Below are 131,808 nucleotides of genomic sequence, written 5' to 3'. Positions count from 1 at the left end.
GCATAATAATATTGAACGTTTGGAGCCCCTACTTCCTATTCTATAAAATGAGGATAATAAAAATCACTTCATGTTTAGAATTAAAAACAGGATGCATAAAATCTATTTGCCCAAATTATAGAGATGGATGCCCCTTAGGCTAAAATAAAATTGCAGCCTGACTGACATCTTGATTTTAGCTACATGAGACCTGAGGAGAGGACCCAGTTATGCTGTGCTGACTGCTGACCATATTTCTAAGAATTCTGAGGCTGTAGACTTTCTCACAAAAATTCAACCTGGTGTACAGTACCTGAAGTAGTAAAGACTCGAAGGACAATGAAAGTGAAGTACAGGACAAGGGCCAAGTTACCATGTAAGACCCCGGATGTTATAGTTTCTCATTCTCCTCCTTATACCCCTCTATTGTTAAGACATTCCAAAATAAAGCTTTGTCTCTAAGCTATTTTCAGTTCACAATCTTTTACCATCCCAGGAAGGGATCACAGACTGATTTTATCTATTTCTAAGTTATTCCTCCCTATCTCTTAAAAAGATTCTTTTTTAATGTATGCCCTATCTATCTTCATTCTTAGGCTAGGCAGATTTTCTGTGGGTATCTCCCAGTCCAGTGATTAGGAAGGAGATTTCTCATTATCACTCAGTTCATATTCTTTAAGTGTGTTATTTTGAGAGAGAGCGCTCACACAGAACGTTAGGAGGGGCAGAGAGAGGGAAAGTGAGAATCCCAAGTAGGCTCCGCACTGTCAGTACTGAGCCTGATGTGGGGCTTGATCTCGTGAAGCCTGAGATCATGACCTGAGCCAAAATCAAGGGCAGACACTTAACCAACTGAGCCACTCAGGTACCCCTCATATTCAATTCTTATCATCCCCAAGAGATAGAACTGGCACCATAGGGATGATCCCAAATTATAGTTTTCTCTTGGTGACTCCTGGGACTTTCAAATGCCAAATCGCTTAAGAGGAAACCTAGAAAATTCTCATCCAAGCAGGATAGAACCATAGCACTGTGGGAAGATGAGGTTCACAAAAGACAAAATCTTTTATTGCTTCCCTCATGGATATAAAGGAGACATCGCAAAACTTTTTTTAGGGAAGCTTAGGGAAAAAACTTGGGAAGAAGCCTTTTCAGGTACCAAGCCCTAAGAGCTAAGACTAAAACCCTTAGTCTCTCAGGAAGTAAAGATGCTCATCCCTCTACTGGATGATGTTGGGGAAATTGTTATTATTGGAAAACCCATTCAAAAAACAACTGCCTGAAAAACCACCAATAACCTTCACTTTGCTTCCCTATTTTTATTATATTTATGCCACCATACTCTTCATGTTGTTATTTTTTAAAAAACTCTAATTCTCACGTAAGCTTGTGTCAACATTGTATTTAATTCATTAAGGAGAGATTTGGTAAAATGACAAAGCTGGCTTAAAAGATACAAGAAATTGAAATTTAGATAGTCATTGGGGGAAAAATGCTAAAATATTATTCCTAAATTAGACACAAAACTGATAAATACTCTACCAGCTGATAAACTATAACCTTTAAGATGATCTAGTCTAGGGGTACCTGGGTGGGTCAGTCGGTTAAGCGGCCGACTTCAGCTCAGGTCATGATCTCACGGTCTGTGGGTTCGAACCCACATCAGGGTCTGTACTGACCGCTCGGAGCCTAGAGCCTGTTTTGCATTTTGTGTCTCCCTCTCTCTCTATTCCTCCCCTGCTTGCACTCTGTCTCTGTCTCTTTCTCTCAAAAATGAATAAACATTAAGATTTTTTTTTAAAGATGATCTATTCTATTAGTCAAAAGAGATTCATCACGTATCAGTTTTCTTCCAGTTTTCACAGAATAGTCAACTGTTTGGGCCCTAATCAATTGTGAATACCAAGTTGTTAGTAACATTAAAAGGTCCTGCAAACTTGTAGCTACAAGTTTGGGGGCATTTTTCTGAATAAGGACTCTAAGAATAAAAATAAGAGATTAGTTTTCTTGGGTACCTTAAATATTCCCAACAAGTTGAAGACCAAACTCTTACACCTTAGAAGAGGTACAGTCACTGTCCCTCCATAGAATCAATCATGCTGGGGAAATTGGACCTGTTATGAAAAACCTGATCAGTGGAAAAATAACTTCCTGACTAAGCCTTGGTACACCTCCGTAAGCTGTTTCTACACTTGCACCAAATCCCCACGGCCTCCATATTCCGTATAAATTGAATTACAAAATATGTGGCCTTTTGTGTCTGGCTTCTTTCATTTAGCATAATGTTTTCGAGGTTCATCCATGTCATAGCCTGTAGCATATAGTAATGGTGCAGGCTACATTCTCTTTTATGGTTGAATAATATTCCATCGTACAGGCAGATCACATCCTGTTTGTCCATTCATCAGTTGGTGGACATGTGGGTTGTTTCCACTTTCTGGCTATTAGGAACAAAGTTGCTATGAGCATTCATGTTCAAGTTTTTGTGTGGATGTGTTTCCAGTTCTTCTGAGTATATTCCTAGGTGCTGAAGGGATGAGTCATATGGTAACCTTCTTTCACTTTTTTTTTAAAATATGATATTTATTGTCAAATTGGTTTCCATACAACACCCAGTGCTGATCCCAACAGGTGCCCTCCTCAATACCCATCACCCACCCTCCCCTCCCTCCCATCCCCCATCAACCCTCAGATTGTTCTCAGTTTTTAAGAGTCTCTTATGGTTTGGCTCCCTCCCTCTCTAGCTTTTTTCCCTCTTTGGCTTTTTGAGAGAGTGCCAAAGTGATATCCAAAGGGGCTGAACCATTTTATCTTCACATCAGCAGTGTGAAAGTTCCAGTTCTCCTTGGCAAAGCTTGCTATTGTTGTCTTTCTTATTTTAGCCACCTAGTAGGTATGAAGTGGTATCTCATTGTGGTTTTGATTTTCATTTCCCCAATGACTAATGATATTGAGCATCTTTTCATGTCTTTCATGTTAATTTTTTTAAGCTTATTTATTTTGAGAAAGAGAGATAACAAACTGGGGAGGAGTAGAGAGAGAGAAAGAGAGAATTCCAAGCAGGCCCTGCGCTTGCCCAATGCGGGGCTCTATCTGATGAACTAAGAGATCATGACCTGAGCTGAAATCCAGAGTCAGACACTTAACTGACTGTGTCACCCAGGCCCCCCCTTTCATTTTAATTTATATATTTTATTTGGAGAAAACACTTTGTCCATTCTTAGACTTGTCTTATTGTTGCATTGTAACAGTTGTTTATATATTCTGGACACTCGACCTTTAGATCGAATATATGATTTGCAAATATTTTCTATTTCTTTGGGTTGTCTTTTTACTTTCTTGATAATCTTCTTTGAAGTACACAAGTTCTATATTTTAAGGTCATCTGATTTATCTATTTTTTTATTTGGCTGCTCGTAGTTTCGGGGTCATATCTAACGAATCATTGCCTAACTTTTAGAAGTTACGCAAATTTGAGAAGTGGAATCTATGAAAGGAGTCACGTGACTACTTCACACTGCTTGGAAAACACTTCCATCAGAAATCTCCAAAACTCACCCCTCATCTCATGTAGGCCTTTGCTCAATTGTCAACTTTCCAGGAAGTTCTCCTTTGACCACCTTACCTAAAACAACACTACCCCTTGGTCACTTACCATACTTTATACTGCTTTATTTTTCTTAGAGTACTTCCTGACATTCTTTCTCTCTCTCTCTGTCCCTCCTCTTGTTTATTTTCATTTATTGTATGCCCCTGCTCTCACATTGGAATGTATGCTCCTGGAAAAAAGGAATTTTTGTTTGTCAACTGCTGGTCACTCAGTGTCCAGCATAGACTTGTTATAGGTGCTCAATAATAATTTGTTAAGTTAATGACTCCCCAAATCTCCGATAGAATATTCACAAATTTTTTATCTTTGCCAATTTGAAATATGAAAAATGATATTCCAACATTTTTAAAGTTGCATTTTTATACCTGTGAGTGAGGTTTAGCACTTTCTCATACATTAAAAAAATCACTGGGGTGCCTGGCTGGCTCAGAGGGTAGAGCATGTAACTCTTAATCTTTTTTTTAAGGAAAAAACCTCAATAAAAGAATTAAACAAAGATAAACGATATGCCAGATAAAGAATTTAAAGTAATGATTATAAAGATATTCACTGGGCTGGAGAAAAGAGTGGAAGAATTCAGTGAGACCTTCAATAAAGAGATAGAAAATATTTAAAAGAACCAATATTAAAAGAACCAGTTTGTTGAAAAATACAATAACTGAAATAAAAAATACACTAAAGGGAATAAATAGTAGATCAGAGAATGCAGAAGAACGTATCAGCAATCTGGAACACAGATTAATGGAAAATACATAAGTTGAACAGCAAAAAGAGAACAGGATTTTTAATTTTTTTTAATTGTTTGTTTATTTCTGAGACAGAGAGAGAGGCAGAGCATGAACAGGGGAGGGGCAGAGAGAGAGGGAGACACAGATTCCGAAGCAGGCTCCAGGCTCTGAGCTGTCAGCACAGAGCCTGACGCAGGGCTCGAACTCACGGACTGCAAGATCATGACCTGAGCTGAAGTCGGACGCTTAACTGACTGAGCCACCCAGGTGCCCCAAGAACAGGATTTTTAAAAATGAGGATAGATTAGGCTTAATCTGTTACGCCTTTGACTCTTGGTTTCAGCTCAGGTCATGGTCTCAAGGTTTTGTGGGTTCAAGCCTTCTGTATCAAGCTCTGCGGTGACAGTGTGGAATCTGCTTGGGATTCTGCGGTGACAGTGTGGAATCTGCTTGGGATTCTGGCTCTCCCTCTCTCTCTGCCCCTCTCCAAGTCACCCTGTCTCTGCCTTTCTCAAAATAAATAAACTTTAAAGTAATTTTTTAAAAAGAAAGAAAAAACATACTTTTCCTACCATGCAAGCAGCAGCAATAACAAAACAAATGATGACAAATGAAAGTGGTTCTGAAGAAATTAAAACCAAAAGAATTTGTACTAGTTTTACTTGGGAGTATGATTCCTCATGTGTTGAGCTCAGTTTTGTTTTGTTTTTTTTAACTTTTAAATGTTCGTTTATTTTTGAGAGAGAGAGCATACGTGCGATTGGGAGAGGGGCAGAGAGAGAAGGAGACAGAATCTGAATCAGGCTCTAGGCTCAGAGCTGTCAGCACAGAGTCTGATGCGGGGCTAGAACCCAAGAAGCCGTGAGATCATGACCTGAGCCAAAGTGGACACTTAACCGACTGAGCCACCCAGGCTCCCCTTGAGCTCAGTTTTGTAGCCATCATTGATACTGAAGTACTAAAACCATAGTGTGTTATTTGCAGAGATGTGCTAGCTGATCAAGCTCATAAATAAAGCCATCAAACTTAGGTAGCACTTACATAGAAAACAAAAGAAGTAAGTTCAAAATCTCTTTATTTTAACAGAAATACCATTGAATTAAAAAAAATTATAGAAACAGAGGTTCACTATTTCACAGGTAAACATTGGAAATTTGTGTCTTACAAAGTAGCGTTTTCAGATGTGAAAATTAAAAAAATAACAGACGTTAGTGAAGACCATATAAAAGATCTTGGAAATTATGGCTGAATCTGTGGCAAAGAAGGTAATGCAAATATCATTTTTTCATAGCTAGACAAATTCATCAATTAGCTAATGACATGGAAGATTAACTTACAAAAGAAATACAGCCGTCAAAACCACAATGAGATACCACCTTACACCTGTCAGAGTGGCTAACATTCACAACTCAGGCAACAACAGATGTTGGCGAGGATGCCCAGAAAGAGGATCTCTTTTGCATTGTTGGTGGGAATGCAAACTGGTACAGCCACTCTGGAGAACAGTATGGAGGTTCCTCAAAAAACTAAAACTAGAACTACCCTACGACCCAGCAATTGCACTACTAGGCATTTATCCAAGGGATACAGGTGTGCTGTTTCGAAGGGACACATGCACCCCCATGTTTATAGCAGCACTATCAATGATAGCCAAAGTATGGAAAGAGCCCGAATGTCCATCGATGGATGAATGGATAAAGAAGATGTGGTATATATATACAATGGAGTATTACTCGGCAATCAAAAAGAATGAAATCTTGCCATTTGCAACTACATGGATGAAACTGGAGGGTATTATGGTAAGTGAAATTAGTCACAGAAAGACAAATATGCTATGACTTCACTCATATGAGGACTTTAAGAGACAAAACAGATGAATATAAGGGAAGGGAAACAAAAATAATATAAAAACAGGGAGGGGGACAAAACAAAAGAGACTCATAAATATGGAGAACAAACTGAGGGTTGCTGGAGGGTTTGTGGGAGGGGGGATGGGCTAAATGGGTAAGGGGCCTTAAGGAATCTACTGAAATCATTGCTTCACTATATACTAACTAATTTGGATGTAAATTTTAAAAAATAAAAAATAAAGTTAAATTAAAAACAAAAAAGAAATACAGCCAGTAAAGTGTTTTTCATTGCAAGCTTTGAATGCACACATATTACTAACATGACAATTAATTTGGTATATATGCAATTTGAACATGGTGGAGAGATGAGGAAGATTTTTTTTTTTTTCAGTTTCACTGATGACAAACACAACGAGCTCTGAACTGTAGGCAACTATGAAGAATTACGTTGTTAGTGAATGTGGTTTCAGTTTAAGTTCGATGTAGGAATACGCTCTAATGGTGCAGCTGCATTGACAGAAAAACATCCTGAAATTATTACCCAAATTAAAGAGCTTGCACGAGAATGTAAATCAACACGCCACTTCGTTCATCAAGAAAGGTTTGCAATGAAAACATTTCAGCCGAATTACAGTGTCTAGCTCATAGTAAAAAATTATGAATTATGCAAAAGCTAATGTACTAAATTTGAGATTATTCTCTTTATTACGTGATAACATGGAAGCTGATGCTCAACCACTGTGGTTGCATACTGAGATGAAAGTTCTGTTAGGAAAGTTTGAATATAAAACAAACTTTTAGTGTTTCTGGAAAGTAAAAAAATCCACCTTCATAAGGGCCCGACATTTTGAAAATGTGGTTTGAACAACAGACTCGTTTATCTGTGTGATTTTGGGGGTGTTTTTGATGATGTTACCGCTTCTAATTACGGAAAGAATACAATATGATTTCCAATGGCAGATATGATCGAAGAGTAAAAATGAAAGTTAGCAGCTTGGAAGAACGGAGCTTCTGTAGACCATTATAGCGCGCTCCATCATTTAACAGTCATGACCAAACAGTAGGTGATGATCTTGATATTGCACATCTGGAAAGTGGTATAGCCAAACGCCTTACAGATTTGACAAAACTGTTTACATTTTATGTCCGTCAAAAAAAGATCCGTGCGTGGGAAATTCAAAAATCCTGAAACCACTGTTTTCATTGAAAGGTAATTTGATTTAACTGTACAATTGGCCCTTGAGCAATATGGGTTTCAACGGTGCAGGCCCACTGATATGCAGATTTTTTTTTCAATAAATAGAATGCTGTAAATGTATTTTCTCTTCCTTATGATTTTCTTACTGGCATTTTCTCTTCTCTAGCTTATTTCATTGTAATAATACGGTACACACTTCCTTTCCCATCACCAAACCTCTGTGAGTCTGGTTTTTCCACTAAAGCTCTTACTGAAACAAAATATAAAAGCAGTTTTGACAGTCACTGTATCTGGTGAGTAGTATATTCCATTCTGCTTGGATTAGATGGGCTAACAAGTCATAAGCATGTGCATTTGCCCATTAAAGAATCCATAATATTGATATACTTTCTATTTGAAGTAGGGAAACACCGTATTTTACTTATAATTTTCTGTTTAGTTATGACCGCAGAACAAAAATTTATTAGCGTACTAGCAGTTCTCTATATTAATCATATAAAATATGCCCATTGAATGAATAACACGTATGGATTTTGCATTTATTTTACTCTTTCTATGTTTTGATTATATTTATTGAAATGTAATTTTGTCTGTTGTATCTGATAATAAAAATTAGTTTTTAAATTTTGTATGTTACTATAATTTATCTGGTAATTCATTTTTTTAATGTTTTTTTATTTACTTTTGAGAGACAGAGAGAGCACAAGCAGAGGAGCGGCAGAGAAAGAGGGTGACACAGAATCCCAAACAGGCTCCAGGCTCTGAGGTGGGGTGACTCGGGGCTCAAACCCATCAACTGTGAGATCATGACCTGAGCCAAAGTTGATGCTCAACGACTGAGCCACCCAGGTGCCCCTGGATATGTTTCTTTTAAATACTGGTTCTTCACCATAGTTAGTTTGAGAAGCTCTATGTGTTAACTTTGTCTGTAAGGTGAGGATAAATTGCCAATTTGGATCGATCACAATTTTGGATGGTGTAAAGTCCAGTCAGTTAGGAAAAAAAGGATCATACCACTTCATTCCCGGCAGGAAAGGGAAGCAATTTGGAGTTTCACCTTTTCATCTTTCCCACTAGAGGGCAGTCAAGAAACACAACTGTTGGCGCATCATAAAGCCACAATTGCTCTTAAACCAAAAGATTGAAGCATGTAGGATATAATAAAGCAGAGCAAGATCAATTACTCAGTGATCATTTCTTGAGTATAGTTAACACTACTGAACTGTATGTTTTAAAATGGTTAGGATGGTAAAATCTCTATTATGTGTATTTCACTGCAATTGAGAGACAGAGAGAGAGAGAGAGAGGCGGAGAGAGAGAGAGAGAGAGAGAGAGAGAGAGACTCTTCAGGCCAGAAGACTGGAGTAGGCAGAAACCATCCACATTGACAGCTCCAGCTCACAAAATGTGGAGAGAAGTGGAGGGATGCAGGCTGGTGCATCACAGGGGTTGTTGAGCCTCGGCTCTGGGGCATGTGAGTGCTCAATTCGGTATTGCTTTACTCCACTTTTCCAGCTGACTACTTCATTCAAGATTTCCTGACCACCTCCTTGTTCCAGGCACCTTGGAAGGTGCTGGAACACAGCTGTGAATGTGCTTCTCGTCTCAAGGCGTTTAGGTAAGAGCTCTTTCTGTTTGGGGCCTTGAGGTTCCTGCACGTCCTTCAATCATTGACAAGTGGGCCACTTGGAGCTGTTCCTCAAGCATTCTCTTGAAAAGGTGGGGAGACAAGGAAGCAAGAGGGAGAAGAGCTACAGAACCACAGAGTGATCTAGGGTGGCCTTGACAAGAAGATCAAAGAAAATGGCCAACCCCTTGAGGTGCCAGGGCTGGACTCGGCCTTGGCCAACTGTCCGTGGAAGGATGTCACCTTCGGACTCTAACAGAATTTCACTGAAGTGAGTCTTTGAAATCCAAAGGAAGAGGGGCCCACGCTTCGAGGAACTCATCCCACGTCTATTCCAGCCTTGTGCTGATTCTGTATTAACACAGGATGTCCTCCCTCCAAAGGCTGGCTGAGGACTCTGGAGGCAGTATAGGATATGGGTAAGAGTTTGGCTTAAGAATCAAACAAGCCTGAGTTAAAACTTAGGCTGTGCCTCCTGGTAGCTCTGTAACCTTGCACAGTATCTGTATGTCTGAGCCCCAGTATCTTCATTTTTAAAGCGGAAATAGAAAAATAAATAAATAAATAAAGCGGAAATAGGGGCACCTGGGTGGTCAGTTAAATGTCCGTCTTCAGCTCAGGTCATGATCTCACGGCTTGGGGGCTCAAGTCCCCAACCAGGCTCTCTGCTGTCAGCACAGAGCCTGCTTCGGATCCTCTGTCCCCCCTCTCTCTCTGCCCGTCCCCTGCTTGTGCACACCCACACTCTCTCTTTCTCTCAAAAATTAATACACATTTAAAAAAATAACATGGAAATAATCATAGTAGTAGCATCTCAAAGGGTGTTGTAAGGATAAAATTATAAAATGTGAAGATCTTAACACAGTGCTTGGCATGCAAATAAGCACGCGATTAACGCTGGCTTAAAAAAATAAGCTGAACCGGAGCTCAGAGTGCATCTTATCCAACTCCATTCTACAGATGGGAGAACTGAGGCACAGCAGCTTAGTAATGGTGGAAAGATGATAGATTTTCTAGTTAGACAGATCTGGTTTGAATCCTGGCTCTACCACTGGACTTTAAGAAGTTCACTTAGGGGTGCCTGGGTGGCTCAGTCAGTTAAGCGGCCGACTTCGGCTCAGGTCATGATCTCGCGGCCGGTGAGTTCGAGCCCCACGTCGGGCTCTGTGCTGACAGCTCAGAGCCTGGAGCCTGTTTCAGATTCTGTGTCTCCCTCTCCCTCTGACCCTCCCCCATTCATGCTCTGTCTCTCCCTGTCTCAAAAATAAATAAACGTTAAAAAAAAAAAATTTAAAAAAAAAGTTCACTTAATCTCCCTAAACCTCAGTTTCCTCATCTGTAAAATGGGACAATCAGATTGTTCTGAGGACTAAATGGGATATATTCTGTAAAGCTCCTGGTACCAGGGCCTGGCATATAGGCCAGTTGCCCAATAAAATGTTCCTTTGTGCTTTTTCTTCTCTTGGCCTCAGGGAACTCATGCTGACATTCATGACACGAACAAGGAAGTCAAGCATATCTCACCTCAAATCCAATTCTTGACTGTGGGCAAGTTACTGATTCTCTTTCTGCTACATTTAAGTTGTCTGTAAAATGAGGATAATAATAGTACCCAGCTTCTAGTGCTAGTGTAGGATCAAGCTTTTTTGAAATGCCCCATAAATGTTTCTTATTATGTCCTGCAACCATGGCTCTGATCTATAAGAGACTCTCAGGTAGATATAGCTAGATAAGTAGTAATGCCTATATTCATTCATTCATTCGTTCTTTTTTTTTTTTTTTTTTTGGTTATTCATTTATGTGTGCCAGGCTATTATCAGAACTGGGATTCACAGAATTAGACAAGGCTCCTGCTCTTGAGTTGCTCACAATCTACGACACTTAAGCAACGGCTGCCTGACTGTGTGTCACAGACTTTGAGGAGAGGCCGGAGCACAAGCTGTTGAAAGTACAGCCTCCGCAGTCAGACCACTGAGATTTGACTTCAGGCCTGCCACTCTGTGATCTTACCCAAACTACTTAACCTCTCTGTGCCTCTATAAAATAACATAAAATAGGGATTATCAGTCCATTCCGTTCCTGGTGTTTTTATCAAGGTTGGATGGTTTCGTAGCCGCAAAGAACTTAGAACAGCCTTGCAACATAGCAAGATACTATGTGGGCTCGTTCCAACAACGCAAGCATAAGCAAAAATGACATCAGTAGCATTCAGGGGAGAGGGTGGAATCCGAGAGGAAGAAACAGGGAAACCCAAAAGAAATTCGGTGCAGTTCCTATACTTCAGCCCCCCTACATCTCACATTTCAAAATATTCCCACCAGCCAAACCTGGCGGAGACCTTGGAGAGCGTTTTGTCAAAGACTCACAGTTTGCAGATGAGAAAACGCAGGTCAGGTGAGGTGAACAGAATAATGGCCCCCAAATATGTCCAAGTCCTAATCCCCAGAACCTATGATTATGTGACCTTACATGGGAAAAGGGACTTTGCTTGTGTGATTAAATTTAAGATTTTGAGTTGGGGAGATTATCCTGGATTATTTGGGTAGGCCCAACGTAATCACAAGGGTCCTTGTAAGGGAAAGAAGGAAGCAGGAGAGTCAAAGTCGGTGTGATGACAGAAGCAGAGGATGGATTGATGTGGGCCAATGAGTCAAGGAACCCGTGCATGTGCGAACAGGGACGTGTGCTTTCCCCACTCCCCTTTCCCCCATGGGTGCCCTTCCATTGATCTGAGCCCTCATTTCCTGCTGATTGTCCCAGAAACCAAATTTGCTACTTTCAGCTTTGATAAAGTGCCCTCCTCCCCACCCCTGCCTTTAGAGACAAAGCCAGAGCTCTACTCTTGGAAGTGGAAACTAGGAGTGTCAACAGGAAATGAGTGATATTAGCTATCTGGAAATCTTTTCAAGAAAGAACTCACCCTAGATGAGCTTTGTGAACAAGACTGATGAGATTTGAGAAGTGTAGCCAATAGCAGATAGGCAGTCATCTAATGATCATGGGTCCTCTGTGAGAAAGATGTGGTGGTGGGGATGGAAAATTGGTAGGAGACGATAGTCAGAGCTTGGTGCCTCCAGAACTGGACAGGGCAGAGGAGGCCTTTTGAGGCTGGGAAACCAGATTTATATATTTGGGCAAGAACATCCCTGGAGCAGAGAAGAGAAAGTAGTTAAGCTACCACTGCTGGAGAGAAGAAAAGCGTTTATCAGTGATCAAGATAATTTATGGGCACTACTGGACTTGGTAGGTGGGAACATAAACCGACATGAAGTGTTTGGAAGGCTGTTTGTTAGTACGCACCAACAATTCTCCTGCAGGAAATTGATCATAGGGGGTTGATAAAAGACGTTCAGCTGCTAAGATGTTCATTTTAGCATTGTTTAGAATGGTGAAAATGCTGAACAATATGGGATTGGTTAAATAAACAATGGTATGGCCATGTAGTAGGACACTATGCCAGATATTAAAAAAACACAAACAAACAAACATTAAAAGACATGAGATGGGGATGCCTGGATGGCTCAGCCATTAAGCATCAGACTTCAGCTCAGGTTGTGGTCTCATGGTTGGTTTATGAGTTCGAGTCCCGCATCGGGTTCTCTGCTCTCAGCACAGAGCCTCCTTCAGGTCCTCTGTCTCCCTCTCTCTGCTCCTCTCTCTCTCAAAAATAAATAAACATTTAAAAATTCTTCTTTTAAATAATAAAGACATGAGATGTTAGGGGTGCCTGAGTGGCTCCGTAGGTTAAGGGTCCGACTTCGGCTCAGGTCATGATCTCACAGTTTGTGAGTTCAAGCCCTACGTTGGGCTTGCTGCTGTCACCACAGAGCCAGCTTCAGATCCTCTGTCCCTTCTCTCTCTCTGCCCCTCCCCCACTTGCACTCTCTCTCTCTCTCTCTCTCTCTCTTAAAAATTAATAAACATTAAAAAAAGACATGTGAGTACACACCTATAATTGAAAACAGTGGATTGTAAGATGGCATGGGAGTAGGATCCCATATTTGTTAAAAAATTTTTTTTTCATTTTATTTATTATAGAGAGAGAAAGAGAGAGAATATCTTAAGCAGGCTCCACGCTCAGCATGGAACCCCACTTGGGGCTTGATCCCACAACTCTGGGATCATGACCTGAGCTGAAACCAAGAGTCGGATGTTTAACTGACTGAGCCACCCAGGCGCCCCCCCACCCCATCTTTGTTTTTTTAAAACAAAGGCTGGAAGGACAAATACTAAAATACTTCTGATAGTTCTCTCTGGATGAAGGAATTATGGGAAGTTTTAGTACTTTAACTTTTAGTTTAGAGTATTTTCGATATTCAGTAATGATCATGTATTATCTTTGCAAATTAAAGTTATCTATAAAAAATTTAAAGTGACCACTTGGTTATATCTAGTTTGTGCCTAGATCTCCCCATATGTTATCTTACTTATACATTAAAACACCATGACTTAGGTGTTATTGTGCCCATTTTACTTACAGGAAAACTGACACAAGTACTTTAAGCAACTTGTTCAATGGCACAGAGTTAATATGTGCTGGACCCATGATTTCAAATCAACTCCTTTGGACTCTAAGGCCGCCCTCTTTCTATGACACTACTTGCTTTCCTGTAAAGAATTGCCAGGTCCCTCTGTGCTCTTTCTATGCTCTGAGCAAACTTCTGCTTATGTAGTAGCCTTGGTTTGCCTTATTCTCAGGAGAGGGAACAATAGTGCCACTGTTGGACTCAAGGAATTTCCTTATAAATGAATACATTCATTTCCTGTTTCATTATTCCTACTCTTGTTATGGCTTAGAGTAAATTGGTCCCTCCAGACCTGATTAAGGCTGGGGAAACCGGTGGGTCAAGGCCCAGGGTCCACGCTGGCAGGCTCTGCTACCCTGGCTGCTCTCCTGCTCAGCCTCTTTCATTCTAGCTCCCAGTGGGCCATTTGAAATAAGCTGTGACTTCTATAAATACCAGAAGTTGGGCCGTTCCCCCCACCCCACCCCCCCACATACCCAGGACATTGAAATAAATGCTCAGTTTCCTTTGTGCAAGTCAACCTGGGGAGGGATGTGTCTGAATGGACTCAGTATCCCAACCACTTAGCACAGTGCTTGGCATGGAGAAGACACTCTGTCACTACAGAATGTGTCCATGGCTGTAGGAAACCAGCCAGGTCTCTCTCCCTGCCAGCAGCTGCCTTTTTTCCTCCCCTTAGGTCAGACATTGTCCAAGTGTCAGAGAACTGAGCAAGCCACTAGTATTTTCGGAAGACCTCCACTATGTCCTACTATATAAAATGACTAAAGAGAGGGTGACAGAATCGAACAACTCTTGAGTGTCTGCCTGAGATCAGCACTCTGCTCTTTCCAATATTCATTCATTCGACAAATATACCACCTGTGAATGTCTATGAGCTAAGCCTTGTATTGGATTCCACAGAGAATAGATGGGTAAACGAGGATATGTAAGGAGCTTCTTACATGAAGCACAGGATTTAAAAAAAATATTTAAAAATTATCATACAGTAAAATTGACTTCTTTTCTTCTGTTGTATGTTCTATGCATTTTAGCACAGCTTCACGTATCTAGCATCACATTCAGGATGCAGAACAAAGTGTCAGAATTTTATTTCCATTTTTTATTTCCTGCTGAGGAAATTGAGGTCCAGGGAGTCTAAGTGACACCCCAAGGTCAAGCAGCCTGGTCTTAACAAAGATGGCAGAGGGAAATATGGATTTTTCTGTGGAGTCAGAGAGAGAGGCTAAGGAAGGGCTCTGATTCCAGTATTGGTCCTTAAAGTGGAAATTCCTTCTCTTTCATGGATGGTCACAAACTTCTTGGTATCTGTGAAGTCTACTCTGAAGACTGAGGAAACCTTCTAGGAATTTAGAATTTAGTTGGGTCCAGTGGTTTACTCTCTCTGATACCTGTCCAGTCTCCAGGGATATATCTTGTCTGGAATAGCTGACTTTAATTATGAAACATTCTGACTCATTTTCTTAAAAACATATGAATACGTGGTAATCTTTTGCCAAAAACTCCTGGTCATATTCATGACTGTCAATTGACGTACCCAAAATGAAACAATCATTTTTTCTGACTCCTCTCTTGGGGAAAGTGTGTTTGCCTGCCCTTATCACAAGCCCACTTTTAACCTGATGTGTTTAATGAGTGCATACTGGAAAATAAACATTTCAGTGTTGTGAAAATTGTAAATTGAAAGCCAATACAGTTGAGTAAAAGGTTTGAGAGTTTCTTCTAAAGAGCGTCATGCACTTATAACATCTAATACTTCTATTCCACCACTTAAATCACACACTGTGGCTGCTGAAAGCACTTTGGAAGGTTTTTAGTGCAGCGTTTTAATTTTAGTTTATGTAATTAATAAATACAAATGGTTAAAAATGATATTGGGGTGCCTGGGTGGCTCAGTTGGTTAAGCATCAAACTCTTAATTTCTGCTCAAGTTATGATCTCACGTTTGTGAGATCAAGCCCCGCGTTGGGCTCTGTGCTGGAGCCCCTCTCTCTTTACCCTTCCTCCCCTCCCCCCAAAAGATATTAAGTGACAAATAATCTCCCTCCCACCCTCAGGCCCTAGTCCCTTGCTCTCCCTTTCCAGACCAGTTAACTGTGTATCCTTTTGGAAAGTCACTAAGCAATCAAAGGCATTTTATGCATTATCTATAGAATATGTATTTATGTACTGCCTACAAGAAATATGCCATCCCATTTTTCCTGATTCTCTTAATTCAAGTAATTCAACTGAAGGTGGGCATTAGGGGGTCAAGGACTAATAAAGCAGTTGTGACTTTCAAAGAGCTCATAGTAGAGCAGAGGGGAGCTTATGTGTAAACAGGACTGAACACAGAACTCTTGGATTTGTGGCCCAGATGCCCCCTTAGTCCCACACATTTGGTCTGGAACCATCTATCACTGGTGCCATCTTGTGGCAGTGGCTGGTTTCCCAGATGTAGTTACAGGGCTAGTCTAAGGCTTTCAGGGTAGTACTCAGCTTGCCTTCCCAGTGGAAAGGAAAATTCTTCTCTTCAAAATCCTCAACAGGACCCCAGACACCCACTCCCACAGCTGGTGACCCCACGCCTCATGAACACTTTCCTTCCAAAGTGCTTGGAATTCCCACCCTAGCACCATTGAATTGGAAGGGACTTTAGAGAGTGACCCACTGCCATTCCAGACTCTCTCTCCCATACATCCTACCCCCATCATAGGGTCTTCTGGCCTTGGTGAAGGTGGAAACAAACCAGTGAACAAATACTCCCTCCCTGGGGCAGCTCACTCAGTGGTCACCCCACACAAATGCCTGGAACGATCTTCCCTATATTAGCTGACACATGTGGCCCATTGACATCCATCCGCTGTTCCCATTGCAGGGTTTTCCAACAGGTAGACCAAACACTGCTTATGGAATCAGCAAAGTGGAAGCCCCTGAAAAAGAATAATTTTTTTCAAAGAATATTTACTATTGATAGGATCAAAAAAAAAAAAAAAAAAAAAAGGAAAGAAAAAGAAAAAAGGGGGGCGGAAAGCATAGAACTTTACTGGACTTCCTTATACTTGTTTTTAGGATTTACATTGTTTTATTTTGTATTACCTATGGGGATAAGGGTGGGCAAGAAATACCAGTCTTTAGAGGTTTAAGACATCTAAAGATCTTAAAAGGGCTCCATGGTCCTAGATACTTTGCATTTACCCAAAGGAAGTCTCCTCCTCTGATAGCCTTTCAAATATCTGATGACTCCCTCAACTCTCACATTCAACTTCATTGTAGTTTGTCAGCCTCCAGGAAGCCCTTTCTGAGCAACTGGGAGAGAACTGGGGTTTCCCCCAAGGCACACAACCCCATCTGTATTTGTCTTACTCGGTGTCCTGACCCCTGTACAGGGAGACAACAATACCCCCTGAGTGGGTGCCCATGTAGCACCCACAGAGTCAGTGACTACTCCTTCACTTCATGACTGAAGCTTAAACATCCACCCACCTGTCCCCAACAGGCTTACATCACCAGTCTGGAGGGATGGGGATCATCCCTTCGCCTCCTTACACAGCCCCAGGACAGCCAGGCTCTCCCACGAGGCTCTCTGTAGCAGGGCTATGGAATGAAGCTGAAGTTGAGAGTTGGTGCCCCTCAGCCTGGTAGGAGGAGGGTATAGGAAGGGGTGACTAAGCCTCTCTAGCAACCTTGGGGGGGGGGTAGGTTGTAAGTATCATGGCTCTTATTACTAAGCAGGACATGGCAGAAAGATGGCTCTGGAGAACAGGGGACCCTGAATGGAACAGGAAGTGGTCACCATGATTCAACCACAGAGTTTTTCCCTGAATGCCATCTGTTAAGAGTGACACAGCTTTTGGGGAAAGTCACTGTGCTGAGGTGGGGGTGTGGATGGGCGGGGGGATGTTCAAGTTATGGGCTGGTGCTGCCACAGAAACTGGGCAGTGAAACCAGAAAGGAGGGCAGCCTCCTGCAGCATTGGTATCTCCTGGCCAGGCCAGGTCCCAGCCATGTGGGAAAATGCTTCTCTGTAGAGAGGGACAGTCCCCAGGAGGCAGCATCTCTCTGCCTTCCGGGAGTTAGAGTCTCAACTTACTAGAGCTGCCATTAGGACAGGTTACTTTACTTCTCTTTCTTGATCAATATAATGGAAATAATAATGGAGTCCACTAACAGGGTTGTTGCGAAAATCAAGTAAGATGCTGCATGATTATCACTTAGAAGAGGTTGGCATAAGGTAGGTGGTAAGAAACAGTAGCTTTTATTACTTTGTGTTTATTACAATCAGGGACTCTCAGAGGTGGAAATCTTAGCCTGAATAATCCATTTTAAAGAAAAGAAACCTGAAGTGTCAAGAGGGGCAGTGATGGCTCCGAGGTCTCACATAGCTAAGCTGGGGCATATCTGCGCCTAGAGCCAAGGTCTCCTGCTTCTCAGCCCCTTTGTCTCTTTCTCTTCCCCCTTCCCCCCAGTTATCACACCAGTCACTGTATCAACCATTTTATGTATGTGATATCAGTTAATTCCCATAAAAGGTAGGCAAAATTGATCCATCTTTCAGATACCGTGTCATTCAGAATGCTTCTATCCATCTTTTCATCAACTTCTTTAGAACTCTGCCCTCACCCCTCCCGTTTCCAGGAAGTCCTCCTGGATTAAACCGCCCCCAGAACTCTAGTCCATCTTAGACACCATGTCCTCTCAGTGATTAGTGGGCAGCATGATGTAGCAAGTATTTCTGCAACCACCAATAATCAACACAAACATACGGGGGAAGAGGACAGTGTTGGTCAAAGCGGGGTCTTGCAAATCATAACTAAAAAAAGTATTAAAAATAGTTTTATATTAGGGGTGTCTGGGTGGCACAGCTGGTTGAACATCTGATTCTGGATTTTGGCTCAGGTCGTGATCCCAGGGTCATTGGGATCCCGTGTTGGGCTCTGTGCTGTGGGTGGAGCCTACTTAAGATTCTCTCCCCTCTGCCCTTTCCCATATTGTGCTCACTCTCTCTATAAAAAAAAAAATAATAAAATAAAATAAAAATACTTTTATAATAAACATAAAGTAATAACAGCCACCTGTTTTTTTGAATATTTATTTTATGCCAGGCTGTTTTTCTGGGTGATTTGCAGGGAATATCTTTTTTTTTTTTTAAGTTTATTTCTTTTTATATTGAGAGAGACAGAGAGAGCGAGCCTGGGAGAGGGGCAGAGACAGAGGGAGAGAGAGAGAATCCTAAGCAGGCTCCGTACTGTCAACTCAGAGCTCGAACCCATGAACCGTGAGACTACGATTGGGGCCAAAATTGAGAGTCAGACGCTTAACGGACTGAGCTACCCAGGCGTACCTGACTTGCAGGGAATACATTTAAACATGCACTTATAGTATTCCAGCAAGCGAGGAGGAATACTCAGCAGCTTCCATTCTTCCAGGGCTTTCCCTGGCTTTTGGCAGCTCACCCAAGGCAGTAGCAGCTCGTGGGCAGCCTCCACTGTCAGGAGAGGTCTAGTCTCAGAGAAAGCCACAGAGCACCAGGATGGGGGACAAGGAGTAGATGGGGAACAAATACCCCAGTACATCTGGGGACAACCAAACACATTCACTGTGGTTTTAAACATGTTTCTGAGAGGAGACCCGCCTTGCCTGGTTTGGGTCTGATCCCCTCAGTTTCAGGGTTGGGCTGGAGGGAGCTCTCGAGGTCTAGGGTGTAAAGTCTAAGATTCTTTACATTCTCAGCCTGGTGGGAGAATCGCTGCCTCCTTTATCCCTAATCTTTCAGACCTGGTCAGTCTCTACTCCTTCCCCTGGCTCCTGACCCCGTCTCTCCTAGACCAGCACACTTTGTTGCAATTTCCCTCAATAAACCCGGTGGTGTTATACATCTGGACTGCTGCACATTTCCTTCCCGGCCTCCAACTCTCCTCCCTCATCCCCCGCTTGCTGTCTGAGGACATTCCTGGGGAATTAAATAAATATTCCACTTGGGCCTGTCTCCCTGGACGAAACTGTGGACTCCTCAAAACAGAGACTGGGATTCAGTCTTAATTATTTACAAAAATAGGCTTCAGGTCTATGGGCCACAGATTGCTGATTTGATTTTTTAAAATATTGTATTAAAATATTATTTATCTTGGGGTGCCTGGGTGGCTCACTCAGTTAAGCGTCCAACTCTTTACTTCGGCTCAGGTCGTGATCTCACGGTTTGTTAGTTTGAGCCCCTGAGTCAGGCTCTGGGCTGACAGGGCGGAACCTGCTTGGGATTCCCTCTCTCCCTCTCTCTCTGCCCCTTCCCCTGTGTGCAGAGGCTTGCATTCTCTCTCTCTGTCTCTCTCAAAATAAATAAATAAATACACATTAAAAAAAACATTATTTATCATGGTCACTGAATTTTTTGGCAGAATCCTCTTAGGTTTTTGGTTTTTTCTTTTCCTCTTAGGTTTTCGTACTCAAAACAAATGCCCCAGTCTCCTCACACTATTCCCTGGTTTGTTTGTTTGTTTCCCAGAGCCCCAGAATACTACCTAGAGGTTTGATGAATGAATGAATGAATGAATGAATGAAATGGAAAGGCTACTAGACTGGGAATTGAGAGCTTTGAGGTCCAGGCTCGGCCACAAATGATGTGATCTGGGCATATCCCTCAACTCTGTAGACCTCAGTTTTCTCAACTGTAAAACGTACACATCGTATTCGATGATCTTGCAGGATTTTTTTCTGCACTCAAGAAATATTCACAGATAAAATTACGGATCAGACATAAAGAGATGGACATGGCCTAGTTCCTTGCTCTGGAGGTACTCACACTTGAATGAATTTAGTAAATCTCTGAGCAGTAGGTTTTCCCCCTGGAAAATGGAGTGATATTTGCCTAGGAAGCTCAAAGAAGGGAAAACAAGCATTCTGCATTGTATTACTCCACACCCTCTCAAACCTCAAACCCACACTTTTCTATAAACCAGTCAACACAAATACTAACATTACACCCTTATATTGGGCTCTAGGGAGCAGCTGAGCCCCAAGATTGCAATCCCACCTGGCCACTTACTGACTGTGTGTCCTTGGGCAAGATACTAGACCTCACAGGGCCTCCATTTCCTCATCTGATGAGTGAGAATGACAGTCAAGCGTTTTCCCACCTCACAGCACTGTCAGGAAAGCGACTGGAGATTGCCACTGTGAGTGCATTGAAAACTGACAAGTACCATAGTTGGAAGCCATATGTGGACTCCTCCTGCCCCTGTGAAGTTTTAGGTTCTCCTTTCTCCCTGCGTTGCACCTGCTGTCAGAAAAAGGAACAGAAACTACGTTTTACTGACATGGGAAGTGATCCCTGCCAGGGGAAGCTTAACTTTTAATTGGCACAGAAGCCTTAAAGAAAAGGAAGTGAGGTGAAATCTCAGGTGCTGGGGAGGAGGAGGAGACTTTGGGGGTGGGAGAGCTTTTCTGAGTCATTGATAGCAGCACATCCAATAAACAATGTCGTGGATAGTGCTTCCAAAAGCTCTGGCCACTCTTCCTCGCTGGGTCATTTCTTAGAGAATCTTGGGGTAGAGCAATTCACTTCGCCTTGGGCCTCAGTTTCCTCCCACACGAAATGAGAGTTGGTCAAGCTACCCACCGAAGCCCCCTGCATCTTTGAGATTTGAATAGTGCTTTGGAAAGGCAAGAAGGGGAAAGATGAGTATTTCGTTCCCCTTTGCCCTTCTCAGATAACCTTTCTGCTCCCTTCCCTCACACACGCGGCCTCAGCCTTACCTGGCAGCCCAGGGTAGGGCCCTGGGCAGGCCCAGGATGGATTCAGGAGCACGTGGGTGTCCCGGCCTAGGAGACTGGCCGGTAAAGGTAAGCGCTCCGCCCCTGCCCCTCTGGGCGAAGGGGAGCCCAGCTCCTCTCAGGCGCATCCTCTGCTCGCCCCACCCCCGGAGCCGCCCTGGCTGGGTGCCCATTGCGCAACCGCAGCCCCGGGAATGCAGCCTGGGCAGTTCCCATGGGGCTCCTAGCTCAGGGTGGGACCCCCTCCTTGACAGGGCGATCAGAATCACACTGCAAAATATTAATTACTGCTGCTTCCAAAGCCTCACCACTGGCGGGTGCCAGGCCCTGCCCAGGAAGTCCAAATTATCAGCATCATTGGCATTTTAGTCACCCCCGGTGGGGAGATGGGCCACATGACCCCCAGCTGCTTCTTAGGTGAGAGCCACTTCCTGGAACCCAGCCTGAGACCCACAGTACAAGTGCCCTGGAAGTCGGCAGGAGGGGGGCGGTGAGTATGGGAGAGAGGGAGAATAGGAAACTCTGGAGGATGAAAGGAAGAAGAAAAACTTACTGTGCAAGCAAATTTATACATGATTCTCCTCATTTTTCAGAAGAGGTTGAGAGATGTAAGAAAATTGCCCCAAGTCCCAAGGTGGCAAGAGGCAGAGCTTGGGCACTTTCCACTACACTAATGGCAGGTAATTTCACAGGCACGATTAACTACCTGATCTAATCAGTGGTTGAACATATTGGGAACGTGAGAAAGCAGTGGGCAGGCCAGCAGTGTCAAGGTGACAGTGGGACTGTGGGACTCATACTCTTGGTAGCAGTGAAAATGTCTGGTCAAAACACAATGAGGTGCCATGAACCCCCTGACCTGCATCAGAATGGTGGGGATTTTGCGAGACAGACTCCTAAGTTTCTTGGAGCAAATTGCTTAATTGATGTCAGTCAAGCATCAGTTAGTATTCCAGAGAAGCATCCCAGAATCAGAAGCGGTTTTTGAAAACACACTCATAATTTATAAATGCATGCCACTCCCTTCTTCTCCCCCTTCCCCAAGCAGTGGGAGCCACATTTGGGGAATAATTCTATCCACTCCGCAGGCTATTTTGCCATTCTTACGAATGATGATTACAGAAAGTCTTTAACAACATAAGGAAATACATAAACTATGAGGGCGGAGGCACAACCGTGCACACGGGATGATCACAGCTGTTTGAAAGGGCAAAAGGGAAGAAAGAACGAAAGAACCCAAACCAATATATACAAAACAGATTGGGAGAAAACACCAAAATGTTGACAGCGGTTTTCTGTGGGTCGTAGGTGATTTCCTTTTCTTCCACTTTTCAGTAGTTTTCAACTTTTCTATCTACGGCCTATATTACTTTATAGTAGAAACTATCCCTACTCTAAAAGAGAGAAAGTGGATGCTGATGATGTTGAAGATGATAATAATTGCAACAACAACAATAATAGTAAACCAGCATTTCCTGGGTATCAGGCAGTGTCCTAAGCACTTAACTTGCTTTTTATTTTTTATTTTTATTTATTTATTTTTTTAATGTTTATTTATTTTTGAGACAGAGAGAGACAGAGCATGAACAGGGGAGGGGCAGAGAGAGAGGGAGACACAGAATCTGAAACAGGCTCCAGGCTCTGAGCTGTCAGCACAGAGCCCCACGCGGGGCTCGAACTCACGGACCGTGAGATCATGACCTGAGCCGAAGTCGGACGCCCAACCGACCAAGCCACCCAGGCGCCCCTGCTTTTTATTTTTTTTATTTTTAAAAAAAAATTTTTTTTTCAACGTTTTTTATTTATTTTGGGGACAGAGAGAGACAGAGCATGAACGGGGGAGGGGCAGAGAGAGAGGGAGACACAGAATCGGAAACAGGCTCCAGGCTCCGAGCCATCAGCCCAGAGCCCGACGTGGGGCTCGAACCCACGGACCGCGGGATTGTGACCTGGCTGAAGTCAGACGCTTAACCGACTGCGCCACCCAGGCGCCCCTTAACTTGCTTTTTAAAAAAGATCCCCATAGCAGGGGTGCCTGGGTGGCTCAGTTGGCTAAGTGTCTGACTTCGGCTCAGGTCATGATCTCATGGTTCATGAGTTCGAGCCCCTCTCAGGGTCTCTGCTGTCAGCACAGAGCCTGCTTGGGATCTTCTATGGCCCTCTCTCTCTGCCTGTCACCTGCTCATGCTCTCTGTCTCTCAAAAATAAATAAATGTTTAAAAAAGATCTTCATAGCAATCTTGTGAAGTGGACGTTATTAATGTATCTATTTTACAAAGGCTCTGAGCTATTAGGGGGTGCCCTGGACATTGAGTTTTTGGCTGTCCTACATCCAAAGGTCCCTGGCTAGCATACAAGACTTGCCCTTATGTGTTAGCTTGAAAGAAGGGAGCACCCCCCCAACCCCCGCTTTTACCCCTGAGGTCCAGGAACAAATCCTCCTACCTCAAGCTGGCAGTAGGTTTGGGTGCAGGACCAAGGGGGCAGCAAGTTGGATGCTCCTGCCTGAGGCCTGGGCCCTGGGCCTCTGAGTGCTGAAGGGTCAGTACTCCAATTGCTGTGATACCTGGTTGCAGTGGCCTCAACATGCTGATTAGACATTTCTTGGCCAACGGACCTTTTTGTGCTTCCTGCTCCTCTGTGCCTTGGGGGGGGGGAGGCTTCATTTCTTTTCCGTCTTTTCCTAAGACGAGCCCCTCTTGAACTCCAAATGCAATTCTGTTGCATTTGATTCATTTCTTTGTTTAAAGTAGTCAGGGTCTGCTTCTGTGGCTTGTTACCAAAAGCACTAGCTGATTTTCAGTGATTTTCCAGCAGTTCCAGAGCAAATGGTGGAAGCAGGGCTCCCATCCGCATCGGTCCACCCAGAACCCAAGCAGCTTAACCAATCCTTTTGTGCTACCCACTCTTCCCCGGAGTATGACAAACATTTCTTGAACTTCTGGAAAACAAACCAGAAACATCGTTTTGAAAATTTTCTCAGAAATTAGGGACCCACCACCCACTTTACTGCCATGGGAGCCTGGCAGGCCATCCTTGAAGGGCCGGAAGCTCAAGGCAAAAGCCAGGTCAGGGAGGAGTCAACCCAGGGCTCCAGTGACCGCAGTGCAATGGGATCTGGGGAGGAGAGGAAGCAGAGGCGTTTCAGGCCTCACCGGCACTTCCTGACTGATGCCAGAGAACTGACTCAGCATAGGGTCTCCTCCCCCAGAAACTTTTGAACTTTGGTATCTGGGAGAAGAACCCCAGGTTTGATCCCCAGGGGACCCATGGCAGGTCATGATTGTTTACACGTCCACTGTAAATTTCTAGAGGACAAGCACTGAACCTTTTCCCCCTGAGTCCCTCAAGTCTGGCACATCAGTATTATTGGAATGAATGAGAGAATGAATGAATGAATGAAGGACTCTTCCCATCCCCATGCCATGCAGTGGGAAACCTTAAACCCTGGAACTTTTTCCAAGGCATCTTGGCAAAATAGAACCACCACAGGCTTTGGAATTGACAAATCTTGTTTCAAACCGTGGCTCTCTTACTTACAAACAAATTCTTCCTTAACCTCTTTGAAACCTCCATTTCCTCATCTGCAGCATGGGGATAGTATCTAAACTCTCACTCCAAGTGATTGGGAAGACAGAAAAAGTGGTTGGCACACAGTAGAAACCTCAATCGATCCTAGCTTGCTTCCTCCTCCCGACACCCTATTCTGACTTACTTCCTTCTTCCTATCCCTCACCTGCATAAATATTCAACAGTAAGGGACAGGTTAAACAAACTGTGGCATCCCAATAAGAAAAAATGTTAGGCAGTCAATAAAAATGTTGTTTAACAAATAATTTTTAATGGAACAGAAGATGCCCAGGCATGCATGTGAAGTGAAGAAAAGGCTAAATTATTTCTACGGTGTGACCTCAGCCATGTGAAAATGAGCATGTCTATGCATGTTTGTACATGAAAGAGGCAATTTCTGGAAGGAAGGATATGCAAGAACTCTTGACAGTAGTTTCCTTTTGGGTGGGAATAGAAAGTTGGGTTGGATTTTCACTTTTCACTTTATAACCTTCTGTCCTGTCTTATACGTATAAAAAAAAGAGAGAGAGAATATATAATCTTATGATATATATTAAGAATTTACCATGAGTATGTATTAGTCTGTAAACCAAAACCCAAAACACAGAAAAAATAAAAAAGGGAATATAACAAGATTTCAACAGTGGCTATTTGGGAAGCTGTGGAATTATGGAATTAATAAGACAATTTTCTCCTTTATATTTTTCTGTATTTTCCAAGTGTTGTACGATGAGCTTATAGCTCTTCTATAATCAGAATTAAGGCAAATGTCACTTTGATAACTCCTCTGGGATAGGAAGGAGGGGGAGGAGGAGCAGGTGACTGTGACCAAAGGGCCAAGGGAGCCCAACGTGGAACTGGGCAGAAGCAGTTGTATTTTTGGAGCCCTGTGGTTCCTGCTGAGTCAACTAACTAGTTGTTTGGCCCCAGCCTGCCAGTGGAAGCAGGAAATGCTCCCACTCCTGCCCTCGTTCACTCTTAGTCACCCTCTGGGAAAGCAGGGTAGAGGTGGGGGCAGGAGGGTGGTTGGGAGTCTCCATCTGCCCCTCTGCAGCCTTCTAGGCAGAGAAGTCATGGGAGGGAGTCTAAGAGCTAGGCACCCTATCCACCTGGCATGGTCACCTTGGGGGTAGACAGCAGCTGGGAGTGAGCAGTAAGGGGTGGCAGAGCGGTGCTGGGAAAATGCCCCTCCGGCCCTTGGCAGACAGCCCTGCATCCCCCTGTGGAGCTGCTGTGAAAATTAATTACCATTTGTCCAGGGCTTTGAGATTGCCCAGATGAAAGACACACAGAGGAGCGTCATGATGAATACGTGTTTACAGCACTGACTTTCATCCCAAACATCCATCCTGACAGTCACGTGTCCCGCTCCTAACCTCCCCCTGCACCGACATCCTCAAAGCACCAGAAGTTGAACATCAATATCAAATGCTGCTGAAGGGGAAGAGGGAAGGGCGGGGGACCGCTGGCTCCCCATCATCCTGCTTTTTAGCCCCATCCCCGGTAGGTTAAAAGGAGGAAATTATGACAAAATTGAGGACAGTGAGGTGAGAAGACTTGGAGAGGGGTGGTGGATTACTTTATCCTAGAAACCAGGACTCTGCTGGTCTTATGGATGGAGGGATGGGAGGAATTCGAGAACTCTCTGGCTCAAGGCAGACAGTGCCAAGTAGGTTCATCCCTGGATGGCTTTCATTCCGACTTCTAATTCTTCTAGCAAACTGAATTGACTCCCTGTTGATTGACTCTGAACACTTGACTACGGTGAATCCTGTCATCTTCTGGCTCTGGGAACTTGGGTGGGAAATTGTTTGGTTTTCTGGATTCTTCTTATTCTGTCTTTCCCTCTGCATGTTTATGCAAGATAATTGATCCGTAGAGCTACTTAATGTGTTTCTGGGCAGTTTTACCAGAGCAAATCCAACGGAGAAAGGATCATGCAAGGGCGAGCCCCTCCCTCAGGGAGACTGCATTCTTTTTTTTTTTTTCAACGTTTTTTATTTATTTTTGGGACAGAGAGAGATAGAGCATGAACAGGGGAGGGGCAGAGAGAGAGGGAGACACAGAATTGGAAACAGGCTCCAGGCTCCGAGCCATCAGCCCAGAGCCTGACGCGGGGCTCGAACTCACGGACCGCGAGATCGTGACCTGGCTGAAGTCGGACGCTTAACCGACTGCGCCACCCAGACGCCCCGAGACTGCATTCTTATTGGAGAGTTGGACCCTCGCTTACTTATGAGACATTTAAACAATGTAGAAGATCAGACAGACAGAGAAAAGGGCTGAGCTCCAAGAAGAGTAGGACCATTATAGACTAGAGAATTTAGGAGAGGAGACTTTCTTAGGACTGAAGTAGGAAGATGTGAAGACACATAGTCTCAGTGGAGACAGTGAAGAGGTCGTTGAGGCCAGAATGGAAAGTTCACATGAGGACGGGGACAAGGGAGAGACAGGCAGATGGGCTGGCTGGGTGAGATTGTGAAGGCCCTTGAATGCCCAGCTAAAGAACGGGGATTCTGTCCAGAGGGCAATGAAAACCACTGAATGTTTCTGAGCCAGAGAATGATATGATGCAGAATTTGAGAAGAGGTTAAAATATTTTCATCGAGAGGCAAATTTTAACATCTCCGAGTCAGCAATGCTACCATGAAATTCACCATTTTCCTCCTCAGTCCAGCCCCTTCTATTTCAGCTAATGACACGTAAGCCCAAATGTCACCTCCCTTGGTTGCTCTCTGATACACACCCAGTGTTATTTTCTTCATAGCACTTATCACCTTTGGAAATGATCTTGTTTATGTACTTGTTTACTTCCTTTTTCTCTAGTTGTCCATAGAATGCAAGCAAAATGGGGTAGGTGGGGCATTGTCACCTATTTTGTTTGCTGCTCCATCTTTAACACCTAGGACCATACTGGGCTGGTGGCAGATGCTCAATGTGTATTTGTGGAATAAATGAACAATGTGTATTTGTGTGTTTGTGGGCTGATAAATGGACAAATGGTGCCACCATTTTCCCAGCCACGCTGGTCCCAAACCTCATGGTGATTCTTGACTCGTACTTCCTCCTCTGCAGAACCCAGCTGTTCGTTCTCATGTCTATGAATATTATCTCTGCATCTCTCCCTGTCCTCTTCTTCCCCCTTTGTATTTTAGACCTTGATCCTCTTAAACAATTTTAAGCTCCTTAAAGGCAGAGTCTCTTCATTATTATTTCCCCATGGTGCTCAGTACAGGACCTGGGCAATGACAGTTCCCACTGATCCAGACTTTATAGTTTTCCAAGGGCTTTTCACATGATCCTAGTATACCTAGGACTTGAACCTCAGTTCTTATCTCGACACTACACTCTTATTCCATTATTATACTAATTATGCACAATTGTTGATGAATGAATGAGTGAGTGAATGCTGGAAGTGCCCAAGATTGATCGTAGAAGGAGAAACTGGAAGTAGGAAGGCCTTTTGGGGAAAATGTTAGTCCATATGGACATGAGAGAAAAGGAGAGTGAATGAAGGGGGTGCGGTGCGGGGGACAGCCAAAAAGCTGGGTCTAGAGAAGGCTGATTCCTTGATTACTCTGTCTGTGTATCAAGTACCTCATTCCCCTTGTCTTGTTACTTAAGACAGAAAGATATGTAATCAACACAGGAGAAGACACCAGAGGCAAAGTTAAAGGGACGAGAAGATTCTGAATCCAAAGGAGACATTATTCATTGGTTTGTGAGCTACTGTGTTTATAAGCAATAAGTGTTAAAAGTATAAGCAATTCCACTGGACAGAAATTGCAAAGGACAAAAACATGTAATGAAAAAATACAATGGAAATCACTGGTTTTTCCGCCATCCAGAAGAAGTCATTCTAACCTTTTGATGTACATCCTTTTGAACTATAAAAATTTAAACCTTAATATAAACATACGTACATCTCTTTCTGCCCTTCCTCCCCTGAATAAATAAATATTAAAAAAAAAAAGATTTTGTTCCTCTTCCCGACTCTCTCTCTCTCTCTCTCTCTCAAATAAAATTAAGGGGTGCCTGGGTGGCTCAGTCGGTTGGGCGGCTGACTTTGGCTCAGGTCATGATCTCGCAGCTCGTGGGTTTGAGCCGGGCTCTGTGCTGACAGCTCAGAGCCTGGAGCCTGCTTCGGATTCTCTGTCTCCCTCTCTCTCTGCACCCCCTTGCTCACACTCTGTCTCTGTCTCTGTCTCTCTCTCAAAAATAAACATTAAAATTTTTTTAATAAAATTAAAAATAAAACTAATTAATTAACGTGCATATGGGACACCTGGGTGGCTCAGTCAGTTAAGAGTCCGACTTCTGCTCAGGTCATGAACTCACAGTTTGTGGGTTTGAGCCCTGCATCGGGCTCTGTGCTGACAGCTCAGAGCCTGGAGCCTGCTTCGGAATCTGTGTCTCCCTTTCTCTCTGCCCCTCCTCTGCTCACGTTCTGTCTCTCTCTCAAAATAATAAATAAACATTAAAATATATATATATATGTGCATACACTTATATTTATATATTTATTTAATATAAATCTAATGTATTATACATGTTTATGTATTTTATTGTATATATTGAATATACAGTACATGTATTCTATATATGTAAGTAGACACACACATTTGTTTTTGTTATAAAATGGGATACATACAGTTTTGTAACCTGCTTTTTGTTCACTTAATAATACGTAGTGAACACAAAGGAAATTTTATAAGCCCAAAGGGCAGTTTGAAAAGATAACCTCTGGGATAAACAGGAAGCCAGAGAAGAGATATGAGCATAAAGTGAGTGGCTAAGCTCTGTGGTTTTGATAAATATTACCAAAGCAAATAAATCTTAGATGTCTTGTCAAGTTAGGTAATTATTAGCTCTCTATCAGCAAGGTCACTAATTCAAAGACTCACAGGATGTTGGTCTTAAAGAAGCCTTTGAGATGATCTAATTCCATCCCCTTGACTTAGGTATTGAGAAACTACAAACCCAGAGACATTAACTAACATGTTATGACTGGTGAGCCATGGAGCTGGAATGAGAACAGAGTGTGCTGGCTCCCAGTCCGGTGCTCTCTCCACTAACCCACACCGATCAACATGGTATGTGGTCTTCAGTCACAGGCCCTGATGTACAGAAAGGAACAGGGAGACATGGGGCCCCAAACCCAGAGGTTTTCCAAGTGTACAATATCAGGGGAACTGTGTGTGTTAAGAGGGTGGCAAAATGTCCCTGGGCAGGTCACTGGGGAAGCAGGGAACTCAGCACTTAAGAGTGGTTGGCTCTGATGTCTGCCCACCAAGACACCAAATAAGTCTTGGTTCCCTTATAGATCTTGCTGTATGATTTTGGGCAATTTACTTAAACCTTCTTGCCTCCATTTTCTCATCTGTAAAAGGAGAGTCATAGGGGCGCCTGGGTGGCTCAGTTGGTTAAGCATCCAACTCTTTTCCTCGGCTCTGGTCATGATCTTACAGCTCGTGAGTTCAAGCCCTGTGTCGGGCTCTGTGCTGACAGCTCGGAGCCTGGAGCCTGCCTCTCACTCTGCCCCTCCCCTATTCATGCTCTGTCTCTCCTTCTCCTTCAAAAATAAGTAAACATTAACAAAAAATTTTTAAGGGAATAATAGCAGTATCTACCTCATCAAATTGCAGTGAGAATGAAGAGGTAATGCACACAAAGGATTTAGCAGAGTGTTTGTCATATAGAAAAAGCTCAATAAATGTGAGCCATCATGATTATGAATGCTCTGGCATTTAAGGTCAATGCCCCTGAAAACTTTAAATTTTTTTAAAAGTTTATTTATTCATTTATTTATTTATTTAGAGAGCATGAACAGGGGAGGGGCAGAGAGAGAGGGAGAGAGAGAATCCCAAGGAGGCTCTGTGCAGTCAGTGCAGAGCCTTGGGCGGGGCTTGATCCCAGGAACCATGGGATCACGACCTGAGCCAAAATCAACAAACACTCAAGTGACTGAGCCACCCAGGTCCCCCCCTGTAAACACAGCATATCACAGCTGTCCTTGACTATTGACATCTGTAGGGAAAAGGGACTTAGAAGCTCAACTATGGAGCTATGTGAGCCCTGTCCACTATGAGGACAGTAACCAGTAACCAAGAGAGACCATCCTCCAAAGGAGGCCATGTGGCCTGGAGTAGAGCTGTAGGCAGCTGGGGACTCTGGGCCTTTCTGGTATTCTCACTGGAAGTCACCCTCAAGATACAGCAGCGAGGCCACCCTCACACTTCCTGGGCTACCCAAGTATACAAATCAAGGATCTAAAATTTTTTTCCTCATTTCCTTATTTAAAAAAGAAGCAACTGTTTAAAGCAGAAACAATCACAAGTTATTATAAGACTTACAACTTATAGAACTAAAATCACTACGTGAGTAGAAAGACTAGGGAGGGGGACATGTAAATAAATTATTATAAGTTCTTTCACTACATGCAAAGCAATAGTACCTTTTGAAGGTAATGATACATTAAAGGTGTATATTTTAAGCCTTAGCACAACCATTAACAACAACCAAGTAAGCATAATCCATAAGCCAACAGTAGAGAAAATGTGAAGTTATAGAAAATACTCAATTTGTTGAAAAGAAGTCAGGAAAAGAGGAAAACAGGTACAAAGAACAGAGGGGACAAATAAAACGCTAATAGCAAAATGGTATATTCAAGCTCAACATATCAATAATTACCTTAAAGGTAATTTAAAAGAGATAGATTGGGTAAAGAAAGCAAGTCCCCACTCTATGCTGTGTACAAGAAAACAAATCTAAATATAAACACACAGATAGGTTAAAGGTAAAATAAAAAGATGCACCATGGTAACACTAATCAAAAGAAAGCTGGAGTAGCGATGTTAATATCAGGCAATATAGACTACAGAACAAAGAATATCACCAGGGATAAGGACACACCGGACCTGAGTGTTGCCACACCCTAACGGAGCTTCAGAAAACATGAAACAAAAACTGATGGAACCAAAAGGGGAAGCAGGTAAATTCCAAATGTAGGTGAGGACTTCACACTCTTTTTTCTGAAACTGATAAAAGAGTAGATAGACTGTTAGTAAGGAGAGAGAGGACTTGAACCGCATTATTAATCAACTCGGCCTGACCTTTCATAACACCACCCCCAAACAGCAGAACACACATTTGTTTTCCAAGTGCATGTGAAACATTCACTGAGAGCGGACCATATCTGGGGCCCTAAAATCAGTCTTAATAAATTTAAAAGCTCAGGGGTGCCTGGGTGGCTCAGTTGGTAGAACACTCAACTCTTGATCTCAGGGTTGTGAGTTTAAGCCCCACATTGGGCATGGAGCCTACTTAAAAAAAAAAAATTAAGGAATAAAAATCACGCAAAGTATGTTCCATGACCACTACAGAATTAAACTAGAAATCAATAGGGGCACCTGGGTGGCCCAGTCAGTTGAGCATCCAACTCCTGATTTCAGCTCAGGTCATGATCTGGGGGTCATGGGATTGAGCCTCAGGTCGGGCTCTGAGGTGGGCATGGGGTCTGGTTGGGATTCTCTCTCTGCCCCTCTCCCAAGCTCATGCTCTTTCTCTTAAATAAAAAGTAAATAAAATAAAATAAAACTAGAAATCAACAACGGAATGATATATAGAAACTCTCCCAAAATTTGGAAATTAACTAAATAGATAAAAAAGTAATTATAAGAGAAATTAGAATATGGTTTGAACTGAATGAGAATGGAACCACAACCTATCAAAATTTGTAGGGTGTTTACAGGAAAATCCATGGATTTAAATGCTTATATTAGTAAAGAAGAAAGTTCAGGGGCACCTGAGTGGCTCAGTCAATTGAGCATCCAACTCTTTAAAAAAAATTTTTTTTTAAGTTTATTTATTTATTCCGAGAGAGAGAGAGAGAGAGAGAGCACTAAGCAAGGGAGGGACAGAGAGAGGGAGAGAGAGAGAGAGAGAGAGAGAGACTCCCAAGCAGGCTCCACAATGGCAGCACAGAGTCAATGTGAACCTCAAACTCATGAATGGTGAGATCGTGACCTGAGTCAAAACCAAGAGTCGGACGCTTAACTGCCTGAGCCATCCAGGAGCCCCTAGCATCCAACTCTTGATTTCAGCTCAGGTCATGATCCCAGAGTCATAGGATTGAGCCCCACATGGGGCTCCACCCTGGGCATGGGGCTTGCTTGGGATTCTCTCTCTCTTCCATCTGCCTGTCTCCTCTGCTAACTCTCTCTCTCTCTCTCTCTCTCTCTGTCTCTCTCTCAAAAAAAAAAAATTTTTTTTTAGAAAAGAAGAAAGTATAAAATCAATGACAGATTATCACCTTAATAAAGTAGAAAAGGAAGAGCAAATTGAACCCAAAGTAAATGAGAGGAGGGAAAAATAAATATAAGAGAGATAAACAATGAAATAGAAAATGGACAAATCATACATAAAAATCATTAACACCAAAAGCTAGTTATTTGGAAAATATGAATAACATTGATAAATTTCTAACCAGACTTATCTGGAAAAACAAAAACAAAGAAAGACAAAAGAAAACCTCAGTCTCCAATAACTTCACTGGTAAGTTCCACCAAATATTTAAGGAAGAAATAATGCCAATTCTATACATACAACCTCTTACAGAAGTTGAAAGAGGAAGGAACTCTTCCTAAATCATTTTACAAGAGCAGAATTATCCTGATACAAAAACTAGACAAATATAAGACTATATACCTCCCTCATAAACATAGGTACAAAAATCTATAATGAAATAGTAGCTACTCAAACCCAGCAATATATAAGAAAGATAACATGTCATGGTAAAGTGGGGTGTATCCCAGAAATGCAAGGTTTGATCAGCATTCAAAAATCTATCCATGTAGGGGCGCCTGGCTAGCTCAGTTGGTGGAGCATGTGACTCCTGATCTTGGGGGTCTTGAGTTCAAGCCTCATGTTAGGTGTAGAGATTATTTAAATAAAAATCTTTTTTTTTAATTAAAAAAATCTTTATTCATATTTTAGAGAGAGAGAGACAGAGTGCAAGTGGGGGAGGAACAGAGAAAGAGGGAGATACAGAATCCAAAGCAGACTCCAGGCTCTGAGCTGTCAACACAGAGCCTAACACGGGGCTCAAACCCACAAACTGCGAGTTCATGACCTGAGCTGAAGTCAGACGCTTAACCAACTGAGCCACCCAGGCGCCCTGTAAATAAAATCTTAAAAAAAAAATCAATCCACGAAATGAAATTAGGCTAAGAACTCCATTTACAATGGCATAAAAAACACTTATGGATACATTTAATGACAGAAGTGCAAGACTTACACTAAAAACTTACAAAACTGTTGAAATAAAAAAAGATCTAAAGAAATGGGAACATGCCCAACATTTATGGACCAGAAGACTTAACATTGTTATGATGGTAACACTCCCCAAATTGACCTACACATTCAACACACACTCTATCAAAATCCTAGCAGATTTTTTGGCAGAGACTGACAAGCTACTACTAAAATTCATGTAAAAATTCAAAAGATCCAGAATAACTAAAACAATCTTGAAAAAGACGAACAAAGAGTTGAAAGACTCACTCTTCTCAATTTCAAAATGTACTTCAAAATGAAAGTCATCAAGAGAGTGTGGTCCTGGTATAAGGATAGATATATAGGTCAGTGGAATATATAACTAATTTTTAAACCTCAATAATAAAACATGTAACTCATTTAAAGAAAATTTTCAATAGATACTTTACTAAAGCAGATCTATGAATGGCCAGTAAATACATGAATTCTCAACATCATTAGTAATTATAGAAATACGAACTCTTCCTGGAGACTTGGAGTTTAAGCAGTGACATTTGTGAAATGTCAGTGACATTGTCACTCAGTGACATTGATGAAAAGATAGAACAAAATGCTACAAGCATGGAACATTGCATTAAGGAAATACAATCTGAAGTTAACAAGCAGTGTCCAGAGGTGCAGCTGCAAACGACAACTGACTGTTTTGAGTGGCTAGATAACTATAATTGTAATTCATCCAAGTCACCTTCCATTCCCCATAGAGATTTGATGAAATTCCTCAAAACACTGCAAGATTCGTTGAAGAGTGAACTAAATCAAGAAGAAGTGATCCTGGATTCACTTTGGGATCTCTCCTGCCAGAGCAGCACTTCATTCTCGGCAACTCTAAGTGGAGCATCTTTCCATTTCCTCTCTGGGACTTCTCTTCATTCTGTTGAAGATGATTCCTCCACGGATGCACAGTCCATCTGGGATAACATAAGACTGCATCTTTGACGCTTCTCAGTGAACAAATTGCAAAGCCATAATGAAATCATCAATTCACAGCACAAAATTTGGTTGAAAAAGCAGTGCATACAACAACTGTTATTTCTTTATCCAGAATCGGAAGTTATAATCAAATACCAAAGCATACAGAATAAACTGTTGGCTGAGCTCCTGCAGAACTGTTTTCCTGCTTATAGCAGAGAATCGAATTTAGACATAATGGCTCATGGATACCAAAGTACAATGCTTAAGTTATACTCAATGATAAAAGAGTATTTTAACACACTACATGAAGTTTTAGCTCCCACCTCAACGGTGAAATTCATTAAAGAAACTTTCCCGGATACTGTTGCAGAAGAAATGGCAAAGTTTCTTGAAAATTTTTGTGAGCTGCAGTTCAAAGAAAGTGCTGTCCGTGTGATTAAAACAAATCAAGAACTCCAGCAGGCTTAGAGGAGCAGTGCATGCTCTGGGTTAGTGAGTTTATAAATTTGTTCAGTTTGACTTAAGCCTTTTGATACCTTTAATTTTCTAACATTTTTCTATTTAGTTAAACTTATTGCAAACTCGAAACTAAATCAGAAAATAAATATTATGAAATTTTACAGTGCACATTTCTCTTCTGCATTTCTTTTTCTGTAAGTACAGTTCTAGAAGTGCTTTTTTTCCCCATTCTTTAAATTATTAAAGATACTGAAAAGTAGTCAAAAATGTTGCCAATGAGTTTTGGTTTTTTTGATTGCATAAATTACTGGGTGAAACTGTATGTATGTATGTATATATACATATACATATACATATATATACATATATACACATATATATATACACATATATATATGAGTCAATATTCATATGTATGTAACAAAAAAGTACAATTCTTAACCCATTGTATCTTCCAAAGCTGAAATGTCATTAGGTAAAAAGAATTGTTAAAAATTTGTTGAAATTTACATAAACTAAAATTGGACATTTAGAACTGTATTCTTTTAGTCAGTCAATTCCAATAAAGAGCTATTATGAAATGGTAACTATAAAACTCTATATTATAATTGGTCACAGAGGCATAGCATTTTAGCTATGGCTGACTTAAAAGCTCCTCTAGTATTATTTCTATAAGAATATACATAGAGAAAAGGTAATTTGAAAATTTCTAATTTTATATAAAAGATAAGGAAAAAAGAAAGAAATTATTGTGATATAATAAACTTTTCTGTCACCATTTTAATTTCCCACTAGTGGAGAAAAATCACGATAAAAATATTATTTTTGAAAATTATTAGTCATGCTTTTATGTGAAAACTCTGAGGTATATTTCTAAATAGGTACATAAACTGTATTTTTTAAGTGTTTGAAAATTGTCATTTGGTGAATTGCTGTCTTTGAATTTATGATCACTTTATAAAAATTTCCATAGCTCACTATATTTTCACATACCTTCCTTAATAAAATGCCAGAATACCAAAAAAAAAAAAAAAAAAAAGAAAGAAAGAAAGAAAAGAAAAAGAAAGAAATATAAACTAAAAAAATCCAGTGAGGTACCACTACATACTACATACTACCAGAATGGCTAAACTCAACAAAACTGACAATACCAACTATAAGCTAGAATATAGAGCAACTGGAACTCTCATTCATTAATGGTAGGAATGTAACTTACCACATAACCAGAAACATGTCCACAAATGTCCATAGCAGCTTTATCCATAACAGCCCAAAGCTGGAAACAACACAAATGTCCATCAGTAGGTGAATTGATAAACAAATGTTGGCATATCTATACCATATAATACTATTAAAGCATAAAACGAAATGAATTATTTTTTGATACTTATATATCTTTTTATTTTTATTTATTTTTTTATTTTAAAGAGCAAGAAAGTACACAAGCAGAGGCAGAAGGAGAGAGAGAGATTCCCAAGCAGGCTTCACACTCTGTGTGGAGCCCAATGCGGGGCTGGATCCCATGATCCTGGGATCATGATCTGAGCTGAAATCAAGAGTTGGAAGCTAAACTGACTGAGCCACCCAGGCACCCCAGGAAATGAATTATTAGTAGTCATGATAACATAGATGAACCTTAAATGCATTATGCTCAGGTTAATAATGCAGACTCAAAAACCTGCATCCTATCTGATCCCATTTATATGGAATTCTAGAAAAGGCACAGTTATAGTGAAGGAAAATACTAGTAATTGCTAGAGGCTGGGGTAGGGAAAAAGGAGTAAATACAAAGGGGCACAAGGAAATTTTGGAGGTGAAGAAAATAGCCTATATCTTGATTGCAGTGGTGTTAACATTGCTGTATATATACAGTTGTCAAGAGTCATTTAATTATAACATTTAAATGAGAGAATTTCATACTATGTAAGTTATACCTTAATAAAGTTGATTTTTAAAAATAATGAACATCAAGGGTGCTTGGGTGGCTCAGGCGGTTAAGCATCTAACTCCTGATTTTAGCTCAGGTCATGGTTCATGGGTTCGAGTCCCACATTGGAGTCTCCTTGGGATTCTCTCTCTCCCTCTCCCTGCTCCCCCCACCTCCCGCTTGCACACATGCTCTCTTTCTCTCTCAAAATAAAATAAACTTAAAAAGAATGAACATCCTTATTTAATTCCCATTGTGATAGCACTCCGAAGGGAAGGTATAGATACCAGGGGAACATTTAATACAGAATCCTGAAATCTGGGTAGATTTCCCTGAAAAAATGAAATCATGCACTGCAGAGATTCATAAATGAGTAGGTGAAGAAGGAAAGAAAGGAAGCAGAGGAAGGAACATGTGCAAAGGCCCTGAGCCTTGAATCCTTTCATGGCAACCTTTCCAATAGAAACCCCACTTCTGCTTGCCCAGCCTTCACACCAGTGGGTAGTTCAATGCTGTAATTATTGTAATTAATAACCATGACCACTATTCATTGAAGATTTACTGTGTCTTTGACTTCATAGTAGACAATTATTCCTCATCGCATTTACTCTTTCAAACTGTACCCACAAGGTAGACTCAATTAGTCCACCCCTTTTATGGATAAGAACTTCAAGACTTAGAGCCATGAGGTAACTTGTCCATGTCCACACATTTAGCAAATGCCAGAGCCGGAATTCACATTCAGGCTTATGACACTCCAGCCCCTGAGTTCCCAGACACCACTCTATACAGCTTCAGTGAGACAATTCATTGGCTCCCCTCTGCAGGTCACGCGTCACTACCTTTCCTTACTCTTCTTCATATAACACAGTTTCCAATCCCTTCATTGTCCATTATCTGTAAACACACCAGTTTGTCCACGTCCTTCCTGAAATTCAACTCCCAAATCTAACAGTTCAGTGATGTTGGAAGAGAGGGCTGTCAAGTGAATGAGCTCTTACAATGAGATCTCTAGAAACCCTGTGCTCAAGAACAAAGGGATTTCATGACCACGTTTAAGGTACGTAGATATGGACACACAACCGAGATGCTTTTGAATTTCCTTTTCTGGAGCACAGAGCAGTGCAGAGGAAAGAGTAACTGACCCTAGAGTAACTGAGCAGTGACCACTGGGGTGATGTGGTGACATAAACTCTGACCAATAGGGTAGCAGTCATTGAATCTAGGAAACTTGTTTCCTCTAGGTCTGGGGAGGATTTGGCAGATGGCATGGGGTCAAGGAGCTTATGTGTAGAGGATAGCACAGCCTTTGAGGGAAATGGAGAGCCCAGCTTCGGGTTCTAAGGGCTTTTCCTTCCCAGTTTTCTGTTTATTTACCGCTTCATTCAACCAGTACTTACTGAATACCCACTATAAATCAGGTCCTTGCTGGGTCCCTCTTGAAATGAAAGATAATCTTTGCTCTCCCGGTGCTTCTAGTCTGGAGAAGAGAGCCATTAATAGAATAATCACAGATAAATGAATACTTTTTAAACTTTGGTGAAATATGAAGAAAAAATATAGATAGGGAGCCAGGAGACATGAACAGAGACATCTGACCTAGTCTGGGAGCCTGAGAGACCCTCCCTGGGAAGCAGAATGTTGAGCTGAGACATGAAGACCAGTGGGAGTTATTTAGTTGAAGGGTGAATTTAGGGGAGAAATGTGTTCCAGGAAGGGCAAATAGCATGTGTAAAGGTCCTGAGGCAGGAGGGAATGTGGCGTGTTTAGTGACCGTCAGAAAGCCAGTGTGTCAAGAGCAGGTAGATGCTATTTACATCTATCCACAAACACTTTTCCTTAATGTGGCCTGAAGGGACCTTTCCTTGCAAACAAAAGCCCAATGGATAAAAGCATCTCCTGCATATTCCAGGTGCGCAGAGGGGTACAAGAGCAGTGAAATAGCTTCATCTTCGCTCTACCATTTATCAGCTGTGTGACCTAATACCTGAGGCTCAGTTTGTGCATCTGGAAATGGAGATAACAAAAAACATTTGTCCAGAGCTGCAGTGAGGATTACATTTGATGATGCCTGTGTGCCCGCCTCGCTTGGTTTGTGGTGCATAGTAGGTGCTTACTACATACCTCTGCTATTAGCCAAATCACTGAGAAAGGACTAGGGCTCAATAGGAACTCTATTCTTCTTCTTCTTCTTTTTTTTTTTCCCCCAAAGTTTATTTATTTATCTTGAGACAGAGAGTGCAAGTGGGGGAGGAGCAGAGAAAGAGGGAGAATCTCAAGCAGGCTCTGTGATTGTCAGTGGAGAGCCCATGCGGGGCTCAAACTCACGAAACCCTGAGATCATGACCTGAGCCATCTGAAGAGTCAGACGCTTAACCAACTAAGCCACCCAGGCACCCCCATATTTAAATATTTAAATATCTGTTAATTTAAAAACTCTCTTCTTTTTTTTTACTCCAGTGAGGGTGGAGGTGGGGCCAAGACGAATGCAGTGTTCAAAACAAGTTAAACAATACAAGAGAAACTAAGGGATGCACCGAGGCAGGGCTCCGTTATTGGCACGGGTCAACACAGCCAGGTGTACAGGATGCCATATCCAGGGAGCTTGGGCATGGAGTATGCTGGGACCAGATGGGAGAAGATAAAGCTGGAGCCCAGAAGAGGGGAGCTGGGCAAGGGGATCGTGTGGGGCCGGAGACATCGGTCCAACTTCAGAGGCCAGCTCCAGTCTGGGACAGAAAGTCCAGTGAAAGTCATTAGTACTCGTGAACTCCATGAGGGTGGGGCCGCTCGGCTCTCGTTCCTCCGCTGAATCCCAGGTTCTAGCAGGTGCTCAGTGTTAAGTGGATGGACCAATGATGGTTATCTAGGCTTGGAGTCACATCCCTCACCTCCGGTGTGAGGAGGTCAGGAGGGGCTGTATTGCGGCTTTGAGCAATCTGTCCATCTGTTCCAGGGTTCTTCCCATAAGAAGTTACCAGCAGCAGCATACAGGGCTAAAGTGGAGGGCAGTGCCAGAGAGGCAGAGACAAGGAATGAGGGGCCTAGCCATCGGGCTTGGGTTCTGGACAGGACTGATTCCAGAAAGAGTACAGAACTGGGCAGGGTTACTGAAAAGGCAAGGGATCCCAGTCCCGTGGATGAATCCTCAGAAGGAGATGGTGGCAGAGCCCTGGAGATACACAGGCTTCTCTTCACACGTATCAACTGACCACCTCATTCTGTACATGCATCGTGGGATGTTTAATCTTTCCTACCCAGCGGTTGTTTTTGTTTGCTTGTTAAGCCACTGTGGAAATGGAAGTAAAAGAAAAAGAATGTTGGGAAATTTTTATTTCCAGGAAACAGGGTGGAGGCAATACCCAAAAGGCACGCCATAAAGTTGTTGTAGACAATTGTATAATTGTCAAGAAGTGAGCTAAACATTTTGTTCTGAGCCGCCTAGTGGCCTAAGCAAGGAGGGAAACGGGGCGGTGATGGGCTCATTTACGGCGTTCCGAAGATAAACCACCGCAGTTCAGAGAGAGAAAGCCTTTGAGGGTATTGAAACCTGGGCAGCGTGTTCCCCGGGGTCGCCACACAAAGGAGACCCGTGGGGACACGGGGCTTCTGCCAGCACACTGGTGTGCGACTGCTCACACGTTTTCTGCCCCCATCAGGCCCAGCTCAGGAGGCAGAGTGGACTCAGGAGGCTTACCCACAGACCCAGCTGGGGAACAGAATAGGGGAGAACTAACGTTTCTATCCTCCCAGACACATCTCTACCTGGACCATTGCTAGAGACCAAGAAGGGTGTTTCTTCAAACTCTGGGGATGAAGGAACTGGACACCAGCAGCGTTAATTCCCCACCTGGCCCTGGAAACCAGTGTGAAGTTGGTTTTGACACAAATGGAGGTGTAATTAATGAGATTATTAAGGGAGTGAGAGTCAAAAGCCATCCCCAGCTGTGGGGCTTCACTTGGCTTACCCTCCGGTGACTCATTAGCTTAGGCGCAATCCTCATATGCCTGATTTAGAGGACTTAACCTTCAGAGAAAGACTTTAGTGCAATAAAGCAAATGTCAGCAAGTTCGATGCAGCTTAGCGCACCACCCTAGCCTGCACCCAGCTTCCCGGCCCCCCGCGCTCCCTGCCTGAGACCCTTCAGCCACTCAGCACCTTGACAGGCCTGCACAATGGGCAGGCTTCTGGGTCACGTTCCAAGGTTGAGCAGAACCTCAGGGATTTGAAGCCTGGGAAGGAACTCAGGCATCAACTAGACCAAGCCCTGGACAAGTTTGGTCCAGCGAGATTGCTGGAGATTAGCTCCACAGTGCTGGAGTTAGGGGCGGGGTGAGAGCCAGCCCCGCCCCCCCCCCTTCCCTGTCCAATGTTCTTCACTCTGCTTTCTTTGTGTGGAAGCCGTGCTTGGATTATGCAGATGAGGGGCATGGGGTGAAGGAAAGAAATGCAGTCTCTCTAGTCTGGGTGGCATTCCTACCTGAGGACTTTCCAAGGAATCTGTGGAGAGGGAGTCTGGAAAAGGAAAGGCTTGTGGAGAGCAAGGCCTCAAGCAAAGCCTTTGAATTGAGACGTTTACAAAGAGCTGGGCTGGGCTACCCCAGGCTAGGCTGCCATCTCGCTATTTGTTGACATGGTGCCTGAGGGGGGAGCTGGTGGCCTCTTTGTGCCCCTGAGGGGTATGTTTGGAACTCCCACTAAGTACCAGGGGAATTTCTATCTCAGGTGCTGGCTAGGAAACAGGCCCGAAGAGTTAGGCTGGGGCAGAAGCCTTCTCAGGCGTGGGGAGAAGTCACTATTGCTCCTTCCTTCCTCCACCAACAGAGGAAATAACTCAACAGGCAAGGCAATCCAGCCTTGGCTGTAAACCTACTTATTGAAGGAATTACCTGGAAGATTTAGTTCCAAGGGTAAAAAAGGGGAGTAGGCACTTATGGTGAACAGTCACCTAATTCGCTTGGCCATTTTTTCAACCTTTTCTGAGTGTGTCCCATGTACCAGACACTAGGAGGCTGACCACAAGCTTGGCCTTGGTTTGCTGCAACCAAGGGCCCTTGAGCTTTAAGGGACCTTCAGGATCATCTAGCTCGGTTCGCTCATTTCATTGATGAAGCATCTGAGGTTCAAGGCGAAGTCTTTGCCTGGACTCACGGGAGTGAAGAGCCCTGAGTGGATGAATGCTCTGACCTCCTCTCCATGTGGCTTTCACCTAAGGACTTGCAAGTGAGCTCAGGGAAGCTTCTCGGTGGGAAAGCAATATTCTGTATCGTTAAGATCACCAGCTCATGAGCGGACGCACAGCCTCACGCCTCCAGCAGCACATGCATCACCACTGCCCTGGTGCTCATTTGGAAATAGCACTCGTTTGGATCCAGGGAGACAGGCTGGGTCCCCACCTAAATGTATTCCTACCTTACCCCAACTCACCAACGACGAACAAGTGTTTTTTTTTCTTTTTACTCTTTTTATTTTGCACTATAAAAAAACAACAATATGAACAACAACAACAACAACAACCAGTAACATACTGCTTTTCTTCACATTCACATGGATTTTAGGAAATTATTGCCTTTTCCCCTGGAGAAAGAACCTACAGACAAAAAAGAAGTACCACATTACAAAATCTGTAAACCCCAGAAGTCCACAGCTTGAAGACAACCCCCAGGGTCAGGGATGAAGACGTGTGTCACCGGAGACGAGACAAGCACACACGAAGGACGGCAAACTGGGGAAAACGACCATTTCAATGCCACTGACCCAGACAGCGGGTGCCCTATTTCCCTTGGCACCCACTGCTACCACCTCGAAGGGGTGATTTTTGGTCTAAGGTCTGAAGAAGAGTTGCTTTGAGGAGAGGTGCAATGAGAAAGGTTCAAGTATGAGTAAGAATCATGCGAAGTCCGAAGTCAGGAAGAACCCACAGTGGAGAGGACACCCAGATAGGTCAGTGTCTCCCTACTTCAACCGCCTGTCTCTACTGGCCCCAAGAGGGAGCCTCAAAAACATCTGAGGGTTCAAAGCAGCACACAGATCGTGTCCCTCCAAACCCTGCAGGGTTACTTTCCGGACTGGGTGGTGATCAGCTTATGCCCTGAAGCAACAGAGACAGATACTGAGACTGCCAAAGTTAAAAAAGTAAGGTGGAAATTGTGCTTCCTTCAAAACGAATTGGCTTCGTAACTGCCTTTTCTCCCGGTCTAGCAACTGCTTTCTCCCATGCTGCTGCAGGGATTTATTGCCTTACGCTTGAAATGAGAAGGCAAACTTGGAGGTACAGGGACTGGGCGGTCCTGAGAGGGCACGGGGTCTGGAAGTACAGTAGTTGGCACGCACTGTGCTCTCATGATGGCTTGGCCTTCCTTCGGTCCCGAAAACCTATCCCCGATGTCAGTGTGAAGTTCCTTTGCAAGCCTGGTGCTCACTCTCCCAGTGGGGCAGTGGGACAGAGTGAGGTCTTCGGTATTGCACAGGTATGAAATGTCCACGAGTTTAGAAAGCAGAATCACAGTTGTTCTTGGGACTGGGCTGTTTCCCCATCCCGGTTTTAGCAGGATGTGGCCGTGGCCACGGGGCTCCTGCTGAGCTCTGAGACTGTCGAGTGGGTGGGCACTGGCACCAGCACCGAGGTAGGGAATGTGCAGTAGGAACCTTGCATGTCAGGGCTCAATGTCTGCAAATGGGCTATGAATGAAGAGCTGGCTGCCTCCCCTTGGCAGGAGGGAGCCTGTGGCGTGGAAGGCAGGATCTCAGACTCATACTGCAGGAGCTGGCCCATGAAGCCGAAGTTGGGCGAGACCACACTCCTCCGCTGCTTGATGTAATCGAAGGCATCCTTCAGGCGGAACTGCTTGGTTTTCATGAGGTAAGCCATGCAGATGGTGGGCGAGCGGGAGATCCCAGCCTCACAGTGGACCAGGACCTTGCCTCCCTTTTCCCTGACACAGTCTGGAAGGAAGAAAAGACAGTGAGGATGAGTTGGGACTGGAACCCAAAAGGCAATGCCAAGATACAAGCATTAAACACAAAAGTGACCTGGTTATCAAAACATCACGTCTGTTCGACAGCTGAGGTTCCTACACAGTCTCTGATGCCCCTTGGCGAGGACGGAGCTTTTGGGGTCCCACCAAGGTCTATCCCCACTTAGGACCTTTCTATCCTTAGAGGTGCCTCCTTGTTCGCCAGGATACTTGCATAGATTCTGCCCCTGAGCAGGCCAGACCTGGAGTGCAGCAGTCTCACATCCCTTCCCGGAGATGCCATCTTAACTAGGGTCCCGTGGATGGGTTTCGAGAGGGCATTGGGAAATCCTTGACATTGCGTGCAAATTTATTGGGTAGGCGCATTTTTCTGAGAGGGTCCCAGGTACAAAGACTGACTTGGAAAAGCAATTCCTGTCTCTCAGGATCTGAGTCTTATGGTGATGACCCAGTAGTCCTCTCCTGCTAGAGGCTTGTCAGCCTCGCTGGGCACCGTCTCTGGCTGTGCCAGGGGCGGGATGCTTGGCTCAGCTCCCAGGGTTCCCACCACCAAACATACAATAAGTAGTGCACAGCCACTAATTATAGCCCTGGCTAAGTGACGCTTACTAGACCGGAGGATATAAATGGCTTTCGCAAACTCCATCTTGCACAACAATGGGAGTCACTGCCATAAAGCTACCACCATCAGTCAGCATTCTTTAGCTCAATATGACTAGGGGGTGCCCTCCTTTCCTGTTCCACTCCTCTCCCCCAAAGAACTACGATAGTTAAAAATGAGGGGCAAAAGATTACGCACATACACACACCAATTAAAAACCACGAAAAACAGCCATTCCAATTCCCTCTCTTGCTAATGAGGAAATGATTACATTACGACACGGGAAGTTTGATGATGTACCTGGCACTATGTAAGGCCACAGTACACAAAAACACTGAAGGTTTTGAAGGGAAAATCAAGTCAGCTCCCTTACCCGCCTCCCTCCTCAAGTTGGAGACGTTTGTAAATGAATCCGCAAGATCTAAAACATCAAGTTTCTGAGGAGGCAGGGAGGAACCCTGGAGTTTCCCCAGCAGAACGAAAATCCCAAAGGACGCGCTCAGTGTAGCTCATTGGAGGTACCCCCAATTTAGTCTGACTCAAAAGAAATAAAGCCCCGGTAAGTTAGTTCAAAGGGGACCCCAACCCCTAGGATTGCAGGGTCACGACTCCTGATTTTCTTTTGCTCCTTGTAGGCTAGCTTTTAGTTGACCGGTGCCGTATCCAAGAAAACAAAGGGCTTAGAGCGTGTTGCTTCTGCTCTACCCCTCAGGGCTGATGTTCCATGTGACCTTCCCAGGGCCTTCCCCTGGGAAGGAGGTCAACACAGGGTATGGCCTCAGTCCCTCCTTTTACCAGGAGGGCAAGAAGTCTGGGGAAAAGCATCCTGTGCTTTCAAAATGCTGTCGGTTTGTGCGGTTATGTACACAACACACAGGATGGAGAAGGAGGGTTCTGAGAAATGGACGGGGGCGGGTTTCATGACCTCACCGAGTAGCTATCTAGGTAATTAAATAACTGGCAGAGAAGGGCAAGGCATTCCCAGGGTCAGGGAGACAAAGCCAAGGGTTTCCCACTCGCAACCCATCATTTGGGCTGCCTCTCAGAGAGCCAAAGGAATCATCTCAGCCCAGAGGCTCAGGGGACCAGGACATGGTCTTTTTGCCTCTGGTGAGTTTTCCAGTGGGTTTCCTGTAGAGGAGAAACCATGTGCGATGAGCACTGGGCGCACCAGGTGGCCAAAGCTAGGCAGGGTGGGGGGTGGGGGGGCTTTAATTGCTACCCGCACTAAGTAGTTATTGCTGTGGCCAACATCTGCCTTTCCCCCTCCAAAAGCCCTCCAAAAAAGATAAGGAAAATCACATCTCAGCTTCAACAGCTATGCATATTCAAGGGAAAGAAGGACTCTGGGAAAGAAGGCAAAACCACAAGGTTGGGGAGTGGTGTTTGCAAGTCTGAGACAGCAAAAAGTCAGCCTTGCAGCCGAGGAAGAGGGATGGGGGAAAGGGAAGATGTCAAATGAGAGAAAAATCAAGGTTATGCTGAAAAGGTGGGGACCCAGGGCCCAAAGCCCTCTCCGGGCAGAGGGGCCAGAGGCTTCCAGGCCTGCACAGGGGAGGAAATGATAACTGCCTAACACAACGTACAAAAGATGACAACTTTTCTGTGCGCAAAGCATGAAGCTTGATCAAATGCTATCTTTAATCCAAAATTAGCTGAAAATGCAAAACAAATTGCCCCTAAAGCAGTCTGCCAAAAACCATGAAAAGCTGCCAGGGCCCTCGGGGCTCAGCGTGTTAAGCAGTGCTCTCTCAATCCTTCTGTTTGCTTTTTAAAAATACCCCAACCTACGTAGGAGCACAGTTGGGATGGTTCTATCCTTCCCTTGCTTCCCTGCTGTGGGGCATTACGCACGGACACACCGCATCCCACCCAGCTTGAAAAAATAACACGAGCGGCAGTGAGTACTGCCATAAAATATTAATTCATTTATCTTGCAAATTAAAGCTCCTATTAATAGCAACTCGAATCCTCCCCTCTGCGTCTTTGGTGGCTGCAAACCTTCCTGGCTCCAACTCCTGGTGGTTGCACAGACAAGACGCTTGTTTTTCTTCTTGGCAAAGGTAGCCTCCATCAGTACGTCAGAACCAGAACAGGTGCCCTAGGTGGCTCCCCAAACAACGGAGGGCGAATGACTGAACCTACCAATGAAGTCTATTGCTTCTTGAAAGTGGGAGCTAATGTCAGCTGTGTGGCTGTCTTCCACGGGGATCCATTTGTAGTGTAGGTGGGTCGTGCAGGACTCGGAAATCCGCCGTGAGACATTCAGCAGGGCCGTGATGTGCAGGCTGGCGAGGAGCTCGCACTTGGATGCATGGTAGGCACTTCCAAGGTAGAGGAAAGGGAGGATTTCAACTGGGCCGCCCTGGAAGCAGGGGCAAAGGATAGCCAGGGAATATCGGATTAGCTTGCTCATTTAGGAGAGGAAACAAAACAAGCCTGACCTACTTGTAGGGTGGGAGGTTCCCTTTCTGGTTTCCAGGTAGAGAGTTCAGAGCCAGGGTAGTTCAACCAGCAGTGTGGGTGGAGCCACCACCCCGGCCAACTCTCTACCCTACATTGCTACCTTGTGACTCAGTGACGGCAAAGCCCACGCGGCGAAGATTTTCGTTTTCTTACACATATTGATTGAGGAGGCAGGAAATGCTAGCAGCTTCCCTGTGCTGATGGGGACGAGAAGTAATGGGAAGAATCGAGAGGCTAATGTCCCAAGTTCTAGCTGCCCTGACAGAACCAGGGCAAGCCTTTTAACCTTGGGGCAAGCCCTGTTTTTTCTCTCAGGGAAGCAGATAAAACTCAACAAGATGAGAACCCTGCTTTGCAGTCCTGATATTCTATAGTGTATCTTATCAAACCTAGGACACTGATCCTAAGGTGCATGTGGTTTTCGCGATGTTAAAATGTGCCCCCAAAAGGATGCTTCTTAGAAGTGAAAACAACCACTGTTTACCCAGGATCCTTAGAGAAAAGCTGTTAAGCCATGGGCAGAGGGGCTTCTCCCACACCTGATCTTTGTCAGGTAGCGCTGAGGGTTTGTGAAAGATGCTTACATCAGCCCTTTGGAAGGCCACCCACACACCAGGATTCCCGTTAAGGAGGATCCCAGTTAGAACCAGAGACCATCTCCCCTGAGGCACAGTTAAAAGGAACAGCTAGACTGTGGCAGTCTTAGCATCTCCAGGGTGGCAAGACAAGCCAGTCAAAACTGGAACAATGGGAGCCCCCCCTCCCCGATTTAGAGGGAAACACTGTGCTTGAGGGGGGACAGTGGCTGCGTCTTTGGGAGCCTCTCCTGTATCATCCATCTGCTTCCCGTGTTTCCACTTCCTGTCCTGGAATAAAGTAGAATGGAAACTCAGCCAGATCCACAGTAGGGAAAGAGGCATAGGATGAGGGACAGCAGCAGGCAATTCTCAAATTACCCATCATGCAGTGTGTGCTTTTTCTTTCCAGAGAAATCAAGTGTTTGGGCAAAGGTCAGTTTGGCTAATCAGAAGAAAGTTATGGACGATTTTACAAAGGATAGTAAAAGTAACAACTAGTTATTTTATTAGCACCTACAATAGCTGGCCCTGGACTTAATACTTTATACGCACCTACATAGATCTCTCTCTCCTTTTAGTGCCTGGAAAACACTGACAAACCAGGCCTGGGATCTCATCCAGTTACTTATATAGCCTAGATCAACACACTCCTGAAACCACGTTTCTTTGTTTTTCTGAATCCTGTTTAGACTCAAGAGGAAGAAACCCCAAAGGTTAACACGACTTGGCTTGGCTTCTCTCAAGGCAGAAGCGCTTCTAAGAAATAGCACGAGGGGGTTCCCCAGATGAACCCTGGAGACACATCAGGGCCTCCCCAGTCCTCTCGGCCAAAGGTCTGTTGTGCTTTCATGATATCCTGCCAATTCTTGTTTCTCTTTCACTTTCTGAGAAGTGAGGGGAAAACACCACCCAAACAAACAAAAATAGGAATCCAGCTAAGCCGCATGCCCATGGCTTGAAAGCTTGAGGGTTCATCATAGGCTGTATTTTCAATAAAGAAAAACAAAATAATAACCGTGGCACCTTGCCAAGCTAATGGGCTCCCTGACCCAGGATCCCATTCAAGGGAAGTCACTTGGCTTTACTGGGAAGTTTATTCGCAGGGGCAAAGCTCTGCTCATGCTAGGCAGCTGGCACTTTAAACAACAGTCAGACGTCTTCCCTTTTATGATCTGGATATATTCTTATTTTGTGGGAAAACCTTGAGAAGCTCCTCATACCAGGTCAGGAGGCTAGGATGGCCCCTTTCTAAAAGAAGGCATCTAGAAAACAGAACAAGGTCTCGCAAAGAACCAGAGTTGAGAGAAGGGAGGAGGTCTGGGCCTACTGTTGCCAGGATTCTTTGCAGATAGATCGTTTCACCAGCTGTGAGACAAGTTTTTTCCCTCTGTAAAAGGGGAAGGTGGGCTTTGATCTCTGGTTTCTGCCAGATTTGGGACCTTGCCCACCTTTTGCCCATCCTCCAACATTGTAGGTAACCCCTGTGGAAGACTGAGCCTTCCACATTTTCATCCTTTAGTGAGTTGTCAGAAGGTATAAATTCTTTGAAGGAAACCACCCCCCCCCCCCTTTTGAATGAGTGTGAAATCCTCTATAATATCTCTTGATCTGCTCTGGTTTCTGAATTTATGGAATTGTAAGCACCACAAACCCTTAGAGACTGCTTAGCCATCCCAAGGGTTGTTTCTCCACGACCCTCCCTCAACCTCTCCCCCAGCCCCATTTCAGTTAAAAATAACAAGACACACTTTGACAGGTACTAGGCTGGTTTGTAGAAACTGCAGAGCATGAACAATTCAGGAAAAGATCAGGAAAGATCAACACAGGAAGCCTGAAAGTCGGCTCTGAAACACCTTCAGGAAACCTAAACCGATATTTTGAAGCTTCTCTGCACTCCCTAGGCCAGCTAATAATAATGTATCTTTCACTTCCCCTTTTCTCCAGAAGCTGTCAAGCATCCTGTGGCTCGTTTGCTCTTGTCAGCTTGTTTGCTGGAAAGAAGCCCATTTACTCTTGGATGGAAACTCAAGTTGGCAAGTAACAGCTCTCTGAAGCTCGAGGGCTCTGCCCAAAACCCTGATCCACAAAAGAACGAACCGGTGCTGCTGAGCGGGGAGAGGAAGAGCTGGGGTGCCGAGGAAGGAACAGAGTCAGCAGCCAAGACCACACCACGTACCTGGTCATAAGCCGGCCTGTAGCTGATGCTGAGCACTGGTTTCCCACACTGGTTCATGAGGGCTTTCTCGGTTTCAACCTTCTCTTGTGAAATGGGTTGTACATCCACGCAACACTCAGGATATTCCGAGTAGAAGTTGTCATATCCTCCTGCAAGGAAAACAAAAAAGGAAGAGAGATGTTAGCATTGATTTCTCAGGCTTTCAGAAAATGCCCCCAATTAGTCAATACCCCAAGTGTGGAAGAGTCAAGAATATTATGCTAACACAGATTCCGGTCTTACAGAAAAATTGAACCAAGCCAACTAATAGCTTTGGAATAGAAATGGGCTACACCCCCCTCTCCCCCCCCCCCCCCCCCCCCGACACACACACACACACACTTTTTTCCCCTCTCTTCTAACAAGCTACAGTTCAGAGAGGCAATGATTAACTTTTTGCATCTATCAGAAGCAGCTTAAACTGTGAAAGGAAATGTATCCGACATCTGGCAAATATTAACCAAATCCCTCCAGAAAACAAAAGCTATTTTCACTTGTTTGTCTAAAATGCAGGTGTGATTATACAGAATTTCATTCATTTGCAAGAAGAGACTCCTAAATTGGTTTGCTTCATCCCTAGCCCATTAGCTCTGAACTGAATTAGAGACGGAACCCTCTCTATTCATAAGGGAATGGGGGCCAATATGAGGTTTAAACACAGTGCAATAAAACAACCCTGCCCTTTCACACTCCCAAGGTGCTCAGAACACTGCTGACAATCCTCTCTATAGGTCCGATTTTGAGTAATCAATCTAGTTAATTAACTTCCAAACCAAACTGGAGACCCAAGGCCTTTGGAACTTAATTCTCAGTCCCAGTAAGAACTGTCTCTCTCCCCTTGAAGATCACCTCACCTCCCTGACCTTTCTCCACGACTACATATCCTCAAATGATAAACTTCTCCAGATGGGTCACTTAAGGTAAAACCTATCTGTGACCAAGTCATAGAAACTTGGGTATACAAAGAAGTCTCAGCTACTACATACAGAGAACAAACTGAGGGTGGATGGGGGATTGAGGGAGAGGGGAAAATGGGTGATGGGCATCGAGGAGGGCACTTGTTGAGATGGGCCCTGGGTGTTGTATGTAAGCCAATTTGACAACAAATTATATTCATAAAAAAATTTTTTTAATGCAAAAAAAAAAAAAAAAGGCTAAGGCCCAGCACTCAGTGGTTAAGAACCAAATGAAAAACTGGCCTCAGAAGCCTCAATGAATAGGCCAGCTTTACTTGGGGACATCCTTGCTCCCAATCCAAGAGGACTTAAGGCCCTTCCAAGAGCCTCCAGAAAACCTGCTTCTAATTTTTTTCTGACCCAGAAAATTCACTTGGGGTCAAATCATCAATTAGATACACATTGTAGAGGCCATGTATTTTCTACAAAGTCCCCTCTTTCTTCTGTCTCTTGGTGTTATTACAGCCCCACAGTGAAGCATGTGGTGGTTCTAACCCCCTGCAGTAGACAAATGGTTAATGGATACCATGGCGGTCTTCAGCTCCCTCCCAGAAGCTGCAGCCAATTCCTAGAATGAGTCATCTTGCCATTACTGCTTCCTCCCAGCTTGCTGGAACTGCCCCCGCCCCCAGTGAGTACACTCAAATCTCCTCTGTGGTCACTTTAACAAAAAGCCCATTGGGCCTCCCCAGATGAGCTTCTGGACCTCTAGGTCAGTCAGGACAAAAGACCACGCCAGAGAGCAATGGAGGTGGAAGGTGGCGGTGTTTGTGGTTTAGTTTCCCCTTCCTCCCAACCATAGCCCCTAGGCCCTTGCCCTCCTAGGAGGCAGAAAGAATGGCAGACTTACACGGACACACAGACACACAGCTTCGCTGGAAGAGGTGTCCCTAGCTAGTAAATCACTTCCTGTGCCTGGGCCTCCAACATTTTGGGCTCCAGGAGACAAACTGAGTGATACGGAACAGGAATCTGGAGTAAGAGTGGCCCAGGCGTTCCCAATCTTTCCCAAGAATGAGGCTTGGGAAAGAGAAGCAAGCCTTCAGGCCACCCCATCTCTTGTCTGTAAATAGCGCACTTAAGAGTTGGCTGTTAGGAGGACAGACAGGAGGTGCGGGTGTGGGTTGGGTCCTGCCTGCCCACTGACAAAATAAGGCAAGCAACACAGATTCTCAGCGTAGCTCTGAGGGCCAGATAAACAGCGTCCTGTCTCTTCAAGCTGGGGTCAGGAGTCCTTCAGATTAGAGGGTCTCTGTCTTTCACCCACTCCTTTCAGAGGCATGGAGAGACAGAACATTCTTCTCTGGTGCCTCACTTGAGTTGCAAGAGCCGAGGCAATTCTTTTGGCTGCCTCAACCCTCTTCAGAGTGATTCTGCTTTTGATCACCATTGCATTACCAGGGGAGCAGAGAAGGTGCATGCACACTGCGTATAAATACACACTGACAATGCCATTAGGTCATCACCTCATTTTAGCGGGTTTTTTTTTGGGGGGGGGGGCGGTGAGAGGAGGATTAAGGGAAGCGTAAAAGGCATTGCTCCCAAGATCTGAAATGCCACTAGATTAAAACCTGAATTCAGGCGTGCCTGGGTGGCTCAGTCAGTTAAGTGTCTGGCTCCTGAGTTTGGTTCAGGTCATGATCTCACAGTTTGTGAGCTGGAGCCCCACATCCAACTCTGCACTGAAAGCATGGAGCCTGTTTGGGATTCTCTCTCTCCCCCTCTCTCTCTGCCATTCCCCCATTTGTGTGCACTCTCTCTCAAGATAAATAAGCTTAAAAAAATAAATAAATAAAACCTGAACTCACATCTGGACATGAGTTAGATAAGGAAAAAAAATTTTCTTTGGCAACAATTTAAGATTTTAGTAATGTTATAACGTAAGTATCAAGCAACTTATACTGAAAATTAAAACACACACAATATCAACCCGGCAATTTTACTGAAAGATAGTGCACATGCAAAGCATCTGGACAAAGATCTACTTTACCACACTGCCTCAAATAGTGAGGCTGAAAGTAACCAGCCAGCTGCCACCAGGGGATTTGTTTAAAAAGTAAAATTGGGGCTCCTGGGTGGCTCAGTTGGTTAAATGTCCAACTTCGGCTCAGGTCATGATCTCATGGTTCGCAGGTTTGGGACTCTGTGCTGACAGCTCAGAGCCTGAAGCCTGCTTCAGATCCTGTGTCTCCCTCTCTCTCTGCCCCTCCCCCACTTGTGCTCTCAAAATAAAAACATTTTAAAAAATTAAAAAAAAAGTAAAGTGGACATGTATGCTCTGATATGGACAAATATCCCAAGATCGAGTTAAGTGGAAGAGGCATGAATAGAAAATACACAAAACCATTCTATGTTTTAAAGATACTCATGGCAAATTAACTTGCCTAAAGACGAACAAGAGAAATAGTGGGTGGCTGTCTCCGGAGAGTGGAAGTAGGTTCTAGGGGGTGCAGAAAACCCACTTTTCATTGTAGAGCCTTTGTGCTTTAAAAATTTTACTTGTGTATGTTACTCTCATTAAAAAAAAAAAAAAAAAAATTTTTAAACATGAATTTTCCGGAGATGTGAGTCTACAGAGCTGCTTACTTCCTGTGGCAGTAACTTCTAAACCATCAGCATGCCCCCCCTCCTCCCACCCAGTGCTGAAGAGGGGTGGGGAGCCGAGGTAGTACCAGGAGGAGTTTCCTGGAACATATCTTTCATGATACTTGGGGAGGCGGTAGCTTTTCCTGTATTCATTGCTAAGAACAGGAGACAAAAACCACATCAGGAAGAGAAAAAAAATCCGGGGCTAAGTGTGAAACTTCTGCAGAGCTTGGAGGGCATCCCTCCATCCCCTGAGGGCTGAGGATGATGGACAAGGAAGAGCATCTTCTGCCTGTCTCCTCCTTAAGAGGAATCAACCAGGGACAGTCTACAAGAAGTGCTAATGGGGGAGGGGGGGCTGCCCATGTGATCTCCTGGCCTGGACTGTGTGAAATTCCCCAAATTGCATGGTTTTAAAACAAGGCCTTCACCCTCCATTCACTGCCCCCGAGTTCTGAACCACATCACTGTTGTATCTCAAGGCGTCTGCAACAGGGTTGGCAGGGCCTTGGGGCACAGCTTGGGCTGAAGCCTCATCTCTGCACTGTGGGCTAGGTCTTTCAAACATTCGAGGTTACAAAGGACTCAAATACAAGGCGGGAAAAGTCACAGGAGTTGGCCCAAGAATCATTGCTCTGTAGTTTGTCAATCACCCACCACACCACCAGGAAGTCCAAGTCCTTTCTCCAGCAGGTGTAATGGGCTGACTGGTGGGGCAGCTTCTGGGGCATCCCAAACCAAAGGCGACGGAATCCCCTCCACCACTAAGGTCCTGAGTCCTGGCTGCACCTCTCCGGAGTCCTGGCACGACTGCCAACCGCCCCTCACCCCGGGGAGACAGCAGGAGGCCAGCCCTGCGGGGGTTTTCTCCGGGCGGTAGAGCGAAGGGGTGAAAAGGGTGGGAAGGCTGTCAGTTCCAAATTGAGCTAGAGAAAGGTCTGGGAGGGGAGAAAGGAAGGCCGGAAGAAAACAATAAAAAGCAGTAAAATAAAATGGAAAGGAAGGGGAGGGACTCGCCAGGGTCAAAAAGGCAAGAGGGGTCGGTGAAGACAACCCAACGTACGCTTATTTTCCAGGCGGGAGGAAAGGGGACACCGCGGCGCCACGCTCCGGGGGGTGGCGACCTGCTGATCCCGCCAGATCTGTCTATCAGAAAGACTCAGAGCCCAGGCCCCAGCGAGGGCGGCTAAGCCGGCGCGGAGAAACGGGGACCCGCGCCAGTCCTGGCCGACGGCCCCTGCCTCCGAGAAGGGGCGCCCCCGGCAGCGTAACCAACCGCACCCACCCGGCGGACCTGCCGCCGGGAGCTTTCGAGGAACTCGAGTGGGGAGGGGGAAGCTCTGAGCGCTGACAGTGGCGGTGCCCTCCCCAGCGCACGTCAAGCCCCAGCGTGCAGGCTCCGGCAAGTGGAGACTACCGGGTCCGGGGTCGAAGACGGCGCCCCGCACAAGGAGGGGACCCCCAGAGCCCCGGACTCTCCGGCGCGGTGGCAGATTGGTGGTTGGTGACAGGGAATCGGCGGCCCCAATGCGCTCACCTTTGAGGAAGTAGACCCGCGGGCCGGCGGGCAGGCAAGCGAGCAGCGAGGTGAGCACGACCCGCGCGGCGCTCTCCTCACGCAGCTTCTGCCAGTGGCGGCTGCCCTGGTCGAGCACGACCACGGCCGCCACGCCGCCGCCGCCCTCCTGCAGCAGCCGCGCGCGCGCCGCCTCGTCGGGCAGCACGTAGCGCGCAGACACCGCGCCGCCGCGGGCCCGCCGCAGCACCACCGAGTTGAGGTTGACGTTGAGCGAGCCGCGCACGCTCGAGGCGGCGAAGGCCAGGTAGGGCCGGCAGTCGAGCACCACGCAGCGCGCCGCCGCCTCCTTGCGGAGCATCTTGCGCAGCTGGCGCCCGTCGAGCGACGTGACCTTCATGCCGCCGCCGCCCAGCGGTCGCGCGCCGCGCGCCCCGCAGGTGCCCACGGCCAGGGTGCCCGCTGGCGAGGCACGGGAGGGCGGCCCGCGAGGCTGCGGCCGGCCGACCGAGCCCGGCGCCGGAGCGGCCGCTCAACTCTTCTTTCCCGCCCCGAACGCTCGGCACCCGGCCGGGCCACTCGCCGCCCCAGAAGCCGGGGATTCCGCCGGCAGCGCGGCGTTTTATGTGAATGAGTGTGCGGCCTGTGACGTGGCTGCCCATATAAGGCCAAATATGGGTATTTCCCCGCCCCCTTCGGGCTGTGACCACACCCCCGGGGAGCCGGAGGCGCGGGGCGGGCGCCCGGCGTTAGTCAGCCGGAGAAAGAGGAAGTGACAGGCGCCTCCCTCTGCTTTCTGTGGCATTGCGCGGAGACACTCACTCGCGCATCACCGGGGGCTGCCGGTGGGGTGTCAGGAGCGTTACGAGGCCGAGGTGACCCACGCTGTGCGGGAAGAGGAGGAAGCGGAGGAGGCAGGGCCCGGCGCCGCATAATCAGTCCGGCTTCGAGTTTCAGAGACGTAGGTTCAGAACCTGCTGGGGGCTGTGCCAGACACCGAGCTAGGCAGGGCTACGGGAGCCCGCGGCCGGTGCCCCCCCATGAATCGGAAATGAGCATTGGTCTTCACCCAAGCCTTGACGGCGGCACATGAGATGATAGCTGGGATTTGCTTCACAAGGGGTGGACTATACCGATGACTCGGGATTGGGTTTGTGTTGGTAATCGTTAAAATTCAGGGATGGGTACGGGGTGGGGGTGGGGGTCCTTTTTACTGTGTTCTCCACTCTTCTGTTTGCTTGAAATTTTCCGTAATAAAAGTGCTGAAAAGTAAAAATGGAGAGGAGAGCCAGCTGTTAATCTCCCCATATGGATTCTGCCCTTAAAGGATTGACAGGCCTTTTTTCTGTCGCACTCCAATAATAATTAGAATAGTTGTTTTCTGAGGAGCCGTTTTCTGGCCCCTGGAAAATCCTGTCACGGAATCAGCTGCGGCATCAACATGCATCCGTTGATGGAGCTCAGTCCCAGGCTGCTGTCCAGGTGGCTTCTGGATTTGGGGGATTATCTGTGGATCAAGTCTAATCCCAGGCTGTCTGCCCCCACCGGTCCCCAGCAGCTTCAGGCTTCCCGTCCCCAGTCTTGGTGAACTGGACGCATTCACCCATTCAGCAAGTATTCTGGAGGGCCAGCTTCGCGCCAGGGGCTCTGCAAGCTGCAGGGGCAGGTGTAGGGGAAACACGCCTCTACCCTCCAGCTCATGACCAACCATTTTATTGTTGCCCTGAGGAGGCGGGTGGGGGCTGCTCCGTGGAGAACAGCCTGCCTCCACTAGAGAGGTTCTTGGTTACCACAGACATAGGAGAATGAGGTTTTTAGAAGGAAGCAGAAATCAAATTCTGAAATCAAATGCAATCAAACCAGACGCCAGATAGTTGGTTATCGGGTCACAGCTGCATTCAGTCAGAGGCGCCGTCCTGGCCCTGCCAAGGAAAATGTGATGTGGGGGTTTTCTCTGGGGTTATTCATACCAGCCTTCCCGGTAATTTGCTCCTCCTCCAGGGTCACCACCAGACGTTTCAGCCCAGAGCCACACGTGTCTGGAGCACCCACATGGCCAGGCTCTGTATTGGGGGCTGGACACCAAAGTGACGTGACTTGCTCTCCCTGGTTTTCCCCAGCCCAGAGAGAAGGCTCGGCCCAGCCACAGGCCTCTTTAAGGTCCTGTAGTCAGTATGGAAGAGCACCCACAGTGTGGGGAATGGGGACTCGGAGAGGACCTCCCAGGGCAGAGGAGAGTCAAAGGGAGTTTCAAAGGATGAACTGAAGTTAGCCAGGCCACGGAAGGGGAGGGTGGAAGGCATTCCAGGCAGAGGGATCTGCTAGAGGTAAAGAAAAAACAAAACAAAACAAAATGCTGGCATGGTATGTGCTGGAGACTAAGGCACTTCTGGCATTTACTAGAAAATCAAGCAGGGTCAGCTGACGGAGGGTCTTGTGTGCCATTTAAGGCATTTGGATCTTATCCTTTGGCTGGAGCAGCCCTGGACGAAGGGTCTTACTCCGTGACCTGGTCAGGTGACCTTTGGGAACTTCACGCGGCAGCACGGTGGAGGATGGATGTTTTATTTGAGAGTGGGGGTAGGGGTCCAGACTGGAGTCAGGGAGATAGATAGGAGGCTTTTGTGGGTAATCCAGGCCTGAGCTGATAAGGGCCTGCCGGAACTTGGCAGTGATAGCGGCGATTGAAGAGGCCACACAGATGGGAGAAACATTTAGGAAGTAAATGGCCGGAAGGATGGGATGGGGAGACAGTAGAGGGTGATGCCAAGGTTTTTAACTGGGGTGGTTGGGTGAATGGTGACACCTTTAGATAGGGAACCTACAGGAACAGGTCTGGGTGAGCAGCAGCAGAAGAAGGAGGGGATGAAGTTCAGAGAGATTAATAGGTTAGAGGTGATCATGGACTGCTCAAGGGGGTACCCAGTAAGCAGTGGGGTGGCCTGGCAATCAGTACAGGAAAGTCTCCCACCCACACTTTCCAGGTCCAACAGATGACCAAGTCCCAGGACTCTCTCCGCCTTCCAGATTTCTCTTCTGACCTTTCTGGTCCTGGGTCCAGGCTGGCTTCATGGGTGTCTCCCCTGTACAGCTACACAGGGCCCCATGCTTGGTTTAATGCTCTGCTGTCACTCTCTTGAAATTCTGAATAATTTTCGGACAGGGAATTCTGCATTTTATTTTTGCACCGGGTCCCATACATTATGCAGCTGGTCCTGCCCATCGCTGTAAAGGGCCCAGTTATCCCCCATAGTGGGCCTTTTAACAGTATCCTGTTTCCCAATCTCCAAGCCCTCTCCTTACTCTCTCATCCTCTGCAATGTGATCTCTTTAAGCCTAGATCTGAGCACAGAGCCCACCTGCTCTGCTCAAAAACCCTCGGTGACACCTACACACTGATAAAGTCCAAATTCCTTAGTGGAACGCCGAGATCCTCCTCGTTTCTGGCCAATTGGCCATAACCCACCTCTAACCTTGTTTGTCTCCTTCCTTTCCACTCCCTCCCCCACCCAGGCTCTAGTTGCTGCCCGTTTCCTAAACTTGCCCAGCATTTTACTGCCTCCACCCTTTCTACAGGACTGCGATGCCTCCGTTCCTTTGTATAGGAATCTTTCACCTTCATGCACGGCTCCAGAGCTATGGTTGCACCTCTAAGAAACTACCCCTTAATCCCCAGCCTGTTAATCAGTTGCCCTCCTGGGGGTTCTCACCTTTGTGTGGTTTCTCCCTCCCCTAACCTGATACGTGAGTGTTTTCTGTTCCACCATTAACCTGCGGCCTCCCAGGCCACACTCAGGATTTATCCCACCATCTATGACTCCATCATAACATCCAGCACATGGAGGAGCTCGATCAATGTGGCAGAATGGAATTTAGTGCTTGCTGAAACTTGCAGCTAGCTTTTTAGGAGGCACCTGGGAAGAAAGTTGGCCACAGTATATACATCACAGCTTTAGACTCTAGGTAAGGAGGCGAGGTAGGAAGCTGTGGACACACAGTCACTAGGATCAGGAACTGGATTTCATCGGCCACAGGCCTAGGAGGAAGAAGAGGGTGTCTGAGATTGGAATTCTTTTTTTTTTTTTTAAGTTTATTTATTTATTTTGAGAGAGTCAGAGACGGCAGGAGTGGGGGAGGGGCAGAGAGAGGGAGAGGGAGAATCCCATCCAGGCTCTGCACTGTCAGTGCATAGCCTGACACAAGGGCTCGAACTCACAAAACTGTAAGATCATGACCTGAGCCGAAACCAAGAGTCAGACGCTTAACCAACTAAGCCACCCAGGTGCCACTGAGATTGGAATTGTGCAAATAATCATGCCTGTCCCCCTGCTGCTTTGAATGGGGGTGATGGGTTCAGGGAAAAAAAGCAAAATTTAAATTAACATTGTGAATCCATGAGTTGGGACCTTATTCCATTCCTAATTCTCTTCCCCCTGCCAGTTATACTCAGAGGAAGACAGAAGGTTTTTTAGGTTTCTTGATGCTCGTTTGACCAATCAGTCATCCTAACCCTCAGGCCCTGGTTTGTCATTGTGATCTGGGATTCTTACCCTTTGGAGGGTCCTGGATGCCCCTTTTAAAAAAGTTGTGGGCCTACAGCATTCAGCTTCCAACGTCAGGGAGTTTCATGGACTTGGGAACTCCTGTGTCTGTCTCTGCTCACCACAGCCTCAGTGGGGGCTTCTGGGATTCCTCCCCAGCCCTGCTTCCCCACCGTAAGGTGGGGCCAGATGGCCTCTAGGGATGGATCAGAGAATGCCCAAAAATGCCAGGGAGGGGCTCAGGGCAACCCTAAGGCCAGCCCAAGGGACCTCTCAGAAGGATGAATTTTGCCCCCCTTTTCATTTATTTGTTTCTGATTATGCAGGTAGCAAGCACATGCTCATTGTGGAAAATTGATGTGCTTTTTTCCTTCTTTCTTTTTAATGTTTATTCATTTGTAGAGAGAGAGTGTGTGTAGGGGCAGAGAGAGAGAAAATGTCAAGCAGGCTTTGTGCCCCATGTGGATGCTCCATGCAGAGCTTGATTCGAGGCTTGATCCCACGACCAGGAGGTCATGACCAGAGCAGAAATCAAGAGTCTGATGCTTAACTGACTGAGCCACCCAGGCACCCCTTTTTTTCCTTCTTAATAAGAACACTGCTTTCTCAGGCTTATGATCCCAAATCAAGGCTGCTAGCCAGGTCTGGACCTTAGACTTGCTTCCTACCATCTTGGATAAAGGAAAGAGCACTGGACTAGGAGTCAAAGATCTGGATTCCCATCCAATCTCTTTTGTGACCAGCTTTTATTCTTGAGTTAATATTTGTTGAATGCCTTTCGTGTGTACAGGTGTTTTTCTCCCCATGGCCCTCTACCGCCCTTGCCCCCAGGGTCTTGGAATGGAGTAAATATGATGCTTCCTCATGGGTACAGACAGCATTGCTGTGTGACTGTTGAGAATCACTCACCCTTAGAGCCATGGTTTCCTCTTCTATAAAATAGGGACATAGAGACATTAGTGTCTATTTGCTAATGGTGACTGATGATGATACAATGTACATAAAGCTGTATTGCATGATGCAAGCATAAGATATTTCTATGGCTGTTGTTGCTAATAATATCCATCAACAAAACATTTGCTCAATTACTTGGTCGAACTCTGATGCACTGGTACCTTCAGTTTCCTCTTCCATAAAATGGGAGTGAAGATGGGACTTAGCTCATAGGTTACTGTCAGGATTCAGTGAGTTAATACATGTAAAGTATTTAGAACAGTTCCTGGTACCTACTGAGAACTCCACAAATAGTAGCTAGTTGAACAGACTGTAGTATTTGTTCCAGCCAAGAAAAGACTTTTCTAACGGCACAGGAAAAAAAGATGGGGGTAAGCATGGCAGGGAAGAGGTAGTGACTTGCTATCTGATTCAGCTGGCAATCAAAGAAACCTATGAACTTGTTCTTCTGAAAGTCTACTGAGTCCAGGGAGATAGTTAAGAGTAAAAATCCCCAGGCCCACTTACAGTAAGGTAGGAGAGACCAGAAGCTGTCCACATAATAATAAGTGTGAAATTGGGTGGTTTCTGATTTTTTTTTTTTAAGCTTATTTATTTTGAGAGAGAGAGAGAGAGAGAATGAGTGCACAGGAAGGGCAGAGAATGAGAGGGAGAGAGAGAGAATCCCAAGCAGGCTCTGCACTGTCAGTGTGGAGCCCAACGTGGGGCTCGAATCCGTGAACTGTGAGGTCATGACCTGAGCCGAAACCAAGAGTTGGACGCTTAACCCACCGAACCACCCAGGCACCCCTGGGTGGTTTTGATGCTGAGAGATGAAGACATTTTACAGAAAGAGGTCACTAAAGCCTGGAGTATTAGAGCAGGTGAGCCTAGGAGAGTTTAGATTTGATAAAATAACCCCTCCAATTCTAAGAGCAAGGACTTTGGAGTGACACCCTGAAGTTCAAGTCCCAGTCTGCCTCTTACTAGTTGTGTGACTTTGGGCAAGTTACTTCACCTCTCTAGGCCACAATTCTCTTATTCAGGAAAAAAAAAAAAAAAGTGGGGTGTGGGGGGGTAATAATAGTACCTACCTCATAGGGCTGATGAGAAGATTAAATAAAGTATCTACAAAAAGCCCATCTCGGCCTGCCTGGAGCATGGTGAGGGCTCCATGTGAGCCATTATTTTTCTTTATGAAAAATGAGGAGCAGCACGGAGGCACAGAATCTTGGCAGTAAGGAATTATTCTACCTTGAAATTTTCCAGAAAGGGAGCTTACTGCCTCAGGAGATATTTTTGAATGAGGCTAAAAAAGGAAATAAGCATATTCTGGGATCTTATGAGATGCCAGGGATGTCCTGAGCACTTCACTTATTCTTACAACCACCCTATGATGTAAGCTCCATTGCCTCCATTTTCCAGTTGACCCAGGTCACATGGCTGAAGCCGACTTCCCTGTATCTTCCGTCCTTTGCTTCTGGAGAAGTACACGGTGTAAGTTTGAAATATTTGAAGAAAATCATCTTGTCCTTTCCCCACCATCTCTTTTCTAAGACAACAGTCCTCATTCCTCACAATAACTGTTTTCCAGACTCCTAGAAGACTTTTTGTTTATTTGCCAAAACTCTTTACTTGTGATCCCTGAATGACACCAGGATTCAGCAGAGAACATCCATTTACTCAAAGTTCCTGGGTTCTAAAAAAAAAAAAAAAAAAAATCCCTGGACATAATTAGAGAAGGGAAGAGGTGAGAGCAAACACCTAAAAGCAAAGAGAAGAAGTTGTTCCCCCTCCACTGAGGAGACATAGGCTATGCCTGAGGGGTGGGAGAGGGATTTTATCCCCCAGGTCCAGCCTTACCCCACTTCCTATTCTGCTGTTCATGTCTGGTCTTGATAATGTGGGGGCATTTTTGAATGCTATAGGAAGTGGGATGGGGTGGGAAGAGGTTAGAAGGAGCAAGTTTATGGTCTCCCCAGCTTCACTCTAGAGATTCTAGACAGAAAGATAAATGGCTGCTGCAAACTGGTTTTTGGTTTTGGAATTTTTTTTTTCCTAGTGGTGAGTGTGTGCCCAAGAGTGAGGCTTATTTTACCTCCACAGTAAGACCCTGGGGGCAAGCAGGATGGGAGAAACCACCCTTACTTGAAATGTTAACGGCTTCTGTGTAGAGTTCTGCTTGGCTCCTGGTTCCCCCTCCTCTCTCTCCCTCCCTCTCCCTTTCCCCCCTCCCTGTGTTTGTGTGGTGAGGTGTTTAAAGACGTTTCCCAGACTCCAGTCTTTTTCCACCTTCATGGATTTTGTAATATCTGAATACTACCTCCTCTGTTGTTCCTGAAATTGACTTTACAGAGACTCATTAAAAACCGAACCCAAACAAAACGAAACAAAAACCACCTTATTCTGTCTTAAGAGGATCTGGAGTTTAATAATCTAATTCTATTTTTGTAGTAGAAATAAAAATATATAACAATTCAAAACTTTTTTAACGTTTATTCATTTTTGAGAGACAGAGACAGAGCATGAGTGGGGGGAGGGGCAGAGAGAGAGAGAGGGAGAGAGAGAGAGAGAGAGAGAGAGAGAGAGAGAGAGAGAGAATCTGAAGCAGGCTCCAGGCTCTGAGCTGTCAGCACAGAACCTGACGCAGGTCTCGAACCCAAGGACTGTGAGATCATGACCTGAGCCAAAGTCAGACACTTAACCGACTGAGCCACCCAGGCGCCCCCAAATATATGACAATTCAAATGGGAGGTTCTCATCTGTGTGCTGCCTGCAGTCATGCACCTCTCTTGCCCGGTGCTTGGGGAAACAGTGATTGGGTTCTCAACCAGCATCAGGCCTAGGCTCTGGAAATGGCCACCATGGAGCCTTGAACACATGGTGGGAAATTCTGAGCTACAGTATCTTCTTGAGTCAAGTTGGGATAATTAATAAGTCGCAAAGTAGAAACAAAATAATAGACATGAAAGTGCCTTGTAAAGGGCTTCAGATGTTCCTTTTCATCAGTAATTTCCTTGCTCTTGGGAGAGGTGGGGTCAGGAATCCTATCTCCCCTGGCCCAGAACTAGTGGAAAACATTCCCACACCTTAAGCATTCAGAGCGAGGCCTTTATCCAAGGTTCTACCTGAGCTCTGCCACCTGACCTACTGTGGGACACCGAGAGAGCCACTTTCCCTCTCTGTGCATCTGTTTCCTGGCCTCCAAAGCGGGATTAGTTTTGGCAGCTCTTCTCAAACCTAAAGTGCATAAAACCACAAGAGTCTGTTGAAATGCAAATTATCATTGTAGGGCCTGAGATTCTGCATTTCCAACCAGCTCCCAGGGGATGCTGGTGCTACTGGTCCACAGACCACACTTTGAGTAGTAAAGTGCTATACTTCTTACCCCTTAGAGGTGTTGAACGGCTTAAATTAGACGATACATCCTAACCATTTAGCCTGGTGCTTACTTCAGGAACTTCTCCAATAGATAGAACTTCTCCAATAGCTATTGTCAATATAGTGATTAGTGTATATGGGGGGTGGGGTGGGTTGAGAGGCAACCCCAGATAGAGCAGAGAATGATGAGTCTTCTTGCATCTGTGGGGTTTGGAAAGAGCAAGGTACCAGGAGTCAGGAGACCCAGGTTCGAGTCCTAGCTTATAACTCCTGCCATAGCTGTGTGAGTTTTGGCAAATCTCTTGACCTTTCTGAGCCTTGGTTTTCCCCTCCACAAAAGGGAAGGGGAGTTGAATTAGATGGTGTCTAAGGATTCTCTTAGCTTTCAATCAAAATGTGAGACCAGTAATCCCTTCTCTACCCCACCACCAAAAGACACTGCTAACAGGCCTGACTTTGGCCATAACCTTGAGCTGCCTGTGTGGCAGGGATGGGCCTGCTCTGAGCTTGCCTTGATTACAAGGAAGATGAACAACTAAAGAGCTAAGCCTGGTGCCCTTGGCGTTCCTCGAGCCTTGGGTGACATCACCCCCCGGAAACCTCCATTCCTCAGCTGGCTCGTCTGAAGTTCTATTAGGCAGGAATGATTTGCAGCCTAAGTGGGAACGAGTTTGCTGTGTGCCCAGAAAAAGGATGTAAAAGGAGGCATTTTTGACATTTTATCCCACTGCTTCACCGCACTAGAGGCAAAGATGATTCACGGCCAAACTCCTTGTAAACATATATCACACCTGGCAGATGCCAGCCCTTACAAATGTCCCTCCAGACTCTGGACTTGAGACCCAGGCAGCTAGACCCTGCAAGAAACTTGCTTCTTGGTGGAAGAAATGGGCACCCAGCAACCTAGTCCCCTAGTGAGAACAGGCCAGCCAACATGCATGAATCCATGGCCTCAAGCACCTTGCCAGTGCTGCCCCAGACAGCCCACAATCTGTGCTGAGACCTCGCTCTGAGAAAACATCTATTGAGCATCTGCTGCATGCCTCTGGCTAGGCAAGTTCACCTGAATAACTTATTTAACCTGTGCATTACATCCTAGTGAAGGAGAATACAGATAGGAGCACCCTGGTTCAGAGAGGGTAAATAACTTGTTTAAGGTCACCCAGCAAGGCATTCAAGTATCATCCCCTGAGCAAAGCCCATCAGGTTGAGCTGACCCCTCCCTTCTCTTTCCTCTGTTACAAACTTGCATCAGAGCCCCTGTCCTTCATGGTTACACTTGATTATTTAGGTCTCTCTCTCCCTCTGACCAAGAAGGAGTCAGCCCCTAAGGCCCTTGCAGCCATAGTCCCTAGCCTGTTCCTCAGCCAACCCTAGCAGGACACTTTGCCCAATGAATACGTGAAATGAGGTGTGGTCCTAGCACCCTACTGCTGAGTGGGGAAGGTAGGAGAAGCTCAAGACTTCATTCCTGAAGTTAGGAGCTTACTGACGTCAGTCGTTATGGACCTGACCCATGAAAGAGAAAGACAGTCCACAAGTGAGGCTGGGCTTGGTTATAGATTCAAGGGGCAGGTGAAATCAGAGGGAGGGGAGATGGTCGAGGGCCCAAGCAGTCAGAGCAGGCCAAGGAAAGGTGTAAGAAGGGAAAACAGGGGAGGATTTACTCAGGCAGAGGGGAGAAAGGCTCTGTGGCTGAGGGAGACAGAATGGGAGGCAGCACAGGAGTGGGATAAGGAGGCAGAGATCTCCAGAGAGATCACCCCCGTGGGGGGCAGGGAGGTTCTGGGTGGGACCCGAGAGAAGGTGGGGGAGGTCAGGTCTAGGAAATCACACCTGCTTCAAGCAATCGGGCATTATGTATATAGAGTCTGAAATGTTTATTACCCTTTGACCTAGTAACGCCACTTCTGGGAAATGATCTTAAGGAAAATCTCCAAAATCCCGGGGAGGTAAAGCTATATTCACAACAGTGTTCATCGCGGAGCTATTTATAAGAAGGTAAAAATGGAAGCAGCCAAAACATCTCTCATGAGAATGGCGAAGAAATTGGTATATCCAGCAGCCATTAAATGTGATGTTTTCAAAGCCTCTGAATAACATTCAGAATCAATTATGTTTAAATGTTAAGGGAAATGGCAGGTGACACATAATAACAATAGCTGCCTTTATTGAGTGCTATTTCCTAAAGCTAGTTCCTAGGTGCTTTCCTATTCAGCCTCATTTAATCAGTAAAACAACCCTGAGTGGGTGAGGTTACTCCCTTGGAATAGATTTGGAGACTGAGGCTCACCCAGGTAGGGGGTGGAAGCTCTGGGATCCGAGCCCTGGTCCCACTCCAGTGCCTGCTGACCACCACCTTATATGATGCAACCACATCTGGCAAGGAGACTGGGGCGAAATTTATCAAACGTTACAACTGTTCTTTTTCAGGGTGAGAGGCAGGGGAGGGGTGATCGCCCCTACTTTTGTGTTTTCCAAATTTTTCCTTGCGACGTTGTGATACTCTTTTTGTATCTCTTCCTAATTTTCAGATATTTATTCTGCTCATGATTCTGCAACTCATTTTTCCCCCCATTTGCCAGTCATTTCCCCCATTTTACAAGTCATGATCTTGTCATTTTGTCCTTTATTCTTTGGCGGGGGCAGATGATTTCACGGTACAGATTTAGCATGGTTTATTTACCTGGGTCTCCTATTGAAGGACATCTTTCCCTGCAGCCCTTTGTACAGAGGGTTGCGTGTGTTTGTAACAGAGAAGAATGGGTTGAAAAAAAGAAGTATGTCCAAGTGGCTACATGTGTGGTTTTGGCAGATTGGCGTTCCTGATCCAGATTCAAGGACTGTCCTTGTTGGTAAGTGGCCTGCTGGAGTGAGTGGGTATATTTGAAGGATCAGTTTCTCTGGAGTCTTAAGTTTCCGGAAATAATATCCCTACACCCCATGCTCCCGCAGGGGCAGCTCTATCAGCTGACCCTCCTTGGCAGGTGCAGGGCTTTTCTCTTTGGGGGAAGTTACAGATTAGGATCCCCACCCCCACCCCCACCCTTGATTCATATTGACAGGAAGGGAATTCTGTTTAGCTTTGGGCAAATCCTCTTTAGGAAGTCAGTTATTCCAGTGCCTGTGGGCCACCAGGATGCAGAACTGATTCTTTCATTCAATTCCACCAACTTCCCTGGAGGGTTTTTACAGCAAATGTAGTTTGAAAAACGGAAACCTTAGCCAATTCCTTTTACTGGCTGTGGAGCCTGCAGCCGGCTTTGTCAGGGCCCGGGGCTGTGTGCTTCATTCCTGCATTAAGGAAGGGGGGGGGGGGGCTGGAGTTCGGAGATTTCAAACAACTCCAGCGTTCTGCTGTGATTCTTTGAGGCCTGTGTCTGCAGTACAGACACAGTACTGCATCCTACTAGCTGTGTGTTCCTGGGTGAATTATTAGCTTCCCTGAGCGTTAGTTTCTCATCCTTAAGATGGCGGTGGCGAGACCTACCCAATAGGATCGTGCAGATTAAATGAACTAACTGCCATGTGTTTGGCACCTAGCAAGCACAGTAGCTATGCCTGGCAGCTGAGCAGTGAGTCATGCTTCTAATCCTTAAGGATCCGAAGGATGGAAGAAACCCTTGGCACCCTTTAGCCCCGACCCCAGGGGGTTACCTGGGGCTGCTTAGGAGAGCTGGTCTTTGAGAACCTCTGGTCCGGGCAGGGAAGCCTCGTCATTCCTCGGCGAATGTGGTGGTACCCTGAGCCACTTAAGCTGAGAGCAAGAGCAATAACAACCAAACCGTTTCTAAAGGCATCTCTGAGACTAGTTAAGAGTCCAAACCCCTATAGATGCTGTCCGGCGAGCAGTTATTAATATACCACCTCTTCCTTCGTCTTTGAGTTGGCTTCACTACATCACTTCATCCTTAGCCTAGCAGCTAGCACATCAACCTAAAGCTCATGAGAGGAGAGGTTTAAAGATCTGGTCCCAGGTGCCTGGGTGGCTTGGTCGATTAAGCATCCGACTTCGGCTCAGGTCACGATCTCACGGTCCGTGAGTTGGAGCCCTGTGTCGGGCTCTGTGTGACAGCTCAGGACCTGGAGCCTGCTTCAGATTCTGTGTCTCCTTCTCTCTCTGCCCTCCCCCCGCTGTGGTCTCCCTCTCTCTCTCTCCCCCTCATAAATAAATAACTGAAAAAAAAATAAAAGTCTGGTCTGAAATGTTTTATTAGAGAGTAAAAAAACTAAGTGGAACAAAAAGTCTGGCACTAATACTGTAGGAAAAGGAAAAACCCACTTACCGAGACTGGTGTGTGTGTTTAATTTTTTTTTTTTTTTAAGTTTATTTATTTTTGAGACAGAGAGAGACAGAGCATGAACGGGGGAGGGGCAGAGAGAGAGGGAGACACAGAATTGGAAACAGGCTCCAGGCTCTGAGCCATCAGCCCAGAGCCTGACGCGGGGCTCGAACTCACGGACTATGAGATCGTGACCTGAGCCGAAGTCGGACGCTTAACCGACTGAGCCACCCAAGTGCCCCTGGTGTGTGTGTTTATATACTATAGACCTTTTTATATACTTCTGTACATTGTGCTGGTACAAAAGATTATCAGCTAACAGAAGTTATCAGCTAAGAGCAGTTCCTTCTGGGGAACACAGCGGGCTCTCCCTGCTTACTGTTTGCCTTTCTGACAATGAGCGCATCTTTTGAGAGAGGCAGTTGTTGTAGCGGTTAGAAATGAGGGGACACTGGAGTCAGACCATCTTGTTTGGCTTTATATGCAGTTCGGTTCATCTGTGAAAGCAGGATGGCAAGAATCACAAAACCGACTCAGAGATGTTCAGAGGGTTAAACAAGGAGATGCATATGTCTGGCATGATGCCTGGCATTCAGGAAGCACTCAGAAAAGGTTGGCTGTTATTATTACTTGGATAACGTGTGTGTATGTGTATCCTATGTATATACCGTAAATATTTATCTATATATGGTATGGCTTGGGCCCAAGGGCAGGGGTACTGTGAGGCTGCACATGCATTCCTGTGACATATACAGCCATAAAAACGGAAGTGAGAAAAGAAAAGGGAATGTCTGCTTGTTAACAGCCAGCTCTGAAAGCCCTTGTCCCATGTGATCTTCTGTATCTTCAAAAGTAGGGCAGTTAAAGGAAACGCTGATGTGGGAGAAGGTAAAATGTTAACAGGCCCAGCGCAGAGCCCACCCCCATCCTAACATTGGCCCGGGGGTTAGATGGTGAGAGAGCTGGACAAGTGACCTGGATTTGTCCTGTCTCTTGACCTAGGAGCTTCTGGGACAGGAAGGAATCGGAGCTGTCCAATTCATTCATTCATGCAATGGCTATTTAGTGGGGGCTTGCTATGTGACAGTCACAGCCCTAACACCAAGGATACAACAGTGGCCAGAGAAGACCCAAACACAACAGCAAACAGACAAAGGAAATCTCATAATCTGAGGGCTGCATTCTCCTGGAGGTCGGTGGTAGATAACTAAGCAAAATAAGTAAGACCTGTGGTATGTGGGATAGTGATAAATGCCATGGAAAAAATTTAGCCAAGAAGGGCTTTAGGGTTTATTGGGATGGTTGCAATTTTAGATAGAGAAGATCTCAGATGAGCAGATAAATTTTGAGTCAAGATCGGGAAGTGCAAGAGAGAGCCCTGAAACTATCCAGGCAGAGAAGAGCAAATTCAAAGACCTTGAGCTGGGACCCAGGAGAACAGCAAGGAGGGTTATGGGGCTGGAATGCAATAGTTGAGACCAGTGGGCCTCAAGGGGGTGGGGGATTTTTGCCCCCCCCCCCCAAGTTGCCCCCAGGGGACAGTTGGCAGTTCTGAAGATGTTATTTATTGTCACAGCTTGTGTTTGGGCACTACTAGTGTCCCCGGATGCTGTCCGGCATCCTACAATGCAGGCGACCGCCTCCCCTGCCGCCCCCCCCGCCAAGAATTATCCAACCCCAACATCGCTAATGCCAACTATGAGAAATGCTGGTCTAGACAAGTTGCAGGAGATCCTGTCCGAGAAATAAGAAGCAAAGGATCAGAGGATGGTGGTGGGGACGGAGATCACCTAGAGCCCTACAGGCATATAAAGACTTGACTGAGCCAGATGGGAAGCCATTGGTTGTAGCTTAAACATAATGACAACATGTAGCCAGTGGTCGTTGATCTTGGTTCCAGGTGCTTGTTCCCTTTGGCTTCCTCCGTGTGGCCACACCTCAGGGGCTAGAAAGCGGAAGACAGGTAATCTCCTGTCATTAAGGGAGACCTGATCAGCATGTAAAAACCTGGTTTTGCTAGGAAGTTGTTAATCTTGATTATAAGAGAATAGCCCAGCCTTAGTTGCTAGGAACCCTGAGAAGGAAGTGAGCCTTCCTGCGGCTAGTGTGCAAGGCCGCTGTTGGGATGTAAACCTACCTTCTAAAATCTTTCATGTGCTGAGGTATGGGGGGAAGGGAGAAAGATTAACACCCCCCCCCCCCCGGGGTTGACACCTGGAAGATTCATGAAGGCCCTGCTGAGTGCTTACCGCTTGCAGGGAGCAGAAATGAGGGGGGTGAAGGAGCCTGGGGGGGGGGGGAGGGAGTTTGTTTGGGCCAGGGGATGATGCACCCGCACCCTGCAACAGTCACAGGTGAGCGTGGGCACTGGCCGGAGGACTGGGCTCAACCCTGGGTGTGTGTGAGTGGCACAGGACAGGTGGCGTTTAGGCCTTGGAAGACCAAGGAGCCCAGGAGGAGGAATTATGGGGGACAGGCGCCCCAAGCAGAGGGCAGGGTGAGCCAGTGTTTTCAGGAACCCAGTTCTGTGCAGATTTCTGGGGCTCATCCTTGAAGATTCTTATTCGGGTCTCCTGAGGCTCAGGTCCCACAGCGTGCGTTTTACACAGCGCCCAGGGAGCTGTGAATCAGGTGTTTCTCCCACGACTGCACTTTGAAAGGCAGAGTTAAGGTATCCGACCTCCAAGAGAAAGGCGTCCAATTGCTGCTGCTTTGAAGGGCAAAACCAGAAGCGTCTGGCCTGCTGAGCGCGGCCACATTGAGGGCAAGGGTCCCCAGCCTCAAGCAGCCTAAGCGTCACTGATGGGTGGGGGGGCACGGGGGAGCTTGTGAAACTGCAGATTTCTGGATCCTGTCACAGACCCTTTGCCTCAGTCTCTTAGAGTGGTCCCCACCTCGAGATACGAAGGCCAGCACAGTATCTGAAACCCAGACATTCATCTCTCGGCCGCCGTAGCCCTCCTCTCTTACCCCTGAATCTCAAAAACATGAAGAGACTCCCACACAGTGTCCCATGTACTTTTAATAACAGTGATTGCCTTTTATTGAGTACTTTCGAAGCACAGGGCTCTGTGCTGGGCACTTCACATTTATTATCTTCCTCCAAGTCTTACAAGAACCCAGTGGAGGAGGTAAAATTCTCATAAGAAACAGAGGCACAGCAGTCAGAGACGAAGTGGGAGAGGATGTCGCGTAGACACGCCCGAGCCCAAACCCGAGCTCTCAAGTCCCCTGCACCTCCTCCCTCCCTATGCTCTGCTGGGACGCTTCTGTTGCCCTGGCTCCACAGCTAGGTTGCAAACTACTCAGGGCAAAAGTTGGATCTTAGGCTGCTTTTATTCCTCAGAATTTTCTTAAATTACCAAGGATTTCGGAAGGAGCTAAGAGAGCTTTCTATGGACCTTCCTCCCAGCCCGCAGGCCTCAAGCCTCCTCAAATAGCATCTCCTCCTTTCTCTTCCCAGGAGGAGTCAGCCCTCTCTGGGCTCCCAGGGCCTGAGCTCCTCTGCTCTGCAGCACTTGCCAGAAGGGTCTTGGATCTGAGTTCTCAGTCTTCCTTTCCTTGTGATGTGTTCCTCCTGGGCTGTGAGCTCCTGGAAGTAGCGAGGCCGGCTTCGGCCCATCTTTCCCAGAAACAGCAGCACAGAGTAGGCTCAGGGAATTCAAGGGGAGCTGATTGAAAGCATTCAGATTCTAGATTTCTGGAGACATAAACCAAGGACTGTCTTTCCTACTCCTCCTCCTCTTCTCCCCCTCCCCCTTCTCCCCTTCCTCCCCCCTCTCCGTCTTCTCCTCTACCTCCTCCTTCTTCATTTTTATTTTTTTTAAAGATTTTATTTATACGTAATCTCTACACCCAACGCGGGACTCAAACTCACAATCCCAAGGTTAAGAGTTACATGTTCTACCTACTGAACCAGCCAGGTGCCCCTTCTTCTTCTTTAAATCACTTTTTTTTTTTAAAGTTTATCTATTTATTTTGAGAGAGAGAGGGAGGGGAGAGGTAGAGAGAGAGAGGGCTCCACACGGTCACCGCAGAACCCAATGCAGGGCTCGATCTCACGAACTGTGAGATCAAGACCTGAGCTGAAATCGAGAGTCAGGGGCTTAACTGACTGAGCCACCCAGGCGCCACTAAATCACATTTGTTTTTGCTTAATTTATTGAGCACCTACCATATTCTAGGCACTGGCTCAGGTACTAGGAATTCATTAGTAAACAAGATAAATGAGTTCCCTGCTGTCATGGACCTTCCTGTAGTAGGGAATACAGACGATACACAAACTCAGCAGAGCCAGCCTCTGTGGCAGGGGTTAGGGAGAAGGGAGAGCAATCAAAGCAGAAGCCAAACGGGCCTTTCTGAGGAGCCATCATTTGAGCTGATGATGGAATGATCAAATGAGCCGGCCATGCATGAATCAGGGCGTGAACACTCCAGGTCCCAAGGCCAGGACTGATGCAGCCTGTTTGAGTGAGTATTCACTGTTGCTGCTATGGCTGGAGATCCGTGGGCAAGAGAGAGAGGCAGAACAGAACTTGTCTGGAAGTTCAAAATGGGTTTTGTCTTACTGGGCTAAAAGTAAATTGTCAGCAGGACTGTGTTCCCTCTGGAAGCTCTAGGAGAGAAGCCATTTCCTCACCTTCTCCAGCTCCTAGAGTCTGTCTGCCTTCCTTGATTCATGGCTTCCTTCCTCCATCTTCAAAGCCAGCAATGGGGGGCTGAGTCCTTCTTACACTGAATAGCTCTGACTCTGGCCTCCCTCTTTCACTTATAAGGCTCCTTGTGTTGGCATTGGATTTAGGATAATCTCCTCATCTCAAAATTCTTGACTTAATCATATCTGCAAAATTCCTTTTGCCATTAATTCCATGTTTCCAGGCTCCATCTTTAAAGGGGCATTATTCAGCTTACCACCACCCACGTGAGCACAACGGGACTCTTGATTTTGCCCCCTAAACCCGCTCTTCCTCCACCTTCCCTATCTCAGAACATGGCACCTGCCTTTATCTACCCAAACCCGAGGGACTTCCTTGATTCCTCCTTCCCTTGTGTCCCACCCCTGACATATCCAGTGCATCCAAAAGTCGTGTCTGTCCGCTTCTCTCAGCTTCCTCTCCTGCTGTTGGTCCAAGCTACCACCGTACCCCATCTGGACCTGACCTTCTAACTGATCTCTGCTTCTGCTCTATCCTCCCTACAGTCCATTCTCACAGCAGCTAGTGATCTTTCACCGTCACCCTGCTTAAAACCCTCCAATGCTTTCCAACTCACAATTAAATCCAGTCTTCTCACTATGTGGTTTGCAAGGTCCCGCATAATCCGGGAGGCTCCCAGATTATCTCCTACCTCTCTCTCTTGACTACTAAGGTAAGAGATGACCTGAGACTATTAGAGACTATTTTCTACCCAAGACAGCAACAATATGCTTTCCATTAATTGACTCTCCTCCTTTGCCTGAGTTAGGCATTTAATCCTAAAACAACCCAAGAGGAGCAGGTCAGGTTTGGATTCCAAAAATGATTTAACTTGAAGTAACATTATCACTGACAACTGTCCTTCTGCCCCTCTACCCGTGTATGCTACACCTTTCCTGAAGACCCTGGCAAGGTGCTGTGAACTATAGGAACAGTGCCTGATATACCTGGGCCTTAGCATTGGCCCCTGGGAGTGAGGGTCTAGGGAGAAAACCGAAGTCTTCAAGAGAGCTTGTCTTAGGTGATTTCAACAGCAAGGAAAGTGGTGCCAGTGAAGCCTCTTGCAAGAAGTCCTCCTGGATTTCTTCAGCCCACAGAGCTCTACCTTTCTCTCCACACTTACAGTTCATTAAAAAAATTTTTTTTAAATGTTTATTCATTTTTGAGAGAGAGAGAGGGAGAGACACAGAGCTTGAGTGGAGGAGGGGCAGAGAGAGAGGGAGACACAGAATCCAACGCAGGCTCCAGGCTCTGAGCTGTCAGCACAGAGCCCAACGTGAGGCTCAAACTCACTGACCATGAGATCATGACCTGAGCTGAAGTTGGACCTTAATTTACTAAGCCACCCAGGCGCCCCTACAGTTCATTTTGTTTACTTCTCAGCAGGCTTTGCGGAAGCCAGTGTCATTTCCCAGGTACATTTCACCCATAGCATGTAAGCTCCTTGAGGGAAAGAGATTTGTATTTGGTTTTATACTGCTGAATCCTAAGCGCCTAAAAAGGGCCTGGCACATGGTAGACAGAAGAATACTGGTTGGCTGACTATATCCTTCTAGCCACCCACAGACCCCGGAGTTGGTCCGGACCAGGCCCTGTCCTGGCTTCCAGGGATGCAGAAGTGACCCATAGTGCCCTCTGAGTCTACAGGGGAAACAGACAGACCCATAGACTCCCAATAGGTTTCACTGCATGCAACCAGAGAGGGAAGGTCGCCATGAGCAAGGGGACTGGACCTGCTTTTTGGAAGGGGAAGGGGAAGGGTGAAAGTTAGGGACACACTTATTACGGAGTCCCTGGTGGGGCAGGTGGCTGCAGGGAGTGGAGAACCACCACTGGGCATAAGTTAGGAGCACGGGCTCTAGAACCCAACTGTTTGAGCGTGAATCCTCCTCTACCACTCGCCAGTTGCGTGATCTTGCCCAGTTATTTAATCTTGAGAAAAATGCAGCTTTTAAAACCCACTGCAGAGATTCTGATCTAGCAGGTCCAGACTGGTCAAGAATCTGTGTGTTTTGTTTTGTTTTGTTTTGTTTTCTACAAACATCTCAGGATTTATTGTAGATGGCCCATGGACTATGCCTTAAAGAGCAGTGGCTTTGGGGTGCCTGGTAGGTTGAGTGTCTGACTCTTGATTTTGGCTCAGGTCATGATCTCCGTGTCATGAGATCAAGCCCCGCTGCCAGCACAGAGCCTTCTTGGGACTCTCTCTCTCCCTCTCTTTCTGCCCCTCCCATGTTCATGCTCTCTTTCTCTTTCTCTCTCAAAATAAATAAATAAACTTAAACGACAACAACAACAGTGGCTTTCAGGGAAATAAGGTCAAGCCGATTAGCAAACTGGAGTGTCAGGTCTGCACCACAGTGACATTTATCAGTGTCAAACCGTAAATTGTCATTCAGAGTTAGACATTTAGTCATAATACCACCCAGTAGGTGCTATGCAGACGGCTTCAGGACAGTGGCCAAGGAGGATATCCAACAGGCCCTGTCTCCCCAGATCAGCCTAGGACACTCCCCAAGGGCAGATACTGAGGCACTTTGCAAAATGTGCATGAATGGATTTTCCAGCTAAGCCCCAGCTGGCTAGCCTAAACCCCACACAGAGGTTCTGGATGCACCACATGAACTCCAGGGAGGGCCAGGTTGGTATGGGGGTCCAGGAGGTAGGAGCCCAGCTCTGGTGTCTCCATTGCTTGACTTGAACCAGGACCTCACAGCCGGGAACCTTGGGAAGCCAGATGCAAATAAGTCCATGGAGATGTGCGTGAACCTCTCTGAGCCTCGGTTGAAATGCAGGGTCTGAGCGTTACCAGGGGATTCTTCATTTATTCATTTTGTAAATATTTACGCCCCTGTCATCTGCCATGCTAGGCTAGAGACATGGAGTGAAACAAGTGTCTGTCCTTGGTGAAGTTATATTCTGGAGGGGAATTAGATAATAAGCAAGTAAAATATATAAATTAAAATCAGAGGGTAATAATGGTAGGAAGACCATAAAAGAGAGTAATAGCACAGAGGGCTTTTTTAGATAGGGCGATCAGAGAAGGCTTCTCTGAAGAGGTGACATATATCCTAAGCCTAGGTGATGGGGAGCCAGCCATGCAGAGTCCAAGGGAAGCATATTCAAGTGTAGGAGACAACAAGTGCAAAGGCCCTGAGCTGGGAAAGTACTTCAAATGTAACACACAGTGTCCTCTACAGTGTCCTCAGCAAGGGGTCATTTGGCCTCTGAATGGCTGTCTGTACTGTCCAAGGGCTCACAACTCTCATCTCTTAAGTTATTAAGTCATGGCCGTACCTATGGCAAACACTGATGGAGACCCTCATGCCAGGCATAAACCCCTCATGCCAGGGGTTTCTCATCTGAGCCTCACAATCTCCTCAGGGAGGTATAAACAACTACTGTATTTTGGGCATTTTACCTATTTGAGACTCAGACTCCAAAGCAAGTTGTTCAGGTCACTTCCTTGTCAAGTGGAAGAATGGGGATTCGAATCCCGGACAAACTCTATAGCCCCGGACTCATAATGGAAGTGCGGCGTTTTTGATTTGATGTAATTTGGTACCTCACTCCACCCCCTCTCTAAAGCAGGAACTCTTGGGTCTAGTGGTCCCTACCTCTCCTTAGGCCATTAAAATGGTCCCCAGAGCCTTCTGGGCACTGGTCCCCATATTGAGAGCTGCCCCTCTGGCACATAACTAGCTGAGGGCTATGGTCTGGCGGTGGTAAGCCAGATCAGCTGGCTGGAAACGATCCTTCTAGGCAACTCCTTCTAGAAGGAAGAGTTCCTGGCCCAGAGCTGTGTTCTCTTCCCAGCCTGCCCCCTCCATGGCCCCAGACGTCCGCTTGAGTCAGCCTGAGGCCTGTGTGGGGGCGTCCGCTGGGCTTCTGCAACATCCTGTGTTCTGCTTTCTGCGTACCTATTTTCCATTTCCAGGGAATCCCTCCCATTAGGGTTTGTTTTTACACCCTGGGGCTGACCAGTCACAGAACAATTAAAATGGCTCCCCCAGGGTGACCTGGAGCCATTCCTTCATTACACAATCTGTCTCCTGGGTCTGGCAGGAGCTTCCTTGCCTCCCGACCCAAGGTCTCCAGTTCTCCTTCTTCAGCCTCCACCAAAAGGACCTTCTCTTCCAAAGAGCCTCACTGCTGTCTCCACTTCCTGAGCTCCTATTCTCCTTGCCGTCCGAGCCCTGGGACTGGACATCTATGGTGTTTGTCTGTCTGTCATCTTTTCTGCTCCTTCCTCTGATGACAGCACTCCCTCTTCTCTAGGGAGCCACCCCTCCACCACTCCCTGAGATTAGATGTTTAGGCCTCTACACACATAATGGCCTTTCTCCTGGCCATGGAGATTGGCCCAGGGATGGGCATGTGACCCAAACCAGGCCAATCAGAATCCTTGCCTGGGATTTTTGTACAAGGAACATGGGGAGAAAAACGTCTCTCTTTCCTTTGGGTTTGCTAAACTGGCATGATGCAAGCCACGCTGGTATTATCTACGTGCATCCCTTCTCCCCTTACAAGATGGAAGCTACCTGTCTGTAGTGGGAGAAAATGAGGCCAACACACAGAGAGAAGCAGAGAGAGTGAAGATATGAGTTGCTCATTATTTTTAGAGTTCCTGGAACTGGCCCCACCTCATTTAATGAGCTGGATTTACTTATTTGCTTATTATTTACTTACTACTTACTTTTGCTTGAACTAGGTTGAATTTGGTTTCTGGCACTTGCAACCAAAAGTCCAAACAAGTACAGTCATTCGTAAGGCCTGATACTATCACATACAAAATGCCTTTTTTGGGGTCTATGCTTCTGTCTTCTCATGTAGATGGTAATCTCCTTCAGAGCAGGTGTTATTTCTTTCTTTAAAAATGTTTATTGTATATTTTTGATAAAAAAGGACTATGCGGGGTGCCTGGATGGTGCAGTTGGTCGAGAGTCCAACTCTTGGTTTTGGCTCAGGTCATGACCCCTGGGCTGTGGGACGGAACCCCAGGTAGGGCTCTGTGCTGAGTGTGGAGTCTGCTTAAGATTCTCTTTCTCTCTCCCTCTGCCCCTCTCTTCCCATCACATGCACAATCTCTCTTTCAAATAAAAAAAAAAAATTTTTTTTAAAGAACATATGTAACAAATAAAGCATGATAATAAAATGAGCACTCGCAACCTGCTATGTGGTCTAAGAACTAGAACATGACTGAGATGTGACCCTGGCTGTGGGCTGCTCCCCATCTGTAACCTGTCTGCCCCCAGGGGTAACAACTATCCTAAATTTTATGCTTAGTATTCTCTTGCTCTAAAAACAATTTTAAGACACATTTGTATGATCTCCTTAGGAAAGTTATTTAGCTTTGATTAATTTTCTACTTTAGAAGAAATGGTTTAGTGTACGTAGTCTTCTGCAACTCGCTTTTTTTACACCATTTCTTTCTAAGATTCATCCATCTTCTTGCACGTAACTATAGCTCATTTCTTTTCACTGCTGTGTAATAGTACATTGTGGGAGTGGACCATAATTCACAAATGTTTTCCTTCTCCTGGAAATGGATATCTGGCTTTTTCATAAGTTTACTATTAAAACAATGCCTCTTTTTTTTTTTTTAATTTTTTTAACGTTTATTTATTTTTGAGAGACAGAGAGAGACAAAGCACAAGTCGGGGAGGGGCAGAGAGAGAGAGGGAGACACAGAATCCGAAGCAGGCTCCAGGCTCTGAGCTGTCAACACGGAGCCCAACACGGGGCTCGAACCCACAAACTGTGAGTTCATGACCTGAGCCGCGGTCGGACCCTTAACCGTCTGAGCCACCCAGGCGCCCCTAAACAATGCCTCTTTGAACATCTTTGCACATGTCTTTCACACAGGTGCGAGAGTTCTCAGGGTATGTACCTAGGAGAGGAATTCATCGCTGGGTTATTGGCGTGTGCAAGTTCAACCATACAAGGTAGTTCCAAATTATTTTCTAAAGTAACTGTACCTACTTTTCCTCCCCAACAGCTGTGTAAGAGGCCCCACTGCCAACACCCCACCACCTTGGTGCCCTACTTCTGTATCCCCCACGGTACCTACAAGGGTTTCAGATTTGTAGGATCAAAAATGGTTCATTTGCTTGTTGCCTGAGACAGTGGAGTGGATGGGTAGGTGACCTGAAAGACGGACTATCAGAAGGTTGGAGACCATCTTCATCCAGAAAGGTGAAAAACTGGCAACCCCGGCATCTCAGATGGTCGGTGCTGAGCACAGATTGCACTCTGGGCTTCTCCGGGCCCTGGGACCTTCTTCAGAGGCCTTCATGATTGTCTGATTCTGACCGTCAGTGCTCAAGCTCTTTCTAGACACAAACTTCTAGTATGGGCCTGCTCTGGGGAAACTCATGCCTGGCATAAGCACCTTAGAGCATTCCGGAGGGAGCGTTTCATATGCCTGTGCAGGCATGTGCCATGAGCCTGGGAGAGGACTTTGAAAACCCACCCCCTTGGGGAGTCTATCTATGAATAATAAATACCCCCTACATCCAGATGGGCCCTAATGTCCATTTCACAGCAGTCAGTTTTCCTTGCCCTCCTTACTCTTTTTTCTTAAAAACTTTTTTTTTTTCCATAGGCAAGTGTTAAGAATATGGTAGAACTTTCTCCTCGTTTTCAGCCATACCTGAAATGCTTAATCTTCACACACACGTGTGAGCGGGTACACACACATGCCCTCTCCAAGCATCCATTCCTCACTTCAAGTCCAAGACCTGCCAAAAGAGTTTTCTGTTGAAGGTCAGCAGCTCTGATTGCATTTCTTTATTTAGCGCATTGTTTTTGCTGAAGCTGATTCCATTACCTTGGAGTTCACGGAAGTGGAGCCCATTAGAAGAGTTGGCAGTCAAGAGGCTCCTAAACAGGCTGAGAGATGCTAAACTTAGGTTCATTTGGCTACTGCGGTTTATTGACAAAGAGCACTCTCTCTCTCTCTCTCTCTCTCTCTCTCTCTCAATTTTAATGGAGCCTGCATTTTCCTGCTTTACAGCCACCAATCTGTTCATAGTGGGAACAAAGGAAACTTGGCACTTTAGTCCCACATGTCAACATCCACTCTTATCTCTGCCCCTAAATTCCCTACTCCTCCAGCAAGTGACCTACTTCCCATGGCCCTAATATGGCTCAGTGACACCCACATCCGGGCCTCAGGCTGGCCCAGGCAGGAGTGCAGAAGAAGCCGTGGGTTTATAGACCTGACCATTGACTGGTCTCTTGGCTTCTGACTTGTGTGTTTCCTTCCCCAATCTTGATTGCCAGAACCTGAGTGTCTGTGGAGGCAACAACAGCTTTACCTGGCCCCTGCTTCCTCGCTGCTGGCTCTGCCTATACTATTCCTGGCTACAGTCTCTGGCCTCTCTGTGGTTCAAAGCAGTACAGGAACACTGGCTTTGTCCTGAGGCCAGTGAACTGAGCTCTCTGATTGACAGAATGCAAGTGAAAACATCCATTACGCCAGTGAAGGTGGGCTTACACTTAATGCGTACAAATTGTCAGGTGTCATGAAATTGGTGAAGAATCATTTGGACAATGCCTTGTGTTGACATTGTGAAGAGGGTGCTATCAGGGTCAGCTAGGGGGTGTGACTGGGGAGTGAATTGGTTCAACTGCTCCAAAAAACAACTTGTCAATATTATTCTAGACAGAAAAAAAAAAAAAAATCTAAAAAAAAAAATGTATCTGTCTTTTGAGCTAGAAATTTCACTTCTAGGATTTTATCTGATAGAAATACCAAAGACCTATCTATGAAAGCGTTTGTTGTGACATGTTTATATTAGCCCAAACCTGGAGATAATCTAAACACCTATTTTTCTTTCTTTTTGTAAATGTTTATTTGTTTTCGAGAGAGAGAGAGAGAGAGAGAGAGAGAGAGAGTGCACCAGTAGGGGAGAGGCAGAGGGGGAACAGAGGATCTGAAGCGGGCTCTGTGCTGACAGACAGCCCGATGTGGGGCTCAAAACTCATGAACTGTGAGATCATGACCTGAACCAAATTCAGACACTCAATTGACTGAGCCACCCAGGCGCCCCTGAATACTTATTTTTCTATAGGATCTAGCTGTGCAATGCTATACTATGCAGCCAGTAATAAAGCATGAAACAGTATTCATGGATGGACTTCTATTAAATGATCTTTGTGAAATATTGTTTGATGAAAAGGTACAAAATTGTATACCATCTGATTTCCGTGTTTAAAAATAGGATATGGAATATATATGTCTGTATATGCTGACAACATTTCTAGACAAATTAAAAATGAACAGATAACAGAGAATATTTTCTAGGGATGGAATGGGGTGGAGGGGGAGTTATTTCTTGTGTGCTCTTGCGCTCTGAAATTTTTGTCATGTGCATGTGTAAGTGAAACAAAATTTTGAAATATAAAAATGAATATAAGCTATTTTTGTTCTAAATTAAAAAAAATTTTTTTTAACATTTATTTATTATTAAGAGACAGAGAGAGGCGGAGCATGAGCATGGGAGGGGCAGAGAGAGGAGGAGACTCAGAATCTGAAGCGGGCTCTAGGCTCTGAGCTGTCAGCACAGAGCCCGACGTGGGGCTCGAACTCACGGACCGTGAGATCATGACCCGAGTGGAAGTCAGATGCTGAACCGACGGAGCCACCCAGGTGCCCCTAAGCTATTTTTATTCTAATTACTCTCAGGTTTTTATTTCTGGAACACTTATATGGCACAGATAGTGGTTCTGCTAATGATCTTTTGAGAATAGAAGGACATTATACACGTGAGGGAACCGAAAGAAGGATGTGGGATCCCCAAAGTTTGCCCTTGGCCACTGCCACCCCATGGCTGCTGGTCTCCTGTGGCATTGAGCCCACCTTGTCTCCTGACCCTGGCCACTCACCTGGCCGCCAGCACCCACTTCTCAGGCTCCCAACCCTATGTTGACTATCACGTGGTGGATGCCAGGCCTCGAGCTCAGTGCTTCCTACAGGTTAGTATCAAGGCATTTGTCTTCTACTTGCCCCCATCCCCACAGCCGGCGTGGTGATCCAGGCTTCCGCAGCTTCCTCAGCTGCTCACACTGCTTCCATCCGTCCTTCACACAGCTGCCTGAGTGATCTTTCTAAACAATGTCGTAACAGTTTTTGCTGTGCTTAAAAACCTTCCTGTGGCTTCCTCTTGCCATTAGAATACAGTCCAGACATGTTACCATGGCCATGAGGCCCAGCATGACCTGGCCCTTGCCTCTCTCTTTTCCTTGCCTCTCCCACTGCCCCTCACTCTCCCTGCTCCAGCCACACTGGCCTTCTTCCTGTTCCTTGAAGACCCCAAGCATATTTTCTGCCCCAGGGCATTTGCATATACTGTTCTCCCTAACTGGACACCCCTTTAGCTCTTTGCATACTCATGTCTTAAAGTTTAGTTCTCTGCTTGGTGTCACTTTTCTGCTACTCTAGGTAAAGAGGAACGCTCTCCCCTAAATCCACACACCGCTCCATCCCATACCCAGATTTATTTTCGTGTAGTATCTATCAGTGTCTGGGGTGATCTTTTGACTTGTTTGGGGCCTGATCTTTCTCCACAGAATTTCAATGCCATTTCCTGCCTGTACGTCCCCAGTGCTCCAACCAGTGCCTGGAGCACCGTGGGGCTGCCTTGAGTGTTTACTAAGTGGATGGATGCAGTACCTGGCACACTGCAGGTGCTCAGTGTCGATGGAATGTCTCTGCTCACTTGCTGTGTGGCCTCGGGAAAATCACAGCCTCTGCAGCTGTGAAATGAGGCAGGCTGGGATTACCCAGGCAAACAGAGAACCCCTCTGAATGGAGCTTTCTGGTTTTGTCTCCGAGTCTATTATTCTAAAGAAGTTGCACAGAAACACAGCCTCTGATTTTCCAGCTGGGGCCGTTTTCTGCCCACCTTCCTGCTCTGGGAAGCAGCACATGGGCCTGGAAGACTGTCCCGAGGGGGAGGGAGGGTTGGCCTGGAAAATATCCCAATGCCCAGGGGAAGGGGAGAGGCATCTCTGGGGGTGTTGAACTGTCTCTTGGAAAAGAGTGTGGGAAGAAAGACTGGGGTAAAGGAACTCAGACGTAAGGGAGGTAGTGTGGGCTGAACCCGCAGACGGTGTCTGATACACCCTGTGTCGACGCAGAAAGAAGAGGAACGTGACTATTATACATTATTACTGTTACGAGGCCACGAGCACTTCCACGAAGGAAGGAAGCAGGCAGCGTTTGCACACTTCTCTGCCTCATCTCACCCTCTCAACAGCCTTTGGGGCAGGTACTCTTGTTAGGCCTGCTTGGAGTCAAGGAAACTGAGGCGGAGAAGGAGTCTTGCTGCAGAGCCAGGATCAAACCCATGCAGACTCTTCCTGCTACGATCTTGAAGTTTCTTGGAACTTCCCAGCCTTCTCTGCTTTTGCCGGGATGATCTGTTGCCTTGCAGTTACCAGCAGGAGAACTGCCACTCTGAAATGAAGGGGGCTGTCGGCTTGTTTCGGAGGGAACGGGGCTTGGAAGAAGAGGGAGCCCCAGTGGCTGGCTCTGCAAAACGATCCCGAGGTGGACCTCAGGAGCCGCTAGGTGAGGGAGAGAACCGGGGCCAAACCCCGAGGACCTCCCTTCAAGCTTTGAGGTGAGGCGGCAAATCTCCACGCGGCTTACAAGGGCCTTGGAGGAAGCTGGACCCTTGGAAGGGGCTCGGCCCAGTGAGCAGAGCAGTGCCCCAAACAGGCTCCCACAGGCCTTCTGGGCCTCGCTTCTCCAGCCCAATCCTGACCCTCTGGGGGTGGGGCCGGGCCTCAAATCACAACCTTCCGGCCATGGGACAGGCCCAGCCCGTGGGTTTTGCCTCCAGAGCCGAGTCCTAGGGGCCAAGCCTGACTGAGAACCACACTTGGAACCACCTTCCCAAGATGTGCAGGGCGAGGGCCAGCCCCTTGTCCTGCCACACTGTAGGGGTAACATTCTCCACCCTGACTCGCTCCTTTCCCCGGAAGGACACCTACAATCTGGCCATTACTGCTAGTCCTTTGGGATAAGCACTTGAAGTCAAACCCTTTTGCTCAAAGTCTGCAGGAAGCGGACGTGAAATGTCTCATACCTTCTTGGGAACGTATCCACTCAGGAGTGTGCGGGAACGAATATGCTGTTCAGGAGCAGGAAGGGATTGGGAGTGGTCCATGAAGAGGTCATGGGGGAATACACCAGAGAAACGGGTCCCAATCTGGCCTGGGGTCAGGGCCAGTAGAACAGGTGGTGGACCCTGGAGGCAAAACAGGAACTGAATTAGGTGCTTTCTAATGAGACCGCTACATTTTGGGCAACACCTCCGCTGGAGAGTTGGTCTGCTTTAAAAACCGGATGAAGGCAGTGCTGTCAGGGTTTGGTGCTCTGGGAAAGGCCGCCTGGGGTCTGCACGTGTCTTCTCCCTCCCCACCCCCACCCCTAGCACAGGCCCCCTTCCCAGTTACCTCCCTCCCCACCAAGGTTCCGGAGTGGCCACCCACAGAGCAGCCTCAGGGCTGGGCGCTGAGTCACAAGGCTGTGGTGCCTGCCAGGGGGGGCCAGGGTGGCAGATGGCTTGATGTGGGCGTGAGTGAGGGGAGGGCGGATGGGAGGGGGCAGTGACCCTGGGCCCAGCAGGGAGGGATTCGAGGAAGTGACCCGGGAGGTGGGCTGAGTCCTGCAATGAGCTTTCCTTTCCTGTGTGTCTTTTCCTCCCATTTTCCAGGGATGCTGTTGCTCCTGGGGGCAGCCAGCCTGGCCAGGTAGGGGTGGAAAGTGACCCCGGGGGCCTGGGGCCTGAGACCCAGGGCTTCCGCACTGCCGGCCTGGCCCGGCTGGTCCACCCGTGGGAGGCAGAGCCCGGCTGTGTTTATCCAGGCTGGTGCTTCCGGAGCAGATGGGCGCCTGTCAGTGCCGCCAGCCAAGAACTGGGCTGACGTCCTCTCATTGCCAAGTGGCAGGTGACTCGGGGGCCTGGAGGGGAACATGTGTTTGGTTTGGCTGTTTATGAGGGGAGGTCTCTCCAGGCTGAGAACTGCCTGCACACCTGAGGGAGCACAGCCCCAGCCGGTGTGGGACACAGTGCAGACTCGTTGACCCAAACACGCTGGGTGCTTCCAGTTGTTGAGAGCTGGACAGTCTGGGGAGGGAGCTTCAGGGTCTCCCCCGAAGCCGTCGTTGAGTTCTGCTTTCTGCCACCTCTATCTTTGCTGTATTAGTTCCCCAAGGCTGTCAGAACAAAGCACCACAAACAACAGAGATGTACTCTCTCACAGTTCTGGGGGCCGGGGAGTCCCAAATGAAGGGTGGGCAGGGTTGATGTCCAAGGGAAACGTTGTTCCACGCCTCTCTCCTGGCTCCTGGGGGTTGCTGGCTTGTAGATACATCATGCGATCCCCCACCTCCATGCTCACTTGGTGTCCTCCCCTCCTTGGCCCCTGTGTTCGTCCTCTTCTGTAAGGACACCAGTTATTGGATTCAGGGCCCACCCTACTCCAGGGTGACCTCAACTTAACTGCATCCGTAATGACCCTATTTAGGACCACATAAAGCCACATCCTGGGGTTCCAAGGAGGACACTCACTGTTCAACCCAGCACACGAGGGGTGCTCCCCCCACTCACCCTCCCATCTTTAACTTTTCCTCCCTCTCACTTTGCCACTTCCCTGTGCCCAGGCCCAAGCTGGCAGAGAGGGGAAGGCTGCTGCTTTCCCAGACCTGACCCTGGGGTCAGTCACTACTTCTAAGTCACTACTTAGAGAAAAAGTAGTCTAGAGAGGCAGGAATTATTTTTACTAATAGGTCCTTCCCCATTAAGAGACAACCAACTTACAGTTGTGACTTTTGATCCTTTTCGGGGTTTCCGAGGCTTTGGGGAATCTGGGGGGAAAGCTTTGGACTCCCGCCCCAGGATAAATGTGTGTACAAACACCCCTCTTTCAGTGGTGACACAGCCTTCCGATGCCTGTCTGCCCACAGGTTCCAGGGAGGGCCTTCTCAGGGCTGAAGAATGCCTTCCCCAGAGCCCACGGAGGCCCCAACTCCTCAGCACCCTAAAGCTTGGGAGTTCAGGGGTTATCACACTGGGCTTCCTCAAACTGGATCAGTATCAGTGTGTGCGTGTATGCACACACGTGCACGTGCACATGCGTTGCACGCTGGGGCGGGGGGTAGGCATGACTGGGGGGATGACTGGGTAGGCATGACTGGAGGGCCCAGGAAAAGCAGGATGCCTGATGTGGTGTGAACGTGTATTTTTCCTCTTGCCCCAGTAGCCACCACACTGGAGATGCTGTTGCCAAGAGGCCCAGACCTGGGGTGGCTAAGATGTGTTATGAAACGGGAGGGGGTGGGGAGTTGAAGCATTACACACCCACCATTATCCTGTTGACGTAAAAACACCCAACTGTGTACTTAGGTGTATGAACGTACCTGTACAGGGAGCTCCCAGAGGGTAAACAGAAAACAACGGCTGGGGTCTTTGGTGCTCCCCATGTGTTAGTATGGTTTGACTTTTTTCAGTAACAATGTGTTGATTGTATATTAAATAAGGCAACCGCTTTTCAAAGAAAGGCTCTCGATATGTTGGGGTTTCAGACCCCTTTGAAAAGCTTTTGAAAACCATGGACCTGCTCCCACCTGCGCCCCTGCCTGCTAGAAGAATCCCCAGCTGGAGGGAGAACCAGATCCCTGAAACTGATCTTGCTCCTTCCCTCACAGAAGCCCACCTCCTTTTCCATCTGGGCCACTGTGATTTGCTTTTCCCCTCTCCCCAACGCATACCCAGCCCCCAGTAAATTCCAGCCTAACTGTCCTCCGGGCCAGTGGTTCTCAAACTGGTGGCATCAGAATCACATAAGGGGCTTGTTAAGGTGGATTGCTGGAGCAACCCTGCACCTAAAGTGGGGTCTGAGTTTTCTTTTTTTTTTTTTTTTTTTTAATGTTTATTTATTTTTGAGAGAGAGAGAGAGGTCGTGCAAGCGGGGAGGGGCAGAGAGAGACACACGCAGAATCTGAAACAGGGTCCAGGCTCTGAGCTTTCAGCACAGAGCCTGATGCAGGGCTTGAACTCAGGAACAGCGAGATTATGACCTGAGCTGAAGTTGGACACTTCACCGACTGAGCCACCCAGGCACCCCTGAGATTTCCTTTCCTAACGAGTGTCCAGGTAATTTGATATGATGGATCCTCCTGCTAGACTTTGAGAACCACTGCTCTAGGTAAAGGGCATTACTTGTGCCTTTTAGGGTTCACCTGGAATCTGAACGGGGCTCCAGTGGGGAACAAAGGCTTGTCCCCTCTCCTGTGTGGAGGTGAGGAGAAAGGACAGTATCCCTGGGAATCGCTTGGGGGCAGGGGCGGGGGGGGGGGGGAGGGGGGGAGGAGTTTTCTGCTCTTAGGGGTTGGGGCTAAGTGCTTGCACTGGAAGACGTCATTGTAGAAGAGACCATCTCGCCCAGAGCTCTGCTTCTCCCATCAGCCGGTGCCTCTCCTCTGCCCTGAGACAGAAAGTAGGACTGCAAAGGCAAGGGCAGGAGGAGCAAAAGGTAAGAGAGCCTCTGAGCTTCCCTTTACTCTCTTCCAGGCTCTGAGGTTCTCGCATATTGAGAGAGAGGGTCTTACCCCACCCTCCCCTCAAGGAACTTGATTGAGCGAATCCGTGTCCCTGGCACCCGGCCCAGCAACTGGCACGGAGTCAGCGCCCTGTGAATGTGCAGGCAAGGACAGACAGGTGGGAGCTCAGCCCCAACTCCCAGGCTGGACCCAAAGCTGGAAGGAGGAGAAGGTTCTCTAAGGTACTTTTCCACTCCTTCCCTTTCTGCATCTTGCCCTCTGGCAAGTCCCAGTTCTCCCTCTGTCTGTGGGAGCAGCTGTGGGGTTTTTTTTTTTTTCCCTACTGTGAATGTATCCCACCCTGGGGGTATATTCAGTTTAAGGGAGGACTCACCACCCACCCCAGTGAATTAAACCCCAAGGATGGAATTTGGGGCCTCGGGGCTGCTGTCGTTGTACAAGGTCAGGATTCTGGAGCAGTGGGTTCCTGAAGGCCTCTCCGCCCCAGTCCACATCAGATTAGCCCTCTGGAATCTCTTCAGGCCTCAGGGGGAGTGATCAAGGTGCAGTTTCCCCAGAGGCCTGCTTTGTGGGAAGTGTCCTTGGTGTCCCCACTGAGGGGGCCCTGTGTGTGAGAGGCGCTCCTGGAGACGAACTCAGCTGTTGTTTGGAGTGTTTGTCTGCTGGGCTGCCCCGGTGCCAAATCCCAGCAGAGGCAGAGATAAGCGCCCTTACCAAGTAGAAGGGCAGAGGCCTCGGCTGCCTGCCAGCTGGGCCGCAGAAACGGCCGTCAGGTCTGCCCCTTGGGAGACTGAGTGAGGGGTGCAGCCTCATACGCCCGCCTCCCATTTCCTTGCACCTGCTGGTGGGCAGGTGATCGTGGATAGTGACCTGTGGAGGGACAGGGACACACGGAGCAGCTGCCGATGTGAGGTCAACGTGGTAAGGCCCAACAGCCAATAGTGACTTCTCAGGAGACCAATTCAACGACTCCTCTGCTCCCCCTCCTCCTCTGCAGAGGTCAGCCCAGGCCAGCCCTCCGTTCACTCCCCTACCACTCACCCCATGCTCGCTCTAGCCCGCACTGTGCCGGGCTCTGGGTGCAAAGGGAACGAGTCTTGGCTCCTACTGGAGGGGTTCCCAGCGGTGTGGGCAGAGAGAGGTGGCCACAGGCAGCCCAGCACAACAGGCTGTGAGAGCCATGTCTGCGGAAAGCCTCTCCTTCCGTATCCGCACTGTGAGCTCTGTCTCTATTATCCCATTTGACTGATGCCAGCTCATGTTTCTTGAGCTCTGGCTCTCAGAGAAGGGCTTGCCATGCCTTCTCCATCCTCATCATAACACAACACAGAGAGACTGTGAACCCATTTAACAGAAAAAGAAACTGAGGGAGAGAGTGACTCAGCAGTTCCCCTCCCCCCACCCCCATCCACGCCTTGACTGCCCTTCGTTCCTAACTGTTCCTTTCCCTGCAGTTAAGATTCCTGGTCCCCAGGTTCTGACCTCCTTTGTCTCCTCTGTCCTCTTTCCAACCCTGTCCCCACGCCCACCCCTGCACGATCTTGGGTCGTGCCACACCTCCCGTATCTGGATCAGAGGCTCCCATGCCCTCCAGAGATGTACCCACACTGCTTCCCCTGTCTCCTGGGCATGTCCATCTGGGCATCCTGCCAGAGCTCAGCCCACCGTGGGCAAGCCCACCATCTCTCCAGACTTCTCTCTGACTGTTGATGGTGCCCGGTGTTCCTGGCCATCCGGGTCATCCTGGTTCCGGGTCATCCGGGACGCCGGGAGGTGTCTCTCTGTTGCCTCCATCCAGAGCACATGATGCTCTGAGGTACCGCTGGGGCAGATGGGACGGCGACATCCCACTCAGAACTCTTCTGGTTCCAAGTGACAGAAAACTCTTATTGGAACCGCTGTGACCGCTGACAGACTGAACTGAGCTGGTGTCAGACACGGCCGAACCCGTCATTTCGATGGCACCATCAGGTTTTCGGCTCAACACACACTCGATGCTGGCTGGCCCTGCTCTTCATCCCACAGGGTGGCAAAATGACCATCAGCTGAGGTCTCACACCCTCTAGGACAGGAAGGAGGAGGCCAGTGTGCCTTTGGGAGAAGGGCTACGGGGAGATCACGAAGCGGGAGGGGCAGGCAGGGGCCAGTCCTTAGGGCCCTCCCTTCTCCACTTGCAAGGCCCCAGGGGTCTAGGCCTGTTCACCTCCTCCAGAAAGCCCCCAAACCCTCCCTGCCTCACTGGTGCAGTCTCGCCAGTTTCCCCAGCTAGAATGAGAGGTATGTGAGAATTGCAACATGTTCGCCCTTTGCCCTCGAGGAACTGAGAAGATAGCATCTTTTTGGACTCCGCAAGAGGTGTGGCAATCCAGTCTGTGGACAAGAGCACGTGGGTGAGGGCTGAGGGGAAGTAAGGGGAGGTGTGGCTGACCTCAGGCTGGAGGGTAGGTGGTTAGGGAAGTGTGCACATCTTCTGTGCACTACATTGAAATGGCAGTCGGGTCAGGAAGACCTTGACTGTGCTCACCACTCCCAGACACTGGATGGCGATGGGGTCAGTCCCCCCCCGGTTACCCAGGCCCTTTGTCGGGGAGGGGAGCTCAGTCTCGCAACCCAGCCCAACGCTGGCCACTCATCCCCTGCCCCCACCTAAGTTAGAGTTGTATATGGGGTCTAGGAATACTGCTTGCGATCCACGGTATTTTATTACTGGTTTCCATGAACGAGTAATGACGGGGTACCTGCTCAGGACCCAGTGAACACAACAAGCAAGTTATCCATTTACCAATGGATTTTTTTTTTTTTTTTGAGCATCTATTACTGTGTTCAAGGCCTCTTATAAGGCCAAAGTAAAATGAAATGCTTGGTTCCAGAAACCACATTAGCCTAGGTTTTTGTTTTTCCATTTTTAATTATTGATGACAGCAGCTTCAATACAGATATCAGAGAGCTGCTTCCTGCTCTCAGTCATGAAAATCTTGGTTTGACCTGGCTTTTAACTATAATTATTCTCTCCGATCCTCCCTACAAAGAGTTCTTTTTTTTTTTTTTTTTAAGATTTTATTTTTGGGGCACCCGGCTGGCTGAGTAGGTGAAGCGTTCAACCCTTGCTTTCGGCTTAGGTCATGATCTCATGGTTCGTGAGTTTAAACCCCATGTCAGGCTCTGCACTGTCAGTACAGAGCCTGCTTGGGATTCTCTCTCTCCCTCTCTCTCTGCCCCTCCCCCACTCACACTGGCTCTGTCTCTCTCAAAATAAATAAACCTAAAAAACAAGATTTTATTTATTTTTATTTAAAAATTTTTTAATGTTTATTTTTGAGAGAGACAGAATGCAAGTGGGAGAGGGGGAGAGAGAGAGGGAGACACAGAACCTGAAGCAGGAGGCTCCAGGCTCCGAGCTGTCAGCACAGAGCCTGACCCTGACACGGGTGTTGAACTCGTGAACCGTGAGATCATGACTTGAGCCAAGGTCAGATGCTTAACCTGCTGAGCCATCCAGGTGCCTCTATTTCTTCTTTATTTCAGGAAAGCATCAAGAAGAAAATTTTCAATGACCCATACCCTTGCTACTCAGATGACCCTTGTTTCTTCTTAAATGCATACAGCAAAGAGTTTAAATGCTATAGAAAGACACAGAACAAGAAGTAAAACTCTCTCATTCCTCCCTCCCCCATTAACCAGTTTCTCTTCCTAAAGGTTTGTGCTGTTAAGGGTTCCGTAGCCATGTCTCCAGAAAAGGTCTATCAGCATTATAAATGCATTCTATATATCCTATTCTTTTTTAAACATTTAAAATTTATTTTTTATTTTTTATTTTTGAGAGAGACAGAGTGCAAGCGGGGAAGGGGCAGAGCGAGAGGGAGACACAGAGTCCGAAGCAGGCTCCAGGCTCCGAGCCTTCGGCACAGAACCCCGCTTGGGTCTCAAACCCACAAACTGCAAGATTATGACCTAAGCTGAAGTCAGACACTTAGCCGGCTGAGCCACCCAGGCACCCCTGTATATCCTATTCTTAGAAGGTTCTCCCAGAAGTTAAGAAAAGTTGCTCTCTCTGCCCTTTGATTTTTATGTTTTTTCCCCCTGTCCTGTCATATCTGCATTTAAAAAATAGAGGAACCAGGTTTCTTGTGCTCCCCGGCCTTATACCAGCTGGGTGACAGCAGCAGGTTATTTCACCTCTCTGGGCCTCAGTTTCCTCATCGTAAAAGCAGGGATTCTGGTGGGGGTGCAATGATAATGTGACTGCAGCAAGGCCTGGTTAGCTGGTAGGCGTTCCACAAAAGTCAGAGCATTCCCTCAGCCCCTTTCGGAAGGAGGCAGGGGCGCCAGTTCTAAATAAATGTTACAGAAGGGCCTGTCAGCAGTTGCCTCTCAGAATGACCTGTCACTTCGTTTCCCGGCTGCAGGAAGAGGAGCGTGGGAGTCTCCTGACAGGAGATGACGGGGTCACACGAATTCCTCACCCTCAGTGTTGGCTCCCACCCCAGGTGCTCAATCGATCCGACTCTGGAAGGCTGGACCCATCTGTCCTGGGTTGGGAAGGAATCCCTGCTAACAGCTGGGACAGGCCCCTGATATATGGCCCCTGTCACCTCCCCCTCTTCTTTCTCTGATCTCAGGTTGTAAGACCTCCGTGACCCCGGCCTCAGAGGGCAAATGGCTCACAAGAAAGGTCTTTAGCGTCCTCCGAGGTCCAGGAGGTGACTTGGCTATTGTCAGCAAAACCACGTGCAGCCCCGGGAAATCAGAAAGGAGGGCAAGGTTCCAGCCCAAGCAGGTGGGCTGTGGGTGGGCTGAAGATGGCAGAGGGTGGATGGAGGCCATTTGTCCTGTGCTAGGAAGCATCTGCCACAGGGCTGGTCCTTGGCAGGTGTTGCTTCCTTGGCTCTCCCAAATGCACTCCCACTTTGCAGATGAGCAACTGAGGCTCAGAGAGTTGAGCCAGTTTGCTGTTCAGTGAGTAAGAGGCAGAGCCAGGACTGGAGTCTGACTACAGAGTTCAGAGTTTCTGTTCGGCCCCTATGCCAGGCATGGGTGGGGACCAAACAGGGCCCCCGGAACTCAAGGCCACAAAAGTGCTGCCCACTCACAAGCATAGGCATCCTTCTCTTGGGGTCTGCTTTTATTAGTCCTGTTCTCTCAGTGTCCTCAGTGTCTCGAACAGCGCCTGGCACATAGTACATGCTCAGGAAATCTCTGTGGAATAAAGAAAAGAATGGACAGCAAAAATGGCTGGTTCTCTAACTAGATGAAGCCCCAATACTCCAAGACTGATGCTCCCTAAACTTGTCTCGGGGCTCCGTGACAAATGGTGTGAGCTTAACACTGAGCCACCAGCCAGATTTTGGAAAGGGGCGCGATCCCTACTCTCTTCAGTAGCCCCTTTGCCTTCAGTGTCAGACCCTTCCTTCTCTGTGACATGCAGTGAGGGCTGTGGGGTACCAAAGCCCAGGCTGCTGGAGGACCATGGCCTCCTGCTGACATCCCCAGACTCAGGTCCAGGCAGAGAGGCACTGACGAGAGGGGTGGGGATGGGGTGCTTAGCGAGAGCGTGTCAGGTCACACTGGCTCCAGCTGGCCTCCCAGGGCTGGGAGAGGGAGGCCAGAGTGGGCTGAAGGTCACAGGGGAGTCAGCCTTGGTTCTGTCCTGCTGAGGTGCCGTCCCAGCTCACAAGGGAGTCAGACGCCCACAGCCTGGCCTACAAGGAACACATATTAACAGAAAGAGCAGAAATTGAGGAGCGTTCACCACGCATGGGACACAGGGGCCTTTCGTGTAATTTTCTCCTTTACAAACACTTAGGGGCTAAGTACTATTGTATCTTAATTGTGCCGCTGAGAAAACAGAGGCACGGAAAAATTAGGCTGTAAGTGGGATTTGAGCTTCAGAGCCGGCTCCAGAGTTGGGTTTGGCCTGCCTTGTGTCTGATCATCAGGACCCACTGTCAGGGTCAAGGTTAGGCCTCTGAGAAGACTTCCCCACAGGGCTGCTTTCTCCAGCCTCTAAGAAGCACTCCATAAGCATCTGGGCCCCACCTGCCTCTACCATCCAGGTGAGCCGTGGTCACCTCTGAGCAACTGGGGGAGAAACAGAGAAAGCCAGCGCCAGGGGTGGGGATGGTCCAGAAGGGCCCTGGGGAGGAGGAGAGCTGGTGGAGAATTGGCCAGATGGACAACGGGAGGAAGGGTCCTCTGGGCCGAGAGCGGAGCTTGGAGAGGCCCTGAGGCACATGGTGTGTGGTAGAGGACAGTTCAGTTAGGTAGAGAGCGGGGCGTAAAGGGCATGAGCTTTGAAAGATAAAACTAGAAGGCGCCCACACAGAGCATTAGGGCTTCATCACTCGTCCAGGTGTGGAGGCTGAGACAGGTTCTGGGCGCTGCAGCCTCAGGGCTAGCCAATGGTCGCGGTAGCCAGACCCCAGGATATGTGGGGCACACACGCTCTGCCCCCACGCCCTCACAACACCCCATGAGACCGGGCCTTCATCAGTGAGGCCTGGTAGCTTCCTACGAGCCCTGAGCTTCCAGGTAAGAAGCCCAGCTCCTGCTGGAGAGGCTGCATGGAGAGGAGGTGAGCCTGATGGCAAGGGAGAGAAGCCCAGTCATCCCGGTGTCCGTCCCAGGCCTCGGCTGGCCCCCCAGCCGGCCGGATGGGACCACACGTAGGATCCCTGTCAAGATGAGTAGAAGACGTGGCCCAGCTGATACCCTAGCAGAACAGAGTTGAGGTGTCTCCACCAGGCCCTACCCAGGCTGCAGCATCATGAACAAATCAGTGACTGGTGTCCTAAGCCATGAAGTCTGGGATGCTTTGTGACTTACAACAGATATTTGAAACAGAAATTGGTCAGGCACCTGGCCTTGGAAGTGCTGAACGAAAGCATCAAATGTGTGTGAATCACCAACGAAGATGTTTTTCTCCTTGTCCCCGTGGATTGGAGTGGCTCACCCAGGCCATCCAGTCACCCTTCTTTGTTCTGTCTTTGTAATTGACTCACTTGTGTAGGTTTCCTGAGCCCTGGCAGCAGGTTCCCTGGGGCCAGGGCCAAGGGATTCCCTGTGGTTCTTCCCCCCCCCCCCCCCCCCCCCCCCCCCTCCCCGCCCCCCCCCCACCACCCGCAAGAGTTCTGCAAATAGTGAGGGTGCAGTTCAGAGAGCTGTCTGATTCCCACCAGCAGCTTCTTCTACGTCAGGCCTTCATCCAGAGCCAGGGCCTGGCAGAAGAGAAACCTTTAGAGCCCAAGTGCCTGGTTCAAAACCCAGCTCTGCCACTTGTTTGTTGTATGATCTTGGACAAGTCAAGCCACGCCTCTGAGCCTCTGTCTCCTTATCTGTAAAATGGGGAGAATAACACCTGACCTTGTGAAAGTAAATGAGATAGCATTTGTAAAGAGCCTTACACAGAGCCTGGCATATAAGAGGCCCCCATACATATCCACATTCCTCTCTCTTTATCTATAAATGAAGGGAGAAATTTTAGGTTCCAATGACCATTCCATACACCACCCCTTCAGCCTCTTCTCCACAGGTCAAGTCTGGGTCTGCAATTCCAGCATAAGTCATTGTTTGTGGCTGAACTGTCAGTGCCATGTTGCAGGTCTGCTGGGATGAGGCCAGTGATGGAGCAAGCCTCCCTTTCAGAATTAGGAGACCTGGGCTCCAGCCCGCCCCTCTGCCTGCTGGCTGGGAGACCTTGGGCATGTCACTTGACCCTCTGTGCAGTGGGGCTAGCAGTTCCTGCCCTGGCCTGGCAGAGTTGCTGTGACGTTCATGGGGACCCACGGACATGGAAGAACTTTACCACTAGCATAGATTCAAGCGTGCACCTGGAGGATGTCATTTTTAGCCCCTTCGGTTGGAATTGGTTCCCTAGAGCTGTGCCATCCCAAAGTAAATAAAATTAAAAACCCAGTTCCTGAATCACACTAGCCCCATTTCAAGCACTCGATAGCCACGTGTGGCTGGTAGCTACCATATTGGAGAGCACAGATAGAAAATATTTGCCTCGATGCAGAAAGTTCCACTGGACAGCATTGCACTAGGGTTTCCACAAAAAGATGACCAGTGGGAAGGAGAGGGAGGGATGAAGAACAAGGAAGTCTGAGCAGAGATGGGAGGGTGGCATGGAGTTTTATGTTTGTTTTGCAGACACTGTTTGCTGACCAGATTCAAGGATGGCCACCACCTTTGACTTCCTGCTAATAGCCACGCTGGGCAGCTTCTCCAGAAACAACATGTTCTCACTGTGAGATCAGGGAGCACGAGGGCTGCCTCCAGCAGGAAGTGGCCAGAGCAGGCCAAGTCCACGGGGCCAGGCTGAGCACTGAATACTGATTTATTCCTTGGCTTGGCTGGTGGTTGGGTGGGTCCCTAGGCTGACAGAGCTTCTCTTCCTGTCCCCAGTGCAGTCTGGCAGAGAGGGTGTGGCAGCAGCAGGGGCAGAAGTGCCAGGATGATGATGCCTGAGCTTGGTGCTAAGGGACCAATTAGCCAGTCATGGGGTGAATCCCATGACCCTGCTGCCAATGCTCGGAGGCTCCCTGAGCCCCAGATCCTCTCCCACTGCAGGCCATGGCACCGGGACTCCAACACGCCCAGGGTCACCGGCACCGGCCAATGTAGCTTGACCAAAGGGACAGACCCCAAGGGCCTGCTCCGAGGGAGGCCCAGCTGGGAGGAGACGCCAGAGAATTCACGTTTTCTGACTTGCTTGGTAGAGTTCCTTCCTGCCCACCGCAAGTCAACATACAAGCCGTTCTCGTGTATGTACGTGGACTCACATACGGCAGGCACCCAGACACGCACAGGCAGATCCACCCGGAGAAGGGGGCACAGACACGGACACCCTGACGCATAAAGCAGATGTGGCCCCCTGGGTGCGGGCGCATGACCGTATCTACACATGTGCAATCACCAGCTACCAGTGGCCAGAAGGCCCCCTTGTCTTCCTAAACCAGAAGCCTTCCATTAGCCTAAGTTTAAATTGTGTGTTTCCAAACAAAAATAGTCCTAGGGGCCTCCCTGGCCCTCACTGGCTGCAAACCAAACACCCTGCAGTGCCCCAAGCCCCCACACCCTGCACATGGGCTGGGGGAGGTGGTCACGGGCTGCACATGTGACACTCTGCTCTCAGCCAGAGGCTGCTTCTCTTGGAACAATGAGAACGTGAGAAGGCAGCACCTGTTCTTGGCGCTCCCTGGGCACACCTGCCTCTCCCCCTCTGCCCCCTTGGAATCCTCCCGACAGCTTCACCTTTCCCACAGGGCTTCCGGCGCCCTCCCCACCCCCTGGAGCAGGCAGGCGGCTGGACAGGTGACAAATCACAAGTCATTCTCCTGAGCAGGTGTGTACCAGGCCTAGGGGGCAGGGCAGGAGGCCACGCTTGGGGTGGGAGTTCCTAGAAGGCTGTGGGGCCCTGGAGTGTCATGGGTCCGTGTCCAGAACCCTGTTTTTAGCAATCAGTCAGAACTGCCAGGAGCAGTGGCTGATTCCACCCCCTTGCGCCCCCCCCCCCCCCCCCCGCCTCAATGCCACGTTCACCTTACCCATTAGCTTTTATGAACTTAGCCACCTACTTAGGGCCAGGCTTTCTTCTCAGACCAGAGTATCACAAGAGATTCTCAGAAAAAGCCCAGTTCTCATCCTCCAGCCCCAGTGGGACAGACCACCCCTCCCCTCCAGCCCCCTGCTTTTCTGCCCACCCAGCAGCTGCCGGCAGACTTAGGTGCTGGCAGGCCCAGCCGATCTCCAGCTTTTCAACCTGTCTGCCTTGAGGCTGGCAGGTTATCAGTAGCCTCAACCCCAGACCCAGTGGGGGTTTGAAATAAAGTCACCCATCCATCTCTGAAACCATACGAAATGTCTGTGCCAACTCAGAGAACCAAATTTCTACCTGGTTTGGGACGCCTGGGTGGCTCAGTCGGTTAAGCGTCTGACTTCGGCTCAGGTCATGATCTTGTGGTTTGTGATTTTGAGCCCCGCATGCAGGCAGCACAGAGCCCGCTTCAGATCCTCTGTACCCCCCCCCCCCCCCCACTCCTCCCTGACTTGTGCTCTCTCTCTGTCTCTCTCAAAATAAATAAACTGAAAAAATATATCAGGGGCCACCTGGGTGACTCAGTCAGTTAAGCGTCCAACTTTAGCTCAGGTCATGATCTCATGGTTTGTGGGTTTGAGCCCCGCATTGAGCTCTGTGCTGACAGCTCAGAGCCTGGACCCTGCTTCAGATTCTGTATCTCCCTCTCTCTCTGTCTCTGTCTCTCAAAAATAAATAAATGTTTTTTAAAAAGTTTTCAAAATAATGATTTAACAGATCATTTAAAAATATCAACTTAGGGGCGCCTGGGTGGCGCAGTCGGTTAAGCTACCGACTTCAGCCAGGTCACGATCTCATGGTCCGTGAGTTCGAGCCCCACGTCAGGCTCTGGGCTGATGGCTCGGAGCCTGGAGCCTGTTTCCGATTCTGTGTCTCCCTCTCTCTCTGCCCCTCCCCCGTTCATGCTCTGTCTCTCTCTGTCCCCAAAAAAAAAAAAAAAAAAATATCAACTTAAAACCACTAACAGTTAACATTATTTACACAATAATAGTTCACTTAAAAATGATAATACCTGCCATTAGAATGTAAGCAACGATATAAACTACAAAGACAGGTATCTTTATCTATTTTGCTCACCCATGTGTCCCGATAGCCTAGACCAGTGTTTGGCACATTGCAGGCACACAGTAGGTGTTTGTTGAATAAAGTGCTTGCTACGTGCTAAGCCCTATCTAAGTACTTTTCAAATATCAATTCACTCTTTACAACGTTGTGACATGGATGGCATTATTTCCATTTTGCATACAGGGAAACTGAGGCACGGAGAAGCAAAATAACCTACCCAAAAAGGCACACACACCCAGTGACGGGAGGCTTTGCACTCAAGCAGCCCGGCTCTGGGGCCCAGGCTTTTGACTGCCCTTCTCCCACTGCCTTCCCTGACAGCAACATCATATCAAAGCAATTATGCTATTTCATTGAATATTTTTTGTTTCATTTATTTGACAATCACTTACTGATATCTGTTTCTCCCACCAGACTGCCACTTCCCTGAGGCCAGTGGAGGGAGGTATGTCTCAAACTCAGTAAATGATTCACAGTTGGTAGAATGAATGAATGAATTTCCTTCCATCTCACTGTATACATGTCATCCACCAAATGGCTTAGAAATTAGGAGGTGGGGGGGGGGGGGGGGGGGGTTCGGGGGAAAGGAACCAGGGGGGGCTCCAGAATCCAAATGGCTGGGTTCAAATCTTCATCCCTACCCTTTTCTAGCTGTGTGAACTAGAACAGCTTACTCAACCTCTGAGGGCCTCAGTTTTGTCATGTTGTCTGTTAAATGGGGATAATAATAGTTTTTGCCTTCTGAGTTGATGTGAGAATTCGGTGAGATAATGCTTGCTCAGAGCTTGGCACACAGTAAGGGCTCCATAAATAGCAGTTATTATCACTGTTAATATGGTGTTGGTGTGACTGCTGCTTGCCCTGTATCTGATGTGAAGTCAAGGCCTCCTATTAGCCCTTCCGCAGGCCACAGCCAGCATGCCTGCAGCAGGCATGACCCACTCCTCCCCATCTGTCACAGTGAATCCTCCGCCGGTTCCGGTCAGAGCTTACAACCTACTTATTAGGTTAATTAGATGCGACACCTTTCTAAAGATACCCCTGGCTCCAAAGTGAGGACCTAACATCTGGTAGGGCCAAGGATCTGGGGAATGACAAGTTCTCACGGGCCTCTGGTGAGAGCAAGTAAGGCAGGGTGGGGGGAGGGACTGCAGGGACTGGGGGAACTGTTTCTTCCTCTTTAGGGATTATGGGCTGGCTCCTGGAGTCTTTGGGTAGGATTGATTGCCAGGTAAAATACAGATGCCCAGTTAAATTTGAATTTTACATAAATACCAAATTTATATCTTAATATAAAAAAGTCCCAAATATTGCCCAGGCATACTTCTATTTTTTAATTAAAAAAATTTTTTTAACGTTTATTTACTTTTGAGAGAGAGACAGAGTGCAAGCAGGGGAGGGGCAGAGAGAGAAGGAGACACAGAACAAGAAGCAGGCTCCAGGCTTGAGCTGTTAGCACAGAGCCCGACGCCAGGCTCGAACTCACAAAATGCGAGATCATGACCTGAGCTAAAGTCTGATGCTTAACCAAGTGAGCCACCCAGGCTCTCCTTTAAAAAAAATTTTTTTAATGTTTATTTATTTTTGAGAGAGAGACAGAGTGTGGGCGGCGGAGGGGCAGAGGGAGACACAGAATCCGAAGCAGTCTCCAGGCTTGAGCTGTTCGCACAGAGCCTGACTCGGGACTTGAACTCACAGACCGCGAGATCATGGCGTGAGCCAAAGTCGGATGTTTAGCCAACGGAGCCACCCAGGCACGCCTAGGCATACTTCTATTAAAAAAGTATTTGTATTTGTCTGAAATTCAAATTTAGATGGGTGTCCCTTTTTTACCCCCTAAGTCTGGCAGTTGAAACTCTGGGGCATGCGGGAGGGTGAAATGAGGGGGAGGGAAGGCCCGAGTGTTTGAAGGAGCAGGAACAGGACTTGGCTGGGCGCTGCACTTAGCAGCCCTGGCACCTGGGCTCCACTCCGGGCCTCCTGGGGCTCAGGTGAGGTTGCCTGGGGATCTTCTGGAGCCGTCCTCCCGTCCTCCCAGAGGGAGGCTCTGCTGGAGGAACGGGGAGCTGCAGCCAACTCTGAGTTGTTTGCACTTCACCAGCTCCCTCGGGCACAGGCCCCCTTCCTGGTGAACATCCTGGATGTGAGGACCAAGAACAACAGCCCTTTCCCCCGAGGGGCGTTGACATGCAATCCCAGGAGCACTGCTGGCGGGGAGGGGCCTCTAAGGCCCCAGTGGTGCCAAACACGGAAGACCAATCCCTTCTATTACAAGAGGGCCCCCAAGAAGGCGAGGGGTTGTCCAATGTCACAAGGGGAGTCGTGCTGAAGGGAAACCTAGACCATGGTCTCTGGACATCTCAGTCCTATCCCTCCATGCCTACCTGGTTACCTTCCTCTGCCTGTTGGGAGAGGAACAGTTGTTGCCAGAACAATTTTGATCCTCAAACTCAACAGGCTTCAAACTAGACCCATCATCTTCCCTCTCTAACCTGCAATTCTACCTGGTTCTACAGCTCAAGACATGGTAGCCCATCCACCCAGCTGGTAAACCAGAAACCTAAGCATCATCCCGGCACTCCTTCTTGCCCTTGTCCCATCAGTCACTAAGCCCTGTTCATGCCACCTCCTTTGTAGCTCTTGACTTTGCCCACCTCCTTCCATGGCTACCACTGCCTGCATCCAGGCAGCTGTCATCTCCCACCCAGCGGCCGCGTCAGCTGCTTACTGGCCGCCCTGCCTCATGGCCTCCATCTCCAGTGCATTCTGCCCCAGCAGCACACAAAACATGAATCTGTGCATATCAACCTCTACCCTCCCATCTTACAGATCCGTCACTGGCTTCTTATTTTTAGGATCAAAATTGGCTTCCTTAACATGGCTTACAAACTTCTTTACGATCTAGGCCTGTCTGCCTCTCCCGCTTCTACTTCCTCCCATGGGAATCCCTCCATCCACCGTACAGTGGACCTGAACTTCCTTCACTCCTTCCATGAGCCAAGCTCTTTCTTGCTTCAGGGCTTTGCATGTGCTGTCCCCTCCCCCCCCGGCCGCCTCCCTCCTGCCACCCTGCCCTCCCTGGCTAACCCCTACCTGTCCTATCGTCCATCAGACCTTTGTATAGCCTCCATGTCCTTCAGAAAGCCTCCCTTCATCCCTGCCAATCTTCAGAGGCTGAGGCCCTACGAGGGCAGGGGCCAAGTCTAGCACAACCCCTGCTAGATATACAGTAACCACTGTGGACACACAAGGAGCTCACTAATTATGATTTGCAGCCATTATTACAAATGTCTGGGTCATGCCAGATGCAAGTGCTGGGAGGAGAAAAGAGAGGAAAGGACAGGTCAGCCCAGCAGTCTTTCACTTCCAGCCACACAACAGAATTGCTTTACAGAAATATTGATGCCCAGGCACAACTCCAGAGATTTTGATTCTTTGGATCTCAGGTGAGACCATGCAGATGGGTAGTTTTAAACTTCTTCAGATGTTCTGGGGCACCTGGGTGGCTCAGTCAGTTAAGCCTCCGACTTCAGCTCAGGTCATGATCTCACAGCTTGTGAGTTTGAGCCCCAGGTTGGGCTCTGTGCTGACAGCTCAGAGCCTGGAGCCTGCTTCAGATTCCACGTCTCCCTCTCTCTCTGCCCCTCCCCTGCTTGTTTTCTCTCTCTCTCTCAAAAATAAATAAACATTAAAAATATTTTGTTAAGCTTCTTCAGATATTCTCATGTGCAGCTGGAACCTAGAGGCCCTGGGTGAGCTCTAAATCCAAGGGCATGGTCTCACCTCAGTAAATTCTTGCTGACTGGTATCCATTCCTACTACTCTTTGCTGGGGGCGGGGGGTGGGAGGGGGAAGCGTGTCCTCAGACATTTACCTCTCTACCCTCATATTCCCTTCCTTGAGGAATGGCAAACTGGGCCGAGGACCAAAGTTTCCCCCTCTGCCCACCCCCGTCTGCCTACCCCATACACGTCCTCCCCAGTGGAGCCAGTCGGCAGCCTGCCATTGGATTTATGGGGAGAGAGCCAGGCCCCGGGGAAGCACAGGGGCTGGGGTCGAGCCCAGGAGACCAGGACCTCCGTCTCCTGCCAGAGCTGGCTCCCGGGAAGTTCAGTTGGTTCAACAAATATTTGCCGAGCTCCCAGGCTGGGCCAGGTACTTTGCTGACTGGCTGGGGAGACAGAGGTGAATCCGGTAACCGCATCTGACTGAGGATCACCACCACCATATCCGGCCCTGGGCGGGGGCTCTAGCTGTTGGCACCTTAGTCTCCAAATCCACTTCCACTATCATCTGAGCGAAGAGAAAGCTGTGGGCATCATGTCCTCACCCCTGCTGCCCTCCATGTTTACTATGGCCCAGCGTGACTAGAACGGTTGCGTCTGAGGCTCCTGGGAAACTTGTTAAAAACACAGGTTCCTGGGCCCCAGCTCTAGAAATCTGATCAGAGGGTCTGGGGTGAGGCCCCGTGCTCTGCATTTCCAGCAGGCTGCCCAAGGGATTCTAATGGAACAGGTCACTGGGGATTTCAATGTGCAGCTGCCTTTAAGCACCACGGCAATTGTACCCCCATCCCCACCCCAGGTTGGTTGATGCATTTTGGGGAAGGAAGTAGGTGAATAGTGGCTGGGGGCCCGGCCCCACCTGGCTCTGACTAACTTGCATTACCATACCCCAACATTCTCCAAGCGGGCTGCACAACTTGATTAATCCTCACCCCCACCAGGATAAGCTGGTGTCATCCCTAATTTACAGACCATAAAAGGTCAAGGGACTATTCAAGGTCACAGAGCAATGAGAACTAAACTGGAGTTCTGACTCTCAGGTTGCTCACAGACCCTGGGAGAGACTAACTTGTACAAACCACCAGCAGCTCCAAGCAGAATGAAATCAGCGTGCCAAGGGAGGTAAATACAAAGCACGTGCAGAGAAAGATGCAGTTGAAGCCCATTGGGGAGTGCTGGGCAGAGGCCCCAAAGGAGGTGGCGGCCTTAGAGCTGGATCTTGGTAGATGAATTCAATTCTGATATTCAAAGAAGGAGGGGGAAATACCAGGCGGAGAATACAACGTGAGTGAAATCACTGAGGTCGGGAAACACATTACTATGTGGCACAGTGGGTGGTCTGTTGGGTCCCAGTGTAAGGTGCATGAGGGAAAGATGACACAGGAAAGGTCCACCAAGGCCTCTTTACTTGATGAGCACTGGGAAATGGCCAGTGGAAATGGAAATAATTGTCCCTCCCTGACATTTGTCTCAGGCTTGTTGTGAAGATGGAAGAAAATGGAAGACGGGAAAGGGTGTTGGTGAGACCGTTGGGATAGAGGAAGTCAGAATCAGAGGGTGGGAGCCATGTGTACAACGATATACTTTGGCTGGAGACCCCAGTGGCATAGCCACAAGACACAGGGGCATCCAAAGAAGATACAGAACATGCATAGGAGGAAGCATGTGCCATCTGAATCCACAGAGAGAAAGAGGGAGAGAGAGACAGAGACACAGACACAGACAGAGAGAGAAAGAGTTCAAAGGCTCATCTGAAACAGGACTGCCAACAGGCCTGTTTCTCCATCCGGATAGAAACCAATGGTCAGAATTTTGTTTCCTAGAGAGCTGCAGGGGCAGCTGCCTGGAGCCAGCCTCTCATGGAAGTCTGGACCAGCACCAGGCTCTTCTCCAGCATGGAGAAGATGGTGGGAGACACTGCAGCCAGAGGCGCTCGGAGTCCCTGAGGCAAGAGTGACTTGAGCTTGACCTGGACATCTGAGGACGTCCGGTCCAACTCCTTGCCTTGGCAGGAATCACTCCTGCAGCGTTCCCCGAGGGGGCTACCCACACCCACCTCACTCCAACCCTTCTCAGCCCCTGGGTCTCAGTCATTTTCCCAGCTCCACTCGGGGCCATTGCTCAACCCATGTCAGGAGCTTGAAGCCTCACAACTCCAGGAAGTGAGTTTGTCAATCTTAATTTTCCCAGGGAAAATATAACATCAAGAAGTCCACACAGCAAGCATGTGGAAATGTGGGAAAGCTGGGACTCAAACCTAGGTCTCAGATGCTAAGGGCTGGGCTTTCTCCCACTGTTTCATGCACCTAACCTCTTAGAAACGGGCTGAGCTGTCCTCTGCACACCCCACATCCGGAGGTGAGAACACTAAGAAGTCAGTTACGTCAGGGCAAAGTGTGAGTTAGTGAGCTCATCAGAAAATGCTTCCTGGAGAAGGAAGTACAATTCTGGAGGAGGGACCTGGTGGGCCAGTCTGGAGGCCTTGGCCTCTCTGGGCGCAAGCTCTGGGCTTGCTTGGTTCCCTCAGGGGCAGGGGAGCTGTCTTTCCAGAGGGACACAGCCCTGACCGAGGCCTGTTGATTCCTCCTACCTGGATTTCTTCTGGGTCTGTGGGTGTTCAGTCCTCAGGAGTCTGGAAGAGCACACACTATCCCCACACCTTTGATACCTACGTATATAGTCCCCTTGTTCTCAGAATCACCTGAGGCCACATTCACATCCTCAGTGCCTCAGGCTGCAACATCCCCAGAGTCCAATGTGTGGGCCTAACCTTTGATGTCTGAGTCCAACCATTCATGTTCATATCGCTCAATGACACACTGGCTTCATGGTGGAAACGTCCCTGTTTGGGGGGAAGACCACTGGTGTGTTTTACATTTGTGTGACCAAAAGGCCCATTGGGTCATTTCCCTCCCAACAAAGGGCAGGAGAGTTCAGAGGTGCATGACTTTGTCTGTGGAATGACCAGACTTTCTTTTCTTTGTTTCCTTGGTTCTTCTTCTTTTTTTTTAACCCTCTTGCCTTCCCAAATCCTTACCTGTTCCACGTGAAGCATCCATTCTCACAATCTCCCTGCCAAGGCCATTCATTGCCTCGCCTTTCCTTTGCTCCATTGACAAGGGAGACCCTGTCTCCCAGACCCCCGTTCTCTGACCCAAGCCCATTCCTCTCTGTCCCACCCCATCTGGGGCCAGAATTGTCCTTCTGGCTTCTCCTTTGGATTTTATTTAATTTCTTTTTTCTTTTTTTCCTCATTAACATTATTATTATTATTTTTTTTTAAGAATCAAAGTGACCCAAGAATATAATGAGAGTCAAAGGTTTCTACACAGTCATGAAAAACTGCAGCTTTGATCCATCTCTGGCATTAGCCACCTTCAATGCTTAAAACTAATTCTGTGGGTCATCTGTTTTTCTGTCTCTCAATAACACCTCATATAGTTTCTTCCTGACTTTTGGGGCTTGGGGAAAATTTTTTGATTTCTTGCCTGGGGAGACGAGTTCTTTCATCTCCTTCATGCACCATCTCCTCTCTCTTACCTCTGTCTTCCCAATAGAGTAATAAACGGCAATTTTGGTTTATGTCATTATTCATAGTTGGCCTTTTATAACCATGTAAACACAATGGCTAGCTGAGCCATGGAGTGGACAAAGATTCTTTTTCTCCCACCTTTTCTTTAAATTTGGGTCATAACCAGCTCATGGGCAGTGTCAGGCATCACAGCCTAGGGATAATTTGCCTCAGCTGACCCCAGCCACTGACATCAATCACCAATCCAACCCCAGATTCTTGTGACTCATCTGCAGTCAAGATAATGGTGACTTTATGAAGAAGGCATGGTCCCAAAAAACCACCGGGGTCTACTTACTTGCTTTGCGCATCACTAAGAAATCACTGAATGGTGGCTTTGAGGTACGTTGCCCAGTCAGAGCCCAAACCCACTTTGGACTCCGCATTTGCCCTCTATGGCTATGAGACCTTCAGTAAGTCATACCTGCCCTCTGAGTTTCCGTCTCTTTATTCATAAAATGGAAATAAAAGTTGGAACTGCCCACTTCAGAGGATCCTGACTGGGATAAAACGAGACGATACTTGCCATACAGCTACCGAGCACATGGAAAGCCTACCAAATGGTGAGCATTATTATTGCAGGTTGGTTATTAGCAGGGGCTCCTTTAGTGGGGATCCCAGAATGAAGAAACAGCATGCTTCAGTTCTCCCCAGGACTTGCAGAATGGTTAATGGTCATGCACCTTGTCTTCCTGAGAGCTAAGGGGCTTCTCGAAGGAGTACAGTCCCTGAGTGCTATGTGGGACCCTAGCCAGGTGCTGGGGGAGAGAGGTGTAGGATACCTGGTCACCAGGGAGAGGAATTGTCTCTTCCGCCACCGCCCCGTTTTCATGGACCCCGCTTCACTGTTGGAGCAGCACTCCTCAACGTGGACCTCACTCCTGTAGTCTCATTCCTCTGCTCGCTCCTAGGAGAAGTTTGGCCCTCTGACCCTCTCCGGTTCCTTTCTTGTTTATTGAGGGGACGGTGTTAAATCAGATCTAATACGTGCTGATTTTAAGAGATTCAAACAGTGCTGTGGAAAAGTGTATCACATAAAAATTAAATATCTTTTTTCCACCCTGGGGGTGCCTGCTGTTAACAGTTTACTGTGTACTCTAGGATTTTCTTTTCTGTTCTTTAAAATGTGTGTGTGTGTGTGTGTGTGTGTCTGTGTGTGTGTGTAGAATTGGTTCATAAACTATACTCGTGTATATATTACAAGGCCTGTACAGTAATAAAATTGAGATCCCGCCATACATTCAATTCTGTTACTTGCTTTCTCACATAATACCGTATCATGGAACACTTTCCAGGCTGATCTAGATAGCTTTGCCAGAATGCTGTGTATTTTTGGCAAGGCGGGGGGCGTTGCTTCCCATTTTTACCAAGACAAGCAATCTTGTAATGAACATGCTCTTAGGTATATCTTTCTGTATTTGTGCTACTATTTTTATTTTTTTAATTAATTACTTTTTGAGACACACAGAGACAGTGTGAACAGGGGAGGGTCAGAGAGAGAGGGGGAGGGAGAGAATCCCAAGTAGGCTCTGTGCGGTCAGTACAAAGCCTGATGTGGGGATCAAACTCACGAAACCATGAGATCATGACCGAAACCAAGAGTTGGATGCTTAACCAACTGAGCCACAAAGACGCCCCTTGTGCTAGTATTTTTAGACCAGAGTCCTACAAGGTAGGTTTCTACAGAGTGCAGATGAAAACAGTTCAGGAATGATTCATTGGTGATTTCCTTACCCACCTGCGTGATGACTCTCTCCCGCTTCCTTATCTCCCACCTCACCTCCCTCCACCAACCCACCACTTTTCCAGAGAACGTCTAATCTGAGCCAGGCTGAGACAATTGGAGTGTCTCCTCTGTGTGGCTGAAATCATCAAATCCTCCTTTGCTATCAGTTCTTGTGGAAAACAAAAGGGCATCAGCCATTTGGGATTTAGGGGGCATCTGGACACAGCCCACGCCTGAGCCCGTATCGTCCCTGTACCTCCAATGAGGCAAAAACGACTTGCAGGTCAGAAAGGACGACCCGTCCTGTCTTTGGTCTTTCCACAGAGCTCCCAGTTTCATAAACTGAAGAAACTGAAACCTAGAGAGGAAGTGGACTGTGCAAGGCCTCCCCCTGGCCACCAGGTCATAACCTGGGTCTGAGGACACACGGGAGAATGCAGGTGCAAGTATGGAGGCGGGGAGGGGAGCTGTGTGCCAGGCCCTTTACCAAGCTATCCTGGTCAGCCCCGGTCACCATGCCATGAGATGGAGGCAGTTGTCATTCCCTTTTCCCAGGTAAGGAAACCGAGGCAGATCAGGGTGTCAAATTAGATCTGTCCGATGACAGAACCTCCCCTGTCCTTCTTCCCTCAGTCTCCACGGTCTGAGATCTGGGCTGCAGCTTTCAGGTTGGAGATAACCAACAGCCCTTCTAGGTGTTCCTCCCCACAGAGTTTGGCTTTAGTAAGACACCTACTCTCTTCCCAGGAGGGGATGAACCCATAGTGTCCCAGCCAGGCTGCTGGAAGCCTCATCTCCCCTTCACACACAACCAGTGAAACTGTCGGGGCAGCCTGACTGCCCCCCACCGCTCACAGGGGTCCCTCGCTTCCCCAACACTTGGTGAGCGCTCCTGGTGACTTCTCAAACATCACATAGCAAAGTAGGATCCAACTGGTGGGAAGAATTCTCATTTCCTCCTTCCCCTTCCCTTGACCTTGTTCAGCAGGTCAGCCTGCTCTCAAGGATTCTGCATTAAGGGCAGGGAGCAAAGGGAACCCCCACCTGGGCTCTGTCAGCTTGCCCTCTGTTCCATGGAAGCTGGGCACTCCTTGGGCAGGGCATTCCTCCCTGGGGCTCCAACCTCCCGCTGAAACAGCAGCCCTGGTTGCTGGGCACCATCAACAAAACACTCCCTGTAGGCCGAGTCCTTGCTGGAGGTTGAGAACAAGGGTCTCTGGGGAGCAGCCCCATTTCCAAGGCTAGTTCAGAGGGAGAAGCAGGGCTAGCTGGAGCCAGCTCCCGCTGCCTTGGTGTCGGGACCGGTCTTCAGGAGATGCGGTCTCCTCCTCAGGTCTATATACCTCCTTCCTCCCCTCATGCCTCTTGGGAGGGCGGGCACCCCAGGCAGAGACTGAGCCCCCTTTGGGCCTGTTTCCCCAAGCACTCTGGATGAGCTCTCTGAGCAGAAGCCGGTCTGGTGGATACCAAGGCCAGCTGACTCCGGCAACAAAGCCCAGCCCCTCCCCACCCCGCCTGTCTGGTTCGGGTACAATTCACACCATCCTGGGGTGGCAGGGCCTTCTCAGTGGCCTTGAGGCATCCACTCCTTCCCCAAGCTGTTCTACGGTTTCAATATTTTTTTTTTTCCCTGATAACCAAAGCAGAACAGGCTCATTATTAAAAAATATTACAGACTGGTTTAAAGTACAGGGTGAAAGCCAGCCCCCATCCCCACCCCAATAGAGAGTATGTGTGATGGGCTCACACTAAGTGTTCTCACGGGCAACTTCTTCCGGGACAATTCTTTGAAACCCAAACCCATCATGTTGTCTCCATGCTGAAACCACGGCACGGCTTCCCACTGCTCCCAGATAAAGAACATTCCCTCCCTTGGCTACATACAGGCCCTGCTGTCTTTCCTGTCTGGTCTAGGGACACCCAGCCACACTGCCTTTCTGTCAGACCCTTGTCCTCCCCCACCCCTTCCCCTCCTCTCTGTTTCCCTCCTTCCTTCCCCCTCTCTATGCTTTACTACCTTTGCAGCAGGCTGTGTCCTGACCTTGTCCCCACCTGGAAGGCGAGTCACCTAGTGAACCCCTACCTGTTCTTTCAGATCCCGAGTTACGTCTTCAGAGAGGCCTTTTCTGATCTTCCTACCCATGGAAAAGCCCTGTTCTCTCCCATCACAGCTGGAATTATAAGTTCATGTGTAACTATTTGATGGTCTTGGTCCCCAACCAATTCAAGGAGATCAGGGATCTCTTTTGCTCACTATTGTCTCCTCATGTCTGGCACATGGCACAGGATCAATGAACGTAACTAAATAAGTGGGTGTGAAAATACCAGTTCACCAGTTGCTTACATGGATCCGGCACACTGCTGGGTAGGGGGGATACTCAGTGAAACAGTAAGTGGATGGCAGGGTCTCAAAGGCGGAGGGATGGGCAGGCACACCAGGGATGGGGGAGGCAGGGGTTTGGTAAGTGCTAGAATGTTTCAAAGGACTATAAGGGTGTGGGTTTTGAAGTTGCTTTGTGATATAGTTACATTGCCTGATTGTCTTCTCTGTTCTTCCCATTCAACCACAGGACCCTGGAGAGAGGGACCTTGCTTCTACTTCCCTCCAGGGCCTCCCTGCACCCGTCCTCTGCCCCTCCCCCCACCTAGCCCAGGGCAAGGTCTACAATGTGTGTTAAAGGAAGATGGATGGATGGATGGATGGATGAATCAGGGAACTGAAAAGCAAGCAGGGCCTCAGAGATCCTTTATCCACATTCTGATTTTTCAAATGAGGAAGCTGAAGTCCACGGAAGTGGAGTACATCTTTCATCACTTCCTCTCTTTGATCACTTCTGTTGATTTCTTCTCCTCAGCCTATAAATGTGTTGAAATACCTTCCAGCCCAACCCAAACAAAACAAAACCTTTCTTTCCCCCTTCCCTACAACCTTCTCCCTGAGCTGGGACTCCTCTCGTTCCTTTTGCTGCTAAACTTCTTGGAAGACTTGTAAACTCACCCTCTGGACTTCCTCTTCTCCTGCCGCCTCCTGACCTCTCAGCCTCTGCCTTCCACCCGCATCACCATGGCAACTGCTGTGAGGTTGTCACTCACCGGGGACCTTTGGGCCCTGAGCCCTTCCTGGGCCCCAGGCAGTGTTTGGTATTGACACCAAGGCTTCCTCATAAAACCCCTGAGGCCCTGCTTTGCTCTGGGGGCAAGGGTGGGGCGCGCCACTGTCTTCCTGTCCAGAAGAATGTTCTCTTCTGGAAACTTTAATGGCTTCCCTTTCTCCCTGCATCCTCTGCCACAGTTTTAACCTTACCTCTTTTGTTGCTCTCATTCTGTACTCAACAATTATTAGGTGCTTCCTGTGTGCCAGGTACCATCCTGGCTCTTAGCTGTGTCACCTCGTGACTTTTATTTTTACATTTGTTCAATGTTTTCCAAATTTCCTATTAGTGAGTATGTTTTACTGTGTAATCAGAAAAGAACTTGTTAAAATAATTTCAAAAAAAGAATCTTATTCATACACCCTGCCCACTTCCTCTTTCCTCTTTAAACCTCTTTTGTTTCTTTGTTCACCTGAGGGCTCCCTAAAGGTCAGAGCCAGGGGGTCTCTCCTGCGGTGTGATCCCCCTTGTCCCCTGTAGCCCCCCTACCCAATGCCCAGAATGTTCCAGACCCCCTAGAAATGTAGGAGGAGCAGAGTTAAAATAGACACAGTCACAAGAGTGTTCATCAAAGGAGCAAAACATTGAGGACTCATTAAATGTCTATGGTGGGTGGGGAGGGACGGAGGGGGGAGCTGGTTAGATAGTTTATGGTAAGTCGAGGGCCTTGTTGGTAGCCATTAGGAAGGACATACATAGATTCCAGCTGCCATTTTGAACTCATTTCCAAAATTTGTCCTTATATGAAAAATAAGATAAAATTTCCAGAAAAATGTATGTAGTTTGTTCACATTTATGTAAAAAATAAAAGGATAGATTCACACACACACACACACACACACACACACTTATATATACAGAGAGTATCTTTAGAAGGATGTCCCCAAACTGGTAACAGCGGTCCCTTCAGGGAAGGGAAACAGGAGCCTTGGAGAACTGGGTAAAAGGATCAGAGGAGTTGTGAGTGTTGTTTCTGTTTGCTGTTAAAAAATTGTTTGCATGTGCCTTTGAAAAAGCAAAGGACAACAGACAAAACAAAATGGAAGTACCATCCAGAGCCCACAGCTATTAAGTAAGTGGGAGGACTCTCAAGTACTTTGTGCCTCCTTCCGTCCTTCCCTTCCAACAAGGATCCTGTGCGCTGAGGCTCCAGGAGATGTTCTCCATAGGGAGCAGAGGCTGAGTGTTGGGGAGAGATTCCCCCCCACCCCCGCCGGCCATGCACCCCTCCTTCCTGGATACAGCCTCCTCACCCACCCACCCAGGGCAGGTCACCACAGGCCTGTTTGCACGAGGTGCTTTGCCGTACCCTCCCAGAGCACTCTTCTCAGGGCAGGGAGCATGGCGCCAGGGGCACTCTGGCGGCGGCTCTCCCGCAGGAAGAAGCCATATTCTGCATGGTGGGCGGGGTGGTAGAAAAGGCAGCTGAGTCCCTGGCTGGTCCCCAGGTCAGGCAGGACTCCCTGGGCCTGGAAATCCTTTGTCTCCTCCAGCACAGAGGGCTGCGTGCAGGTCAGGGAGGAAATTGTCATCGATGATGGAAATAATTCACATTTCTTTGGAGCCTTTAAGGATCCAGCATCTCAAAGCCCTGCAAACCTCAGGTATTGTTTGCCGAGTGAGAATCTGGCTGGACCAAAGGTTTAGCCACAAAGGGGAGGCAATGTAGACCCTTTTTGTATCATCCCTCCTCCTCCCTGGTGGGGCCCCCACACACCTTCCACCTTCCTCACCCCAGTCCCCATGAGCCCCTATCAGCCACAGATACTGAGTCATAGAGAGCCTTTGTCACTTAAGACAATTTGGCCAATAGCTAAAGCCACCCATGCCAGCTTCCTAAGCTGTGGGCAGCCCACCCCGCTGCTTAGGCTGGGAATGTGGTGTGGCCACGGAGCAGTGGCCTGGCACTCGGTGGACCTGGGTTCTCATTGCTGTGGCCACCTACAGAGCACGTCCCTTTTCCCACCTGGGCCTCAGTCTCCTGACCAATTAAAGGCCTTTGGAATCTTCCAGGGCTGCAAAGTGTGCTAACCAAAACCCTGGCATTTTTTCAGGGACCTTCGTGGCTTTTGCCAATGCTCAATTCAAATATAATTTCCAAAGTGTATTTTAAACGACTCGAATCTTTGTACTAGGCATCAACACATAGATTTAGAAGTGATACGTGATTGTCACACATCAGAGCCCAGTTGCATTCACACCGGTTTCATTAGCACAGTAATATGTCGGCAATTCGAACTTAGAACATCAACTTCAACTCATGGAGAGCAGATTTTGTCAATTGCCTGGGGACCTGTGTGCTGTCAGGTTTTGTCTGGGAAAAGAGTTTTGTTCCTAAAAAGGTCTGACAGACCTCAGGCTCTGTCACCAGAGGGGGACAGGAGGAGAGGAGATCAAAGGAGTGCTTTCCTGCGGAATGCCATCGGCGTCTATCCCCTGTGTTGGGGGACAGGTTGGGGGGCTCCTCAGCCAATCGATTGTGGACCGGTCTTGAGACCCTAGTCAGAGCAGTGCCACAGATCGGCAGAGGTTTGCAGTCAGTTCTGGGAGTTGCTAGCTCCCAGCTACGCTGATCTGGAAGAGGTAGGGCCTGCTTTCAGTGCCTTGGTGGGGGGAACAGAACTTCCCGGGCGCTGCCTGGAGCCATGGCTCAGGCCCCCAGGCCTGGGGTCAGAGAAATAAATGCTAATAACTCCAGAGCACAGGTCCAATATGCCGGGCACTGTGCTGCCCGCACCCCCCCACGTGAGTGCATTGTCTCTCACATCTACATGAGGAGGGCTGGCCTCATTTTACAGGTGAGGAAACAGAGGCAGAGATGGTTTACATCCTCCAAGTGCTGCGGCGAATGAGCAGGAGTGCTAGGACTCAAACCCCAATCCGGAGTGGAGCCCAGGGACCTGCACTTTTGATAAGCACTCAGGTGTCTCAGGTGACCCACAGAGAAATACTCTACTTTGCACCGCGTTCTAGATGCTGGGCTTCTGGACTCAGGAGCTAATATTTCTGACCAGCAGTGGCCTTCTCATAAGCACTGACTTTTTACTGGCTTTTTATCCATGAGGTGGCTGTGGTTGAACGAGGTCGGAGAGGGGTCTCTGGCACCTGGCACACAGGCAAGCCGCCGCTCTTTCACTTCCGTTTTCCTGCCGGTAAAGAGGGAGGCTGCACTTGATGACATCTCGGTGCCCTTTCTGTTCTGACATCCTGTGACTGATTGCCAGCCTGGGTGACCTGGGAGAGGTCAGGGGTCGGAGTGGTTGTGGGTCCTGCTCGGGTCGGACAGCTAGTGGGGTGGAGCTTCATCAGTCCACTGGCCTCCAGGCCCCACAGTCCTAGCTTCCATGCAGTGGCAGCTCCGAGGGTGGGGTCGTGGGAGTGGCCGCACTGGGCAGAAGAAGGGGGTGTATTGTGCACAGAAGAGTTAAAAACGATAATAAAACCCACTGACAGTGATGCACAGGAATTCTTAACGGTGCCAGTGATGCGATACTCCCCCCACCCAGGAGCAGGCCGCTCTGGCTACGTCCCCCTTGGTGCCACACTCGGTTACGGGAGAGACTGCCGTGCAGTGCGGTATCTCGGAGGAAGGAAAGGAAGGAGATGGAGGTACCTTGATGGGGGGGGGGGTCCCCTGTGACGCAGTCCCCGTCCAGTCATCCAGTCGCAACAGCTGTGACAAAGAGACACAAGGGAATGTGGTCTGGGTGACTGTGAGCTCATTTACCTCAGGCTAAAAATAGGTGCCTTCTCTGCAGCAGGTGGGTGACTCAGCAGGCCCTAGGAAAGCTCCTGGGCAGAGAAGACGTGAGGCCTGGAGGCCTTGGTTTCCCCTGCAGGCAACAGGAAGGCTGGTGGACAGGGACAGAAACGTAGTATACATTTCCTGACTCCTCCTGGGCAAGCTGATGTTGTCCCTGCTCCCCTCCCCCAAACTCACTGATCAAAAGCCATGAAACTGCTGCACACTGACTGCAAATGCTAGCATGGGTCCAGCCCAAACCACTGGTAGCGGAGCCGAGCCATCCCAGCCAGGCCTTGTCCAAGTCGCCAATCCAGAGAATTGTGAGCCGTTCAACGGCGATAGTTTCCAGCCACTGTTTTGGAGTGTTTCTTCTGTAGCCAACGATAATCAACGTAATTAACATTTATTGACCACTGCCTATGCGCCAGCAACTATATTAAATATTTTACATTTGTGGGGCGCCTAGGTGGCCAGTTGGTTAAATGTCCAACTCTAGATTTCGGCTCAGGTCAGGATCTCAAGGTTCTGGGGCTCGAGTCCCGACTGGGGCTCTGTGCCGATAACAGTGTGGGGCCTGCTTGGGATTCTCTTTCTCTCTCCCTCTCTCTCCCTGCCCCTCCCCTGCTCGATTTTCTCTCTCTGTCTCAAAAATAAACATTTAAACATTTTAAATTTAAAAAAAACTCATTTTACGTTTATAATCTCCTTTATTTTTCACATCAACCTTGCGTGGCAGGCATTGTCATCGGAATCTCCACTTTATAGATGAGAGCACAAGAAAGAGAAGGAACTTGACCAAGATGGGAGAACAGGTGAGTCGTGGAGCTGGGGTTGGAGGCCAGGCAGGCCAGGCTTCAGATCCCCCACTGTTAGCCCCAAACAGACGTGGTTCTTGCCCTCGTGGAGTTTACGGTCTGGAGGGAGACTGACATGAAACACACATAGAAAGGCACGGACACACAAAGAGTGGTGAGTACTAGGAAGAAGACGGGTGCTGTGTTTAGTCCCAGGGAAGCCCACTTGTCAGGGAAGCGTTCTGTGAAGCACAGAGGATAGAAGGGGCAATGAGCTGAGGGAGGCTGGGCCGAAGGGTTTGCCCTGGAACCCAGGTGCCTCTGTGAGAAATGCATATTCCTGGGCCTCACTGGTTGGTTGGGTGCCTGGCCATCTTTTTTTTTTTTTCTTTATGTGCCCCCTGGATGATTTTTCTCATCAGAGAAATTTGAGAAACACAGCTCAGTAGAGTCAACCTGAGGAGATTAAAAAACATAGCTGCCCAGCCCCCATCCTGAGATTATAACTCAACTGGTCTAGAGTAAACCCAGAAGCTCCTTTAAAAAAAATCACCTTTAAAAGCTCCTCAGGTGACTCTAATGTGCAGCAGGCTTGGATCTAATTCTAGAAGATTCCACAAGGTCCCAGACTGATTTTCTTTCTTTCTTTTTTTTTTTTTTTTTTTTTTAAATTATTTCTTTTTGAGAGAGAGAGAGAGACCATGAGCAGGGGAGAGGCAGAGAGAGATGGGGACAGAGGATCCCAAGCGGGCTCTGCACTGACACCATGGAACCTGATGCGGGAGCTCGAACTCAGGAGCCATGAGATCATGACCTGAGCTGAAGTCGGACGCTCAGATGACTGAGCCACCCAGGGGCCCCATCCCAGACTGTTTTTCTATATCTCTTTTGAGCTATCAGGATTACCTGGTGCTTATTAAACTGTTCTTTCAGTGACTTAATACTGTGGAGGGAGGGCTTGAACTGAGCCTGAGGTAAACCCTTGCTCAGAGACTCACCCCAGGTTGAACGGACCCTTCCTCACAGACCACCCCCCCTCCCAGATAACTTTCCCAGGGCCCCTGCAGGGGCTCCCCATGGCTTCCAAGTCCCCCTTAATTATTTGTTTTAAAGTAGAGCATTCCTTTAACTGCTGGGAGAAGTTGCTTCTTCCCACAAACATCACCCTCCTGTAGGCAGGCAAGGCAGCCTCTCGGTTTTATTCTCTTCGTCTGACACCCAGCTCCAGGACCTCTGGGGCATAGATCCCCCCCTGTGAGGACAATGATGGCATCTGTGGTGTGGCCATGAGAAGAGACTGCTGGTACACAGACAATTTCTTATCTGGTTTCTCACCCTTCTTCCACATAAGGCAGGAAGGCCCCTGGGGGTTGCTCATGCTTGATTCACACCAAAGGGTATGAAAGAATCCACTCTGGGCTTGGGGCCTACCAGCCTCAGGCCCGGAGGTAGCTTGCTGGAGGTGAGGGCAGAGAGGGAATGGAAGGGGCCTGGAACTGCAGCCCCTGGGGAGCGTGCAGTGTAGCCTGAACAAGCAGAGATGATGTGCTGATGACACAGGTGTGAGCTCTGCCACCCGAGAACCTTGTTTCCTCATTCAGAAGTGTGGCTAGCGCTCTCAGTGCTGAGGGTGGGTATGAGAACTCGGAGTTCACAGCAGGGCCTGGGCATAGGAGGAACTCTCTAAAGGGGTTTTGGTTCCTCTTCTTTGGGACAGACACAGAAATGAACTTGACACTGGTGAGGAAGACAGGGCCTGTTGGCAGAGACCCCAGGGAAGGTCCTGGAGGGGCTGGGACAGACTCTAGTCACCGTAGCCCATCCCTGGAGGCCCCAGATCTCCTAAGAGACTCCAGGAGCTGAGAGGTCAGCCCTGCCCACCTGGCCTCACACTCAGAGGCCCCTCTGAGCGGCTCTGTGGACACAGCGAGCACTTACACGGGGCAGATGGCTGCCCAGAGGAGGGGCTGGCAGGGAGAAGGGGTGAGGCCTGACCACTGAGGAAGGAATGACGAGAATGAGGCTCTGACTCATCCTCAGGCTTCTGCTCTCAGAAGGAAAGGATTTACTTGGGGGTGTGGCTGGAAGGGAGCCAAGCCGGAGGACGCAGTGAAAAACGAGGGTGCTTAAGGCCTCTTAGCTCGGGGATAAATCATCCTGGGAAGGGCCCGTTTAAAAACACAACTCTATCAGTGGTCTCTGCTTTCTTCTGAGCCATCCTTCCCAATGGAAGTGGTGGTAGGAGGCCCCACTGGCCAGGTCAGGCAGGATGCCTTTCCTGAGCCTTGGGCGGAGTCCTGCTGTGGGTACCATCCCCCAGAAGGCAGGCAGACTTGGGGTTCCAGATCCACTTGGGCAGAGCCAGTGTTTGCCATCACGTCTTGTTCTCTCTACCCTCTAGTCTCCTCTCTACTCGTCCCCACCTCACCAAGCCAACAGAGGACTGTTAATGGGACAGCTTTTTCTATATGGCACAAACAGTCCTAAATAGCACAAAGGAACTTATGGACCAGTAGTGGTGATCCTGGGTATCAATTTGTGTGCGTTATTTACATGGGGGTAGGTAGGTAGGCCTCTGAGGAGGAAGTTTGGTGAGTAGTAGGGGTGGGGCAGGGAGAGAAGAAAGGGGCACAGGCCTGACCTTCTGTATCACGAGAATTTTGGTTGGAAGTAAAAGCAAATCCTATTTTTTGCTTAATGCTGGCCTTGGAAATGAAGTCCAAGTGGTGTGGCTGGCGTCAGATAAGGCTTCATCAGGAACTCTAAATGATGTCATCAAGACCCGGTGTTCCCTGTTGTCTTTGGCCTCAGCTCTTCTCCAGGTAACAGCTCAAGCCAGGACAAGTTCCACACCTTGGGGGCAAGATGCCTGCAGAAGCTTTAAGCCTCACGCCCTCTCCCCCCAGGGCAAAGAACCAGTCTGCTTTGCTGAGAGCTCAAAATGCTGGAACTGAGTTTCACTGGCTCTGATTGGTCTAACTTTGGTCGTGTACCCATCCCTTAACTGGTGACAACCAGGGGGATGGAGTATACTAAGAGGGGGTGGGACACAGTCTCCTCGGGATCCGGATGTGGGTGTGTGGGACCGGGATCTTCACAGGGAGCGCGGTCATGATGGCGAAGGAGGTGGTTGTCCTGGAATCATAACCTGAGTAGGAGCTGTTACTGTGAGTGAGTGAATGGGGACAAGCTGACAAGAAACACTGACCCCTTACTCTCCATAGAGAGAGGGCTGCAGGGAACAGCTAAGAGGGTTCTTTGGGGTCCAGGCTGCAAACTGGGACATGAGTCAGAGAGAGGGGCCTTCTGCCTATTTTGGCTCAGAGCAAAGAACCGTTTTCTGCTGGTGAGGACTGAGGGCCTGTCGCCTCGGCCAGCTCCAGGCATCACAGCCTTCGTAGAGAAGCAGGGATCTCGTGGGGTACCCCAGACAGTGAGATGAGGTCCCTGCCTCAGTTGCCCAGTACCCAGCAGACATCAGCCAGGGGGTCAACAGAAGAAACATCGGCAGACCGGCCGTGGGCACCTACATGACACCCAAGGAACTTCCAGAGACGGTGGGGGTGGGGTGGCAAGTATACAAGCTTTCATATTGGTGAGCAGGGCAGCATCCTCAGTATGTGTACCTTTGCTGGATATGACCCTTTAGGCTGGGAGTCAAAAGCTTTGGATTCTGGTCACCATTTGTTAGCTCTGTGACCTCAGGCAAATCCTTCTCCCTTTCTTGGCCTCAGTTTACTCCTCTGTAAAATGGGTGTGTTACCAACCTCAAGAGTAGATGTAGGAATCCGGCGAGCCGGGGCAGATGAAATGGGCAAAAGCTAAAGTGCTACGGACGGTCAGGGCCTGCTAACACCCTCCATCCTGATTGCCGGAGGCCTGAGGGAGCCGATTGTTTGGGTGCGTTTGTGCCTGGAGGCCTTTGTATCTTGAGGGGAAGCCAAGAAGAACAAGTGTGCCCAGGGGAAGTTGGTGGACACAGAGACCCTGGGGGCCAGGCTGCCAGCTAGGGATGTGGGTGGCTCTCTGGGACACTCCCCTTCCCTGCCACTGAGTCAGAGGAAGGGACCTAGGCTGGGCATCAGCCCTGCAGGTTTTACCAGTTGTTGGCCGGGGCGAAGGGGAGGGCTAGAGAGAGAGGGAAAAGAGAATACAAACAACCTCCTCCCAGACAGATGCAAATCTTCCTCTTCGGCACTGGCACTGGGTGGGGGTGCTCTTGGGCCCCAATCTGCACTTCCTCCTGGCCTCTCCCTAAAGCCAGCCAGCAGGGCCCTCTGGGGATGGCATGTTTCCCAGAATGCAGTTGGTCGCAGGGACCCAGGCCTCTGGGTAGCTCAGATCATCCCTTCCCCAAGTTCTGGGTTCCCTCTATACTCTTCCCAAGCTAGTGTCCACACCACCCCTGGAGAGCTGGCTAGTTGGAATGTCTTCTCTCTGCCACGCTCGGCCTTTCGGTCCACCTGTGAATCAACTACTATTGGATGGAAACACTCCTTCCCGTATTTGCCCAGGCTGGGCAGCTTGCTCTTACTTGCCGAGGAAAGGCCACTCTGTTTGGCTGGTACTGGAGGCCCCTGGGGGTCTCAGACCCTGTCCACAGGCAGCGGTTACTATGGGGGGAAAGGCATGGGTGTGGAGTCAGACTGGATTATAGCTCCTGGTCTTGTCAGCTATGTGATTTTGGACAAACTAACTTACTTCTCGGAGACGGAGTTTCCTTATCTGGAAATAGTATGGCAGTGCCCTATGGGGTTGTCATGAGGACTGGAGATAAGTATCAAAGCTCCTAGCAGGGGTCAATAGACAAACCTTCTTGCCCTCGCACACCTTATCACATATGACTTTTCTGTTCCAATCTCCTCTCTGGCCAAAATGATCAGTTTGTTCAGCAGTCATGTGCTGAGAGTCTACTTTGCACCAGGCACCGTGACCTTTATCTCCACAGCCCTGGGAAGTTGATGCCTTTAAGCTCATTTGATTCAAGAGGCCACTGTGGCTTGGAGAGAGAGTAAGGGTTAGAAGGCTACCAGCCGGTAGAGCCAGGAGTTGATGCTGGGTCTTCAAGAACTAATGGGAACCCCATTCCACGGGCTTCCATGGACGGTTTCTCTGCCTGGAATGTCCTCCCACCTCTTCTCTTTTCTGGATTCCATCAGTCATTCAGGCTCTCATTCCTTCTGTTGCCTCCAGAACACCTTCCGAATCAGTGAGGACACTTGTGGTTGCGTGTGGTAAGAAATTCCATCCCCAACAGGCTTATGAAAAAAAAAAAAAAAAATGGAAGTTTTGGTTCGTAACCCAAAAGGCCAGGTGATCTTATTTACGGGAAGGTTAACTAATAGCTCAACTAATGTCAGTATTTTCCTTTTGTCTAAATCTTGGCTCTGCCTTCTTTTATGAAGGCTGAAATGTCAGGCACCACATGGTAGTTCCAGCTCTAACATTCTTACAAGTTTCAGGCATGGTGAAAGAACGAGTCTTAATTTCTCCAAAGCCCAAATTTAGTCCTGAAATCGAGACACGTTGTCCCTGATCGGCTTGACATGGGTCAGGTGCCCATTCCTGAACCAGTCTTATGTCCAGAGGGCCAGAGTCCATGGCTTAGCTTAGACCTAAATCATTTGAATCTTTGGATATGCAGATGGATGGGCTCCACGCTCCTCTAGCGGGAAACAGAGGCATGCTTACTGGGAGACAGGTGAATGGATGCTGATGACAAAACTGCGGACGTCCTCGAGCTATTGTTACTTTTCCCCTTTTCTGAATTCCTGCATTCCTTTTTTTTCTCTCTGCTGGGCATCTCTGCCGGGCAGCAAATTCCTTGAGGCCAAGGGCCCTCTGTGTGACCCTGAGTGCTTGCTAAAGCCCCTGGAAAAGAATGGGTGCCAAGGATATGCTTTTCATTTGACTGACATGTTTATTCAGAACTTGATGCATCTAGCATGGTGTTAGTTCTATCAGTCAGGATTGACCTGAGGAGAAGAGAACCATTCTAGGCATCTTAAAGAAGAGGGGGTGAGGGGCGCCCACACGGCCTAATCAGTTAAGCGTCCGACTTTGGCTCGGGTCATGACCCCACGGTTCGTGGGTCTGAGCCCCACATTGAGCTCTGTGCTGACAGCTCAGAGCCTGGAGCCCGCTTCGGATTCTGTGTCCGCCTCTGTCTGCCCCTCCCCTGTTCCACTTTGTCTCTGTCTCTGTCTCTCAAAAATAAATAAACATTAAAAAAAGAAATAAATAAAGAGGAGGGGCTTTCTGACTGGATATTACCTGACTTACAGAATCACTGCGGAAGTCGAGGCTCTAGGTTGAGCTTTTAAGCGTCCCCGTAAGTCACACTGAGGAACTGGGCCACCAAGAGAGCGGCTGTGTCTTCTGCAATCAGAAGGCACTGCCAACAATGCATTCAGGAGACACCCCAGTCGTGAAACCGCTCTTCCAGCAGCTCCAGAAGCACCGTGTGCCTGACATGATCCAGGCACACTGGGTGCCCACGTCCTTCTTCTCAACACCCACCAAGCCAGCACCTGGACCCTTGAGTTTTGCTGACACCATTGAGGTAAAAGCAGACTTGCCAACCAAAGGAGAGGTAGTTAGACGTTTAGCCCCCACCATCCTTCCACTTTCAAACCTCATGTGAGTTGTGTGGGCGGACCTGAACTGTGTCTGGAATCTAGGAGAGTGTAGATTTACTTATTTATTTTATTTTTGTGGAAAAAAAATTTTAATGTTTATTTTTGAGAGCGAGCGAGAGACAAAGCATAAGCAAGGGAGGGGCAGAGGGAGAGGGAGACCCAGAATCCAAAGCAGGCTCCAGGCTCTGAGCTGTCAGCACAGAGCCCGACGCGGGGCTCGAACTCACGAACCGTGAGACCATGACCTGAGCTGAAGTCAGATGCTTCAACTGACAGCCATCCAGGCGCCCTAGTAGCTGTGTTTTTTTTTTTTAAACATTTATTTATTTTTGAGATAGAGAGAGTCAGAGCATGAACAGGGGGAGGGCCAGAGAGAGAGGGAGACACAGAATCTGAAACAGGCTCCAGGCTCTGAGTTGTCAGCACAGAGCCCGATGCGGGGCTTGAACTCACGGAGTGCGAGATCATGACTTGAACCGAAGTCGGACGCTCAACCGACTGAGCCACCCAGGCGCCCCAGTAGCTGTGTTTTTAAAACAGAGTATTTTTTAGAGCAGTTTTAGATTCATAGCAAAGCTGAGCAGAAAGCACAGCGTTCCTGTACCGTCCTTGGCCCCACACTGCACAGCCTCTTCCACTGTCAGCTTCCCCCGCTAGAGAGGTCCACTTGTTACAACTGATGCACCCCCACAGACACATCACAGTCACCCGAAGTCCCTAGCTCACATCGGAGCTCACTCTCAGTGTGCACATTCTATGAGTTTTGACAAATGCATAAGGACATGTATCCACTAATATAGTATCATACAGAGTATTTTCACTGCCCTCAAAATCCTTTATGCTCTGCCCATTCGTTCCCACCTCCCCACTAACCTCTGACAATCACTGATCCTTTTTTCTTCTCCCAGAACTTTATTATTTTCATCCTGGAGAATCCATGTTTTGAGAGACTTAATTTAGGAGAAGGTAGTAAAGGGAACAGGCCTGCGGTGCCTGGGTGGCTCCGTCGGTTAAGCGCCCGACTTCGGCTTGGGTCATGATCTCACGGTCTGGGAGGCGGAGCCCTGCGCCCTGCATTGGGCTCTGTGCCGACAGTTCGGAGCCTGGAGCCTGCTTTGAATTCTGTGTCTCCCTCTCTCTTTCTTCCCCTCCTCCGCTTGTGTGTTTCTCTCTCTCTCTCCCTCTCTCAGAAATAAATAAATAAACATTAAAAAATAAATAAGAGGGAACAGGTCTAAAGCCACTATTTCTTGGATCAGCTGCTTCCTAGCTGTGTGACCTTGAGCAAATTACTTCACCCCTCTGTGCTCTAGGATCTTCTTTTCTATTAATAGTCCCTCCTCATAAGAATGATATGAGGAGTAAGTGAAATAATTCACATAAAGCTCTTGACAGTGTGTGGCATGCGGTAAAAGCTCAAATGTTTGCTCTGCTTAGTGATCAACTCAAAGCAACCATATCCTGGGTGCAATTTCTGTTAAGCTTTTTTCCCTCTCACCTTTTTTTTTTTTTTTTTTCAGAAAATTTCAACCTCCTGAAACATTAGAAGAGGAATACAATGAACACCTATGAACGTTTCACCTAGATTCGTCAACCATTGACATTTTGCCACATTTGCTTTCTTTCCCTCTCTCTTACAGGAAGTTAGTTGCAAGTTTGCTGACGATTTCCTCTGACCAGATGAGCTATTATCTCACAAAAGCAAGGACGTTCTCCTCTATTATCACTATTATCACACTTAATAAATTTAAATTGATGCAATATTGCCTAATATATATTCCATATTAAACTCTCTCCGTGTTCTTTTTAATCTAGAATCTTTTTTTTTTAATTTTTTTAACCTTTATTTATTATTGAGAGACAGAGACAGAGCATGAGCATGGGAGGGGCAGAGAGAGAGGGGGACACACAGTCCGAAAGCAGACTCCAGGCTCCAGCTGCCAGCACAGAGCCCGACGTGGGGCTCAAATCTGCAAACCGCCGAGATCATGACCTGAGCCGAAGTCGGACGCTTAACCGTCGGAGCCACCCAGGCGCCCCTTTTTAATCTAGAATCTTAACAAGAGGCGTACATCAGGTCGACTAGTTATCCTCTGCCTTTTCTTTCTCTCATGACAGTGACATTTTTGAGGAACCATTGTCACTTGTTCTAGAGACTAGCCTTTAATTTGGATCCGACTGTCTCATGGTTAGAACTGGATGAAACATGTCTGGGGGCAAGAATACTGCATGCGTGATATTCCCATTGCATCGTATCAGAAGGCACAGAATCCCGGTTTGGTCCATGATTGGTGCTGAGTTTGCATAGGTTGTGCTGTCCACCAGATTTCTCCATTTTAAATATCTTGTTCCCCTTTGGAAGTCTCTGGGGACCCTAGGTTGGGAATCGCCGACCTAGTGTCCAAGTGTTTAATGTCCATTTTATGGGTGAAGACAGTAGAGTGTAGAGAAATACCTGAAATGCCCTGAAAGTCAGTGGCAGGGCTGAGGCTGGCCCGAACCCAGGTCGTCCTGATGCCCACCCAGCTCAGTGCCCACCCCAGGCCCTGCCTTTGACCATGTCTGAGCAAATGCTGAGAAGGGCTCGTCCTTGAGCCTTCGTTGGGCGAGGGTCTGTATTTCTTGGCAAGTTCTCAGCCTAAGAGTCTGTTTCTGACTAGGAGTAGGGATGAAACACCATGGGATAGAGTGCACGAGGGGCCATGGCTATGCTCCGTGGACACCAGGCCCCAAACATTGAGATGACGTGAACTCTAGGAGGCATCTAGTTCAACCCCAATCTTCCAAAGAGGATTCTGAGGCCCCACAGTAATGAAATGACCTGTCTGAGGACTCACAAACTTGAAATGCCTGCCAGGGAGGGTTAGGCTGGCTGCCTAGGAAGGTCTCGTGGAGGCGGCGCGGGTGGGGAAGGAACACAGCACTTGAACATATCCCATGTGTCAGGGTCCGCTCCTCAGTTCCCAGAAGCAGAAACTAGGTTTGTTGAGGACACCCAGAGGTGACTGCCACCCTGCCGCCCTGGCAGACATTAAGCCAAATTCTGGAGACCAAAGTCTAGAGTCCATTGTACCAATGGCAGTGGCAATGAAACAGTCCAGTGAATCAATTTCATCATTCCCTGGGGGCTGCTTGACACACCTTCCTTCCAGGAGGCACAGTGTCACGTTTCTGTTCTTTGAATTCATTTCCTCTACCCCCTGCACACCAGTCCCTCTCTCTTATCCTCTTTGGCCCATTCTTTCTCAGAATGGATACTGTATAATTTGTTGTGCCTTCTGAGTTATAATTACTCGTCCATCACATCATCTCTGAGGTCCCACCCAGATTGTCCTGTTCAGAGTCCTGGGTGCTTCAAAACCATTTCAATCACATAATCCCAATAGTCTCTTAGACTGGACTGTTTCAAAAGATTCATACATTCAATCAAGTATTGGTACATTCATTAAGCGCCAGACTCTGGGGACCCAATGGTGAACAAGATGATGAGGGACTCTTATCAGGAAAATGATGTCACCAGATATTCAGCTTATATACAGGACTGTAGTTGGGCATGGGGGCTGGGGACTGAGGACCAGTGAGAGGACTGTATCTCTGAGCCCTGTAGGAGGCCTTGGTTTCCAGAAGAGGGTGCTGGCCATGGGTCCAGATCTGAAGACGTAATGTCAAAGTGTTTTATTGGTGTGCTCAGGAGCACAGACTCTAGGGGGCCCCTGACTGGCTCAGTTGATAGAGCATCTGACTCCTGATCTTCGGGTCATGAGTTCGAGTCCCCCATTGGGCACTCGAAGTTCCCCATTACTTAAAAGAAAAGAAAGAAAGAAAGAAAAGAGCACAGACTCTGGAACCTGATTCTACCACTATGTAGCAAGACCTTAGTTTCCTTGTCTGTAAAATGGTGGTAATAATTTTACATCATAGGATTATAAATTGAGGAGACAGAGCAAGTATAGTTTCTAGCTTCCTGGAAAGGAGGAGCACCAGATGCTACTCCTGAACTAGGGAGTACAGGAGGAGCAGGTGGGTTTGGGGTGGAGGACGCTCTATCCCATCTGGGATTCTTCATTCTAAGGACCCCGTGTAAGGCATCTTCCTGGAGCTGCTCAGCAGGCAGTTGGATGTTGGGTCCTAGGCTCCATAGAAAAATCTGTGCTGGATTTTCCATTTCATTTAGACTTTTTCTGATCCATTCTTTTAAGTTGAGGCCGTACGGTGCGCCTAGGTGGCTTAGTCGGTTAGGTGTCCAACTTTGGCTCAGGTCATGATCTCACAGTTTGTGAGTTCGAGCCCTGCATCGGGCTCTGTGCAGACAACTCAGAGCCTGGAGCCTGCTTCAGATTCTGTGTCTCCCTCTCTCTGCCTCTACCCTGCTCATACTCTGTCTCTCTCTCTAAAGTAAATAAATATTTTTAAAAAAAATTTAATTTAGGCTGTATGGGTCACAGCCTTCATGTATGGCTTACAGGTGGTGATGGAGTTGGGGCTAGAACTCAGTCTCCTTTATCCCGAATCTTTCTGCTTCACCGGGCTCTACTCTCTTACTCCAAGAGTCAATAGCTTCTATGTATCAACTCTTCCTATTGTCAGATGCTATGCTGGAGCAGGTACCTGGATTCTCTTTTTTGGACCTCATGATCCTCTGAGATAGCTACTGTTACAGAGGAAGAAACAGGGGGAGGCTTCAGGAAATTAAGCATGTTGCCCAGGGTTATGGAGTAAATGGCCAAGGGTCTGCCCAACTTCTGTGCCCATGCTCAGAAGTGTATGTGCTAGGGCAGAGCTGTCCAAAAGAACTTTCTGTGATGATGGAATGCTTTTTTGCACTGCTCAATGGGGTAGCCACAAGCCACATAGGCAGATGAGGAACCAAATTTTTAATCTTATTCTATTTAACTTAATTAAAATTTTTCTAAAAATTAAAAAAAAAATGTTTATTATATTTTTGAGAGACAGAGCACGAGCAGGGCAGGGGCAGAGAGAGGTAGACACAGAATCCAAAGCGGGCTCCAGGCTCTGAACTGTCAGCACAGAGCCTGATGTGGGACTTCAACTCACGGACTGCGAGATCATGACCCGAGCTGAAGTTGGACGCTTAACCGACTAAGCCACCCAGGAGTCCCATAACTTAATTTAAATTTAATAGCCACATGTGGGTGGTGGCCACCATGCTGGACAGCACTGTCCTATTTCCTTCCAGAAGGTCAAGAAAAACCCAGAACTTCTCCTCATGCCTTGTTGCAGTTACATGGTTCATAGTTAGGGGCAGGATCATCTTGAACAAAACACGGTTTTTGCCACAGGCTACTGAGCTCCTCAAAATAGTAAGGCATTCTAGCCCTTGAGGGTTAAATAGATATTTCCTGCTGCCCACGGTGTTCAGAGGCACCAGATGGGAAAGTTGGATGGTGTGGGAGGTGTGAAGGCCCCTAGTGGCTTCTGGGATGGGGAAAGGAAATGCCCTTTTGTGGCATCCCGGAATGGCTGGCATCCCAAGCAACAGGCTGTTGCCTGGGAGACAAAGAGCACCGGAGACTTCCCAGGGGCGGCCGGCCTGCAGAGGGACCACCCCTGGGGGAGAGTAGCTGGAAGCAAAGGGAGGGTTGAGGAGAGGACCAGAGCAGGCTGGATGGGGCATCGGGGACAGCAGGCGAGGAGATGCTGGGACAGTGCCAGGGTTTGCCTGCTGCAGATGGCACTGCTGAGGGGGACCGAGGGCTGGCAGCGGCTGTTGGCAGTGGGGTGGGGGTGCCGCACAGACAGTGGGGACTCGAACAGGCTTGGGCAGGAGCAGTACTCACTTCTAAGTCCCTTGTCGATTTAGAAGACCCCTGGTGTAAGCCAACTGCCTGTACCCTGCAACTGTCAGCAACAGCCTCGTCAATTAGAGGCTGAGGAGAGGCTTGTTACCGTGTAAGCAGCACCTTCTGTGGCTGCAACAGTGCCTTCCTTCCCTTCCTTCCCCCCGGCAGGACGATTTTCTAATTACATCTATCTGGGAACGCCAAGTATGTTTCCCACTGCATTTCATTTCCGGGCCTGTTGAACGCAGAATTAATTTTTAATCACCCTGGAGGTGTTGAGTTTAATTACCCAGATTGAAAATGACAAGGAGAACAGGATTCAGAGGGTAACTTCTCAGGGTGCTTCTTGGGAATGGGGAGCATATGTATTTTCCGAAGGCCGTTGGGGGGCATGTCTTGGCTGTCCAGCAAGCCCACAGTAGACCCAGCTCTGCAGTAGGGGTGCAGTAGGGTTCGGGGTGAGAGGAAGTAGAAAATGTGATCACTGGAGAAGCCCAAGCACAAAACTCAGAAGTAGGACCCAGTCCTGGACCTTCTTTCCTCAAGTGTTCGGTGGTAGAAGGAAGGCTGTTCATCAACTCACGCAACCCAGTGCTCTTTATGCTATGTCACCATGTCTGTCCAAGTCCAGAAGCCAGTAGCAACTGAGAGTCGATATGGTTGCCCCAGATGGCCCTTCCCCTTTCCTGTTTGGGCATGGGTAATCTTGCCTAGGGCACCTGCCCTAGGACCAGGTGCCATCCAATTTTCCTTACAGAGGTTGGTGTAGGTGTGGGCATGTGATGCCATCTTGACCGATGAGTTGTGGGAAAAAGTGAGGGGGCAGGTTCTGGAAAAGGTGTTTTTTTGGTTCTCAAAATGAGACACACAAGAGATGCCCCCCTCTTCTACTAGGTATTGTATCTTGGTGTGAGGATTTAAAACGTGGATCTGGGCAGCCATTGTTTCACCATGAGGAGATCCCCTCGAGAATGTGGCTGATATTCTGAGGATGGCAGAGCCTGAAGAACCTGGGTTTTCAGTTATGCTCCTGAATGAGCCAATACGGAACACCCTACCCAAGACCCTTTTGTTAGCTGTGTTAATAGAGTCTATGTGGCTGCAGTCATCTTGAGGAAGGTTTTCTGTTCCTTGTAGCCCAGGGCATTTTAAGGGAGACTTAGACACTCAACAAATACACTCAAGGGAGAGACACTCAACAAATACAAATTACGACTTGGATCCTGCTCTCAAGGGGCTACAGTTGAGTGGCAGACAACGTGGTGTGGTAGGTGTGGTGAGCTGAGGGTGACCAAACTGGACCAGGAGTGTTCAGGGAGGGCTTCTTGGAGGAGGTGATGTTTAAAGGAAAGGAAGGTAGGCAGCAAAGGTGGTGGAAGAGGCATTTCAGGCCAAAGATCCCCATGAACAGAAGCAGGGCAACCCGCGATAGTCTGGGGTCTTCTGAGGACCCCGCTGGAGCGACTCCGGGGGGCGTCTGGGCCAGCACACGGGGGGAGGCAAGGGAGACAACCGGGGCACTTGCACAAGCCTGAGAGTGAGCACCCCCTTCGGTGTTATGTCCTAGGCATCTCATCTGGCCCTGGAGGTGACGGTGTTGGAGGAGAGGGCAAGGGACAGATCCCAGAGGGCTCCTAGCAACTCTGTCCCGGTGAGCCATCAGCAGCCTTTGTAGGGCTTCCTGGATTTTAGACTAATCTCCCTGGTCACAGTACAAAGGAGTGCTCAGCAGGAAATAAGATGCAAGTGAGGCAGGTCAGCAATGAGACTTTTGGGGGGCCCAGAGAGATCAGGGGGCACTAGAAACACGACACATCCAGCAGGCTGTGGCAGGGAGCACGGGACAGGGGAGGTAGTGTCCACTCCTGGCTTTGGAGGCCTGTGGGGGTGGCCGGAAACAGGGTATGGAGGTTGTGGTCTGCTGTTTACCGACAGCAGCGTGGTGGTTCCAGCTCAGGGTGGTGGGGAGCCACATGGCGGGGAGCCACGGAGACTGGAGGGTGCCAAATTGAGTCCTGGAGGGTAGGGACCAGGTCTGCAGTGTTTTCTGTGTTCCTTGCAGCTTGAGTTTCCACTCGTGGTCTTCGATCATCGCTCCTGACTTAGCCCCACCCCCACCCACCTATGGACAGTGGGGAGGAGAGTCCACCAGACTGGAAGCTGCAGGAGGGCCGGGGTTCTGGCTCAGAGTTATGGTCGCTGAGGCTCACCATGCCAGGCACGGGGGCCAAGCCTTGCATGTTCATCCAGCCCCACTTTATCCTCACAACATCCCATGAAGTGGGATGTCGTATCTGAAGCTCTTTGGGTCTATTTAACAAAGATTGATTGAGGACCTTCTAGGTGCCCAAAGCTGGAGATACAGCATTAACTTAACAGACAAATATCCTTGCCTTCTTGAGGCTTTCGTTCTATTGATTGCAAGTGTCAGAAAACTATCTCAGACTGGCCTAGACAAACACCAGTAGGTTTCTATAACTAGGACAACACAGGGTAGATCTTAGGCAGAGTGGGAGCCAGGAGCTCAGGTGAAGTCTTTGACAATCTTCTCCTATGAGGGTCTCTCATTTCTGCCTCATTTTTTTTTTTTGTTTTCTTTTTTTTTTTTTTATGCTTTTGCTTTATTCTCAGGCAGACTCTTCCTGTGCTGTGCTCACTCCTGCAGCTGGCAAGTGAGATCATTGCCAGGAGAACCATAAGAATGGGGAAGAATGGAGAACAGTGGTTTTGGAGAAACCATGGCAGTGGAGGAAAAGAGAATAGATCCCCCCCACACACAGGAGGGGAAACTGAGGTTAAGAGATAGTAAATGACTTGCCCAAAAAGCAGTTAGTATACATCTGCATCCAGAATTTCAATTCAAGTCTCTTTGACTCCAGCACCTGAGCTCTGATCTCTGATTCTCCAGGGCCTCCTTTCCTGGGCCTCCTGTGGGGCAGAGGCAGCGTGTGGCAGCAGAGAGAGGGGCTCTGGGGTCGGTCGAACCTGGGTTAAATCCTGGCTCTGCCATTATGTAAATAAACTCTCTGGGCCTCAGTTTCCACTTTTGTGAAATGGGTCTAATGATGCCTACCTCACAGGGTTATTGGGAGGATTACATGAATCCTTTTACAGGATGTAGAACTCCCCGGGAGAGAGCCTAGCTCATGCTCAGTGAGAACTGAATGAAGAAAAAATTTTTTTAATGTTTATTTATTTTTGAGAAAGAGAGAGACAGACAGACAGAGGGCAAGCAAGGCAGGCAGGGGTTTGCAGAGAGAGAGGGAGACACGGAATCCGAAGCAGGTTCCAGGCTTTGAGCTGTCAGCACAGAGCCCAATGCGGGGCTCGAACTCATGAACTGCAAGATCATGACCCAAGCCAAAGTCAGATGCTCAACTGACTGAGCCACCCAGGCGCCCGAGAACTGAATGGATTTTTAAAAATAAATCATCCAGTGGGAGCTGAAAAGAGAATTTTTAATGGCTGAAAGGATGACATCTCTGAGCTTACATATTCTTTGAGGCCACCTCAGTGGTTAGATACTTCCCTGAATTTCCTCCATGCTGGGGCAGGCAGAAGGGAAACTCTGAGAAAAAGGGAGTCAGGGAGACGGGGGAGGGCTTCGCATCCTACCACGAGAATAAGACCCAATTTCCGGTCTGTCAATGTCAAGGGAAACGGAAATCCTGCTCCAGGGCCGGAGGGAAGCCCCCACCCCATCCCCACCAGGGGATGTGCATTCACGTGGGGGAGGGAGGGAGGTGGGAGCTCCTCTGATCTCCTGTCTGGGTCCTCCCAAGAGGCCACTGGAAAGCCTTGGGAGTGTATAGGCATGTGGCCCTGCAGAAGCCTTCTTGGTAACATCCTGATCCTGATGCCTGATCACATGCCTCCTCCCCCAGCCTTACCTTCACTGTGAGGTGAGGTCTCTGAGCAGAGAATGTTAGCGCGGAGGCGAAGAGGGTAGGCTCTCAAGTTTGGATGGTTTGGGTTCAAATCCTACTGTTCTTCCTGTGCAGCGACAATATGGCCTGGGGGTAATGCTATTAGTTGCTGCTACTCCCATCATCCCCAAGTGGTGCCAGTAAACACACATACACACACCACATACCAAACACACGCATCCTTCCCTGGAGTGACGGTGTGCCCAGCCCAGGCAATGGGTTCCGACTGGCCTGAGCCA

General features: G+C 48.0%; 1 protein-coding gene, 1 long non-coding RNA gene and 1 pseudogene across 2 annotated transcripts; 2 read left to right on the top strand and 1 right to left on the bottom strand.

Annotated features, from left to right (window-relative positions):
- The first annotated feature begins 34,696 nt into the window (after positions 1 to 34,696).
- On the top strand, positions 34,697 to 35,575 carry LOC125932960 (uncharacterized protein KIAA0825-like; annotated as a pseudogene).
- Positions 35,576 to 42,912: 7,337 nt separating this feature from the next.
- DUSP5 (dual specificity phosphatase 5) lies at positions 42,913 to 55,971 on the bottom strand. The gene is made up of 4 exons (XM_049645736.1): positions 55,386 to 55,971; positions 50,268 to 50,416; positions 47,193 to 47,412; positions 42,913 to 44,414 (listed from the first exon to the last, which is right to left on the bottom strand). The coding sequence occupies exons 1-4, from the start codon at positions 55,762 to 55,764 to the stop codon at positions 44,014 to 44,016; spliced, it is 1,149 nt and encodes a 382-aa protein (XP_049501693.1). The 5' UTR covers positions 55,765 to 55,971; the 3' UTR covers positions 42,913 to 44,013.
- A 59,926-nt stretch (positions 55,972 to 115,897) lies between these two features.
- Positions 115,898 to 123,598, top strand: LOC125932966 (uncharacterized). Its single transcript, XR_007460819.1, has 3 exons — positions 115,898 to 118,371; positions 121,489 to 121,766; positions 123,363 to 123,598. It is a non-coding gene; the product is annotated as an uncharacterized LOC125932966 (long non-coding RNA).
- Positions 123,599 to 131,808: the final 8,210 nt, after the last annotated feature.

The sequence above is a fragment of the Panthera uncia genome, chromosome D2 (assembly GCF_023721935.1).
Source record: "Panthera uncia isolate 11264 chromosome D2, Puncia_PCG_1.0, whole genome shotgun sequence".
Lineage (NCBI taxonomy): Eukaryota > Metazoa > Chordata > Mammalia > Carnivora > Felidae > Panthera > Panthera uncia.
Note: the sequence above shows the minus strand (reverse complement) of the source record. Positions and strands in the feature narration are given on the sequence as shown.

Excerpts from the sequence above, each read along its gene's own strand:
- DUSP5 (XM_049645736.1), bottom strand. The coding sequence starts at position 55,764 with ATGAAGGTCACGTCGCTCGACGGGCGCCAGCTGCGCAAGATGCTCCGC. Across the intron at positions 47,413-50,267 it reads ACAGGCCGGCTTATGACCAG|GGCGGCCCAGTTGAAATCCT; the intron begins GTACGTGGTGTG and ends CCCTGCTTCCAG. Across the intron at positions 44,415-47,192 it reads AGAAGCAATAGACTTCATTG|ACTGTGTCAGGGAAAAGGGA; the intron begins GTAGGTTCAGTC and ends TCTTCCTTCCAG.